Source organism: Mastacembelus armatus, chromosome 19 (genome assembly GCF_900324485.2).
Source record: "Mastacembelus armatus chromosome 19, fMasArm1.2, whole genome shotgun sequence".
NCBI classification, from domain to species: domain Eukaryota; kingdom Metazoa; phylum Chordata; class Actinopteri; order Synbranchiformes; family Mastacembelidae; genus Mastacembelus; species Mastacembelus armatus.
Window position 1 is genome coordinate 10,059,638 of NC_046651.1, and position 119,211 is coordinate 10,178,848.

The following is a 119,211-nucleotide window of genomic DNA, read 5'->3' on the forward strand; positions in this document are numbered from 1 at the left end:
GTGAGCCTGTGGTGGAGATGAAAGCATGCCTTCCCAGTGTGGCCCCAGTTTCTATAGCTATGGACACAGACTCACACTGGTTGGAGACAATAGAGGGGCCCTGCCACTCGCCCCTGCCAGAGCCCTCTTCTCTCCCCACCCCATCCGTCACTGCAATCATATTTTCAAAACAATAACACAGCCGGGGGGGTGTGCATGATTGAAGTGTGAGCGTGTTTGATCTGTTGGTATGTGAAAGCGTGTATGTCGATGGTGTGTGTGTACGGATGGGTGTTGTTATTTTTAGGCACACTTTTGTTTCGACTGAGTGTGAACATGCTCATTTGACTTGTGTCAGAGTGAGTGTCTGTGGGCCCGTAAATGCAATCGCGAAGCAACCGTGTGTATGCATACTTTTGAGTGTGCAGATGCAAGTGTGTGTGTGTGTGTGTGTGTGTGTGTGTGTGTGTGTTGTGAGTCAGGCCTTTGATGGCGTGGCCGGAGCGTGCCTAATGTGACTGCTTGCTGTGGTGGGGTGGGGCGGGGGGGGGGGTGGGGTGGCAGCGTTGAGCCTCCTGCCCTCGTACTGCCTTCCCTGCCGTGGCCCAAGGCTCCCCCTGCAAACTTGAAAGGACCAAAAGAATCCCCCCTTAAACCCCCCGACGCCGCCCCCTACATGTTTTCAGAAGGCATGACATCATCCTTTGCACAAAGAGGGCTGGAGCTGGGGTTAATGTGGATGTATGTGAATGCATGAGTGTGTGTGTGTGTGTGTGTGTGTGTGTGTGTGTGCAAGCCCATCAGTCACAGCACTCGACTGAAATGCAAGAATTGTTCTTTCTCTGATCTCATGTTTTTCTGGATCCTCCATCTGACTCCAACCTGCAGTCTGACTCCTTTTTGCATTTCCAAACTTCTTCTGTGGTATCTGAATCCTCCAAGACACACACACATACACACACACACACACACACACACACACACACACACACACACACACACACACACACACACACATCAAGTCCAGCTGGTGCATTTCTCATCTTTCTTTCCTTTCTTTTTTAGACCCTTTTATGTCAGTGACTAACATGGATTTGATCCTGAATGTCTGGGGAAAGAAAATAAATTACTTTCAGGTTGTTTGCCAGGCTCTGAACACAGAACACCTTTGACTGGTCCATTACTGCCCCTTCTTTCTCTCATCTTTGTCAGTTTCTGCAAGGTTTTTATCATCAGTGTTGGCGCTCTTTGGATCCGCCCTCTGGCACTCCTGCATGAAGCCAGCTTTGACTGCACACCCAAACAGTTGTTTTCCACCAACATTCAAACAAAGGGTGTGTGAGGGAAGTTTGGAGCATTTTCAGACAAATCTGTGTGGTTCATAACTGTGCAAATGATGACAAATAGCTGACATGGGATGCTTTGGGGGCTGCAGTTAGACCCCACAGGAATGCAGGATGATTTGTTTTTTTTCCTCCAGCCTCCAGTTTATCTTCAGATCTGAACCTTTTTGAAAACGTTGTTGGATGGAGATCAGTTACCTCCTTGGTTTTCAGGAGTTATTTGGGCAAGATGGAATTAAAATACATTTAATGACAAAAACAGCAGGAAAAAACAAGAGAATAAACAAGTTAATCACATCCCATTAAGGATCTTCCACTCAAGCAAATAATCAAATTGGGTTACCAACTGAGGGGCAGATGACTGAGGTTGTTTAAGATATTTTCCTGCTTTGATTTGAGGCGAGTACACACACCTTTTTGACAGTGATGGGTGTGGAGGGCAAAGACACAATCACAGCACCAGCATGGCTAATGTCATGGCCACTGAGTTGTGACTGCCACTCCCAACACACACACACGCACACACAGAGAAATCTGCACTCACACACACCCACACGTTTGCAATCCAGAGACAAATTCATACTTATGAGTTCACAATGCTGAAATACTTTTATCTCCATTCTCAATCTCTCTGCCTGTGTCACACACTCTTTCTCTGCTCCAACAAGTGTTGCTCAGAGGTGAGGGCCCGTCGCCCTCGCCTGTTTAATGGGCCGTCCGTTTGCCAACTGTTCCTTTGAGGGGGCCGGTACGTCGGGCGTCGGATTTGGGAGGGAGGGTCGGTGCCGCTGGATCAGACAGATGGAGGGGGGTCCGGCTCCATTCATTTAGCTCTATGAGAACAACAGAGCCCCACTTCAAACAACAAGGACGCAACCTGCTGGCCCCCATCGTCTGCGAACACAGACACACATACATGCTGCAACACATGCGCGCTCGGGGTTCAAACACACATGCTTTTATTTCTCTCCTTAACATGTATTTGATCTGATGCGTCTTAAATCTACAATCTTCCTGAATAGTGTAAACCCAACATCAAAGACAAACTTGTCTCACTTGCTGTTCACATTGCATCTGCGACTCATCTGACACCCCAACACACATACATATGTGTACACACACATATGCACCCCACACTATTCACATATGCACATTGGAATGGGGGGGGGGGGCATAAAAACACAGGTTCCACATTGCCCACCCCAGTTCCCAGACCCTCTTTCTCTGGGACTCTCTCCTCTGCTACCACCCAGCCTCCCCTCTGAATTTCACTGGCACCTCCAGAAAGCTCCAAGGCGCCAGTGGAGTGGGGCTCATCTCTTGGGAACAATAAAGCCAGATCTTCATAAAAACTTCAAAAAGGCCTCACCAAGTGTTTTATAGGTGCTTTAAAGGTTTATGGGCCCTGGGGAGGGAGGGAGAAAGCGAGAGAGAGAGAGAGTGAGAGAGAATGAGAATTGAGTGACGCGGTAGTGGCAAGCCTCACTTTTCCCACCCACTGCACACAAACACACACAGCAAGCAAACACATACATATACGCCGCTGCTAATCCACCACTAAGTGCCAGGCTGAAATCGGCTGGTGGCGGGCAGGGCGGGGCAGAGGGTGGTGGTGGAGGGAGGAAAACAGGTGATCGGTCGGTGTCAAAATGGTAGAGAAGAACTGTCAACTGTGGCATCAGTAGAAAGCTCTCAAAGCAGCTGCAGCATAGTGTTAACTTCTGTTTAATTTGACGCGTATGAGAGGAGTTTTTCATGTGTTGACCCCTTTTATGTTCTGGAAATTCATGTCTGCACCCACAGTCACGAATTCAGATGTCAATGCAGAAAGTTTTACACACCCGAGGGTCACTGTCTGATTCGAGTCAAGTGTGTGTCCGGTCAAGGTGTGGACCACCCCCATTGGCCCCTAATCCTCAGTTACCTGAGGAAGGGTCAAGTAGAAGAGCTCTGAGCTGGGGAAGTCTGAGACGAGGCAGATTAGGACCCGAAGCCAAGATGCACTGGTTGAGCAGTCAGATCGGTTTACTGTAACTGTACACAAATTGGAGCATGGACCTGTAAGCAGTTAATGTGAACGCTCCCAGTTCTAGAGCAGAAGCTTGACAGGCTGTGAATCCTACTTCTTCTCTGCTGGCAAAATCACCTATCATATGATTCTCCAAGCTTCATTTTGTCAGTGCTCAGCTGCAGATATTTTGATGAGTCACGAGTTGCAGCACTGGAGCTGAGCACACTCCACTTTGAATGTCTTTTATGAGCATGAATAGCCACTATTCAGAGGGTTTTTGGAATGTTTTCTTTATAGGTATTCAAAAATATGCCAGGGGATATATTTAGCTCAGGTCCTCCTGGAGTCAGAAGGTTTAAAATTAGGAGGTGTCAGAATTCAGTACAATTCTTAAGTTACTGTCAATAAACGGTAAAGGGCTGTTCTTAAAGGCGTAGTGCGTCGGCAGGGATGCGCTGCGGCATGATGTGTGTGAGAAGCAGCTTGGGAAAGTTTGTCTCGCTATGGCACAAAAGTGTAAATCTACATGGAAACGTGTGCATTTACACATCTATATATCAAGATTCCTGAGTGCATCCCATTTGTGTGCAGCAGGGTGTTGTTTGTGTGTCTATCTGCACATTAGTGTTCGCAGGATCTGTTGACAGGGAAGCATGCAGCATTTTATTTGCCCAGGGGCTGAAAAAACACATGGTGCTAGCAAGGGATTGCTGTGATGTGAGCCTGCTGAAAGCAACCTGGCCGGCCAAATCACAACCATGGGATCGGGATTCAAATAAACATTTTACCACACTGTACAATAACAGACCTGTGCAACCTAAATCTTTGTTTGTGCTTATGACGTTATATGTTCTGATGTGCTTTTTTTTTCAGATATAAACTTAAATCATAAAAATAAAAATATTCTTGATAAATGCTTAGACGTATTTAAATCAACACATGGCTGATTGATTGTTTTAGCACAGAGGACTTGAGCAAAAATGCAAGTTTGTATTTTGCATCAGTGATTTTATAGTGTTTATAGTCAATTTTACAAGCTCCATGTGCAGTAAAACTGTTTCTGGTTTTCTGTGTTCCTGGTTGTGTTATGAGAAAATCCAGGCCAACCAAAAACTATGGTCAGGTGCATGTGGCCATAAACAAAACAACTAGAAAAACAGGCCCCACAACAGACAAATAAAAAAAAAAAAAGGCTCTTAAGAGCTGACACAGGAGGAATAAAAGTGAAAGGTTTAGTCAACAGACTATTGTCAGTTCAACTTACAGACCTGCTGCTGCTACAGACATAAATAGGCTATCAGTAACCCAGGATCACAAGGTGTTCTGCATGAGCTCATTTGAGCTCATTAACCACCTGGGTCTGATCACATGCAGCAAGCTCTCTTGTGTACCTGAACACACATACAAATACACAGACATACATTTATTCACTTTTTTACACATGGAGCAATTGTGTTTTTTAAATCTTAGGAGCCTCTTTTTTATTTTATTCTAAGAGAAATCAAATATTTGTCCTTATCCCAGAAAATACTCAATTTGACAGTAGTTGATTGTTGACTCAACCCCCTGAATATACACCTACAAAATGCAGTACATTTATGAGATGGAGTTTATAACTGCATTTTAGGATTTTGTAAAAAAAAAAAAGAGAGACATCCATTTTTTTTTTTTTTTTTTAAACAATTTTACAGCCCTGCTTTAATCCCACAAACACACATATCTCATCATCACAGTGGGGCATTCAGTGCAAAGCTGACGTAACGCACATCACCCTGAAAATGGTGGCGCGGATGTCATAATGTCAAGCATTTTCCTAATGCTAAACCTAAACTTCATTCAAACCTGTTACAAAAACCGAGGGTAAAAACACGCCCCCGACATAGGCAATAGTAGCATCATTGTTCATCTCTGGCGAGGGCGCGCTGCAGGCTTCATGCAGCCATGCCCACCACTTATACTGTGAGATTCTGTCTGCAGCTGCCCACCATTCAGTTTTCATCAACTGGGTGGCAAACACTGATGAGGTCATTGCAATATAGCATCTGTAGGAACAAGTACCCCTCTATTTGTCATTTACTCTCATTCATATCGGATGATTGAATGGCCTTTGGGATACATGAGCATCAGACTCCAAACTAAAAGAATAAGCCTCCAAAGAAAATCTGATCTACACACAGCGGAAATATGAGCTTGTTATGTTCCCTATGGTCGATGAGGTATGCCAAACTATATCATGGCTCCTAGTGTAATGTCCAATTGTTGAATTGAGACAATGCAGTGCCGTTAATGCAGGGCTACAAGGAAACATGAAGGTCAAATCAAATAAAAGACGTTATTGCTCAGTGGGATACACATGAATGCTAGACACTTCCTACACTTGTGTATAGTGATCTGTTAAAGAGAAAAAAAAAACACATAAACAAGCAAGGCTTTTATTTTGTAATATTCATTTATTGTTCAATAAAAATAGATTTTAAAAAAGTGACGTGATGTCTCCTTCATGACTCTGCCTGATGGATCTGCCAACAGCTCCTTGTAAACATGGGGCTTTATTTTATTTAGTTATTTTTTTTTTTTGACTGGAAAGTCAAGAATGTAAACCCCTTCTTCCCCTTCAGCACGGTCTAGAGAAAGACACCTGCCTGTAACGTCACTGACTTTTGACCTCCATAGCGACAACAGCCCCACATTTACTAGCGTTCACATTGAGGGCAGATACAGTACATTCATTCCCTGGTCTTGTTTGTCTATGTACAGGGTTCAGTTTCTGGTTTTGGGATTTGTTTTTGCAGTTGGCTCTCGTAAAAACTGCTTTTAACAAGGTGAATAAAGAAGACATCCAAGCGCTAACACAAGTTCAAGCCATCAGTAAAACCAATTACAACTTATTATAACCTCAGTTTGTCTTAAGACATGTCTTTATACAGTAGTTACACATAAACACATGTTTGAAAGTGTAAGGGAACTAGACTTTGTAAACGCTTTTGAGAGACACCACTGTAAACTCTTCCTGTGGAAGGATCGACTCCGTCCTGTGGACCTGGAAATGCTACAGTAACTGAGGCCAGGTCAACTGACTTCACTCGACCTCTCCTCTTGTGGAGCTTTTTGGTGCTACATTTGGAAATGCTGCAGGTTATTACAGTGGTTATTATAGCAGGAAAAATCAGATGTAGTAGAAGCGCTGACAGTAAAAAAAAAAAACAAAACAAAAACCTCAAGTTGGAGTCTCAACATGAGATGTGGAGTTCATCATCACCAATGCACAGACTGTTGTGTTTCGACTGTAATGTGGTGACCGTTTACAGCAGTGGGGTGAGAGGGCAAAACTTATTACATAGTGTTAACAATGAGCTAAAAAGGATGGTGCAGACTGTTAAGAGGCTCAGTTTATTGTGTAGTGTTGTGGTAAGTGAGGTGAGGCTCGATCTGTGTGATCGGGAACTCTATAAACTGCTACAACTTTCAGGAGGCTACAAAATTGACTGGTGTCACCAATTTAGCCTAATCTTCCTAGCACATTTTATGCCAACTGGCTGATATGTGACAGGTCACCACTTTGGGGTAACCACACCATTTATTGCCATTGTTTCAGAGTGACATGTGGGTCATAGTGATTTGTGGAGGGGCTAAAATTGTTTTGATGGTTAAGTCCTGTCATATACAACTTATTTCAAAGCTGCTTTGGGGACAGACTGGACTATCTCGTTTGTGGCTTTGCCTACAAATCCTGGGCCTCGTAACAACTTCAGTCATCCCTTTCACACTAGCATGCCCTGGGGAGACCGTGTTATAGACTGATGGGCACCATTTCCTGATGCACCTGGGAATACCACTGAACCAAACACAACAACACTGAACTTTTAGCACAGCAGATGTACTCAGCACAGGTTTACATGCTTTTATCCATCAATTAGAAAAACAAAAAGACTCAAGTATTGCTTGTTTTTTTTTTCTTCACTGTTGTAAAAATCCAAATTAGCTGGTTTTTATTTTGCGCTCACAAGATGAAATGATCATATTAGTAGCTACACTATGACTGAGTCTTCTATACAGAGGGCAAAAAGCAGAAAAAGAGCACCAGTCAGTGCCAGGTTCCTACAAGATGCAGCCTCCACCCTCCTCCTTACTTTGCTCCTCTCTCGCTCTCTGTCAAGCTCTCTCTCTCTCTTGCTTGGCTACTTCACTAGCAGACAGTACAGTGGCCAAAACTATTTGAGTGACAGGCTGACAGGCCAAATCTCCGGGCCGATTGCGTCCCCAAGCGGAGACGCCAGCCCCCCTCTGTACTTCTCCCTTCCTTCCTGGCCTCTGGGCTGGGTCCAGAGCCCACATCCTGGGAACATGGGGCCGGGCGGCTGCAGCCGACAGATCTTTGGGACCGACACAATGAGAGAGTTCATAGGAAAAGCCGTGCCCGCGTGTGGCTGGGGAGGTGATGATGCTGCCCATCTTGTTTTGGCAGTGTGCACAGGCCAATGTCCTGGCATCAATTATGCCAGAAGTCAAAGCGACGCTCCATTAATCTCAGCATCACAACCTTTTTCAAAATGATTTGTGACAGCGCAAAAAATGTTTTCTCTTTGTTCCATTTTACTGTTGTTCATTTGGTGGCCATATGAGGGTCTCTGATATTAATAAAAAAAGGTCTGTGCAGGAGAACGCATTTCATGGAAACAGATTCTCAGAGTAGCATTTCAGATGAGAAGAACACAGCAGAATATACAATAAGATGGTATAGCTGCAGCTGTGGATGTAAGACCACAGTGAGAGAGAAAGTAGTGCAGGAGTCAGAAGCAAATGGACAGTTTGTACGAATGTAACAAATGTTTGTTATTTCAATAGATGTTTATCAAAACAGAATCTGCACGACATGAACTCAAACTGTTTTTTTGTGTCTTTCTCTCTCCTGGAAATATCACACTGTGGTGGCTCGGCTGTGTTTGAGAGCTAGCGGTGAATACTCCTTTATGCGCACACACAGTTTACCCCTCAGCCAGGGATTTTGAAGCTCTAGGGGACAGAAGTCGTCCTGAAGCCACTTTTCTTTATTGTCCACAACCAGCACAAGGCCAAAGTGCTTCAACTGTTCAGGGCTGTAATACACGCACTGCTCCCGTTCACCGCTGCTGCCGAGCATTCGCCGAGACACAGTGTTCATCTCCTGCACCACCAGTTGGACCATTTCTCGTGCTGACGTGCCTGGAGTTACACAAAGCTGCAACACACGGGGAGAAAAAATGATTTTGGTTCTGAGCATGTCACAACAAAACAACGCAAGTTTATTAAAGAATTACTTCATCGCATGTAAACACATTAATACCTTAACACTGGTCTCCTTCGGCAGGCCTGTGCGATACTGTGGGTACACTCTGAGTGTGGCATGACAGCCTTTCCTGAGGGCAGAGGGCGATGGTGAGGAGAGTCTCTGGGTACCACTGTCCTCCGATAACGTGCGCGCTGGTGGAAGATGTGATAGGCAGCGCTCAGCAGAACAACAGCGGTCCACTGACGAGGGCCTGTTCCACCTATGCTGTGGTGAGGTGGAGGGTGAGGGACATGTGGTGTGGTAGGGGTAAAGATGGTGGTGGGCTGAGGCGGTGGAAGGGAACTCCAGGCTGCTGGTTCTCACACAGAAAGCCTGTCTCTTCTCTGTGATGTGCAACAGCTCGATCTGTCTGCTGGGGAGGATGAAGTCACTGTCAAACAGCTCTGGAGCCCCTCTCCGCCTTTCTCCTCCACACCGACCTCCTCCTCCTACTCCGCACCTCTCGCTTTCCCTTCCGTGCTGTGGATCTGAGGCTTGGAGAACGTCTGGAGTGGAGTCCCTTAGCGCCCCCCCTCCGCGTCCACCCCCACCCAGACACATCCCTCCACCTGAGCCGCTTCCGTCACTACGCAGGAAACCACGAGGCTCTAGGGGTGCAGACGAGGAGAGGGGTGAGGGGGGCAGCAGGTCCAGCTCACGGGGACTCTGGGCTCGACTGGAGTCATAGTCACTGTCTGTGGTGAGGAAGACCTCAGAAGAGCCCTCTTCATCTGATAGTCCAGCAAAATCTGCAGGATGTGAGAAAAAAACTTGGTGATAAATTTACAATTTGAGCAAAACCATATCAGAATCCAGTGTGCAATCCTACAGTTATAACAGTATCGTTTAACCACAGAATCTGACCAGAGTGCTTGCGGCAGGGTTCGGGTGAAGGCATGGGGGAGGGCATGAAGTCTGGCTGAGAGGAGGTGGAGGGAGGCTTGTCGGGCATCACTTCCGTGGAGAAGTCAATTATCCAACTTATGGAGATGCCTCCCGTTGGTTGCTTGTAGCGGGCGTACTGCAAGGCGTCCATAATCCACCTCACATCTCGCCACACCTCCTCCATTTGCTGTTGTACAGTGAACAGGATCATAACAGTTGATTCTCAATAGACCATGACAGCAAACCACAGACAAATCAGGTGACTTTGACTTTAGCTCCCCACAAGCAGCTGATGACTGTAGATATTTTAAACCCAGGACACAAAAACTCGTCCTACAGCAAACAATGCCCACGCACACACTACTTAAACTTCAGAGAAGTGTTGTTTTGTCCTTCACTTGTCCTTTCAGCCTGACTGGTCCTACCTGTATGTGTTCTTGGACCTGCTGGTGTTTCTTTTTAGCAGCAAGGAGCTCGCCCTCGGAAAAGGCCTCTCTTAGTGCCTGCTGGGACATGAGGGACTCCAGCTCCAGCAAAGCTGACACCCTGCAGTACTGGCTGATGAAACTGGGGCAGTATGCGTTAAAGTGGACTGTGGGATAAAGGACATCCAGTAAGAAAAAAAAAACGTATCTATTTAGATTCAGAAAAAGCAGCTGCTGTCAAATATTTGTTTAATGTGATGCAGATTCTGTGTGATTATGAGCCAGTTTCTGTCTGTGATTTGATGTACGGACCCAGTTCAAAGATCTGAAGGGGCAGGGTGAGGAAACCAGAGCGGGGTGAGTAAGGATTATTTTGACCAGGGGCTGTGCACACTTCATCTGAAGGTGGCAGAAGGAGCAGGAAGGACACTTTTTCCCCAAATTCCAACACTTCCTGGCTGTAGATACGGAAATCCTGTGCCTGTACACAGAGACAGGAGATCTCAGTGGGTTTTTGGAACCTAATGAGCCCAGGTTAGTCTGACAAACAGGCAAAATACTGACATAATGTTGCTTAAATCTTTAGCTTCATAGCTGCGTTTTATTTTAAGATTAATTTGATAATATATCAACTTTCATGTGATAGTAGTAAATGCTGCACTCAAACCGCAGATGTCACAGTAACAGGGAATGGCTCATAGACTGCTAGGCCACCATGAAGTCAGATTTCACTCATTTAAGTCTTTTGAAAGTAAAACCAGACGTCCAATCGTCAATAGTAGAATGAGAAGTAAGAAAATATGGCAGTTGCATGGTTTGCTATAATTAGGGGTTATTGCATATCACTAATACACTGTTGGGCTCTGTTTTGGAACAGGTCAAGGGTAGAAACATCTGCTTAGTTTTAAAAATCCATCCCATCTGGAAGCAACATATTTAATATTTCAGTTTCACATTCTGACGATAGACTTATCTAATGACACATAGAATATATTGATATATGCTGTATATTCATCGTCATACTCATGTAACTTTCCATAGTACATAGTAACAGTGTCCTATGGATGGAACAGTAAAAGGTTAAAGCCAAAAACACAATGATTGCCACTGTGCTGGAATTCAAACCATTTTCTTTATAAATATCATGTAGAATTAGTGGTCTAACCAACTGGCTGACTATTCACTGGAATCATTTTCATTGCTTTGAGCAGTTGCTACTGCTGGCCTCTGGAAATTGGCTGGTTTCCACTAGTTCCATGGCATCAGTCACAACTGTTCTACACAAAATCCGAAGATTTGCATTCAAACGATTAAACCGGATTACGTTTATTCATGAATTCACACAGCTTTACTTGTTATGAGTCTGACTAACTCTAACCTGATTGCCAGGGATATTGATGTGAGCCATCAGCTCCTTGATGGCGCTACGCAGATCCTGTAGGAGGCGATGAGGAGCACTCTGCACATCATGGTCCATTTCCAATGACTCCTCCAGAGAGCTGAGGGCCTGCAGCCACTGCCACTCCTCTCTAAAAGCAGCACACGCATAAAACACACACTCACAGGAATGCACCAAATATGACTTTTTTCATTGTTTTGCCAGTATACGTCTCAGCTAAAAGTGTTTAACTTCTCTGTATGCAAGCAGGCGCATGCAATTTCACAAAAACGTATTTACCTGGACACGTTGCTGTTGTCACGGATCTTGGTGTGGCAGAGGACGTTGGGGAGTTTCTGGGGCACCAGTGCTCTAATCTGCTCCACCGATGTACACAGCTTCAGGTAGCCCAGGTATAAGCCTGGAGACAACACCTTCCTGCTCCGTCTGTGATAGGCCAGCTTCTCCTACAAACAGCAGGTGCACAGATAAGACAGATGAGACCAGATGAGACCAGTGTCTGGAAGTGCTTACTGATAGTTTGGCGATGCCGATTCTAATTTTATCCCTATGAGCATCCTTACTTTCATTTACATTATGTTTCGCTGTTGTTACTTCTTGAGAGGCTTTAGTGTAAAGTTGTTCCAACATGGGTGAAGTGGAAGTCAGCATTATACAATAGCCCATCAGCACATTTTTATGTATTTCATCATGTAATTTGTTCATAACTGGCCACAAAACAAATACTTCAGTGAGTGTGGTTTTGCCAAAGGGAGTCTCCACCATTGTTTTGTTACCACAAGGACAAACCAACTTACACTGGAGACAAAACAGCATTGCAGCAGTGGTATCAGGTTTACCGGGCTATATAGACAAAATCAACTTGTGGCTTGGTTCCAGATTGTGGTTGTCAAAACAGCCACATGGAGTTACAAAATACAAAACAACAACAATTTTCCCGATTACCATCATCACATCCATCACGGTGAAATTCAAATGCCACTGCCTTGACGAGCAGCTAAAAGTGAGATGACTTGAGATTCACGTTAGGCTGGTGGGAATCCTAGTTTTGACCTGGCTATTAATTTGATAGCAAGTCAGTTCAGTATTTGTTCTTGCTGAAAAAGGCAACAAGTAGAAGAGGAGAGTCATGATGATTAGGATTTATCTAAATGAAGAGTGTCTGCACAAGAAGCATTCATAATTGGAAGCACATTTCAATTTACTGTCCTATTGTTTCAGCCGTGGAGCCTCATGTTTACTGTTTTTCTGTGAATGAGTTTAAACCCATGGCAGTGATTTCAGTAAATAAATGTTTTCCAGAGCTTTTGGGGGCAGTTTGTTGTTGACAAAGCGCTTTACACTACTCATTTTTTAATCTTGCTAAATCTCCGGGTAACAAAAATGTAAAAAATGAGCCTGACAAAAACCACAACCGCTGCTGACAAACCCTCCTGCAATTCCTACAGCAAACTGCTGTGGAAGCAGCCTGTCTCCAAAACAAAAGTACAAAAATAACCAATTTTCCAAAACTGAGCTTATTTCTAATTGTGTTCTGTCTGTTCCTGCAGGACTCACATGGAGTGTGATAAGGAGCATGTCCAGGGCGGTGGGCTCTTCGGGGGATGAGATAGATTTGCGCTGAAGCTGGAGTTTGCAAAGCTGCGTCCAGCGCACCCCATCTAGGGTGGGACAGGCGTTCATATCCTTTAGGAGCACCAGCAGGGCGTTACCATGCTTGTCTTTGATCGGTTCAAAATACACCTGACCAAGGTCTTGGGTTCCCAGCATTCCCTGAGAAAAGATCAAATAATAATCATAATGTGCTCTTTGTCCATGTATAGCAGAAGGATGACAGCATGCAGTAGAACGAGGGTATATGGCATATTCACAACATGCATTCAGCAGCTCATGAATTCATAGTTACCACAACTGGGGCAATTTCCCAGTTTCCATTAGAAATCAGTAGTTCTAATAGTTTGTGATATTTAGATTTTCATTTTACTGAGCATCATAATACCTGTAGATGAGAGACAGCCTGCAGCATCTTGAGGCGAGTCTGCAGAGTGCAGGAACAGGATGACTGGGACGGACTGAGACACTGCTGCAGCCAGGGAATCTCGTCCCATAGATAGGACACCTGGCGAAGGGACAACAAAATGACAAAATTATTACACATTAATTAACATAATCTTATTGAGCAAAACAAGTCATATACATTTCTTCATTCATCTGGAACTGATTTTCAAAGTATATGAACCAGCATTAACAGACTGTGGGATATCAACCATCTGAGAAATCAAGCATATTTTGTTGTTTCTATATAGCTCTATATTTTCTCTCTCTCATCCTCTGAGTCTATCTGATCACCTTGGTAAACCAGAGGAAGTCCTGCATGAGGGAACTGGAGTAGGAATCTTCAACCTCAACAATAGGAATCTGGTCCTCTGGAGTCACTAACACATTGTCATCTCTGTAGAATATGGATGTCAGATACAGACCTCTGGAAAGTAACACAGAAAAAACACACATTACTGTACAACACTAAAGATTCACTCATTATAGCAGTAAATGAGGTAAGTACAACAAATGGATATCATTAAGATTGTGACACACTCATGACACAAAGTCAGTTGTATCTTTTGTCATTCACAAGTATTTACATTTGTACTAAGGTCTTAAACCTCCTGTCACACAACAATTCATGGATCAATGTTACACAGAAAGATCAAGTACCTTTTCAAGCTTTTGACAAATTTGCTGGTGGGTTGGAAGAGGTGGCGCAAGCTTTTGGACACAGAGTGCTTTCTGCCTTGAGGTGGAGCTTTGCACTGTTCTGTGTGGACAACACAGACAAAACACAACTTAATCTGATGACTTTTTCTGAACAAGTATGTTGATGATCTTTGTGCCTAAAATAGGGCAATTAGGACAATTTCAACTTTCTTGCTAACATGAATGAACACTTTTGTCTTGAAGTATCTCTCCCAGAGACAGTTACAACAGACTATGGGCCTTAAGGGAAACACTAGTTCTCTAAATGTTTGTGTGTTTATGTGTTTAACTGCACATGTTATAGCTGCCGGAGCATGGCATGTCTTGAGCTACAGTCACATGAGTAGAGCCAAGGAGCTGCAGTAATTTTTGTGTGTGTCTGTATGTTTCTTAACCCTTTGCCACTCACTGACAGGGAGGTAAGTTAAGTCTGTGGGGACATGTTTATTTTTAGTGGGCCCAGAGGGAGTTGGTGGTGAGGGAGTGCGGTGTGCGTATGTAGGTATGTGTGTGTTTGTGTGGGTGCCTGTTGGTGAGATAACGCACCTCCTGACTCATTAGAAACCCTGAGTCTCAAACCCTTCACAGAAACCCTCCCCTCCCAGGTGATCTAACTCCAGCCCCAGGCCACTTAAAGTCAATAAATCCCTGCATTCAGGACCCAAAAAGAACAAATTTTCTCTTCAGGTGGAAGAGTCGAGGTGTAGTAACAAGAAAAAACAGCACCCCTCGACCCCTCTCACCTCCCCAAATTTCTCTCCACTTGCGAGTCTGTTCAGCTCCAGTTCTCCTGGCCTCGGTCCTTGCTTGACACTGAGTAAGACAGACAAGTAGGGCCAACTGCTGGGGTGCCTGTGTTAGTCAAGGCCTCTTTCACAGTTTAATTAATAGTGTTTGGACAAGAGGGAGAAAGTGGCTTGGGCTATAAGCTTGGCAGCAAAGTGGGTCTGTATACGGACATGTGGGAGAGAGTCAGGGTTGAAAAAGAGAGCATGTACTTGAATATTTGCGTCTGTTCATATATACATGTGTATCTATGTCTGTGCCTGTCTATCTTTCTGTGTGTATATGTATGGACAGTAGACGGGATGACTGGCGGGCTGTGGGGTATGGAGAGGGGAGGCAGCAGTAGTCAGTGTTAATTTATGCCTTCTCCCGACTCCAGCCCAGGACTCGTCTCTTACAGGAATAACAAACATGACCCCGGGACACGCCACCTTGGCTACCGTGCCTGAACTCTCAAGCTGAAGTCTGAAGAACCAAGAGCCACTCAATACTGACTATTATATTGCGTCTCGACCTATTGCAAATATGGTCTTGCCACAGTGGACAATAGTAAGTGGGCGAGTGTTTTTAGGCGTGTGGGTGTGAGAGAAAATGACAGAAAACTTGCTTAATGCTAAATGCAGTTTGTCGTCATGTAAAAGAAGCAGTGTGGACAGGTTTTGACACTTATGGGACCAGCTTACAGCCAGCAGTGTTTGGGGATATAAACAGCCTGAGTGTGAGAGAAGCTGATCTGCATTTTGTCACAGAGAGAGAGGGAGGTATTCAGCAGATGAAAGGCTGAGTCATGGAAAGAAGCATAGGCGCATGGGGGTTGTTGAAACAGGGAGGGAGGGTATTATTTTTGAGGTGGCATGCTGTCTTAGGGTGTATGGCCCCCAAAGTACTTGTCGTGCCTGAGATTGTAAAGTGTCTGTCAAGGTGAGATGAAACACAGCAATTGGTGAGCTGTGTTACACCTGCATATAAATGAGCATTGCTCATGTTCATGTTTGTTTGTGCAAGAATATTTCCGAAACATGAACTACACAGTGGCTAAAAATCGAGATGTGTTGGTTTAAACGTGACAAGCGAAGTAAAAACTGACAGAAGCTCAGGTTAAATTCAGAAGCTCATACCACAGCTCTGGCTACATTTCACTTCAGCTTCTGTGCTTCAGCTGACACTGGTACTAAAACCTGAACTGATCTTAAGGTTAGGGTCAGGTGTATTTGTTGTCACCTATTTTCAAGTTGTTATTCTACCTGAGAATTGCTGCATATAATTCCATAGTCAAAACAATAGGATAGTGAACATAATATCATAGTACATCATGTCACGGTCCTAGCCATAGTTAAGAGTGTGGATTTCAACCATGCAAACTGTTAGATCTCTCATATATTAACATGCCCATCAAATTGAACAAAATGTTGTTGATACCGTGGCAGACACAGTGGCGGTGAGCTTCCTTTATCTGCCCAAGTAGCTGGTCTAGTGCCTCCTTCTGGCCACTCTGACGAGGAGCGCGGGCATCTATATCCCTCCAACCTGGAGATTTACAGGAGAAAATATAAACTATAAAGTTACCATGCAATGTTCTGTATTCATCAGGATTCACAGCACTAATATAAGCTCTCTAGGCATGTCTCCTAAGCATTGGTCTGCACTAATGATGGAGAATTGAAGCCTGAAATGAAGGTTCTCCAAATTTAAAAAGCCTATTAAATAGTTTCACACAGTGTTGATGTTCTCCTCACGATGTCTTATAATACATACACTAATATGCTGTAATAAATATTGCTTAATTTTCATGAAGCACCATCAAGTTCAAATTTCAAACTGTCACATACGTTGGTTTCATTAAATACTTGCAAGACTAATGACCTTCCCAATCGCTATAAAACACATATATTTTCTTTTGCCCAGCTAAGTTTTCAGACTAACTCATTGTTTGATTTCAGAGTAGATCAGAAGTGTATTCTCATTCATTGCTAAAAGGAACAAAATCAATCTTTTCTATTGTCAAATGTTTCCATATTTTGTGGCATGTAAGAGTTTTATTATAGCCCAGCTGATACTGGTTAATCATGTTGTTTTTTTAGCAGGACGGTGCTCAAGGTGGAATGTTTGAAAACATCAACATGTTGTGGTTTGTTTGAAATTGGTGAACCTGGATCTGAAACGAAATCTGGTTAGATGAAAATAAACATGACTTGGAAATCTGGCATGCATCAGAATTGCACTACTCAGCAGTAAGCTTTCAGACAATATTTTTCAAAATGTGCATTATTTTATGTACTTTTTAAAAATGCTTGACATTGTAGGAAAAATAACAGTCATCTAGATTATGCTTGATTGATTTGACACATCCACTATTATATAACTACATAGTGCTGAACATTAGTAGGACTGGGACTGGGTAAATCAAATTTAGATTGACACCCCAAAAATGCTTGTGCTGGCCTTGTTCCTGAGGCTTCCAATAGTACGAGTGTTTTGTAAGTGAGAGTTTTTGAAACAGGTTTTAGTGTGTGTACTATAGTAAACAGCACCCACCCCAGTGTGAGAAAGCGGTGGTTGGCTGACAGGCAGACCCACTGAGAACCACTAGACCTGGCTGCCCTGTACATATTTGGGCTGAGATGTCAGTATGTACACACACACACACACACACACACACACACACACACACACCCTCACACACCTGACACACAAATACAGTGTGGCTAGCCCAATGATAGTAAGTAAGGAAAGTAACACACAGCACATCGCCCAGTGCCGCCAAAAGCAAAAGACTGAATACAGTAAAATTCAATTACTGTAATAAACCTCTATGCCTGACCCCTTCTTGTCTCTCCCAGTCACATACTGTAGACACATTTACAAACACTCCAGCATGAAAACACACACACTTTTTCTGCCCTTCTCACAGAAGCAGAAACAGCTCTGCAGAAAATGGTCCTTCAGCATTTTATGCCTTGTTTGTTAGCAAGCCAGTATCCTCACTTGCTCACTGGAGGATGTGTCAGTGATAACCCACCCCCTACCACCATTGCCCACTACCTAGTCCCTCTCCTGGAGCCCCTCGGAGGGCGCGTGGGTCTAAAACACGGTGAGCTCTATTCCCGGAAAGGTGCCTGTCCAGAAAGGACAAGCGGGCCCTTTAATGGGCGTCCACGGCCCGGTATAAGGCCCCCACTGTTGGGGCTGTGCCGCACGCTACAGCACAGACATGCAAATATTTCCAGTGGTAGGCCCAAATGGAAAACACAAACACGCAACATCGAAATTAGCTCTGAGAGAGTGAAGGAGGTGGAGGGGAGAGAGGTGGATAGCAGAAAAAAGCGAGGGAAAGCCCAGTTTCTTAAAATGAAGACACACACACGCTCACACACACGCACACACACACACACTGAAAAACATGGTGTGCTGATGAGAACAAACATGTCCATGTGTTCCCCAGATGTGCCAAGTGTGTGCCAACACAGCCACAGTCACAGTACCTATGCTTACTCTCTTACAGTTGGTGTGTACAGACGTACATGCCACGCAAAAACCATGAAAATAATCTCATAAATCATAAACACACTATCTAATCATGTATTTTAATACTAGTACTCCTTTATATTTATCTTTTAGTCGTTTTTATTCTAAGGGGTGACACTTAATTTCATTGTGCCCTGTGCAATGACAATGGCAATGAATTAATGTTCTTACAAACCAACAAACGTACATGAAAGCTACAGATATAAAAAAAGAAAACAGTTCTTAGTTTGTTATCTAGCTAGATATCTAGATAGACAGATAGATAGATAAAGTGGGAAGAGAGAAAAAGCTGCTATAGTGAGTCAACTCAGCTGTTGTTGCACATGACTTCACGGTTAACTTCTTGGCTGAACCCAGGCAGCTTCTTCTGCCAGCCAGCCCCAAACGCCATCCTGAGGCTATGGTTACACTGACTGACGTCTGCAGTGGGGGTCCCAAAACCCACCCAGCCTGCTGGCTGAGGAGGGTCCAGCTGTCACCCCCTAATGTCAGGGTAATGTTGGAATGATGCTGGAATAACCAAATCAATTGAGCGGATGTGAGATGATTCAGTGCGGATGTGAATTGAGTCAATGTCCTCTTTCTGTGCGGGAAATCCTTCAGACATTGTATCATTCTTGCAGGACTTACACACAAACACACACATTTTGCGGCTGAGTCCTATTTTGTACTGGTGTTAATTTAGTAAGGCCAGTTTAGGGGGGTTTCAGTATTAGTTTTTGCTCTATGCTATAACTAAGCACACACATGAACCTATAGATATGCATAGACTTACTGGAAGGTGCAGCACAGGCAGGGGTAGAAACCAGTGGAGGCCCCCAGCCCTTCATGTTGTAGGCTGACACCTGGACATAGTAATAGGTCCCCTGAAAAGACACCACACATCACAGTTACAACAGACCTACCTGTGGTACCTCTGGCTACACACACAGGTAGATCAAAAGGAAACAATATATGATTGTGGGTGCATCTGACTGTCTCTTGCAACAGTAGGTCCCTGTCTGTCTTCATATTAATGTGTGTCTATGTGAAGGATCTGTCTAAGAGCTCTGTCTGTCTTTGTGCCCAGTGTGCAGACAGCACTCCTCTGCAGCGCCTTTCTCAGCCAGATCAATCAAACCAGCCACTGACACTTCCTGACCTCGCCTTGACCCGGGTCATGTGACAGGACTGAGCTTCGGCTGGCAGCAGGGGTCTTAAAGGGGGGAGGGGATGTCTCTTACACCATAACAAACAACCAGTGGAGTATCCATTTGTCTACATGTCCACTTAAAAATGCCAAACATAAATCAGGTGGCAGGCAACCAAGCTGCTTTTTTTTTGTCATTTTGGAGGCTGTTTTGCAACTGTTGCTTATGAATGGTCAGGAGTCTCAACTTTCAAAAAAAAACAAACTGTTGTCCAATTGTGATTTTAGCAGGGATATGATTCATCTGTGGAGTTTGATGTATTTGATGTAACAAAGAAGAGTCACTTGGGAAATGCCTTAAAATGCTGCCAAAGCCAACATCTCAAGCTTGCATGTAAATAATATCAAGGGAGAGAACAGCTTCTAAATTTTTATTTTGTCAGCACCAACAGTTGGAGAAGCTAGAGCGTAGTGATTCTTTGTGTTGTTTTGTCACCCATAAACTACCACACAAAAGCAGGATTGTATCCCTTTAACCTGGTAGTTCTTAGAGACCAATTTGGGAACAGAGAAAATAAGACAACTCATATCAAATAGTTTGATGTCCAGTGATGCAGGGGAGGATAAATACACATGGATACATGTTCTATCACCTTCAATATAAGTCAGATTTATTGCTTCTGGTGTTACGTCTTGACTGCATCACATACATTAGATTTATATGTGAAACAAAAATCCATAATGTGAAATTCTTCCTGATTCTTACTGACTGACTGATTAAACTGAAACTGAAATTCTGGCGTAACTTACAGAAGTAAGTCCATTGATGTTGCACTGTAGCAGAGTGGCGTCCTCCACTATCATCTCACCCAGCAAAGGGCTGAAAGATGGAGCATTGCTCCAACTCACTGCAGATCCACACAAACACAGATACAATCACATTTTTAAACTTGACTTCAGTCTGCAACTTAAGGAAAAGGAACAATTTATACACGGAAAACACTGTTTCAAAAATTGTTTCAAATCTTTCAGAGCTTTCCGTATTGTAATACTGAGTGGTTGGTTCTAAATGAAGCAGGTGCGATGGCTGACCTTTGTACTTGGTAACCACAGCTGAGTTGACACATGCAGGTTCCTGGAAGTCCACCCTTAGACTGGTGCTGCTGCTGACAGACAGGCGAACTACACTGGGAGCGTCTGGAGGGTCTGGGTAAGCAGACAGAAAGACGCCCAAGTAAATAAGTAAAGAGACATGCTGGTAAACACAAGCAGACTAAGAGTCCACACAGCATATTCAAACAATTACAATGAAGCAGTTTCACCTTAGGAACTGTAGAAAAACAAGCAGTGGATAGGTGTTAGACTGAATCAATTTACAGTCAGTAATGGATGGAAATGACAGTAATGGCACATTTGTAACCTACCATCTTCACAAATTAAGATCAACTCAGTCAACCCTATGAAGAAATGACCATGTTATTGACTGTGACTGTGAAAATGATGTCATTTTAATATACATTGTAAATTCCACCCGTGCCATGTCACAACTAATCCATCCAATTAAGATGACTGTGGAATTATAAAGTAGGGAAAGATCTTTTTTGCATCAAAGTGCAGATTGGTCTGGATGGAAGGGAGGAGTGTGTGCGTGTATGTTTTCAGAGGGTGGCTTTTTACCCCACCACAAAGTGTGTCCTGAATTGCCTATAAAAAATTTAAGCTGAAATACAGGCGTTATTTTTGCACACACAAAGTCACACGTACACATAGGTCGTGTGCCAGGCTTCTCAGTGTACATGCCACTAACTCAGCCCAGACAGATTACCAGCAGAGAAAAAAAGGGTGCAAACATTAAAGCCAAAGGCAACTGTAGGAGTGTTGCAGTGATCTGAGCGGGAAACGTCTCTAGACTGTTCAGCATGGGGAGCTGAAAATCCCAATAACAATCATCAAAGTCATTCTGAAGTCTTACTGGCATGCTCAAAGCCCGTCTGCATGCGCCGAAAGAGCCGGAGCCTCCACTCCCAGGCTTTTAACTGCCGCTCTCGGTCTGATCCTTCCCGCTCGCCGGGACCTTCACTCCGCACCTGGGCCTGAAGCTCCGACACCCTCTGTTCAGCCTCCTGCACCAAGGTGGCCAAATGCACCGCTCGGCCCTCCAGGCTCACAACTAAGCAACACATAGGAGAGACAGAGAGAGAAAGCAAAGTCAGTGCATGTATAATGTATCAAAAGGAGAGTTTTATTACCCTTAGGCACATGTTAAAGTGAATCTGTTATTTTGACATCCAAAACATATTTTGACATTAAAATAAGCTATTGTTAAATATGAACAAACAGGAAATACAATATTGTGAGCCAAAAATTCAAAAATTCTCAGTTGTTAAAAGAAAATTCTCCTGTACCAGCACTACTTTTTCATTAGGACTATTATTAAATCTAGTAAAACTATACCATTGTTGATACTTCAGGAACAAAACACGTCTTCCTCACAAAATTATTTACCGGCACAATTAGATTAGTCACTATTTTGTTGGTTGCTTCAGCAAGTGACTTCTCACTGCCTTAGGTTTCACAAATTGCTTATGCAGGCCTCTTCTTTTTAATGTGTTTGCCAAAATGCTGTGGCAGATACCTCAATAAACTTCATTTAATGTAACTAAACAGTCCCTCTTTAAAGATGACATCACCTAGACAATGACCCAGAAAATAAGGCAATGAAAATAAGCTGGGTGAGACAGAGAGGAGAATTCTTCCTATGCAGATCCCAAGACGGTGGGAACGTGCTTAGGCATTATTTTAAAGTGCCACTGTAAAAGTATTTTTCTGCACAACTTGTGGAAAAGTTGTGTATAACTGATCTATTTATATCATATACCACAGCCTCCATCAGAGGAATGTTTTGCTCAATGGGAGAAGGGTGTTAGTAAAACAATGGGAACAATGATGTTTACTCAAACAAAAGCACACTACAACAGCAGACAAAATGTGACACCAAAGGGGGAAAAAAAAAATCTAGTGATGGCTGGGTAGTTAGTGATAGAGGCTGGTGGTGGTATAATGCAAAGATTAAAAGGGTTGCACTGATGCATGTGTAACTGCACACGGATTGCTCAGTAGCAGAGTATAGAGCAGGTAATGTAAAGCTTTTGAGGTCAGAAAGGACAGTAGTGTACTGTACTTCTTTGGTGGCTGGTCATTCTTGGAGTGTTTGGGACTGGTTTGTGTCTGTGTTTAGTCTGTGTGGTCTGTGTTTGTTCATTGTAGATTCCACTGTTGAGCGTTAGATTCCACTGTTGACAGTAAGTTTAAAGCTCCGTGTCAAAATGTCCATCTGGGTGTTTAATTCTGCGGTTTTCTTGGTGTCTCCTCAGTGGCTGTGAGCTGCTCTTTGAAACTGAGTGTCTCTTCTGGGTGTCAGTTTTGTTGTTCTTCTCAGCCACTTGTGTAAAGACTTAAAGGTAATACCGGGGTTGGGTTTGAGCTTAAAGGTTAGGGGGTAAGTTCAGATCATTAATGAGAATCTTTGGATTTGGACTCTTGGACGGATGAAAATAACTGATGAAGGTCCTTTTTGATTTATAGTCCAGCCTTTCCAAGCCTAGAAACAGGTCCAGATGCTGTCACCAGCGTGTATGTGTGTCTTGATTTGTCCTTATTTCACATCAAGGCTGGGATCCTCTACAGCACATTAAAGTGGCTTTGTCCTGTTGAGACCCACTGAGGGATTTATAATATGAATATGAAGTTGCTTTATAGAATTTGTTTGATTGTCTTTGCCTGACCTTTTTTCTGGTAACCACACACTGTGAAGTCAAGCATGGCAATATCAATAAGCACAATTCCTTTCAAAGCTCAAGGAAAAGTCTGCAGTGTCTTTGATGTCAATTCCCCTCAGATGGAGTTTGATTAATACATGCTTATAAAAATAGAGGGTGAGCCTTTACTTTCCTTATGTGCTGTTGTTCTCCCCCTTCAGTCTTTTGTACACACACTTACAGACTACTCACGCTCTCATGAGTTATTTGGGTTGTGGAGAGAGAGTACAATCAAAGAGCAAACTTCAGTAAACAGCACTTTCAATTCAAGTGTTTTCAATTTAATGATACCTTTATAAGACGTCTGGCTCAGTTCTGGAGAAGTGTGTGTGTGTGTGTGTGTGTGTGTGTGTGTGTGTGTGTGTGTGTGTGTGTGCGTGTGCTTGCACAAGTACAAACAAAAACAGCCTAGGAGCCTCACTGGCGAGTTCTAATCATTAACAGAAGAAGGCGGCTGAGGCCTAGCAGATCACAGATAGTGAAAAGTGCTTAAGAACATGACTAATACTGAATCATGATTACCACCCTGTCATCTCCCGAAATATGTTTTCACTGCCAGCAGAAAACAGAAAGAGATGTGTGTGTTTGTTAATAGTATGCGGAGGAATGCATTACTATTGCGCCTGATAGAAAGGTTGTGTTATGAGTTATGTGTGTGTCATTGCTTTGGGCAACACCTGCGGTTTCTCTGGTGGCAGCTGATGCTGTTGTGACAGCAGTTTTGGCTTCCACAATGACAGTTGTAGGTTCCCACAGAGCAGCTGTTCAAACCCAAAACAAACCTTTTTTTGGTATCAGTTCTGAGCTACGTGAAAGACTAAAAAACTACAAAGGAAAAAAAAAAAGATTAGTTCTCTGTCAGTACGTAACAGATGTAGTTTTGGGCCTTACTCGCATCATTAGTTGTGATGGGCAGAAGAAAACTAACTGGCTTATTTAACTGTTTTAATCGAAAAAATCTTTGTGCAATGCAGTAACCTAATCCTGATTGTATTGCAGGTGTAATTAATATAACATTCTTCATGTAGAAACTGTAGTTTTGATTTTCTCTATTAACATATTATCATTGTTGTCCTCAATATTGTTGAGACTGAGTAAGTACTAACAGGTACACTTCCATCTACTCACAGTGGGGACTCTCCTTGGCACCGGCTCGCAGTAGCAGCTTGGCCATGGGCACGTTGTTAGTCATTATAGCGATATCGAGGGGCAGGAGACCCTCACTATTTGGGGTGTTGAGGTCCAGCTCCTCCAGACTGTACTGGGACAGAAGCAGCTGTACTAAGTCCAGTTCCTGATGCTCCACTGCCTCAAACAAAGCTTCATTACTCTGGAACTGTTACACAAAGAGAGTTCACACAGAGTTACAACAGAAACAACTGATTGGAAAAGCCCATGTTGTTTCATCTTTTATCAGAAATCATGCAATTGGTCCTCATACATATACCCACAATGCTCTGTCTATAGTAGTTAGATGGGATGAGGTGTGATTTTGTTACTACTTGATGTTTTCTTACTATCCTGTCCAAGGCGATATGTTTTCACAACCTATTTTTAGCTTACAGTGTTCCTCAGCTTATTATTTTTTCCTTTTCCCTCTCTCTGACTTACAATGGTGGTTTTGCGCAGCCTCTCTTTGTCTCCTCCCCGTCCTGACACCATACTGTCCTCCAGGGCAGGGGGGTTGGTGCCCACACGGAACTTTCCAGACAAGTTGCGGTAAAGGCGACGAGCTGCGCTTGGCGAGGACAGGCTGGCGGACTTACGGGCCGGGGCCGGCTGGTGGGCCTGGTCCCCCCTCATAGGCTGCGTCATCTTGGCAGAGTCAGCCCTGGAGGAGAGATGAGTGGATAAGAAACAGGAGGGATAGGTGAGAGAAAGGAGTAGATTAATACAGGATGACATGATTGACAAAGTGTTCTGTTATCAACTCTGCATCTCGTATTGTAAATGAAGAATGGTGACGAGCTAATCTAAGGTTTATTTTTTCTTTCTAGTGTCATAAAATGATCCAATAAAGAAATAACACAATACAAAACATAACAATCAAAGTCATAATCATAATAAACTGTTATATGGTTCACATTTTTAAAAATCCCATTAAAACCATCACCCCAAAAAATGATCTGACTCCTGGCTGAGAACCACTCATCTATGGCATGGTGATAAATTACACTGATCTGCCAGATTGGCACCATGTCAGCATTATCTGTTCTCAGTCATTGGTGCCATATGAGTCATTGTGCATTGGTAATGTCAGCCTGGTAGCTGGTTTGCCAGTGCTGCTATATATTACCATCTCACTCTGATGAGTTTCAAAAGATCTGCATCTCTTGCCACTGGTGTCTTGGCATCACTGGTATGACTACTATGCTGTCCCTCTTCATTCTGCCATGGGAACTATGTAGATGATGGTGTATTTCTAGGCTGCGTCTGGTACCTGGTCTTCACAAACACTCAACTGCTGAAGGAAATGTCATCAAGACTCTACAGGCGATGGTGATAAACTCTGTGAAGGGTCTCACCAAACACAGGCAAAAAGATAAATGAATTCTTCAAGGGCGCTCTTTCAACAGCTTTCTCTCCTTTTGTATCCACCCCTTCTCTCCGAAGATCCTATGAACTTGTTTCCCGTTTTCTCATCCCCACATCTGTTTTTCTGCTCCTCTCCTTTCTCTTGGTCGTGGCCTTTCGCTCATTCCCTTTATCTCCTTATTGCCTCTCATTCCTCTCCCATGTTCTCCTCTTCCCCTTGTCTCCCTTCCTCATGCCTCTTTTCCTGTCTTAAGTCAACCCCTCATTTTATAATTAGTGATAGACCTTTATGTTCCATTTTAATGAGGTGAAGATGATTAACATACCAGTATCTGATTTGAACAGGGGCAATTGCAGCGTTTGTCATTTGGCAACCTCATTTTTAAAATATCTAGTAACCAAACGTTATCAAAGTAACCAAAAGGTCAAAATTTGAGCAACGTGTTTGTTTTGAGCCATGTGTCCTGTTTGAGTACTTGAGAAAAGCTGGGATATTATCAGTCACTCTGGAAAACATCATCAGTTAAAAACCGCAAATGTAAATGTTGTTCTTAAAAAGCAACGGTTTGAACAGGAGCAGGCAGAGGTTGAGGAAAGCAAATAAAGGTTGAGTTAGTTTGAGCCATAATGCCATATGCTATGAAGTATCACACAGGCCAAGAACAGATTTGTCAAGGTGAGAACATCTGTAGGAAAAATGTTATTTATACTCCTGCTCCGCTCTGGACGTGTGAGCCCACATGCGCGCGCGCGCGCACACACACACACACACACACACACACACACACACACACACACACACACACACACACACACACACACACAAACCCTCCCCCAACATATGCAGTTTGTGCAACAGCTGACAGCGGCCTACATTGTAGACTTTAAAGCAGCTCCAAGCCCCCGCAACAAGCCCTTTTTCACAGGGCCAACACACCTAAAATACCCCCGATCCCCATCCCTTCCCGCTTCGTCCCATCCATCTCCACTCCATCCCGTAATAGAGGCTTTATTTTAGACATCCTCGTGTTCCCGGCTGAGCCTAACCTATTCCAGGGTTCCAGATAAAGCGCGGCAGGTATTTGGAATAATTTTTCCATGGGCTTGGCCCGGAAGATAAAACAAGAGATACATTCATAATGCGTGTGCCGGTATCCCATTTCAAAGAGAAAGCCCATTGGAATCCAGCCCCAGGCTTATTGTTATTTGCCTGAGATGGAACAGACGACTTTTTTCTGTCGGCAGGACGGTGCCCCATCACTCTCTGACGACATTAGGGAGTGTGTAACATGGTGTTGTGTGTGTGTGTGTGTGTGCGCTGTCAAAGAAATGCTGCATCCTACACGTGAGATTGGGATGCCATTCCCTATTAACATGACCTCTACTCTAAAAACTGATTAAAAAAACAAATGGAGACATTTAAAAGAAGCCATACAAAATCCTCTACTAATAAATTCAGTACGTCAGACAGAGAATTTATGATGATAATGAAGGAATGAACACATGGATTTCAACAAAGCTTTTCATCAACCACTTTATTCATACCGTTAACTGATGAATATTGTGATGACTTTATGCTTTTGTTACCTCATCCAGTCAATGGCCTCAGTGGTGATTGAACAGGAACATGTGCTGGCTGCGTGAAAGAGCTTGCCAGAACTTTTGAGAAGGTATATTAAAACACTGTCTTTCACTAAACCAATCAATCAAATCTTGGAATAAAATCTGACAGCTCATGATCCGTATTTACATCTTATCTTATCAAAACACACACTAACCTGCTTCAAGACCGAGAATGCCACTGTTCCAATAATGCAAATAACCACAGACGCAAAACTTGAGCTTGCTTGACACAAGCACAGAGTCAATGTCACACAATTCCCTACACTTTTAGCAGTTTTGGGAAGTAGAAAGAAGCTGTTCTGGGAAAACAAAGTCTTTACCGAAGGTCGGGTGCCATATTTGGCCACCAATCAATCCCACATCAAATACACCAAGCCTGCTACAGTGAGTGCAACAGCATCTGCCTCTCAAGCAATCAGCACGCCCAGCTTCCACACATACGCACAGCATCCGTCTTATTAGTTATATCAGCATGTTTACACAACCAGTTTGGTCCTCCAGACAGTTAGTCACACATGAACAAAGACTACATATAAAATATGCAGACTTGGTAAAGACATTAACTTTCTATTTGACTAAAAATCAAGATGGGAAAGTCATGGGGTTTAAGCAAATGCTAAATAATTCTTAGTTCCAGTATTGCAGGAATTACTGGGTTTCTGAAGGGGGCACAACTCGCACAGCTCATAACAGAGATGAAGCATCTCTGAGATGTGGTGCAAAAGCAAATCTGCAAATTTAGAGCACAGTGGAACATGGTCTGTCAAATGCCAGCTTATGTTGCAACATATACAGTAAATGCCAAAATCCTGTGAAACAAAAAAATGCAAGAGGAACCCCACATGCACACAATTTACACTGCATACACCCATGACAGGACTCAAATGTTGGTAATTAGTTTTCAAAAATTCAAACTTAAGCTTCTTGGTGAGCTAACAATAAAATCATCTGAGAATTGCTAGTAGATATATACAAGGTTTCTCCGGCTCTGACTCATTTTTCTCTTTCAAACACAGCATGGTTGTGTTTTTACCCCCCTGTGCCTGTCATGTGTTGTCACACATAATTAATATTGTTGATGCAACAGTGAAAAATAATGGAGCAATGATTCTCCCTGATAATGGAAATACAGCAGAGCTGATGTCAGGCAAGAATGAGCTTACATAGTTGATCTCTCTATTTTAATACACTTACTTGTTCATCCCCACTGGGTGATGTAGGAATGATTAAGACAAATGGGAACTTGAACACAAGCAGAAAAAAAAAAAATGTTCTTGGCCAGTGCCTTCTGCTTCTATAAATATAGATAACACTAATCTAAACTATAAACAATGGAAAATTTCTTTAATAGTACACACAGGCGCAGCATTGGTGTGCATATGTGCGTGAACATGTAGACGCCAGAAAAGGACATTACTGGGCATGCTGCCCAAATTAGCTACAGCAGCACAAGGGAAGATATTTTGATAGTAAGGAACAAACAGTACAAATTTATATGGAGAACTATAAAGTCATATCTTTAAAGTACGAAGCGATGTAAAAAATATTACCTCCAAATATAACAATGGTCTTGAGGCCAAAATCGTCGTTTCTTTTTTTTCTTAACACCCTCTTAACGTCTGTATTTCTCTCTCAGCACCACATTCTCCTTTTTCCCTCACCTCTACTGTACCTCACCATCCAACTCCATCCTATGCCATCTCATCCCAGTGTGTTACCAGGTCAGCTGTGTGATGACAAGACCCCCCCCCTTCGATTTCCAAACTCCTCACCAGAACTAGTCTACTGCCACGAGAACACATAAATCTCTGCTGTGTGTTAGTGTGTGTCTAATCGTGTTTATTACACACAGGCACAAATGACCATTCATATTAGTTGACATGTATTTCAGTGGCTGTCTACATAGGTCAAGTCCCACAAAACTAAACAAAGACCTGGAAGAAGGTAGATGGATAGAGAGAGACCCAGAAAAGGCAAAGAGCGGCACCAGAAGTATAGTGCTCACTGAAAACAGGGTGGTGGGGGTCAGAGAAGCAGACAGTGAGAGGAGAAAGTTGCATAAACTCACTAACACACACACACAAACACACATACACACACAGCGCTGGCTGCTCTAAATGTGGCTTGTAGAAGGAAATTCTGAAATCTGAGTCTTGGCACCAGACAGGCTGGAAGCAGGCAGGCTGCTGGACGCACAGAGGGAGAAAGGGAGAGAGAGGATGGAGGGACTGGGAGGGGGAGGCTGTACTACTAGAATTCATATAGCTGTCCCCTCCGTTTGGCTCTTATCAGCTTATAGGCAACACTAACGCTAAGTTAGCATGGCAACACAACAAACGCAGAGATACACCTTCATGCTCACATATTAAAATACAGCCTGTGCAGAGATTTCACATGGTTTTTAGATTTTATTAAGGCTCATTATGGATGTATTCTGATTTGGATGAGACTTTGCTGATTGTTATATTATGTATATAGATGAGTGTGTTAATATTTCAGTTGTATACATTTGCTAAAAACATTCCCACTATATACCCAAGATGTCCATAGAGTTGGATGTGGATGGATTATCTTACCAGATGTGCATTTTAAAACTAGTGGGTTGGTCTAGAAACATGATCAGTATGATTATTAACATGGACCGTGGTACTCAAATGATGTTATTTAGATAACAAGCAGCCTCATGAGTGCTGAGAAAACATTACCCAACATGTTGCTCCACAGGCAGCACTAGAACTGATAGCAGACAGGATAAAGCCATGGATTCTGTTGTTTACACCAGATTTACATCATCTAGACAATATTTTTTCCACTGTTGTCATCCAACTTTGATAATCAACTCTCCATTGAGGCCTCAACTTCCTCTTTTTGATAAGCAGTGTGTGCTGAGGTGGTGTTGTGCATATCACCGTTGTTCCGAGGTGACACAACAGTGATATGATTGTCTTGTGACCTCTCTCATCAGTGTGACGCAAGCAGCAAAATCCCAGAAACTTGGTTGACTGTCTTAGTCAGTGCCCATTTACTTGTGTTTTTAACTCATATGTGACTCACTTTAAACTGTGAGCTGTGTATGTAACTGTGATACACCAGGTATATACTATACGATGCTACATGCTCCCACATGAAGACTTTCACACTGGCGTCTCTTGTTTACAGTCTTTTTCTGTCTCTCCTTTTATCTTGTCCTCTTCTTCTCACTTTCTCTCTCTCCCTTGGGAGAACGGCAAAGTATTTCTGTATGTTTAACCTTTGAAGTGGGCCTGCTGTGCCGAGCAGGGCCTGCCACCTGTTGGCCCTGTGTGTGTGTGCATGTGTTATGTGTGCACGCAGAGGTAAATCTCTCTAATTTTGATGAGCAGAGACAACAGCGGAGTCACCATGGGGATGTGGTGGCGGGCAGCGTCCGATGTTCTCAGGAGGGGGGGGGGGGGGGTGCTTCCAAGATGGGATCACACGCACAAACATACACACAACCCCTCCTCTGTCAGAGGCTTGGTGACACCATGTCTCCCATGGCGATCTTGGGCCCAGCCTGGGTGGCTCCAGGCCTTGCCTCTCAGTATCTATGTGTGTATGTGTGTGTGTGTGTGTGGGTGTGTGTGTACGTGTCACACCAAAGGGGTCCCTGCCTGGGCCGCCATATGCCACCCACCCAGCCAGGGAGAGACAAAGGGCGGGGGCAACCCCTGGCCACTGAATCCTCCAGTTGGCTCATTCTCTCAGTCACACGCCGACTGGGCGCCATGTTTAAAGTCTCACGGCTGTTTATCTGGTATAAGGATGGAGGAAGATTGTAGGGTGGGTGTGGGGTGGGGTATTCTCTCCTGACAGTAATAGATCCTTTTTAAAAATGATAACATGCGTGCTCACACACCCATGCACTGACTGATGTACAGAGGGATGACAGGGAAAGTGGAAAGTTTGATGGCGTATTATAGCAAGGCAATGCAAACTCATCTGACATCCGTGTGAGTGTGTGTCTGCACACTTTAAAGAATGGAAAAGATGGGACTCACCTTCTTGTTTATGGAATCTCACATTCATGCACACAAACACTATGAACGCGTAGGCAGACGTAGGAGCTGAAATTCATCTATGGTCCACTGAGCACTCAGTCAGGAGTGTCTACATGTAAAATGCCAAATAGGAGAGTCAAAATTACTGTGAAATCACTCTTCCTTATGAATGAAGTCATGCTTTGAGTCATATCCACAGACATTTGTAACAGTGAACATCCAAAGAACATCCAACCCTTGGATGGAAATCTGGATAAAAATCTAATGTGAGGTTCTTAATGAGCTACCCTAATGGATCCCAAGCTGGACACACTGATGGTCCAACTCTGGAGCTGGACAGTTGAGGCGGACAGCGCTTAGATTTGCCAACAGAAGCAAAAATCCAACTGGGTGAGGTAAATGGGCCAATGGATGTCAGTTGACAAACTGAATTAAGACGAGAGCAAAAGAAAGCATTAAAAAGTGAAAAGTATAAAAACATACAGTGAAACTCTTTACTGGCTGTCATGGTGCCTCTGTTCCATTACGCTGTACATTGATGTGGGTGTGGATGTCGGTACTACCTGGGCTTCCTATCTCAATCTGTAAACCATTTTCCCAGACTAGTTTCAGACCACAAGCCTCGTGGGTCCTGGGCTGATTTTCTTTCTGCTTCTGACCCTGAATACAACCCTCAAACACACACACTCACAGAAAGCAGTCAGACAGCTGTAGGTCCCCCAGCCTTGGTTGCTTTTTATCAGCATAAAAGCAACACATGGAGCCGTGCTAACCCTCTGACCTACTGGGTGTCTGTCTCTACACACATGCACAAAAACAGAAACAAATACACACAGACCACATTAACTGCGTAGCTCTTTTCCACCCAGACTCTTTATTTTGTAAATTCTCTCTCCTCCCTCTTTCCAAAATTGGATTTTAGTTTTTGGAGCACTTCATCATTTGTTCTTGCTGTATCTCTCCATCATCTTTAACATCTTTCTTTTCATCTGCTTCACTTTCAGTCATTCCCACTTTCTTATCAGCCATGTTCCTCTCCTCTTCCTCCTCTTCTTTTTACCTATTTCAGTCTTTCTCTGATATCCCTCTCTACCTCCAACTCCCAACTCCTCTCTCTTAGTCTACATCCCTCCTTCTTGCTGCCCTTCACCCCACCCCCTGTCTCTCGGTGTCTGTGTGCTGTGAGTTGAGGTTTGGAGTGGAAACTAGAGTATCAAGTCGGAGACACACAAGACAAGAGGGAGCCAGCCTCATAAATCTCCCTTAGAGCAGCCCACAGCATCCAGAGTCAAGAACGCAGTGTTTGTGTGGACATACTTGAGTGCATGTATTTGTGAGAGTGCGTGTGTGCTTGAGGCTGTGCATTTTCATTTCTGCAACTGCAAATATTGATATGTAGGTATGGCTAGTGCATTAATATATGCGAGCGCTTGTATTTGTGAATGGGCATGCATGTGTGGGTCAATGTGAGTCTGTGTGTTCGTGTGGAAGTGCGTGTGGGTGAGTGAGTGTGAGAAAGAATAGCCCAGGGCCTATCCAAAAGCAGGGAGGTAAGCAGAAATTTTGCTCCCTCATGTGGACTGGAATCTTTAGTCTCTCATCTTGCCAACAACTGAGCCTCAACAGATTAACATCGCAGGCCAAGAAGCAATTGAAGTACAAACTTAACAGAACCCCTGAAACAGTGTTAAGGAACAGTTTTGTACTGAGGAAAATATTTCCCATATCCCAAAGGGAAATAAAAACGACTACATCTCCTACAACTAAAAACTCTGCTTGTAGGTTGTTTTGCTGAAGGCAGTAACATTTGTGAAAACAGTCTTGTCACAAGGTGCATTTAGCCAAAATGTTAAATCATATTGCGCAAACTCTATCAGCAGATGGAATATGCTCAATTTGCTAAATTTACTAAATGTATAGATAGCAATATGCAATCAAAAACAATAAGTTGCAATACATTATTATCTTATCTTGAACTAAAACCTATTAGTATACTGTCTTATATAGTATACTGCCTCATACTAAACTTTAGTGTTTTATAAGACAAGGTAAGCTTTATTAATCCATGAGGGTAAATTCAGGATGTTTTAAGAATAATTCCTATTTTAATTCAACCATAAATATATAAAGTACATACATAAAATGTCAGACTTCCCAGCATCTTATACTGAACTCCAATATTATGTTCTGATCAGAATTTCTAAAGAGGAAAAAAAAAAAGAAAAAAAAAAAAAAGAAAACTAAAACGTCCTTTACTCCTCATTTGTTCCTTTCATCTGAACTGAACTGACAATGAAAAGTGAAAAATAGAGAATATTAAACAAAATTAGAACCAAATGAGGCAAGTAGTACACTGTCCAAAACCACTTTACACCAAGGTTGTCATTTTTCTGTGTTCTTTTTTATTTCCTTTGAGCACAATTCATAAGGATTAGCACTCGGTAACCCCCATTCGCCTTTACACACCTATATCAACACAGTGCTAACTACTGCAATGTGTGTTTGCTCATGTATGTGTGTGAGCATGAATATTAAGGAGAAACATCAGACATGCAGACATGACGTTTTGCCTGTATGTATTTATGTGTGTATTTTGATGTGTGTTAAACTGACTGTGGTAAGGAGAGGCTTGTTTCTCTCTTGACACTGAAGTTAAGACATCATCCTGAGATCGCTGTCAGCTCCAAATTATCCCTGAAGACAGGGTGACACCAGACAGCACCGAGAGGCCCTCAGGGAAAGGGGAGGATTGAAACCCTCCAGTGCATTCAGCATATCCACACGTCACAATCACACACTTACTGGTGTCGTACCAACTGCAGTCTTTCAAATTTCGGGTTTTATTCATGAAGTGGATATGCTATGATTGCTGGATAATATGTTATATGCTGATGTTTAAGTAATTATGTATAGAGTTTCCTCTACAGGCATACTGCAGGGGGACTGAAATGGGAAATAAAAACTGCTTGGTCGACATGTTTGGATGCCTTGGTGTGTATTCTCCTGATGCTAAGAATTCTTAGTAATATACAGTATCAGCAGGGGTAAATGAGCTCAGGTAAATGAGTTCACAAGTGGCTTCAGGGAAGCAGAAGTAATTTTTTTTTTTAGAATATTCTTAACAGAAATCTTGGACCGTGGCTTTTGCTCAACTATGTCACCGAGGTACTTCAATACTGATGTTTCCTAAAATCAACAAAAAAAAAAAAGAACTGTCAATACTTTGTCAGCAAACCTAATGGGCAGCAAATACTGTCTTATTTTCCCTTTAACACTCCCTTAATCCCTCTCTCCCCCTCCTTCTACTCTTTTCTCCACCTATATCCCTAGAGCCCATTTACTATGATTACCAATAACAATAACACTGCCATTATCTTTTATTATCGCATTTTCCCAAGGCCCTGCCAGCTCTCACAGACTTTGATAATGCTACAAAACGGCTCCTGTTTCAAGCTTGTATATGGGCCTGCCTTGGCTCAGAATTCCCTTACTAGTCACAGTTTGTTTGGGTATCTGACTTGAATCGACATAAATGGCAGTGGTCCACTAAATAGAGAGTAAAGTTTTAAGCCTGAGACTGCTTTACTGCAGAAGGCTGCTGGTAGGTTTCCAACTTGGTATTTTACATAATCTTTATTTTATTTTACTATTAAAAGTTTTAATTGAAAGGGTGTAAGGAGGAGGGGAATGCAGAAGTAAACATAATAAAATCATAATTTAAAAGCATATATCCATGGACAACACTACATTTCCATATTTCACTTTCATTACAGGCAAACATAATCCAAAATGTTTAACTGCTTTACAATCTCAAGACAAAACACAAGATTCATTAAGTTTTTAGACAACAGTACAGCTCCACAGTGCTTCACAGTCAAACTGGCTATCAACCAGGCGTAATCAGCAACTTGTTTAATGTAAAATGGAATATTAAGCTTGACCTTGAGCCACTTTAAAATTACATTCCAGCACCATGTATCAACAAGTACACTACAATTACCTCTACTCAAAACAATTTATTCTGATATATCCTTGGAAGTAGTGAGTAAAAGAAAAATTCAGATGAGTTAGTCAGACTATGGTAAGTGCTAAAAAATGTTGAACAATTCCATAAATGCGACAGACTCTTGGATGGTTTCAATAGATGCTGCTAGGACACGTGTTTTCCTCTTGACTGTGTTGATGACTGTGCATACTAGAGGAGCTTTGCCGGTCTTGTCAGAAGCTGGACCGACCCCGTTTCACCTCCCAGTAACATGACTCAGCCATCAACCTTGAAGCTCTCCTCCTGGGGTCCCTTGTTTATTATGTCACAAAAAGCCAGTCACACTCCTGTAACGGTGGCTCACCCCAGAGAAAGTCAGAATCCAGCTGTAGACGAGCCTCCCCCCTCATCCCTCTTGTAAATGAGCATGTCCAATCTACCCACTGTGTTTCATTAAAACCAGACCACATCAATCAGGTCCTGAACTTTAAAGGCCAGGTCCCTTCTCCAGCAACATGAGAAAAAAACATGGAGCTGTTAAAGGAAAGACCTCACACTGCACATACACTCCAATGCTTATACACTTAGCACCACTTCTGCCGGTGGACCACACATCACAATGTCAGTGCAAGACCACACAGTATGTCTCATAAGGCTGACAAAAGACCTCATAAGACCTCACACTGGGCCCTAACATGATTTGATAGGACCTCAAAGATCCCACACCTGTAACTCCACAAACCACAAAGTAACTCAAAAGAATATCTACGATAGTCCCTGCACAACAATTAGAAACCTGGAAACTGTTTAGATCCATGACTGTTTGGCCATTTTTTACTTGACAAAATTAAGTGCAAAGGAAGTGTAAGATCCGCTTTAACCTGGGGCTATTTTTCCAATAGTGAGAGAATTATAAAGGAAGAGCCAAGAATACATAGCAGGAAGCTCAGGGGGGATGCCAGATGGACGGACAGTAGGATGGATGGGTAGATAAATGAATGGAGGCCAGGCAACAAGAGGGGAGACTGGGAAGGATTCCCATGGGTGGGGACGGGAAGGCAGCCTCATGATGGAAAGCTTTCAAACTGCTTTCATCGGCTGCCTGAGGACTGGAGCTTTACAAGAGCAAGATGAGCCGGCGCCACTGGAGCTGCTTGGCACACTTCAACAAAACCCAGACGCAGAGACAGAGCAGGACCCTATCGCCACTCAACCCTCTCCCTGCCCCCATCCCAAACACCAGCCCCCAAATCTTCATCAACTTTGGTCTCGATGTTGAACATATCATAGCAAGGCTCAGTAGCAGTTGTCTCAATCTTTTTAGGTGTTACTTCTGGGCTTTCAATTGTTATAAGTGAAAATTTCGAGTATTCAAAATTCTGCTTCAGATACCAGTTTATGAAGTTTTATTTCACCTCATAATCTTCACAGTCTGAGAACCCAGAAGCCATGTAGATGGATCTCTGTTCTTAGTATGGCAACTGCTTCTTGAAAATTTTTTCACAAATACAAAGTTCTTGTAGTTGTACAAGAACAACTACACATTATCCCAACTTTAGATAAAAGAATGTGACTGAGCAGATCAAAAGATGGTCTTGGTTCTTACCAGTCCACACTAAGAGATCGTCTCCTGTAGGTTGGAGGTCTGCCTGAGGAAGTTTTGTCCGCTTTAGCTGGGCGTTCTTTGAGGGACAGACGATGGGTAAATTTGGATATTCCTGATTCTGACCTGGGGGACAAAACAAGAAGAAATGGATCAGAATAATAATCTATTGATCGCTGTACATTTGGAGTTTGGCCCATTGACTGGGTGATCTTCAGAAACCTGCTGCCATGCATCACATTGCCTTAGATAAATACAGTATATATTTATCTATGGAAGTAAATATCGTTGCAAAACACAAAATTACAACTAAACTCATTTTTGCAGAAATGAAAATACTTCATGGAAATGTAGACTATGTATTTGATAAACAATGTAACAATGCTACAGTTCCCAAAGGAGACATTAGGTTTCAGGGAAAGCCACAGACTTCTGCTAATTTTCTCTAAATCTATTTCATACACATACACAGCAACACACACACACACACACACACACACAAAAGGTGAAGTCACACATTTTAATCTTCTCTACTGGGCTGCCAATGTCCCAGTTCAACTTTTCGCTCAAAATTAAAAACAGGAAATGTAATATTTCTTCTATTCCAGCCTGGGACACATTTAATGAGATGCGGCATTGCTATATCGCCTTTATATCAGTGGGGACTAATCAAAATGTAATAATATTCTCTATCAAAGAGCCAAGCTCACAAAAGAACATTACCAAAGTACAAAAGAGTATGTAATGTGAAAAAGGCTTATTCAGCAATGTTTTTTTTAATTATTTAAAATTAATAAGAAATCTATGGATAACTTAAACGTCTAAGCACTGTACAAAAATCTAAAAAGTTACAATGTGTAACTGATGGACATAAAATGATGCCCAAGCCATGTATGGCATTCTATACTCACCTAATCTCACACATATGCTGTTTCACACATCCCTAATAATGACTCATACATACTCGTACACATACATAGATCTTCTCTCAACCTCAGCCAAAAAGTGTTTTAGTCTCCATGGTGAGCTCTGCTGGACACACACTGCATGAGGATAGTGCAGATTAGCGGGGTGCACCCTGCCACTCAAACACAAACCTTGCATCTGCCATCACTGTTACTTGATGTGAGATGCTGTAGGAATAATGGTTCACATAAGGCTTTGATAAAATAGGCCTAATGAAATTGTACACAATAGTTCATGTCGTTACTTTGATTACTGAACAGTGATATAGATGAATGACAGTGTGGTGATGTGGCCAGTTGCACCTAATTCAATTGCCAAATTGGCATAATGTCACATGCTCACTTTTTGGCATCCTGATGCAAAGGTCTGACAGGACCCTGAGTGAGTCTGCTTTAGAACAGAAGGTCTGAGAGTGTCCTGTCAAGTCTAATATTTCTATGAGAGACAGATCAGATCTGAAAGAATGATTACTCAAAAGATGAAACTGCATCAAGGCCTTGATTGAGTTATGGACTTGTAAACATTCCCTTTGGGATGAAAAAAAAAGACCGCTCTGACCGTGGAAATTAAAGTGAAACCTTTTTAAATTTACAAATCCATGCCAACTGGGCATCCTTCTACCTTGTTTAGAACATCTTCTACTCATTTTAAAACAGATATATAAACAATGTCTCATAATGACATTGATTCATGGCCAGAATTTCATTTCATTCCTCTCTAACCCTAACCCTCACACTCACCCTATCCCTAGCCCACACAAGGAAGATCTAATGCCGATCCCTAACCCCAACCACCACACCAAATCCAACTGTCTCTATGATCCTAATGAGACATAAATGTTATTCAACCCCAAACCATTCCAATACCCTAATCTCAACCATCCAGTCACCTAATTTTTACATACCAGTGGTACAACATATTAGGCAGCCTGAATGACACATGCCAGCCCAGGCATTGCCTTTGCCCCTCCATCCCAAACTTCATATCATACAGAGCAGGGAGACTCATCAAAATAGAATTACTTGCCCTAACCCTAATTCCAGCTCTGACCCTAACTCTAACCCACATGTGCTTGTTTGTGCATTGTCTTTGCCTCTCCATCCCAAACTGCTTTGTATCATACAGCATGGGGATAGTCATTAAGAGAGAAGTATTTCACCTAATCCTAACCCTTTAACTCTATTCCATAATCCCCTAACCCTATTGGTCAGAATCCAAATCCTTGGCAGCCATCATAAATCAACACTGTCTCGATGTCAATTTAAAAAAACAGTCAAAAAGTGATAAATAAAGAAGACATCTTGAAATATTAAACAGCTTTAACAGTGAACATACAACTACATCATGGGCTGCGAATAATCCGACAATCAGTGATCATATTTAACAACAAATATTTCTGAGAAAGGCTTTTCTATCTAGGTAAATTTGGGAAACATTTTCTTCTGACTCAAATGAACCCCTGAACATATTTGCTCATGCTCAACAACAGAGTCCTCTTAACACCAGCTGTTTCTTTATAAAGACGATGCCATAAGCGGAGATGAAAATACAAGTTCTCATTCAAAATGACCTCATGCTATGGCTTATCAAGTAGAACAACCCCCAGCCCTAATTCCTTCGTTCCCACTCCTACACCCTCAACTACTGTTTCCTGACCCTCCGCCAGCCTCTCCAAAGAGTTGGTTGACCTCGAAGACAAAGAGGCATATTTTCCTGTATGAATCACAGTAATGGGGTGTGGGATTTTAGTCAGATGGCAGAGCAGCCCCTAATTGATGGTATTAAGCTAGACTGGGCTTTTTCTCCTTCAAGGGCTTTTAATTAAATTAGTACCACCATCCTGTCCACATCAGCTACTGCCAGTTATTGTTACTGATGTGCCTTTACACAATCTGTAGTCTTCATTGATCTAAGAAATTGATGGAAGAAGAAATTATGAGCAACCATCACTGGTTCCTAGTAATTGACTTGGTCTATACAGATCTAAAATTTTTGGCCCGCGAACAATACTTTCATTAAGAGTTTCCCTGTAAAACATCAAACAAATGCTTGGATCAAACACATGACACAACGTTAACATGGGATAATGATTGCAATGCAATAAAAACACATAGGATCATGACTTCAAAGACAAAGGGGCCAGTAGTCATAGAAGAGGACTCAGGGAATCCCTTTGAGGGGTTTAGAGGAAAACTGGACATGTGAAGCAGGTGGCTCTCTGTGGAGGGGATCTGCTGGCAACTGGCTACTTCTTGGCTCAACCTTGGCTCTACCCCATGCAGCTGTCCCTGATAACATCATCACAGCAGGCACACTGTGATGACGTAATTCCCTCGGAGGCTCACTCAGGATATCCTGGTCGATTATACTCTCATCTGATTGATTACTTCTCTTTAGAGTTGAAGTTGAAGTCATGTGGTCCATTAACACAAACGATGAAGATTTTAACCTACACCGTCAACAGGCAAGTGGGCATGTTAGCATGTTGACATTAGTTCATCTCCTAGCAGTGCTATGCCTAAGTACAGCCAAGAGATTGGCTAGTGTTAAAGAAGCAAAGTCAAGATTTTGATTTTTAATATGAAATAAACCTCTTTAAATGAACAAAAAAGGTATATTTTTACGAAGTAGACATAACAGTCCAATGTCAACCTTTTTTTGTTTTTGTTTTTTTTTCATAAAATCCCTTTCCTTGCCTTTTATAGTACCAGTGACTACAAGATTCGATAAATGTTCATAATATATCCCTTCTATGTGAAAGACTACCATCGCCCCACTGCAATGTGACTTAGATTATGATCTTGCCAGCATTAGTAACTTTCCCCAATCCTGCAGCACAAGAGTGCTTTTGTCAGCACTGAATGGCTTGTGTGGTGATACAGAAAAAATGTTGACCTACGCTTACACACACGGGGTACACACACACGATACACACACACATACACACACACACACACACACACTGTCACTTTGCAAAGGATCGGTTTCTTGCAAATTCACTCACCTAATGTCACTTTCTCTCTCTGTTCTGTTGCCATGGTAGCAATTAACTGTTCAGAGGTATCTGTGTGCAGAAGCTCTGCTAAAGGACTGATTGTTCCCACACGTAGTACATGAAGCTATCAAGTGTGCACTTTGACCCCTGCTCACAGCCTCAGCAGCCCACTGCTGTTTGAGAGCAGAGTTAAGACTGCACAGAACCCTGCAAAAAACCACCGCTGCAAGCTTCAGGGAGAAGCTTATTTACACTGCAGCCAATATTGATCTAGTTTATTGCTTTCACTGCTAACTTGTAAATATTTCAAAATGATAAATAAATATAACAAGCTCCATCTCCCAGCTGTTAATGATTGGTTTTACTGTTGTGGGTAAACACTTCTAAAGTTGTTAAAGTAACTTCTTTGTAAGTTAGCCTGGGCAATGCATTTTAATACCAAATGATTAAAAACCTTTCTATTTGGAGCAATACATTTTCTTGCCACAAATTCACAACTGTATTGATTTAATAATATGTTTTGCATTCCTCCCCTCCTGGATGATGCCATACATGCACTGCATAACTTCTCCGATCATACAGAAGGATTTGTGTGAGACATGTGAGACAAGGGATCCCACTGAAACCAGCAGAACGCTATGCATTACACAATCTATGTGGCCTGTCTGAGGTTGGTCTGCGCTTAACCACAGATCTTATTTCAGATTACTAAGGCACAGACACTGTAGTAAATCATAAGCAGGTCAGACAAATACCTGACCCTGTTTCTGCAATTATGGGCAATGGCTGTCTACCTAACACAACTATTTTGGAAGGGACGGAAAACAAAGCGCTAAGATTTCTTTCATCTCAGTCTCTTGCTATGGCTTCTTATCCCTGCCAATGAAACTCTAATACACCAAAAAGAATGTGAACACCCACCCATATAACAGATACATGAAATGGATGCAAGCAGACATGTTCACAAGCTTGTGCACATACACACGTACATAAATACAGTTAAAATTCAGGAGCATAACCCTCAATGTATTTCATTAGGCAAACAAAAAGACTTTCAGTGGGCCAATCATAAAATAATACAGCCAAGCTATGAACATTTCTAATTAAAATCCGCTCAAAGAAAACCTTGTTTTCCACTCATCATCTCTGTCCAAACCCATGTCTGTGTGTACGTCTCTCTATGTGGTGGAGGCTGCTTTTATTTCACTTGGACTGGGGTCTCACCAATAAAAACTGATATTTCTTCTAGCTAACAAGTTTTTCTTCAGTTGTGATTACTCAAAGTGTAATGTTTAATCATAGCAGTGACAGAGCGATGTCATAGCTGCCTGTTGCACAATACCTGATGTACTCTGGAATTTAATAAGCTTGCTTCACAGCGCTATCAAAATTAGAGATAGCGCCTCAAAACTACGCTGCCTGACTAAAAACAAGCCAACACAGAGCATGTTCATGTGCATGAAATGAATAATTCTTGCACCCACATGAGGATGCATTTAACAGTCTGCTCTTTCTGCTCTTCACAATAACTGCCTCAACTTAAAGAGTTAATGATCTAATCGTAACGCTGTGTGCCAAAGGAAGGGACTCTGTTATCACCCTACATGCTTTCTCTCATATGCTGCCCATCCACCCACTATGGTAAACAGAGATACAGTATTTCTATCTCTGCTCCTTTCCCTCTGAGTCACATTCGTTGTTTCATCTTCTTTTTTGTCAAATGTCTCCATTTTATTGCTTTCTTCTCTCTCTCATTCTTGTTTTCCACAAAGTCGGCATATGCAGAATTTGTCAGTGAGACAAATATGAGGAAGTAATTCAATTCCTTTTTTTTTTTTTTTTACTTTGGTCAGCTTGTGTGTGTGTGTGTGTGTGTTGGGTCTGATACCATTCCCTCCATGTCCCCCTCAGTGTTTGATGTGTGGCATAAGGCTGACTCAACAGAGTGAGAGTCACCAGTGATGAATCTGCAGTCAAATTAATCTTGAATGGAGCTGACAAGTGCACTGAAGCCAGCAAACTATTAGAATTTGTAGCTGAGTACCATACCACTAAAACAGGAGGGGCAAAGCAAGCGGTACCACAGAGATTTTTCTTTTTCCACTCGTTTCTGGTTAGGTGGGATGAGATAATAATGTGAATGTGATTTGGAGGAAAGTGATCTGGTGTGTATTTAATAGCTATCACATTGGGGAGATGTACTAACACTCGACTAAATATACAGAGGTGTGAGGAATATATTACATACTCATGTATAAGTCATGTATAAGTAAACCTATAAGTCTCCTCATTGCTGTCAGAAATCCACAATAAGCTGACAATCAGTCGCCATGCTACATCCCATCATACAGAACCTTGTGGATTTTGGCTTTTTACCCTCTGTGTTGGTAGAAGCAATATTGTAGCATTGAGCTGGCCTGTAAGCATTCGTGCCTGACTGTTTGGTTTGCTAAAAGTTGGATGAAAGTGGGTAAATATAACAGCACGCATGTATTACAGTCTGAGTGCATGCTTTGGCAATTAGCATAAAAATGCTATCATTTACGTGAATGAGCCTGAAAAACTTGCGTGAGTCCATGTTTGTGGGCCTGAGTGCCAGCCTTAGTTCTAAACTGAGGTTTTTAGAGGCCTGGCCTGATGGAGGTGGACACCCCTCTGGTATTATGTTTATGGCCTTGAAAGTAGCTTTAAACATAGACACACACACGCAGGGCACCCCACTTTCCCCCATCAACCCACAATTGAGCATGGCGTCGAGATTCCAATCAGGGTCGAGCCAGCAGACTGAGGGGATTATTTATGCTGGAAAGGAAAAGGGAACCTCAATGAGGGAGAGATGTGTGCATGTTACTTGCATTTCTATACTTATGAGAACCAAAGGATAGAAAGTTGAGGAAATTCCTCCATAGTGAAACTTTTTCCAGTCACCATTTAAAAAGCTAATTTATAGTTAAAGCATGGGTTTATGGTTTAAGTTACTAGGATTAGGTTTAGGTCTGGGAAAGAGTTAAGATAGGTTAAGAGTCAAGAGTTAAGTAAATAGTGATGGCCATCAACTTAAATGTGTCAACATTCATTATCCGACAAGTGCTGGATAATAATAACAAGCTGATTTGAAAACAAATTCTATCAGTGTCCCAACTCACAGATGGTTGTCACTCACAACGTGTCCTGCATGCTAATGCATGTGTTGCAAGTGTGGCATTTTGTTGATTAGTTAAATTAGATAAAATGAATGCCAGCCAAAAATGATCTCATGCTGTAACAAACCGGGTTAAGTGCAGGTTGCTTACTTTGGTGGACGGGCATTTACATTACAAATGGAAATCCAATTTAATATTACTTAGGAGGTTTTAATGTCATTTATAGGACTATATTACTTGTCTGACATAAATGTTTCTTTTTGTATCAGTGTAGGCCTGTTGTCCAAGGCTTTACTGTAAACATGGATATTTCTGAATTTAAGGGTTATGAGGAATTCCTGAACATGGTATTTGTTACGGTCCTTCTGAGGCTGAGGGCAGGAAGTAATGTTGATGCTACGCTGAATTCTCTGCAGACTGTCTCATTTGGGGGAGAGGTAGAGTTTTATCATACATGCCTCCAGTCTTACAACTTTATAGACCATGTCCTACATAGGTGGGGGTGCCTGTAATTGGATTTAGAATTACAGGAAATGCAGCATCTTAAGCTGACCACCACCATAGATCCTGCCGAACAGTACCAATAACGTTAGGTTAAGTGAAGGACAATCTTTTGATAAGGAAAAACAGCAAACCCAAATTTAAAGTGTCCATGAGTGGTTTTAGTATGCTGACTGCAGCTGAAATGCCAAGATGACTAGCTTGTACCAAGAGGACCATAATCCCACAATCTTATTTGCACGATTTGTAAGCTAGCAAACTATGAACATCCAAAGTGTTAAAATGTTTATGGGAAAGCTGATCAAATTTTGATCTGTGGTTTCATACTTGAGGGAAAGGTTTGGTAAAGGATTTAAACTGTTGTGCAACAAAACAGAAACATTTTTCCCCAAGAACTCCCTCAGCTAATGTGGTTGTGAGGATGGAGTGTTAGTATGTTATGTTACATGTGTGAGTGAGTGTGTGCATGTTTTTGCATTGTAGGCCAAAATGGAAAAAGAAGAGAAGCACTGTTATTCAAAATTAAGCTCCGTCTCCCTTTGCAACTCTCTCACTCACACACACACACATACACACACACACACACACACACACACACTTATGGCCAGGATGCCTTACCAAAACAATGGCTGTCTCTGCCTGCTCAGTTCTTTGGCCTGGCAGCCTGCTCTTGGGAAGTTCTCAAACAACCCAACATCACTGCAGCCAAGCCACATGAAATGAGCACATAGACACACACACACACACGCACACAGATAGAGCAATAAATGCTCAAGCGTACACTCTTCGTGTTGTGAAACACACTGGATCAACAGTACGGGTACAAACACACACTTCGCTGCTGAGAACATCTGTGCACACATACAGTACACACTAGATCAACTGTACAAATAGTCACACATTCAGATAGCGAGCCAGCAGTAGTCTCCTCCGGCCCGCTGAGTTAGCTCCCTCTCCTACCACCATTACCACTATTGTAAATACTCCTCAATATGTATTTACACTGGGATTTCAGAACCCTGGAAAAAAAAAATTAGGTGAAAAGAAAAAAGTCTGGAAAAATGAGAGAATGTATCTCATGTTGGTCAGGCAGCGGGAAGCCTCAGTCCTTATTATCTTTCGGCTAGAATTTGCCTTGGATTATACCTCTGGGGTGAGATAGAGACATATAGTGGGTCTTTTTCTTTGTATCTATGCACTGTTTTCTCTCTGTCACTTTAGTTTTTCTTATGTCAAATTGATGCAAAAACAGTCATGGGAAGTGACAAAGGCAAGAAAAACTACTAAAATAAGAGACAAAACAAATGAATTAAATTACAGTTTCCTTACTAAATAGTATATCCCTCATTATGGAAAATACTTTTGATGACATTACGCCTGCAAAGAGTTAGTTTGCAGAGAAAATATTCTTGTTAATCTTCAACACGTGTCTCTCATTTTAAGACAGTTGACTATAGTCATATTGCAGTTGACTGAATCCCTGTTTTTTTTCTTTCTAATCTCAAAATGCTATTTACCATACACTGCATGAAATTCAAAAAACATTGGGCCACAAGTTAGGTTTTGCGTCCGGTGTCACCTGTAACCACAGCAACAAGCAGCCAGTGCTGGGAGGAAAAGTCCTTTGACTGTGGGGGGTGTGGCAGCGAAACAACATCAGGCTCTGAGGCACCGTGTCTTTCAGAGAGATACGAACTGAGAAAACATAGGTGAGTGTCCAACAGTTTTCCCAACAATCCAGAGACAGGAATGTCCTAAAGCTTAAAACAACATTTCAGAAGGGCTAAAAATACTGTAGATTTGGCAGATAAAATGATACTGCACCTCTTTGCAAAGATTTTTCTTGAATAAATCTCATTCCTAGTATTTGGAGCATGTGATTGATTGATTAAATTTATTGACTGATATTACTGACTGGTGTGGATATTTTTCCATTTAAATACTAAGAAGGTTATTTTTCATCTATTTGTATTTGACACAGATTCACTTCAGGGAAAAAAAACTTTCCTGCGTACACTACACTATAGATAATAATATATATACAACAATTACACTGAACTAGAATGTGGCTTTATTATCTAAACAAAACTTTAAGTCAGCCACACAGCCCATGATATCAAACTCACCTTACTTCATCTTACATACACATACCTACGTCACCCCCATATGCAAACAATTACACGGCCCGCTCCCATGAATAAATGATTCTAATCAAGTTCTCTCTTCCTTGACATCCGTACCTAAATCCCTTGCTCCATGAAAAAGCAAAGCATTCCCCCAACCTGCATGGCTCCTCCAGCCACCTATCCTTCCATTATTCCTTCCTTCCTGTCTGCACCCAGTATACATAGGAAAGACCAGGCCAGAGAAATGAGTGAAAGTTAAGAATGAAACTGCTTAATAATCATTAGATGTAAAAGACTACAGACTCACAATGTAACTATAAAGTTGTCCAGAAAGATCCTAACTGCAAAGAGGCAGAGAGTCTAGGAGCCATCATTAAAAAAAAAAAGCACTAAAAAGGAAATTAAAAAATAATTAAATAATAAATAATTAATTAAAAAAAAAAAGCTGCAGTGGCCCAGCTGGGACAAAAACAATAAGCCAGAGTTCAGTAATATTCCTTAACTGATAAGGCTAATGATAATTTTGAGATGAACAACATATATGTGCAGTATGTGCCTCCTTTTTTCTGTTTACCATTCTGTATATACATATTTCCACGTCAATAACCCAATGAGGTACAGTAATGATCATTTTTCCTAATTCTAGTGTCATTCTCACACTCTCCACATTACATCCAATGTCTCTATCAGTTCTTTTATACTTGTCTCCTGGGAACATATGTCACTAAAGACAATGACCAACTCGTGAGACCTTGAAATCTCTCTTCTGATGATATTTTCAGTTTGTGTTTGTTATAGATTCACGTAAAATGCAGCTCATACAAGCCTCCATGTTTCACTGAGAAAGGGCTGTTGCTATGAAACCATGAGAGTGCAGACAGTTCAAATGTGCAGCTGAAAACTGCATTTTAGCGAAGAAAACACAAGCACACACCTGAGACTGTCTATGCAAAGATTAAAAAAAAAAAGAGCACCATGCTGTTTAAATGCCCTTGAAGAAAAAACAAATAAAGGTTATATTCACTGAAGATTCAACTCAAATGAAATGTGACTTACAAAACAAGCCATGGAGCAGGAAATCTTCAGATTAGTTAATTGGTTAATTGTTGTGAGGTATCCTAAAACATCTTAGAGTGCGATACAGTAAAAAGATCGGACCTTATTAGTCAATTCAAGTAACCAGTGCCGAGATCAGAGCACTGCAGAGAGGAAGAAACAGACAACAGATAGATATGTTGTCAAGATAAGTTTGGGTGTCTATTGGTTTGGTTGCTGGGCAACTAAAACGCACAGCTAATTTTGTCTGATTTATGCTCCCGCCCTGCTTGTCTGTCTCGTGTCCATTGCGGCTTCACAGTAATATGCAGCTCCCTTAAAATTTTGCGTTAGTTTCTATTTTTCACATGGAAAGAATTTCTTTTTCTTTAAAATATATGTGCATAGTACAACAGGAAATATTAGTGACAAGCAGAAATGGTGTAATTACCAATAGTTACTGAGTGACCAAACCATAGCAGTGGTAGCATATCAGATAGCAAAGAGGCTTGTCACTACACTATAATAAAATATGAAAAAGACCTGATTCTATTATGTTGGCTCGGAAAATCTTCATCTGGCAGTTTATTTTCTTAATACATTTTCAGATACAGACTCAGGAATAACAGTGTTGTCTCCCAACAAGAAGGTCTGAGGTGTGAAACACAAACCTACAGAAGGCAGCATGGTCAAGATATCACTTGGCAGAGACGCTCTGTTGTAAAAAACACACAGACTCTTCTCATTTTCCTTTCACAGAGAAAGTAAGTTTGTCTCATGATTTCACAGAATGGGTTTTCACTAGACCAAATCCTGTGAGGGCTTTCATCCCATGTGGCAACTGAAAGCAGATTCTGATCAATCCAAACAACTGCAAGACTGAAGAACTACTGTTACTGAGTGGATTATGGGTCAGGCTTAACTTTTCACACACACAAACACGCACACACGCACACGCACTCACACACAAGAAAAACTTGTTACAATTAAGTTACTTGATGTTTTTCTTTTACCACAGTGATACATGAAGAAAAATCTGAAATGTTAATGAGCAATTTTGCATGCTATGGCAATAAACTCTTATATTACTGAAGATTAGAATTAGGAAACCGCTAATATTCTTTTTTAGTTGTTGCCACCATGTCAAAAGCCAGTGGTTGGGATTTCCATCACTAAGAGCCATTAAGTTTTAAAAAACACACTAATCTTTGATCTGTTTTCCTAAAGAAAATAATCAGCGTGACATTGACAAAACCACTGACAAAACTGAGAAATACAAATGTGGGTGGAAGAATGTACAGGTAAATGAAAAGATAGGACTTACTTCTTACTCTGATTCTCCTTTCGGTCAGCAGAGCCCAGACTCTGTAAATAAGAGACAAACTGACATTATAGTCACCACCTAAACAGTCAATTCATGGTTTTCCTTCCCACTCATTGATAAGTATCCACCTATAGAGAACACTAAAACCAAAGTGTGGGTCAAATACAGTGCAGCATACTGTACACATTCATATATAATACAATTCCCATGTACTGAGTTTATAGTCATTTTTTAATGACTATATGTTATTCATATTACAGTGTTGTATTTTTTTGCATATACTCATTTTATGTTTTTTTATATATTTGTTTTTTGTTGATGCTGTTTTTAAAGTGCTATATAAATAAATTTGATTTGATTTAATTTATCCAGCTACCCAAAATGTCATTGTCAACTGAGATTTGAATTAAGATGCAAACATACAGCAATTAGCATATTATTTGTACATTGTACATGCAGAAAATGATTTGTTCATGGTTATTTAAGGGTCTGCACAAATGTAATGCCCTCAATCAACACATCAGCCAATTAAATAACCAGAAAAATGAACCAGCTACACAAACACAACCTGCTTCCTCCCTTTTATTTGGTATGTTATAGTCAAGGTGACCCACCATTAATGTATGTATGTCTTAATCATCCCACTAATCTTGACATTTACCTTCAAGACAGCACCAATCCAAAGATCAGTGTCACCCTGTAAGAGCCAATTACATGGGTAACAACCTTGTCTTCAGGGGAAAATAATTAGGCCCCTGGGTACAATTACAAACAATTATCTAGGAGCTGTGCATGTACTGTGTGTTAAGGAAGGAAAGAGTGAGTGTGAGAGACAAGTTTAAAAAGCATTTCCCTGTTGATGACGTCAACTGAGTTCAGAAATCAAGTACAAAAATAATACTTCCTGCCAGCTCTGCTCAGCGGGGGACGTTTGAGTGCATCCCTTTGGTACCGGCACACATGCACAATAAACACACTGACTGATTCACACAGGTGCATACACACCTGCTGTCTACGTCTTCTGGGGGTCTGTAGTTCTCAGAGATGGGACAGACAGAAGTGCACCCAAAAAAAAAAAAACACTCGACACATACAAACACATAACTGGCCTTAGACACCTTAGACAAACACCTCTTGGGTCTAGTGAGGGTTTTGAGGCTGCATCAATAAGAATACAGGAGCTATGGATGGACATCCTCTGATTTTCACTGACTGGTTTTAGCTCATTTTCTGAGAGTCTGTCAAACGAATCTTAAATCACAAACATCAGACACTGCACTGACATTTTGACCAGCGAATGATTCCTCTACTGTGGTGTTTTGAGAGTGCGTATGTATGTGTGTGTGCTTTTATATCCGCAGCGCATTGACATTTTGACCGAGTGACTTCTCTGTGAACGTTTACATACAAGTTTCATCCCCCTGGTGAGGACAGGATATGCCACACAGCGCGACTGACCTTTCACCTCGCAGCTCACACCCCACAGCACCCTCAGGTAGTGCCAAGAGGGATGAGGGCAGAGTTTCTTTCATTTGTGAGATAGGTTTGTGTGTGTGCAAACATTATTCACGACAGACTTGGTGACACAACTTGTCGCATAACTTTGATTTGAAAAATTTGTCAACAGTTAATTAATAAAATAATATCGAGGTATTTTTCAGGTGATCGGTTAAATGCCTGCATATGATTCTTAAGTCAACTTTGGGTTCTCCCCCTCTACTTGAATATAATGAAGTAATCTTTAAGAAAATGTATATTTCTAGTTCATGAATTATCACTTTGCATGGAATTAACCAGTGTTATTCAGTACTATCAGAGCTGATTCATCAGTAGTTGCAGCCTCTGCCCTGATTGATATTTAAACTGTGTAACTTTACAATTTTCAACTTATGACTAATGACTCTCACTGCTGCTCATACAAAACCTTTCCATCTTCACACACCTTGCACCGTTTTTGAGGCACAATTAAAGAAACATGTTTCAAGAGATAATCATAGCAGGAGACATCATACCTGACAGCTATTACGAGCTATTGTTAACACCTTAGTCAATTATCTTAATGCTCAAATAGTGGGGAACATAGGGCATATTTCTGTCAGCTGTACAGTTTAATATGGTGTTATAAGGATTCTTAAATGTGTTGCGAATGATGCAGAAACAAATCATTCAAAAGGTGATCAATTAAAAGGGAGTATATGCTCTGGTACGAATAAATACAGCCATTTGTTTTACTCACATGCTTAGTTTTGCACCATTCTTGGTGTGTGAGCATAGAAGCAGGTATATGAACGCATGCCTTTAAGAAAAAAAAAAAGAATTGGCAGTCCCTGTCAGCTGTGAAATTACAGTGACAATATATGCTGTATTCTCTCCAAGTACCTCAAAACCATAATCCGCTCAACAAGTGCTGCCTCACAAGCAAACAAAGATACATGAGCAGTAATACATACAAAAAAACATTGTGTCATCATAGTTGCAAAATACCTTCAATTTGCTGCACCTGTGGAGTACAACCTAGTAAACCCAGCTGGAGAACGCTGCTCCACTCACCCTGACTTCTTTTTCTCTCGTTTCCAAAACCCAAAGTCTTCACTGTGGTGTTTCAGTGGTGACTCTAATTGCAATTCACCTGCCCAACTTCAACTCTTCAGCTCCGTTTCCCTCCTTTCCTGTCTAACACACTCCTTTTTCCTCTGTTTGTGTCTAAAGCCGTTGGTCACACGAAGGTTTGCGAAGCTTGCTCCAATGGTGGCTGCTGCCGCCACTGACTTGTTGTACTTTAATTGCGGTTGCTAGGCGATAAGCTTCTCCAATTCTTCACATAGTGAGAAGGGGAGGACACGAGAGGAGGGGGAGAGTTAGAGAATGCGGGAGGTAGGAGGAAATGCTCGTTACAGACACAGTAGCCTGAAGACAATCATCAGCAGGGAAGCTTTACAGGAGAGCAAGAAGAACTTGCAGAGATGAGCGACATGGACGGGTGAAGGACAGGGGACCCTAAATACAGCAGGACGCTTAAGCTGGAGCAACAACACACTAGAGAGATTTGCCATGAAAACAAGCACTCAGAGACTTCCTGTGCACATATTTCCTTAAAGGTGCATTTGTGCCTTTTGCATCACATAAGTCTTTTTTGAAGATCTTTCGTTTGGTGTTTCACTCATTACAACTTCAAAATAAATGAAGCTGCAGTATTGTTTTCCAGCTATATTTGGATGGACAACTCAGATTTTGAGTCAGCAGATAACAATTGGCTAAATAACTATTTGAGTTTGAGTTTGCCACAGTTCCCAGGTGCTAATTATCATCTTTCATCCATAGGGTTAAATGGAGGCAGATGATTCGCTGTGGCAACCCCTGAAGGGAGCAGCCAAAAGGAAAAGAAGAATTATCAGCTTTCATCCACACACCTTTTCTGTGTCTATTATAATGTATATTATCTGAGATTTACTGTTATCATTAAAATCCAGTTATCAGAATAGCTTTAAATGGCATTTATATAAAATACGGAAGAATAAAATATGTTCTTGTGATTTCTCTGAATACAGCTAATGATCAACATACAGTGGTTGTGAATAAAAAACTCACATGCAGACAGCACACGTGTAGACCACTGCTTACGCAAACCAGACTTCCTCCTACTGTAAGTCTTTTCAATGTCAATATAAATCAATTCAGAAATAAAATCGACATTAGCCGCAGTAGCTGGTGACATTTATTATGACTGTGGGTGAGTTTGACCGTATTTATGTGTATGTATAATATATATGATAGACAGTATGTGTACGCACAGTATGGTGTAGGCAGGGTGTATTATGACTCACAGTGTGGTTTCAGAGTCTGGCTGTGGGCACACACAAATCTATGTCGCCTCATTGTCCACTGACTGAGTGCTATGTAGTTTGAGCAGAGTGGTATAGGGAACATTACTCATAACTGGTGGAAATGTCAAACACGCTGGCAATATTCAGAAATGATTCACAGGAAATACTGTCATACTTTCTTTTTTTATCCTCCCGTTCCTACTTATGTCCATCCATTCTTCCAGTCACCTTTGCTTTCCACAACAATAAAATCCACCTGCCAATTTCTGGGGCTGAGACCAGAGGAGCTGCAAACACCCAGCATGCACCACTGAGGGACCGCAGCACGCTGTCCCAACACCTGTCAGTCAGGAGAAGCTTTTCTAATTATATCTCATGCACAACCCAATACCAGTAAATGCACACACACACACACACACACACACACACACACACCCTCACACACACACACACACACACACACACACACACACACACACACACACACACACCTCCACACACAAACTTAACAGCTTCCTTGAAGGGCTCTAACCTTTCAGTGGATCCTTCCTAAACAGGCTCCTGTGAGAACAGTGTGACAGCTTGCCTCATGATACACACTATGCACCACCAAAACTTCCAAAATCAATGCAATAAAACTATTTATATTAAGTAGTCAAAATATTTAGGTGATGTTACATAGTAACTAAAAACCTGTTATACCTAAGCAGAGCAATAAAACATTTAAATCTCCAAATATAAGTAAAAGGATATTAATTTATACTGTCTATAACAGCTCTTCAACCATTTCACACCACTAGGTACAGTAAACAAACAAGTGAAAGGTTTAATGATAAAAATCCAGAGCTATCTGCTGTCTTTTATGCTTGTTATGACATCACTGGGATCAGTGCATTTTACTGCGTAACCGATTGCCGGATCTGTTTGGGCTGAGGGCAATATTCTGCATGCTCTAGTAACAAAGCTCAACCCAATTACTGACAACAGCTCATAGCAGTAAACTTGGGGCCTCCTACGCATCTGAGGGTTGGCAGAGAGAAGAAGAGCGAGAAGCTGAAAAACAGTGTGAGAAAAAAACAAAAAGAAAAGGAAACAATTTAAATAGAAATAAACTGATTCAAATGTGAGAAAAAAAGGGAAAGACGGGCTAAAATTACCCCAAAAGCTTGAAATTTTGTATGCATATACTGCAGAGTAATGCTTTGTGTAATTATATCCAGATAGAAATGTTAAAAAAAAAAAAAAGTCACTTTTGAGCTGTTGAAAAACCCCATAAGTTTAGTTTATGGGATTATACATAAGCCAGAGAGTTCAAATAATTTACTGTACAATAGTTTAACAGAACCAAACAGTAAAATGCTCTGAATAATACCAAATGCAAGGATGATGTGGAGCCAAGAAACTCAGACAGAAGACAGATGACAAGGGACAAGAGGGAACTGACACAGATCCTTTAAGTCAATAATGGGATAAATGGGCCGAAACGCGAACTAATAGAAAGATATACACAAAGGGAGACCGCTAACTACACCGGTATCAATGTGCAGGTGGGCAAGTCAGAGAGAAGACTAGACAACTGACAGGGTTTCAGTTGGCTTCCTGACCAATCAAAACATGTCAACAGCACTGGCTGATGAGAGTATTGACAGGGCACGTCCTCTCACCCTCTGTCTCAATGTCTCCAATTTTACAATGTCATTATTTGGACAGGATTCTCCCTCCCAACTCTTGTGGTCTGGGGACTAAAGGAACCAAAACATGGCTCATAAATCAACACAGCAGAAAGAGACGTACCCAGAGAGATATTTACCCATAAATCACTGCGGCGGAGCCACCTACAATCAGACTAATCGGGCTGGAAGACGTGCTGTCATCCAAGCCATGATGTCACCGAGCCTGAGCCTGTGGGTGTTGATGTTGGTGGTGGGTCTTTGGTTCTGTGTGTGTGTGTGTGTGTGTGTGTGTGTGTGTAGGGGGGGTGGCGGTGGGGGGTGTCTGAGTATGTGGTGGTAGGTCTACGGCTGTGCTTGTGTAAGTGTCTGTGGTGAGTGTGTGTGTGTGTGTGTGGTGTATGTGGGAGGCGGGACGTCTGTTTATATGGGTTTGCATGTACTGGGGTGGCCAACGTGTGTGTGTGTATGTATTTGTCAGTATGTACTTGTCTCTGTACTTATGTACATTGGTCTATACACAAACTGGTATTGTACATCTTAGACCGGCCTGAACGGAGGCGAGCACACACACTCTGACATACAGATGTACGCACACACATATTGGTCTTGTGGTTAATGCTGGCTTACAATGGGTGTGGGATTCCATAGAGAAAATCTAAACAAGTCGAGCGGTTAGCACGGGTCTGCCACGTTTCCACACAATGGTGCTCATTGACATAAATAACTGGGGACTTTGTGAAATGGGACACCCATTAACTTCTCCTCCACAGATAATTGCCCATTAGATCTTGGAAGAGCACTGGATTGAGAAATAACTCAACTCTGATGCTAAATGCAACTTGTAATAATAAAAAAGTCACATTGAGAAAGGGGCCTGGAATCCGTTAAGATGGATTGGCTTTTCTTAGTATCATCCAGCCAAGCACTTGGATAATCAACAAAGAAAACTATGGCTTGTTGTAGGAGCTTTGCAGTCTGTGCCTTTGCTTAAGCTGTGCTTTGAACATGGAAAAGATGATGACAACGAGGGACAAAGAAAACAAAGAAGACCCAAATTGCAAATTAGAAAATAAGATCAAAAACAAGAATAAATTATTGTGCAAGAAACTTAAAAATCTGATACTGAAAGAAACAGAAGCAGAACAGTAAAAAAAATAATGGTAGAATTGTAAAGAAAACAGAAAAAAAATAAAAGTAGCACTTTTCTGTTTCATAGGTTTCAGCTACTTTCCTGTAAAGGTAGGCAATTATGACTAATAAATGCCTGCAATACATCCGGTACTAAGGCCACTTATGACGTGCACAATTTGCTTACAGACACCAGAAACAGCAATCTTCATCTTTGATGAATCAGAACACATGGCTTTGTTGTCCGCCCCACAGATTCTCTGTCACTGGATGTTCTTGTTTCAGCACATCCACTTACCGTCATCCACCTCACCGTGCGCATTTTCCTGTTTGCATGAGGAGAGGGTAAATGATCCAGAATTACATGACTCATTCATAAAAAACAAGCACCTCCTGCCTACCTCCCACAGAGTGGACAATACACAATACTGTAAACCATCACTTGCAAATATACAGGGTGAGTCAATTTTGATGTAGGATATGACGATCGGAGTTACTGGCAGAACAGTTCTGGGGTTAAGAATAGACACTACAGGTACTGACACATCAGCGGAGGATGCTGACCGTGCCTTTGTTAAATTCAGGTTTATCCTAGTGAAAACTCAACTGCACTGTATATTGTTTAGGCAGTGTATATGTAATATTACCTGCATCTGACATGCAAACACACATAAATATGTGAGCACACACACACCGATGCCAGTGGCCATGGCTCTATTTATTTTCCTTCATTAGTCTTAAATGGCCCGTCCAGATATTAGTGTGGCCCCTACTTTTAATCATTTCATTGAGCCCAGCTCAAAGCAGCCATCGTCCTCTTTGATGTTCTAAGTCAGTCTGCTGGCCAAGCAGCAAACCGATGTCTCGCCCTCCTTTCCCTTTCTGTTACTGCAAACAGCAGCTCACTCTGCCACACTTTGCGAAGCTCAGTGCATCTATAAAAACACTATAATCCTACAGATCTTTTTTGGTTACTGGGAGAGAAGTGTATTGATGAAAGAGACAGCAATATTCATATAAAACACCAGAAACAAGAGTGTAGAAGTGTGTGTGACCAAAATCAAATTAAATGCTTCACTGATGTGCAACTTTAATAGAAAATTTGTAAGAGTTTAGCCTAATTTAATGTGGCAAAAGTAGGAATTGGCACAGTGTTAGTCAAGCTAATGTGTGTTATTTCTATACTGTCTAATGTTTTAAGTGTTTGAAAGACAGCCAAATAGCAAGGATCTACTGCATGAGCTAGAGACCAATTAGAGAAGGCTCCCATCAGCTTCTCATTTACCAACATAGGCCTCTCTTTTTAGACAGCTGGTCTGCCTATTACTAGATTGGCTACCTCTTAGCAGTCTTATTTTTAGCACTTCTGCTATGCAATAATATTATTAAACTATAGGCACTGATGCTAAGATTTAGTGTCAGTATCATCTAACTGCAGAAGTCACTTTAGAAAGGTGATAAGATTTGGAATTAGAATCAGGCAATTACAGGAATACATGAATTTGAAAAAGAGCTCTGTTTTGAATATTTTTTAAAATTATGATCTTTCTTTCCATTGCTGCCAGATCAATGTTGTTGCATGACGTCAATGAAGTCATGGTCATGGCTATGGACCTGCAGACTCTTACCAATTCCAATGAGACAATGAAAGTTTCCCAACTTCTTTTGTTTTCCTATCCAGATATCGACCATATAAGGCACTGGTGAGCTCTGAGGTAACCACCTGACTATGCAGAGAGTGATTCAAGATTTAATCTGCTCTAGATTCTGAGAGCATTGCATCAAAAAGACTCACAGGATTTGATTTCACAGATATGATATATGATCCATAATCTATGGATTGCATACTAGCAAACTGTAGAGAGAGCAGCATTGGATAATGTAGGGGAATATATGTTTCATGTTTAAAGTGAAGGGAAACATTTACTGATGCTTGATGATGACAACTACTACTGTCTAAATAAGGATTTGACATATTTGGATGGATCCCAGAATCTTCGTCTGCTCAATATCAAACTACAGAGGTACCTAGCGTGGCAGCTATGGCATGCAAAAATGTGTTGCCACTCTTGTATATGTGTCGCACATTTGAGGTTCACCACAACTGCAAACATTTTTTCTACTTGTCTAGATATGGCTGGACAACAAACACAAGCGTTAGATTTATATAGCAAGGAAAAAAAATGTAAGCGCATACACATACAAACAACACACACGATCGCATATTTGCAATAATAGTGTATGTACTTATGTAGGCTTCCACCAAATGAATGTGTGTCTATGTAATGTCCTCATGAGCACAGCAGAAACACCATATGAGCATGTGCATGATTGCAGGGGGCTGGGCCACAGACAGTGATCGAGCAACTAATAAGAAATGCTAAGAAGAAAAATAAGTCTTTCATATGAATGACATCATCACAGCCTGACCTGTTTTAAATTTCTAACTAAACCTAAAACACACACTGTAAGCAAGGATAGCACTTCATTGTGGTGGCTAGCTGGACTTCTGCCTCCATTCATTACAAGCAAAATGGTGTAGTAAAGCAAAACAACTGGTGACTAATGGGTAATTACAGTCAAAATGGTCTGAAAATAAGTAACAATTCATTTCAATTTAGCTTTATGTCAACACCTCATTTACTTCATTTTTCAAACTCACAAAGGGAAAGAAAATATTATTTACCTTAATCAGGTGTTCACAAAGACATAGTAGGGTAAGGAGGTAGGGTTAAAACAGCAGGTATACTGGTATTTTAGTTGTAATACTACCGGGTGGTACAGTGTTGTACCAGAGTGTGTGTTCTCCCGCAATCCCAAAGTGATTTATTCCATTTTAATACAGCATGTTTGCTTTGGAGTATGATATGTATTTGGTCATGAGACATTAATAGAGTAGAAAACATGTTGAAAAATGAGCTCACTGACGTGTGTTTGAGTACTGTATGTGCTTGAGTGTGTGTGTCTGTATGTGCGCACTGCAAGAGGCCCATGCTGTCACTCAGCCCAACTCACAGGGTGGTCCAAACACTGAGCCCTCTTTACTCAGTCACTCACTCGCACACACACGTACGCACGCACACACACACACACAACACACACACACACACACACACACACACCCTCACACACACACACACAAACACGCACACAAACAAACAAACACTCACTGGTGTACATGTAATAACATACATAACAAAGTGTACATAAATATATGGCCATATATATGACCATAATGAAGTAATCAAATAACCTCAGCGCTTCCCCTCTTCCTGTCCCAAACCGTACACCTAAATATACTGCTGCAGACTGCTACATCACACAACAGCAGAAACGGGGAGTCCAGAGGAAAGGAACACTGCTACACAGCGACCCTTTCATGCTTCATATTCTGTGTGGCAAAAGGTTTCACTGGCAGGATGCTGAGTTTGACAGCCATTATTAGCCAGTAAGTGTCGTTTGGCAGCTTTTTGGTAAGTCGGTCAGGCAAATTAGAAGCACTGACGTAGACTGAAAAGGGGAAGTCTACTGGCTCATCCAATTTCACTATGTTGATATAGAATTTGTGCCAAAACTGCTCCAAACCTTTTACATGGCCTCTTGCTTCCTGATAAAACCTATTAATATATTTTTAAAAAAATGCAAATTGTCACAGTTTTCTTGTGTAAATAGCACACAGATGTGGCATTTTATGAAATCCAACTTTTGATCTCCTTTAGCCCTACCAGTACAAAGACACACGGCACTATTAGTACTTATATATATTTATATGTCGCAGCACCAACACAAAAAGAATCAAAGAAACAAAGGGCTGAAAGAAAACATCTAATTGATCATGTGTGTACAAATGTGCCAAAAAGGAATGTGTTGTTAAACCCGTCTATAAGCCATCACATAATGTTACAGCTTAGATCTTAGACATGTAATCAGAATATATATTTTGTAAAAAAGTCAAGTAAAGAAGAAGCATGCACATAAAAAGATGATGTTCCTTTCATGGGTACAAAATCATGGGTTGATTTTTCTGTGCCTCCAAAAGACAACAAGCCACAAAGTGAGCTCACAAGTGATTTATTTTAGCTATTAGCACTGATGTATCTGGATTAGCTCCACTTGCGTCTTCCAGGTGAGGGGGAAATGAGTCGTTAATATTTGCGCTATGCTACAGTTCTCATGCAGCATCACAGCTCACACAGCAGGAAGCACAGGGCTCCCTCCCCTTCACGCTATTAGACATTCACTGAACAAATACTGCAAATGAGACCTGCTTCCCCTACAAAATGGTAATAAGCCGTAATTGCCTGTAATCTGAATACATTAGTCCTGAGAGCATCCTGCTGCTTTTGTGTGCAATCATGGCAGATCTTAAGAACTAGCATAGAATTGTAAGCGAGGTGTACGAATCTCTGCTAGCCACCAAAGGTGTGATTTTTGGTTTGGCTCGGGAATCATATGTTACATGTTGCAATACACAGTTTATATTTATGTTGCTTAATTAGATTCCCAATGAAAAGTCTCAAGATACATGCATATCATCACTAAAAAACAGCCTGCAAATAAAAACACTGGCAGATGGAAATATGATCTTATGGAAATAATAAATGGAAACCACTAAATAGAATCTGAGATTGAAGGTGAATGGTGGTAAGGAGTACAGTCAGCAGCACAAATGTGATATCCACAAGCACAACTGACAGCTTCCTTAATTAACTGCTGTATGTTGAGTATGGTACCCTCACCAGAATGTCAATCTGGTGCCTGGCATGTTTTCTTTGTGTCTTTCTGTTCTTCTCTTTTATTATTGCATCTATTTCTCTCTCTGGCTTACTAGAGTTGGAGGCGCCATTGTGTGCTTGTGGCTTGTTTACGAGGAACACTGATTCCCCCAGTGGGGTTTGGCTTGCTCGTACGGAGAAGGGGAGAAATATGAATGAATTTACAACACCCCAGCCCTCCACTTCTACCCTCTATTTCTAAATTCTCCCATCATCTTTCCTCCTCGCTACATGCTCCTCAGCCACCTCCAATCACACTTTTCCACTGGTGTGTGCATGTGTCAGTGAGAGTGTATTTGTGTAAAGCCAAAGGGGCAGTCAACCCTGGCCAGGGGCTCATTTTTGTGGCTGGGCCAGTGTGTATCCCGACGGCTTGCAGGCGTCTCAGGGGCCAGCTCCTCCTTTCAGCTCCATTCCCTCACCCTAAAGCGTCTCCAGCCATTCCTTAGTCATTTCTAGATCCTCCAGGACAAAAACCAGTGCTTAGTTTCAAGCATTTATAAAAAATGACAGGCTGTGTTTGCGAAACCTGTCGGGGAGAGGAGAATGAGGAGGAGGGGGAAAAAAGACATGTATCCAAAACTGGAAAGAACACTGAGAGTGGATTGCAGGGCTGGACTGGTGATTGGAAGCCTTGGACTAACTTGTCATGGTATTGCTCCATTCGCTCCAACGTCAAGGTTAAAAATGTTTGCCTGCTTGCCTTCTTCCCTGATTCCTGATGGCCATGTTCTCTCTCGTGCAAACCCAGTGGTTTCCATGGTGACCTGCAATATTGTCTATTCTGGTACACTGGCTTATTATTAAAAGAGTAAACTAGCTGGAACTCTCTAACTCAAATATGCTGAACCAAGAACAGAAATCTATATTTATCCTTACTAGGAAGAAAATGTTAAAACTGTGGAGAATGTGGTAAAATGTTGAAACAAGTTACGAATACACCAAACATGTATCATTAAGAGTGGCAACCAAAAAACTAAACCTTCCTGTATAGTTGCTGACTGTTGAGAACTTCTTTCAGACATGAAGAGGTGACCCCAGCTTTTGGCTCACCTCATTAGTTCACGTGGCAGACAAATAAAACGGAAAGTTCACGAGTTCAGGGCATCAGCCATGGAAGGGGGTGGTATTTGATTGCTTGCTGACACAAGAGGAAAAAGTTGGGGGTTGATGAGTGAGAGCAAGAGGGAGAGAAACAGGACATGGAGACAGCAGCATCCTCTGCTTCACACCTCGTCTTTCCCACGGTATTTGGTTTGTTTACAAGAACGAGTCAGTGACAGGTTCATTCCATGAATTCTGCCTCAAACCAACAGCAGGTAGGAGACAGCCAGGCTCTATTCTGATGCCTTCCTGTTGCCTAAAGCCCCACACAGGCCAGTATGACCAACAGGCTGGGAGTTCCATATCATAACACACTCCCAAACCCCTGACTGACGCCAAGCCTTTCTCCTTACTCTTTGCTGTCTCGTTCTCCAGCCTCGCTTCCTTACCCTTTTTACTGTCTTCATCTTTCCAACGGGCTACAGTAGCAATGAAACAGTGTGACCCCACACTGGAGGTCAGTCCATCTGTCCCCGTCTCCCTTTCCTCTAATCGTTTCTCCAGTTTGTGCTGTTTTGGCATCAGTGCCCGGATGCTGATACCCAAGACAGCTAACCTGAGCCCTGCTGACTCTACAATGCCTCACACTGCCCAGAAACAACCCCCAGTAACATAGTTTGCTCAAATCCTAACAACCCTTTACCCCACCCAACCTGGATTTCCCCCCTACCCTATTCCCATCAGGACCCTTTTTGCCACCTGCAGGCCTCTAATTTACAGTGTTTGTGTGTACAGAGATATCCATGAACGGCTAACTATTCTGGGCATGTGGAACAAGGAATCATTACCGGATCACATCCAGGCGATTTCCCCTATCTGCCCCCTTGTACCATACCACCCTGGCCATTCTCTGCAGAAGCAGAGCTTAGATGTCTTGCCCAAGAGCCGTCACTTTTCGCTCTGTCACAAGTGGCTAGAGAAGTGACACCAGGAGCTTTGGAAGCTCTGGCACCGGGCCTTCAAGGGATGGGTGACCAAGTGTTAGCAATGAATGACAGTACAAACAAAAAAGAATGCATCTTATTTCTCTTAGTGCTCATGCTCCCTCCTCAGTTCGAAAACAAAAACTGTTTAGTTGTTGATGTGTGTTTAAATGAAAAGCATATGAGCTTGTGTCAGTATGACGAGTCTTCATACTTTGCAAAACAACAAGGGAGACAGCAATAAGAATCAATAAGAGTCAGACTAACAGGCCTACAAGATTCTGTGTTCCGCATAACATGCCTTTCCGTCCCAGGCATTTGAAAGAAAAAATACCACAGTCTCTGCAGCACTAGAGCTCTTGTAAATAATCCGAGTCTGGGCGCCACCTCAGAATCCCGAGCCTGGTCCCTGGCCTGGTGGGTGCCATGTCACTTCAGGAGGAGGGGTTTTCAAGGGGAGGGTTTGTTAAGAGAGGAAAGAGTGAGGCGAGAAAAGGGAAGGGAGAAGAGGAGAGCAGGGAAACAGGCATCCAAGCTTGCTCTTGCATCATCACTAGAATACTACTTACTGCATACTGCCTGGGTGACTGAGTGGGTGCATGTGTAAAGGTCGAGGTAAACAGGAATAAGGACTTCTCTCTCTCTTTTTGTAACTCTCTCGCCAGCCTCACTACACCTACTTACCTACCACCATAAACAACAACTTGCAGAGTGAATTAGTGAATTAGATCATTCAATATACAAACCAACAACTTCTTGAATTTCTTGATCTTGATCATTTTTCACCAAATTGGTGTTTTATTTTTTATCTTTTATGGTAGTGCATTGATGTTTTTGAATGATACAGAAAAAACAATTTACTGCAAATAACTGAATTTACACTGTTTACAAGTTTTGGAGCAAATTAAAGAACTGCAAGAGAATGACTATAGTAACCAGGGGTTGTTCCCAAGCACTTTTGTTAATTCATGTCTGGTCCATGACCTGCGAAACAAGGAATGTTTATGGGCTAGACAAGGGTCTAGCCGGCTGTGACTATGGAAAACAGGTCCTGGTTTAAACAGGCATGGCACAATGGAAAGAGAGAAAACGAGTAAGGGAGACGTGAGAAAAAGGAAGAAAAAGCTTTAAGGATGACAGAGGGGGAAGACAGGGAAAAGCAAATCAAGATGCAAATTAATGCATGTTTCTACATTTGCTTTTAGGACCATTGCAGTGTCCTTAGAGCTCCAGACACATGTTTTTTGCCTGTTGCTATTTTCAATCTCTTCAGCTTGTCACAAATTGCGGGTGGTGGTGTGAAGGAGGAGAGGTGAGGACCCAGGTGCAGGACAACAAGCTTTTATTTTCCCCCGGGGACTCCAGGGCAGAGAACAGACGAAAATACACAGTTCAACAAACCGGATGAAACGGTAACTAAAGACCGGGTGAAACGGTCACTACGAAAACACACTTACTACAAGTAACTCACTCAGTTCAGAGCATTCAGTGCAATGCACGCAATGATCCAGCGAGGAACACAGGAACAAGGGAGGTATAAATAGGGGAACACAAAAGGTAATCGAAACACAGGTGAACATAACGGGGACAGGTGAAACTCATGAACATAATTACACAAAGCTGCCAGAGACCCGAACGGGGGGGGGGGCAGGAAGTCATTACAAAACAAGAGTCCTCTGGCAGGAAGTCCCAAAGGGGAATCATGACACAGCTGAACATGTTTCAGTGAAAATTTACTATATGGTCACATACAATTACATGATTGATGTACAGTACATCATCATTTACTGAGGCAGTCTTTCCTGCACTTGGTCACATTGTACCTTTATAAATACAGCAACTTTTTCACCTCAGCCAAATTGTTCTGCATTATTTTAAGATTTTTTTTTTCGCTTAGGTAATATTTTATACATAAGCTGATAATGTGCATACTATACTATACTATATGCTATAAAAACAAACTAATTACAAGTGTACAGAACACTTGAACTTGGTGACACATGGTCTTGTCACAGTGGATGTGACACATAAACACACATACAAAAACCACATGTACCCATCGAATGAGACCGCAATGACAACTGTGCATAAGTGCTCTACGTTCCACAGGATCAGAAAGGCCCGACAAATACAGTTCATAGTACATGGTGGCTAAATGAGCTCTAGGTTGCAAAGGCCAGGGAAGCTAAACTTGACCTGTCCCTTGGCCCCAGCGTGAACACAGCTGCCATGCATCCCCATTTCCACCACGTGGGCAGGGGCACAATCTCTCTTTTACTGTACTTTACCCAAATGAAACATTGTGCAGTACATAACAAGTACAGACTCAGCTTTAGCTTTCTGGCAAAGATGTCAAATCTTAACAGCTTTATAAGATGTTGACAGTAATGATGGCTAAATATTTGCATTTCAACATGAATACATAAATCAGACATGGAAAAAGCCTGGTCCCTGGCCTCACCTGTCTACTTCTATCTTCAAAATGAAGGTGAAAAACATGACTTGGAATCAAAATATCAGAATATATGGCTAAACTACCATTTTTAGTAGGCTGTCCAAATACATAATGAAAAAAGAAATGGGGCAGGCTAATGAAGGATTTTTTAAGAAAGCTGGTAGTCCATCACCTCTTTGGTATATTGCTCATATCTCTAATAGCTAAAATCAAAGTTCATTATCAAAGAAGCAACACTGGTAGAGACTGGAACTAGGGGGTTTCTTCTTTCTGGTGTGTGTTGGAAAACAGCACACCATATCTACACGACAAATACAATGGATGCTGAGATAGATGTAGCATTTGAATCTTAATTATGCATCTGTGCAAAAACCATCTTGGGTACACAAGCACTAAAAAACAATAATTCACATATCAATATGGATATATTATGAGTTTATCTCCGGTTGTTTTCTTGTAAACATGATACCTAAGCCACAGTGTTTCCTTTGCCTAGGTAGCTGGTGTGTTCCAGGCAGCTGGCTCTAGTAGCTCAGGCCTCTAACATCCAGGTCTCCTGCTTGGCTCATTCACAGGATGGCAGGTGAAAGCCCCAGATGGTTGGCACTGCCACTGTCCCCTGCACTGTATCCAGCTTCTCAAATTCCATATTGGGCATGAGGTAGACACAACAACAATTAGCCATTCATACTGGCATGATGCTGGCACTTCTTTGGCAGCAAGATACATGAATGGAAGGTGAAAACTGAACAGAGTTCAGTTCTGTCTTCTGGCAGCCACTGAGGATAAGCAGGTTGATTTGATGAATGCAATCACTTTACATCATCCTTTTGTATGTATGCAGGAAATCCTGTTAATTGCTAAGTACTAAACGAATTGCAACTACTAAAACCCTCCTTGTAAAGCTTTACAGGCACACATACACACACACATAAAAAAAAAAAAAACATCAGCTAGATGGTCAGAGTAGATTCAAAATATTAATGTGTGTGTGTTATTTCACTGTTTGCTTCTAATTTGTGTGCCGTCCCAGGATACAGTAGTAAGTAGCTGTGGTTGGTCACAGCAGTTTGTCAGCCTCTAGTGGTTACCTATAGAACTAGCAACTTTCTACAACAGTAACAACTGTATCAGCATACATCAACTACCTTTTCGACTAATGAAGATACATTACTATTTATATAATTTCTAACATTTCTTAACTAAACACATATAGGAGCTGGTGAGACCTGTGATTCTTCATGTATATCATTTAGCTAAAGTTTTGCAGCCCTGATGGCCATATAGTCATTATTTGCCTCAGTATTTTAACTAATTTAATTTTTAAGTAATAATTAAGTAATAATTATCATGAGAGGGCCAGAAGACTGTGATACCTGATGAACAGGGCAGGGAACTTCTGATTTCAGTGACATTCTTTCTTGGCGTCTATTTCTATATGTGAAAATGTGTTATCGATTAACACAATGCTCAGTTACATGAAATATGAGTCATGCATTATGCATGATGAAAGGCTGAACTGGTGAGATTCTATTGCCTTTCACATTGTTTCATACATCAGCTTCCATTCATCAGGCCATTTATCTTTCACACTCATCCCTCCTTCTGTTTCATACTTCTGTGTCCCTGTCCCCAGTGGGTTAGTGTCTCGAAGTTCCATCTGTCAGCACCATCCAGGGGGGTGACAGAGCGGATGAGGCCCAAGGGAGAGACATCAAACGTGGGATGCTGGCCTTGGTGTGCCCCCCCCCCCACATCTCATCTCTATTTGAGTTGCTGGCCCTTCTGTCTGCGCATGATTTGGAGTTGGCTGTCACAGGAGAGGAAGAAAGGCCCTCTACCAATGACAAATGACAATCTCAGAATAAACATACAAGTGAGGTAGGGCAGGAGAAAAAAGCTGAATCACTCTTTCATCATCCATCAGCCTCTGTTGGTCTTCTCATTAACCTCTGGTCTCTGGCCCTCACTCTCTTCTGTTGCCTGTCACTCATTCTTTCTTTTGACTGATAAAGGTATAAAGCAAATTATTCTTCCATAACATGTTGTGTAAATGTTTCATATTTTATGGAATTATATTTTTACTGCATGGTGTGACTGAAGTGTTAGTTCATATTTTACTTTAATTGAATAATGTCACTCAATACTTGTTCAAGCATTTGACAGGCCAGGGTAAAAATATGGCTCCTTGGCGCTCCTGAGTTGCAAGTTAAATGACCACCACTACAACATGCATGCATGTTAATGCTCGGATACCACCAACAGTGCAAATTGTGTGTGCATACCAAAAGTATGCCGACTCACTCTATACTCTAGCTCTCAGCACCAGCTAAAATCTGCAGCCAACATGCCGAGCGCCCCTGATCTCTGTGCCGGCTCAACCAAACACACACATGACAGATGCCTCCTCTGCTGCAGTGCAGGCATTCAGAGCATCTCCTCCGCCACCAAAGGCATATGCCTTTTATAACCAACAGGGATTATAGCCCATTGGAGGAAGCTAGCATGTGCGCTGGCCTTAGGTGGCTTGCAGATAAAAAAGCATCTCAAATTGAATCAATAACCACCAGCTGCCAACTAATCCTGGCTAGCCCCCATAAACACCACTACAGCAGTCTCCCACAAACCTCTGCCAATGACCTAGTCTAGCCCCACCCCATCCAAACTCCAGACCCCTTTATCTTTTTATAACTGCACCCCAGAGCCATACAGAGATGCTCAGGTGAGAGCTTTTAGGCAGGGTAGGCTGAGCTGTATAGTCAATGCTAAAGGGATGAAGTGGTACGCTTGTTCGCCCAGGTAATCCATCAGCAGACAGGCCAGCTTTGGACAGCACAGCAACTGGCAGCCAGAGAAAAATGAACAGCTGATGTGGGCCGAGCATATTCGCAGTACGCCAGACAGGATAAAGAGATATAAGCCTCCACTCCCCCACCTGCCCCCCCATCCCACCGCATGCTCAGTTCTCCCCCTTGACGCCCAACCATAGACCCATGTTATCCCAAAGCTCTTTCATCTGCTAACCCAGCGGGTGCTAAAGCAAACTTTCCACTTTGGCTCTCTAGGGGATGGGCATTGTGGTATTCCAGGGAGACCTGCTCTCTTTGCCCAGTGTCTCAAAGAAGATCAGCTTAGCAGCATCAACGGGAGGCTGCAGGATCCATCCTATATGATGACTGTATACAGCTCCCCAGGATAAAAGACCCAACCAATTCACCATTGTGTCATGGTAGGGTTTGGATTTTGCTATTAATAAGGTTGATGGTGACTAAACTCTAGTGGTTTTTGAACTACTAACCATCAGTCCCTCATATGATTCCATGTTAAATAAAGATTTTGTATCAAAGTATCACAATTATTAATGTGTTTTTACAGCACTAGTTGTCATTTAGTCTCACAACCTCCAAGTCCTCAGCGTCGTCACAGTCCGCACCAATTCCTCACAGGCCTCTTCTCTACATCATTATTTTCTCTCTTGAAATTTTGGGTTTGGACATAAGATGCAAGCGGAGATGAGGATCAAGCCATGGAGTGGTGGGATTTCGAAGCTGTTAGGAAAACTGAGTAAATCCTATCCCCAGGCCACTGGCTCCACACAGGAATGTGGGGCGTCCACTTTAATTGTGATTTTCTCCCATTCCCCATCTCACAAAATCAAATTTCCCTTTTCCCAATTGTAGATACCCTGAAGAGCTTGGTATACCATCTTAAATACAACTCAACTCATAGAAAAGTCACAGCGAACTTAAAAGAGGAGGCTTCAATGGTTAGATAACTGAAAGCTTCAAAGTCAAAAGAACTGTAAGAGACAGCCGGACAGTAAATCAGGGAGACACTTCAAAGCAAGTAATGGAGACAGCCGTGCAGATAGACAAAGAGAGACAGACATTCAAACTTAAAGGGAAGGATCATAGAGCAATTCAAGACAGCAGACAGAACAAACAAGGATTGCCATGCAAGGACAAAACAGATTAACAATGGGCTGCATAAACAAACTACCAAATCTGACCAATGGTCACATACAGCTGTTGTTAGCAGCCAGCCAGGCAGGCTAACAGAAGGGCAGACAGACAAATAGAGTGAGAGATGTCTGTATGAAAGACAAAGGCCGGTACAGTAGTGGGTAGCAGGAGTCAAGGGAGACTTCATTAGTGAGGTCAGTGCCCCAGGGTACTTAGTGTAACACTGGAGGCCTATACAGCCACTCGCCCCCTCCCGGCCCTATACTGAGGTGGATATTGCATCTTTGCGATAACATCTCCCTACATAGGAGGGGGCCCCAGCATCACAGCATAAAGACCCCTGTTTTCGGCAAGTTTGAAATAAGGCTTTGTTCCCCAAGGCCTCGGTCCCCTCTCCACCACCACCTCCTCCTCCTACTCTTTCCTCTTGGGTGGGCCAGAGACTTTCCAAAAAACTGAGCAACTTGTGTCTGGGGATAGACCCCCCTTCTACGCATACACACACACATGCAAAAACACACTCACACATGCACATAAACAGGCACGTGCACACTTACTCACACACACATACACACACATATCTTCTACCACACTCAACCCCTCATCCCAACAGTGGCGTCCCTTGGCTTTTGGCCACATCTGTGTGGAGCAGTTGGTAAGAAGGGTAGAGATCCATGGCTGCTAGGGAAACAGCTCCAGGAGGGGCCTTGGTGGGCTCATCTCACCCCAGAGTGGGGTATGGGGGGGGGGGCACAGAGAGGTGTGTTTGTGTTTGTGTGCCTGTGTATGCAAAGGCCTGAGGGGGCCTAGTTCTGGTCAAAGGTGCTTGGCTGCCTGGGTACTCCAGGGAGCTCCACAGACAGGTAAACTTTACATAGAGCCTCCCTTGGTACAGATGCTCGGTAAGTTACATACAGTTTACTGTAAAGGCCCTTACCACTCATCAATAGCCATACTTACATGGACAGACAACCAACATTCATAAATCAACACATTAGTTTACCAACATGCATTTTTCACATGAACTACCAAAGCACCAAGAACTAGGAAACCACTGTCACTATGGAAGTCAGACAAAAGACTTTTATGCTAATTTTCTTGTCTATTCCTGACATGTGAGGGTTTGTCAAGGTCTTACAGTACGGCTGACAGTATAAATATCCCTGTTGCAATGTGGAGATGGGTTGCCAAGTAGGAAAGACAGCAATGCACCCATTTATACCCACATCAGCTGATGGATTTATAGGACCCTTAAAACGGATCAATCATTTTCCACTCTCAGGTCTCCACACCTCTCATCCCCTCTCTCCACACTTTCCTTTTTGATTCTGCAGACAAGGCTGTATGTGCAGAATCAAGGGTGAGGTTATGTATGCACATCATGTGCACGTTGCCTATGTGTATAAGTACATCTGTGTGTATACATTTAATGTATCATTGTGTGTGCACATACATGTAACACTGTGAATGCATGTATGCAAACGACTGTATGTTCTTAGTGGCTCAGTCAACTACCCACACTGGGTGCTTTTCATGTTCATTATCACTTGTTTTATAGTGGAATATTTAAGTCAGGGGGCCTTGGCACGACTGCAGCTATAGTTAGAGAACAAAGGAAAGCACTGGGGGTGTCAGGAGGGTGTGGCATGACGGAGTGCAGCGCAGAGCTTTCAGTAAGTGTTGCACCCCACACTTCATGGAAAACCGGGGGGGCTGGCGAGGCCAGCCGTGCAGGCAGACGGAGCTAAATTCAACTCATTCCTGTATTAATGGGAGCTTATGTGCCATTCCACCTCACTGAAGAGGGCATTAGCCAGAGCCAGTCAGAATACACCTCAAAATATCTCCTCTGGCCTTCTCTGTCTCTCTTGCATTCTGTTTTCTTACACGTGGGTTTAGCTATACAGGCTAAGTCTGTGTCTGTGCATCAAGGCTCTTAATAGGTTGCTTTTTCTAAAATTCATTGATTTCAGTGTATGGATACAGCATAAAGCCCTAAGGAAACCAAACAAGTCAGATACTTGCTACTAAGCCATTATATTATGATTGAACTTGAGGGGCAGTTTTGGTTCTCAAACTGAGTGGATCTGTAAGGATAGAAAGTTTTTTCACCTGCTGAACAATTCCGTAACAGCAACATATCTATCAGGTAGTTGTCTTTTCTTTTTCTTCTTTCTTCTTTTGACAACATGATATCTCACTAGCAAAGGCTGAGCTGAGCCTGCAGGGTTTCTTTTAGTGGAGGAAGAAACTCACTCTGACATTTTGCTAGTAAGGGTCATATATCAGTAAATGTGTCAGACTTTTTGAGGCTACTCGAAAAGGGAAAAGCACAAGTGAGTACATCAGAGTGGTCACATTTATAACAACTAAAACTGAAGTAATGGGAGCAAGGGAACAATATTTTTCCTTCAACCACAATTTATAGTATAACAACAGTATAACAGCATATATGAAATTTAACAGTATAACTGGCTTTACTTTCTTTTACTCTGTACCACTTTGTGAGGTGAACTGTTCTGATGTGAATGTGTTTGTTTATGTTGCTGTTTTTTCACTTAGGATTTCTGTGTGTCTTGAAGACTTGGCACAGGTTGGTGCGTCTGCAAGTGCGCCCCTGCGTGAAAAGAGACATAAGTGTGTTCTTGGAAAGACATTCATTGTATAACAGGGGATATTGTGTGCATGTGTGCAATGGAACGAGGTTGAGCAGTTATTAGCTGGCAGGGATAATTGGACTCTATGTAGGTGGCATGACCCAGCTGTCCGCAGCAGGAAGGCCCAGAGCTGAGTGTGACCTCAACCGCTGACCTTACAAATGCAATACAGTGACCTCTGACCTGGCCCACATTAAAGAGACAGTGTTGTCTTTCTGCAGTCAGCCAGTAAATTAGAGCACGGCAGGCAAAAGAATCTTCTCCTATTCTGTTTGCTCAGATTGCTGTTGCATCCTGTTGTATTGTCATTACATTTCTACTGCAAATATCACTGGGGTGCTTTTGACTTCTGGCAGAAAACCGTGAGGTAATTTTAAAATCACCTCCCTCACTGTCTTTCTCCTCCCTTCCCGCTGTCACATAGACAGGGCGACTTTTCGTACACATTTTGTCTTCAAAACTCAATATAAAGCATCAAAAGTGCATCATGGATAGAAAATTAGTGAGTTTTAGACTTTCACACTAAGGAAAAAGATGTACTTACACTGGCACACATGACACACAAATTCGACTTTAATTGCCTGACTGTTCAGAAAGTGACAATAAATGAGAATTGGACTGGAAGAAGGAAATAAATCAAAAGTACTGGGGTTTAAATTAATACATTTTATGTTTGAGTTGCTCTTAGGTTTGCTGCCACAGCCTTGACTTGTAATTCTTTTGATGTGTAGAGAGGAAGTGATACTTTTCTGACAATGATCTACTTATCTATCGATCGATCGATCTATCTATCTATCTATCTATCTATCTATCTATCTATCTATCTATCTATCTGTCTGTCTGTCTGTCTGTCTGTCTGTCTGTCTGTCTGTCTGTCTGTCTGTCTGTCTGTCTGTCTGTCTGTCTATTTGCTGGATTGTGTGGCTGCATAGTGTGGCTGCTATATTGACATTTCAGCTGCTTAATCATTACAACCAAGGTATTTAGTACTGTAGTCTGGTGCGATGGAACAGTAAACTAATCCATAATGTTTCTCAGGATCCAAAGTGTAATAAACAACAAACCTGATTCCAATTCAAATCACGGACACACACAGTGGCCACACATAAGAACACACATACACACAATGTGTGGTGAACTAACGTTGTTTTATGTCATCTCTCTCTCTGTCCTTATATCCTGTCTTTAAATTGTGAACTATCAGAAAGAACAAAGAGACAGAGGGATACTCACAAAGTATACAAGTATTTTCAACTTGTGGTACAAGCTTTCAGGAGCTCACCACATGCCCTTCTTGCCTCTCTCTGTGCATCAGTCGCCAAGGGGCAGGTAGGCCTCTCTTGGGGGACATTAGAGGAGAGATATCTGTCAAGATGGAAGCAGTGCCCCCTTAGGCTGCCACTGAGCGACAAGCATGTCCCCTTGCCTGCTCTCCTGTATCACAATACCATTGCTGAGTGACTGGAAAGCCCTAATGGATTCAGGTATCTGCTGTTTGCCTAATCTTCTATAAAAGCCCTTCTCAAAAAAGAGATAAAGAGAAAACCATAACAGGGGAAAGAGTGAGGGGTATTTAATGTGTTTATATGAAGAAAGTGTGTCTGATTTGGTAGCTTGTGCATTGATGTAAACTACAGTGAGAACATGTGTGAATGTGTGTTTATAGAAAAGAAAAAGTGTGCACACACACAAGTAAATACAGGTGTGTGTGTGTGTGTCTGTGTATGCTTGTGTTAAGCAAGTGTCCAGCATACACGCATATGTGTGTGTTAGGTCATTAGTGCAGCTTTAAAGGCTTGGAATCCCTGCTGAAATCTGCAATAAACCAGAAGAATTCAACAACTCACAAAGTCATCAGGGGGAAAAGGGTTTACCAGCCAATCCATCATCCACACGAGTGTTTCTCAACCTTTTCAGCACGCAAAAAAACACCTCTTGTTTCATGCAATAACACACTGAGTGGTGAACTTTAACACCAAAGGATGGATTATTTCCTTATTCCAGGATATTTTACTGGATTATTTATTGGAAAATGCTGTGGCGAAAAGAACAGTCTCTTTAAGTAGCACATGTTCGATATTACTTCTTTCCCTTGAGGCACAATTTGCCATCACTGTCGTGTCATTGTCATACATGGCTTCTATATGTCCATCATTATATTATCATTATGCAACCAAAGAGATCATTCTTTGAAGTAAAATAAGCCGTTTTTGAAGATGTGAAATAAAAATATTCCTATTTATTTTGTCCAAAGCTCAAAGGTTTCATCTGTTGCCAAATGTTTCCATTGTGTAGTGAATTTGGGAGTAATTTGTTTCTTATACTGTAGCACCAAAACAACAACAACAGAGATCTAAACAACACCTCAAAATTGTTTTATAGCGCCTTATTGTCTGGCTCTTACATGCTCACTCACATGGACCACCCTGATTTATCCCACCCCATCTTTCATTTTACAATCCAAATCCCCTCTTTCCTCCTCACTCCATCCTCCACTCCCTCTCCTCCTCCATCCCCCCTTCTCTGTCTTGCCTGGCATTTTCTCCTTGCTCTCTTTCACTCACCTCCTCCTCTCCCTGTTGTCTTTTTTCTTGTTTACTCCCCTCATCAATCTGGCCTCTTGACCTGCATGTTGTCTGCAGACTAAATGAGCTTTTGCCTAGCAACCCTAGAGAGTATTTTCTGTAAAATGAAAAAAAGAAAGCAAGAAAATTCGGGTGAAGGTGAATGTTTATTATACAAAAACATATTACTCGCACATAAATATGAATTAAAAGGGAAACTAGATGTGGGTTCGTACTGTAACTATTGCTATTGCTTAGCGTGTCGTCTTGTGCCTCTTGCACCATCTTGAGCATAATCCATAATAATCTCTAAGTGTCTCTTATCACTGTTATCTAAGGACATATCTCACTGTGCTTATCTTTTTTGTTTTATATGCATGCTTTGACCCAATGACCCTTGATAAAAATAGCTGACCAAGAAGATTGCGAGTGCATGAGTCTGGAGGGGGCGAGAGAGTGCAATGAGGAGAACACAGGGGAGATGAGATAAGGACAGTATGAATAGAAAATGGGAAAAGACAGAAATGTGGCTGAGAAGTGAAAAGGGTGCAAGTGAAGCTGAAGAGAAAAAGTAGAGAGAGAACAAGAAAACGCATACAAAAACATATTGAGGGACACAGAGAGGTGACAGATTGCAGATGGAGGCAGATTGGATGGCTTGGCCCTATTGTTTCAGGCTAATTTCATGGGATCAAACCAAAGCACAGCTCCAGACATAGACGGAGCTACAGCAATCTTTTGGGAAATCTCCCCTCTAATTGGGCCCATGGAAAAGGCCACCGCCAGCGCACTTCAACTTGTTCTTGATTGTGTTACCTTCCCACACACACAGCTGTACAAGCAGCTAGGCCTGCCACTCAGTCACTACAATGACAGCACACAAAAAGGCACACTGGGTTAACAGTTAGTGATTGTTTTATGATGCTGAAACAATATGTGTCAGTTTTAAATAAAAAGCAATAACCAGGGCTTTCACTGTCAATCAGTCAGACAGTCAGTCAGACTGAAGGATGAAAACACAACTGAACTGGGGGAAAGGAAATGAAACGTGTGTGTGTGTGTGTGTGTGTGTGTGTGTGTGCACATTGTGTGTGTGCATGTGTGTGTGAGTGTGTGTGTGTGTGTGAGCACAACAATAGTGGAAAGTGAGAGGCTTTGTTTAGAAATGCTTTATACTGACAGAGTGCAGCAGCTGAAGGAGGAGACAACAGACAACTCCATACTTCCTTCTTTGTCCAACTCCCACCTGCCCATCTATACATCAGTGACTGTCAGTGCAGGGCACTCCACCTTATTTCACCTACAGCTAGAGTACAACGCAGAGCAGGCAGAGCGGCTTAACCAAGGGATGAACATGCTTTGTGTACCCGTATCTGGGCATGCAGTTTTTTTGTGTGTGTGTAAGTAAATACACTTTCACACACACACAGTTTATATTGAATTACACCCCCAAACATCAGTCAATTGATCACTCCACCAGAGCCATGTTATCAAAATGATAGCAGAGTGTGGGAAAACACTGAAATTCACCTCTATCGCAGGGAAGAAGTCTGTGGCTGAAAGGTAAACACCGTCATCTTGGGCCCGATAGTGGCGACAGTCCCATTCCGGCATGACTCATTGTTTCCAAGGCCTCTCATATGTGTCGCATTAGGAGGACAAGACAGACAAAACATAGTTCTCCCCTTCCCTCCTTCATCTCTTCTTTTTCCCATTCTCCTCATCTTCCTCATCCCCTGTTCCTGCTTGGTATTTTCCTGCCTGTGTTTATTGTCACTGCTATCATCGTCCCCACCCCACTCACACTGATGTTTCCCACTTACTTACTTCATTCTGTTCTTTATATGTCAAACTCTTTTCTCTTCCCCTAACTGGCCAAATGAGCAGTTAACGTGATGACATTTTTAATCTCAGCCAACTCCGATGCATCTATCACAGTGCTGCACTTTCACGTCTACTATTCCACATTTTTCTCTGCATCATTCACTCAGGGGTTTGTTACTATTTTGGAAACAAACAGGCTTGTATTTGGTATCTGCTTACTCTTTCTTGTTAATCATATGGCTCAGGGTATCAATTGTTATCAAACTTTCCCAGTCTCTAGCATACAAATTGCATGGTCAACCCTGTGTGAGACAAAGTGTTACGTCTCTTTGTCTATGCCAAGAGATGCTCTTAGAAGACGTTCATTGAAACCACAGGTACCCTTGCTGGCACGTGATCGTTCCCCTGTCCTCTTAACACAAATACTAGTTAAATATAGGTAAAAATGCACAAGAGGTATAATGGCTGCGAGATGGGGAAAAGTGCTGCCTGAGCTGGGACAGCCAGTAACATGGAGCTTTCTAACAAGTCTGCCTCAGTGTGTACATGTGTGTAATGATGCGTGTGTCCCTGATGACAGGCACTTTTAGTGACTTACAGTATGTGTATGAGTGTGTTATGTGAGTGTATGGGAGATGGGAGAAGAAGGAGGGGTAAGCCCTTCTAAATATGCATCTTAATGGCTGCTCTGTTCCCACCATTCACACCGAGTGATGGAGAGAGCCAGGGTGAGGGAGGCATGGGCAAGGACAAGTGGTGCTGCGTGTTTTCAAGTGGCCAGCCAAGACAGGGACGCAGACAGAGAGACAGCGAGTTGAAAGGACAGAATGGCACAAGCAAACGTCAACAAGAGACAAGCTATGTGAGGAGCCCCCATACCTGACTCCTTCAACCATGGCCTCATTCCACAGTGACACACACATACAGGTCTCAGCAGCAGTGGTATTGAGGAGCAGAGTGGAGAACTAGCCTCCTTAGGCAGTAGCTGTTTGTCGCTAAATGAAGGCCGGCATTCTTTGGTTTCCCAGGGAGCTGGGTGCCTGCCAGTCCCCCGGCCACTGAGTGCCATTTTATTAAGAACAAAATGGAGCCCCTATGAAAGGAGCCCAGCACTGAGCCTGCACAGGTCTCACTGAGCTGAGCCTCGGCATAAACAAACACCACCTTAAAGAGACAGGCTTGCAGAAAATGAGCGACAGTAAGGCCCCTCAAGAGCCCTTTAAGAGATACTACTCTACTCTGAGATTGGCAGTGGTAGTTAAATAAGAATCAGCTTACAGAGATAAGGTGAAGCGTGAACTGAAGAATGCCACAATAAACTAAGAAGCAAAGCAGCATTGTGCTTCACAACCAGTAGACCACTAGGTGCTGGAAATGGTGGGATTAGAGCTGTCACCCAGAATAAAGACAAATGGTAGTAAATTATATAAGTACACCTTTAACAGGCCAGATCTGCTAAAACTAAGTCACCTTACAAAGTGACTGCACACAATTTTTCAGTATCTGCAGTATATAATCAACATGTCATTAAAGCACACTGAAAGGAGAGATAGTGGAGTTTGTATATGAAAGCCCGAACAATAACACACAGTCAGACAGAGCTACTAAGTGAATGTAAAGCTCAATATTTCAAGGTGGTGCAATAGATGCAGCAGTTAGTCTAGTAATTGATGATTAGATGGTTAACAAGGAATACAGGCCGACACACTGTACTGTTTGTTTGTATGAAGGCCTGTCAAATCCAATAAGCGTAGTGTTTTCATACCGTACCTCATACCGCTCTCTCCTCCTATCCTGTCCCATTTCATAAAACACACCATATTTCACTGGTAGTAGATTTGGACTCATTAGAGGAGATATTTATTACAGATTAGTGTAAATATACATGTCTCTTGTCAGATGTCTAGTGCATAGTGTAACTAGGAGGGGTCAGTACTGCAGAGTATCTGCTGAGACTCATTCTCACTGCCTGTGTGTGTGTGTATAAAGGAAGATGGGAGTGTGTCTGAGTGAGCGAGAGAATGAGTAAAAAAGAGAACCTCTCGTTTGTGTATACAGACAGTGGTTTTTCTACAGTACAGTATATGTCCATGGCTATATATGCCTGTGTTAGTGTCTCAATGTGTATCGTAACAAAAGCAATGGTTCTATCAGGAACGGTACTGATCAATATGGGTGCGCACAGGCCAGAGACATCTATAAAATCTAAATAAATCTCATATCTAAAATATCAGAAACAAAATGCCCTATTTTCATGTCTTATTAGATTAGTATTAATTTAAACTAGTATAAACAAATAAAAATTCTTTGCCACAGTGACGCAGTCTATGTGTATTTTTAATATACTTTTATTCTAACAATTCTACATTTTTACAAACTTACATGAGTTTGTTTTTACTTGATTTATGGGACGTGGTTCCTACAATGCCACAACTCTGAGCATGCCACAACCTCTGTGTCAACAGAGGTCCATAATAATCTAGAATAACATTTTAGAAATCAACTATTAGGGTGCATAGTGCATCATTTTAATATACTTAATGTCCATGAAATCTTGGTTTCCTGGTATAGCATGGATGACAAATTTGTCTCATTTTTTCACTGCATGACAAATTTGTGGGTTGAAATTCAGTAATGTACTGAGACAAAATTCAAGGCAGTTACTGAATGAACTGAGTCTTTATTTACTGTATATCATCATTTTTGCACATATAACTATTACAATTTTTAAACAAGACTACAGCTCTAATAAATTTTGAATCTTCGTTATCAATTCTTATCTTCTGTAACTTTTAGTAATTCAAGTTTTTTCCGACCAATCTAAATCAAGTTCAAAGATCCTGTTTAAAAAAAATACAGTGATAATAAAGTTCCATTAAAAAACAAAGATTTTAGAATGAACACAGGGCATTCTCACGAGATTACTGCTAAAAGAAACACAAATTTTCAATTAATGTTTGCTTTAGTGTAGCTTAATGCTAAAACACTTGAGCTATCAATGTGTTTGATACATTTTTAGTGATACAAATTCATGACAATTATCTACACATATGTAATAATGCCCATGGAAACAAGGGATCTGCCTGTCACTACGCGTAATCACACACACACACACCAAAAACATACACACAAAGTACTATGGGACAAGAGCCAACATCTGTCTTTGATATTATTTAACTAACCGCTTATTGTGGGAGCCCACCAGCATCATGGATGGCGTCTAGCGCTGTGTGTGTGTTAGTCTATGAGTGCATTTCAGCGTCCATTCAGACACTTTGGCAAGCTGCTGTTGTGTTGTTACATCCTTCAGGAGTTGAGCTGTGTATGTGTGTGTGTGTGTGTGTGTGCGTGTGTGCGCCTTTGTTCAGTATGTGCCCCTGCATTTCTGAGAATGTCAGTGCATACCAGTGTGCAATGTGTGTTTCCACAGACATGTGAGAACAGTGTGAGTGTGTGTGGTGGCTATCCCCCTCCATAGTGAAAGCCACAGCCTCAAACCACATCAGAGAGTGTGTGGGAGAGACAAAATGACAAGGCCAGGAACCAGCGTCTGCTTGCAGCCACACACAGACACACGCTCACACACTGACACACACATTTATACTTAAATACGCATTTATCACACTTTCCCATCGAGTTATTGACACACGCTGTCTCTTATACTCTCTCTCTGTCCTCTCTCTCTCCCTAACACACACATACACGTTTAACGCCAACCATCATTACACCACAAGTCCTATTCAGTGGTGAGTGTTTGGGCCACAGATGCAGTCAGCAGCAGAGGAAGATGTTTGTGTTTGCATACTTTCTCACAGGCAGACATTGACTGAGCAGAGGGAAAATAGGCTTTCTACTGTAGATTTGTGTTGCTGTTTTGACGTGGTACAACTGTCACTCATTGGTGTGTGGAATAAATTCAAATGAAAATATTTGAATTATTTATTTATATCTGCCAAATAGTGTGCAGAAATAAAGTGCATACAGCATTAAACAGACTAACAAAAGCTCTGAAAACAACTTCATTTCAAACAGGTACATGCAAATGCATATAATCCTGCTTGAATGTATCCATTGATACACACCCCACTGTGCACCAATCATGTTAATGAATACACTAAGAAAAATTACACAAACTAATACACATACATGCAGAGTGACGACGTATGACTATAATGCGTGCCTTTCTACACACACACACTGCCCATGCAAGACCATTCAGGCAATTTCTCACGCACGTCGACACAGACAAAGACACAGTGCAAGTGTAGGTCATCCATGGGTGAGTGAAAGCTAGAAGCAGTGTTTTTCCTTGCGGTGGACACACATCAATTTAAAGGAAATTGCTCGCCCCATTATTGGAAAGTGTTACCGGAATGTCAATTAAGGGGGAAGTTTTTAACCTCGCACCACACAAATAAACAGTGCACCCCACTCCCCCTTATTAAAGGCAGTGTCAGTGCAGACAGAGAGTCTGGAGGGGGTAGAAGGAAGCGAAGGAGAGACAGAGGGAGAAAGGGAGACAGCAATGGAGGGAGAGAGGCCCAGGGAAAGGGAGAAGAGGAGACAGGAGATTTGGTGCTCTCAAAGAAATGCTTTTGGCCCTCCTTTTGTGCCCGAGGGCCCTAGACCCTGAGAACTACTCAAAACCTGGGCTCTGGCCCCGGCTCAGGCCCACTTAAGGTTAACCTCAACAGGCAGGGATCCGTTTGACAGCTGGCTGAATCCTGTAGGTGCAAATGCAACTCACTGATTAAGGACAGGTCAGCGGAGGTGAGGAAAGAGGGAAAAAGGAAGCTACGGAGAGAGCGATGGGAGACCAAAGAGTGAGAGGGGAGGGAGGATGGAAGGGACAGATGGCAAAGACAAGTGCTTTAAGCAGTGGCATGAAGGAGCATGGAAAAAATTAGGAAAGAGGAAAAACATAAGGAAATATAACAAAAAACTTGTCATTGAGTAAAGAGGGAATATGCCAAAAAAAAAAAAAAAATCAGCAATCAGTTTTGTTTATTTTGTGCTGGCTTACTTCAAAAACACAGAGAGTACTAAAGCAAATAAACCTGCACGGAAAGGAGGAAGGGAGACTAAGAAATGAGTAGTGATGACAAAGTGCGAGTGACCATATAAAAATACAGCTTCCAAAAAGCAACAAACAGGAGAGAAAAGCAGCTAATAGAATATAACTGACTAATAATATAATGATACCAAAACAGCCAGGTAGTATGAGATAGACAGACAAATATAAACGACAGGACTATTATAGTATAAAGGTTACATATTGTTATATATTTGTGAAAACAGACAATGGGAGCAAATTACTTTTTATGCCTGACAATGTTCTATTTTCCTGGACCATTATAATGCGATGACAGACAAGGTAGATCACCTCTGTATTAGGGTGTCAGCAACATATAGCTTATACACCCTGGACCTGCAGTGGTCTTACGTCCATTCCGGGTTATGTAGTTGTGTATCCTAGGGTCCTATATCCTGATCTTTAACTAGGCCAGAAAAAATTATCCTAAAAGAGCCACAAGTGAGAATCACATTGATTTAGGAATATTTAAAGAGTAGTACTGTAAACAGCCCAAAGGGTGAAAGAGAAAGACCCATACAAATTTTAACTGGTGTCTTTTACTGATGCATTACTGAACACAGCCTCCAAAGCTGGGTGGAGTGTGCTTAAATGGTTCCAGGGGGGCCTAAATCTGCAAGCTCATAGGCATGTGAATGCCTTCATATAGCCAGTGTGTGAGCCTCTGTTTGGAAAAGGGCTTTCCAAGAGTCCCATCACCATAACAAACGAACGGCTGCTGAGAGACACGATGAGATTTTTTTCTCTCTTATTCTGGATGGAAAAGGTACTGAGAAAAAGGCCTGCATGTAGCACTACTCCTGTTAGGAACTTTTAATACTTAGTGTCAGCATTTGACAGCTGGACAAAACCTACTTAATATAAATATAATAAAATGCAGGACAATTTCTATAAGGTATGTGGTTCTATAAAAGAGTGAGAAAAACATTTCTCAAAATCTTAAGACAGCTAATGGGAATTTTAAGGGATTGAACATCATCAGGTTTGTTCACTGGATGTCAGGGGTCACACTACTCCAAGTATTGTCATAGCACTGCTGCTCTCTTGAAAAACTGAGTGCTATCGGAGGATGACGATCAAGAAAACACTAGACGCGCAATGCACAGCATGGACGGTGAAATAGGTAAGTGTTAAGACAGCTACGTACAGCAAATAATTCCACTGCCCCAAAAACATCCTGTACTTATGAACTCCAATTTCTTACTTAAAGTGGTTCAATGGGAGAAAGGAGGTAAAAAAAAAACAACACAAATACCAGAAGAAAGAAGGGGGTTGGGGTATTATACATCATCATTACTGAAGTACAGACTCCACAGTAATCCTCTGCAAGAGCTCCCATGTCGGTAAAAACCAATGCTAGTCCCAAATGCAGGGAGAAAAGACATTATGAGTGGAGAAAGCCAGGAATGGGAGGGGGAAGAGTGGAAATGAATGGTATTTTTCTCACTGTTTTTACATATAACAACAGTGTAGCTCTCCTCTTTGGCCAAACTCACAACTATTAAACACGTTTTGTGGCATTCTGAAACACAGTTAGAGGAAATTATGGAAGAAAACCTACTGCTAAAAGGCAGAGGATGACTAAAAATGGTGATGATTTATGTGCGCATGGGTATTTGACAAACTATGAGTATGTGTATAACAGCCAACTGTAACCAACATATAAATGTGCCTTTCCAGGTTAGAACATTAAAACTGGGCACTGTTCTGAACCTAACTGTAATTCTGAACTAGAACTAAGTGTCACCACTTCCTTTGGTGACCTTCAGTATTTCAGCCACTAGTGCAGGTAATGAAAAATGATCAAGATTCTGCACAAAATCCCATTTTAATGTGGTTCTCTGTTTTTTCACATTCATTATCTTACAGAAGGATTTATCCATCTTACAACTGCATCACAGGTGCTTATCAAACTACAGACTCCTCAGACTAAAGACTCAAAGCTGTGATTTCAGTTCTATATGCATCTTAGACTGCTGAGCCACTAGTTCATAGGCCTGATTGTGAAACCAGTGTTCAGCATAGGAATGCTGAACAAACAAAAAACACCACTTTTATTTTCACAAAGTAGCCAAGGGTCTGGCTGCTCACTCCTGTTTTTTTGCCTGCTGCTGTGCATCCCAATAAAAGTCTCCATAGATAATGAATATTAGTGGGCGGCCCACAGCCAAACCTTGGCAGTTATGACTGTCCGCTGCGGTGTCTGTGTTAGTCATCTCAGGATGAATGAGTCACCGGAAAGAAACCTCAAGCACCACCCAGGTAACAGTTCAGCCACGCACACTCACACACACACACACACACACACACACACACACACACACACACACACACACACACACACACACACACAAAACACAGCACTGAGATGAGCAAGATGAGGATTCATGAGGCAGTAGGTTTATTATATGGAATTATACTGCCACCATGTGGCCAGTTTAAGAATTAATGAACCTGGTAGACGCAGGCAGCTGCAAAGAATAAAGCATCCAGTATAGAACATTATCTAGGAGTTTGGAATTAACTGTCACATCTGTAATGCAGCACATAATTTATAATCAAGACCCAGATGACAGATTGCAAGCTGTACTGCCACTGGTAGGTGAGTTGCTATTGACTCTGTTATCCTAATAACTGTAACTATAACCTTGACATACACAGCTAGATGATACTAACCCACAATATGCTATGTAATATAAACTGGGGAATAGTGTATCTAAAGTACACTGAAACACAAAATAACTCCTGGAATTTACTAAACATGACAAATACATACTACCAGCACAGGTGGCCTGTGTACAGATACAAAACTGCCAAATTGCCAGAGTCCTGATACAAGCTCAGATGTGTTGGAAGAAAATTTGTTGAGTTCAGCTCTTAATTTTTCACCAGGCTCTTTGCTATCAGTAATGACAGAGCACATTGTTTTCAATCTTCCTTGCAAACCTTACAGCTGGTTAATTTTTCAAATTGGCAATTTGGGATTTTAGTTAAGCTTATTTGTGTGTTGCATAAACTCTTGGTTGTAGTGGATAAGCATAAAAGTAAATGTAAATGAGAAAATCCACAATAAAGCAGAGCTCATCTGTTGTTCTGGCACAGCTGAGCCAAGATTTGAGAACTAAATCAGCCTTACTACTAGAAGTGAAGATACAGACACTGCTACATGCTATATGAGCAAAAGTTCTGTTTTTTTTTAGTGTGTGTGAAGCCAATTTGGTTGCACTGTAAAAAAAAAAATCAGTGGTTGGACAGAAGTCTTTTGGAGAGTCTGATGAGTTCATCGAGCTAATTTGTAGTGATTAGCCAAGTGACCACAGGACAATTCAATGCTGTTCTACATTTTGTTATTGATAAGGAGAATGACACTGTAATGACACATAAACAGATGGTGAATAGGGCAGACAAAAAAAACTGGAAGCAAAAAAGATGGAAAGGCAAATAAAGACAGTAAGGATGATATCACAGGAAGGACGACAGCTTGTATGAGTTCTCGTCACCAGGCCTTCCCCCAATTCCACCTTGACAACATCATCAATCTAATTACTCCAGTAATTACCTCGCTAATGCTGCAAAGGCCTTGAGCCTGCACTTTTACATCCTGTTTTGACTGAGGCCACTGGAAGATGGGCAGCTAAAGGGAAAAGCAGAATTCTCAAACAGCTGGCAGATAATAGATCTGCCACTGCAGATCAGCACCTGTCAACCCTGGCCTTTCAGTGGATGCCTCAGTTGTAGTGTGTGCTTTATTGGTGTCTGAGAAGTGTATAATGTCAAAAAAATCTATGACATTTTCATAATAATGCTCAACAGGACTCTCACACACCCGGACCCTTAGCTGGTATATCGGTGTGTCACTACCAATGACCACTTCACCTTTTAATAACTGTAATCAGAGAATTAAGTGGCTGTGCACACCGAGGCCCTCCACTACACCACCCTGCTTTTATCCAACAACATCACATACTGTACCAACAGCAGTATACACTACACTACATGAGAAAATTAACATAGCTGAAGAAGAATTATCAATTTACGACAGAAAAAAGACAATTCATTTTATTTTAATTTTCAGTACATTCTCTCATTCAGATTAGGTTATTCACGTTTTCTTCAAGTACAAGTATATCAAGTTTAAAATTTCATGTTAATATTAAATCAAGTGACTCCCTATAATGTGTCATACAATAGTTGTTAGTACAGCCAATTCAAATGAAGAATAAACACTTCTGAAAATGTATCCAGGTCTAAATCACTAAATCAGATGGTGACTGAATCAATGACAACAAATCAAAAGCCACATGATTTATTGCAAGTACAACATAGTGCATCCAAAAGATTTAGTCTGTAGCACAAAACTTCTACAAACAGATGGGAAATAACTGTTGTAAAGCACAGAACTCATTTCAGGCTGTAACAGGTTTCTCTTTTCCTCTGTAATTCCAAAGACAACAGTGAACTATCTCCCTTGACAAAGACACAACAGCTTCTGTATTCTGTATCTTTCAGGTCTTTTATGTGCAGATGATCAGGCAGAGTATCTACTACTAAAAAACTAAAGCAATTAGAAAATGCACAAGCCTATGTGCTTTTGTTAGAGAGGCAAGTGTGCTGATTTTCATACAGATCAGACAGAGAGACCCCAGAACAGGCAGCACGATTTCACTCCTCTAGTAAAACTTCGCCAATGCCATTTCAATATATGACATCTGTATTTACACAAGATGGCTGTCTGGCTGCCTTTCATGTGTGTAATGTGGGTGTTTATGAATGATTATGTGTGAGCACACTGTGCCTGTTTCCTGACACCATTTATGATTCCAGACAGACACGGAGTTTAACCACAGGGAATGGTGACTTAGCTCTTAAACCAATCCAGACAACCCTGAGCTTTTTGACCGAAGTAACGTGCTGAATATCATTCATCTCATTGGCCAAACTGGGTACCACAGAGTGTCCTGCCAGCACAGCATAAAGAGGTCAGCATGTGTGTGAGTATGTATCTACGTACATGATGAATGAAATTTGTCTTGTGGTGTTTCCTGTGGGCTTCCAGAGAATCAGGAAATTGTCACATAGATCTATTTGTCCTCTTTTGTTTATGAATAAATTGAAGGAATATTGACTCCCCCATGTTTCATTTAATACCAAAACGTTGTGAGTCATCTTGTAAACAGATGTGTCAGGATGAAGTGCTGCAAATAAGCATCATGGTGGTTACAGCCACTCAATCAACAGAAATGATACGGGTTGTACTTTGGTGATGTGGTCACTCAGCCCCTTAGCTTGCTGTGGTTATGCATTTAGCTACTAAAACATAAACACGCATGTTTATATTTACAGAGGTAATGTAATTTTCATTTAGTTTTCCATACTTGGAAACATAAAATAAATCCAATGCAATTAAAATGCAACATGATCAAATAATTAATATGATTAAATAATAATTGATGGAAAAAAATGAACTTCACGTGGATTTTTCACATTAATATCTTTCCTCAGTAAATCCCTCCTGAGAGTTGTAGGTGACACACTATGTCCTTGGCTTAGGTCGAACCTGTTTATAATAAAAAATAAACAAAGAAAAACCTCTTCGGTCATAATGTGACATCATCTCTAGATGCTTCCAGGGGCATTAAGGTGAATTTAGAGCCATGTATTCAGACGATGGAGGCAAGACTTGATTTGAAGTGAGTGACATTATCAGGCGACAGATTCAGGCTGTTCTGCAGGCACCATTGTTTTCAGGTGTCAGAACAGGAAACAGCACTGGCTGGATACTCCTGGTACCAAACTCATATACATCCATACACATACAATACATAAATACACACATAAATACACACAAACATTTACAAAAAAAACTGCATCCAATCCTTTAGATAGTCTTGTCTAGGCAGATACATCTGCGTCAGCATTAACTACAAATGCTATTAACAAATTATAGCAGGATTATTTATGGTCTGTCATTAGAAAATTCAAGTATGGACAAATGCAGTTAGATCCGGTGCAGATGTGCCACCAGGTAACATGCTTTAGCCCATATTTTTTCTGGTCGAGCACTGGCAAGCTGAAAAGTAAGTAAGTATACTGTACGGTCTGTGTCAGCTGAGGTAAGATGGAGGAAAAATTGCTGGGCACCAGACAATAGTGTTACTGTAGATAATTGCCTTTAACAGTAATGCACGGTCTGGCAGCCTTACAAACACTGGACTGCATTCAACCCCTTTATCCATTTACTTTACTGCACACAAGATCACCTACACACTGCCTCGCTGTCTGCCCTTTCTCTACCAAGATTATAGTCTGTCACTCATAAATGTTAATAAACCATACTCATCCACACACAATGTAGACTCACAATCATCATTACCTGTCCCCTGTCATTAGAACTTGGAACGAAATGGTTATTGTAACTGACCAGATTTGTAATATACAGTAGATGGGGATTTAACACACACCAGTTCTTCAGTACAACTCCCTGGTGTTGCTTTGCTGTGCCACTATCGCTAAAACGCCTCGACGCCTTAACGTTGCAGCACTACTGCTGCTTTGTGAGCCATCAGGCTAAGCTGCAGTTGTTTTGTCACTCTAATTTTCACAAAGCGAGTGGTGCTCCAAAAAGCGTGTAAATGATGAGCAACAATGAGTCACTCTAAATTTATTCTCCTTGCATCCAACATGCCAGGACTGCTTCTTGGCTTTTTGTTCAGACAAAAGAAAAAGGAAAGAGACTGATTGAGACAGAAAGAGACAGAAAGAAGAAGAAGACAGGCAGTATAAATGAATTATATGGAAGACATAAAAAAACACATGCAGGTGGAGAGCACTCCTTGTGGAGCTGCATAAAATGACAGATTGAAAAGAAGCATCCACCAAACGCACAATGTTGTTTAAGAGTGTAAATGCTGCATGCTGCATTGACACAGCATTGATAAGACATTTCTAAGATGGCCTCTTTTGCTGTATGTGCTTTTGCGAGACAAGACTGTGTGAAATCTCACCCCAAAACAAAGGCGGAAGGTCATCAGATCCGATGGTGTCCCCATTTCAAGTTCAGAAGCCAAAACCGTGCAATAAAAGTTTGTACAACACCTTCTTCACAGGTCAGTGATGGATCTGCGGGTCTGTGATCGTAGCCACAAATTTCTCCAACTCCAGCGAGTAAGGTCTACTTCATGGGCCCACAAGGCATATCACAGACAACAGATAGAAGATAACCTTGTCCAACTCTCACATGTGAATTCCATTTGAAGACCAGACCAGATCAGTTCTCTAAGCTATCTGTGTGTGAAGATTTGGTCTTAAAAATTATCAAATAAAAGTAACTGCTTTATTCCTTTAAGTAATCCTAGTAATATCTTTAAAAAGACATCTATATCCAGCAGTGAACTACAGAAAAAAAATTGTGACTGTTCCTTCCCACAGCACTGCTGGTGTCCTGTTGCACCTGTGATACTGGAGAATCAATTACAAGGTTCAGGCTGGTAATGAGGTCTCCAGTTACCTGATCCAGTGACCAAGGGACAATATACAGGTCTTCAATTTTTAATGCATATTCACCAAGCCCGCTGCACATTTGGCATCGTTGCCCCCAAAAGAGCCAATGAAATATGCACTGAGCCTATTTCAATAAAAAAATATATCTAGATAAATTAAAAGATTTTCTATCAAAATGAACAGTTACAGGTAAGACAGTTATCCTTGGTAATAAGAGAAAATATGGAGTAAGAAAAAATGTGGAGAACAAAGTCAGGGCCCGACAGTTTTGGAAACCAGAAACTAGGCAGTAGCTTTCAGCTCCCAGGATGACAGCTCAACTGACAGTATTTAAATTTGTAATCTTTATAACTGAAGTGATAATAATCTTTTGTAATTATATCCTTTATACCACTGATGTTAATGATATTAATTTTACTCTAGCACAATTCTTTGTTGCTTTCTCTTTGTCCTTCCTCTCGTTCACCATGACATAACAGGTACTCTCTCTCTCACACACACTCATGCTTGCATGCATGCACACACACACATTACACATTAAATGGATCCTACATATTAAGCCTTTTACCTATATTTCACTTTTAGCTTTAGCTCCCATAGAACCTCAGCTGCAAGTGGGACAGATAAAGGTCAATCCATGTTGTTCATTACCCCAACAATCCAACCAAGGGTGACATTGCACCATTGTGTGGTAATGCGTTTTTGCAGATGTGAACGTGTGTCTCATTGACTATGTGAGACAAAAGAGATAATAAGCTTGAACCAAATGAATGAACTATGTAATAATTAAAAATTTATCCACACATATAGATAAGTAGAACCAAAGAGAACTACTGCTTCTGGCTTCATCATAGTGGGAAAAAAGGCAAATGAGATCTCAGACTTACAAACTTCCTTTTCAGCTTGCCCTTGCTGCCACGAGTTGGCTTGCCCTCGACAGCAGTACCATAGTCTGAACCCATATCCAGGTGGTCATCCGCTGACACGCTCTTGCGGAGGTAGGCAGCTCGCGCCCGGAAGTGGGAAAAGGGTGACTGGGAGCGAGGGCGGGCCTCGGTGCACCCACCAGGCTCAGGCTCATCTTCACCCTCCATGTCATCTTCTAATCGCCACAGCTCGCCTGGAAGATTAGAGTAAAAAGAAACACAAAGAACGGTATTGAGGTGCAATCACAAAGAGGGTCAAACATTGGAGGCCGAAGGACACTGTATATATGAGCATAAGACAGATTCTATAGATGAGTATTTGTTTCCACAAAGTAATTATTACAAACTCAAACTGTTGACTATCATCTGCTAATTACTATTATAATGTACAATTTTGCTTTCTTTTAAAATATTTTACACCCAAACATCAGCCTGCCTCCTAATCAACTTGATTACAATTCCATACACTGGGTAGAAATAATGGCTCTTGTAAAATCAAGAGGAAGAACTAATTTGCTGTGACAGTGGCATTTTTTTCTTCAGTTTTCACAGTCACACAACAGAAATGGATGTGCGCTGTCACAGCAAAGCTTAGCCGCACTAATCACAGCCAACTTCCATCACTCTGTATTTGTCAGACGTCCTGTCCAACGTCCAACGTCTGACTAACAGCGCTCACGAAACACTCACTTACAGAACCTGGTGCATGCTACCACAGTCCTGTCCATCAAGGCAGGGCACAGTGTCAAGTCATTTACAGTAAAAGTTGTCACTAATATGGGATGTTGTTTAAATCTGTGAATGAAGTGTAGCTAGGTTATTAAACTACTTGAATAAAATAAAAAAAAAAAAAAACAGTTGTCTCAGCACCACTGGGGAGATAAAAAGGGAGAGAGGATAGAGAGAGGCAGCATTGTGGTCAATGACAGAGGTTGCCAGGCAACAAGGGGCCACGTGACACTGAAGCCTCTCTCAATTTGACAGTTTCAACAGAGCAGCAGCAGGGCAGAGGAAGAGACAGACAATCGGACTCAGATGGGTAAATTAAAGGACATAAAATGGAAGCACTTGAGCTAAATAAACCAATCACTGAAAATGCTGTTAGGTCCAGGATCATTAGTAGTAACAGCACAGATTTACTGGATTAGAGCAGAGTACTGGACTCAATACCCTTCTACCAAAATGGGTTTGTTTAGGACATAACGTTCCCATAATTCAAAGAAAAGACAACCTGGGGTAATCAGAGGCAAAGAGAGCCAACAGAAGGGAGAGACAGACAAAAACGCCTCAGTTTGATTACTTATAATCTTTAACTTCTACGTGGTCACATGGCTGTCTGTAATCTGCACTTGGGTTGTACTTGGTAATGTGTGTTGGGTCGCTTCATCTGATACGTTATAGTTAAGAAATTAAATGTAGGGTTGCACTGTGGCTCAGTGGTTAGGCTCTGCATCTGTGGCTCTGGTCTTGGTGCTGATCAAGGGTCTTACTATAGATTATTGAACGAGGACACATCCAGCTTTGGCAAAGATTTGGACTGGAACTGACAGCAAACAAGGAGTCAGCAAAAAAAGAGAGGACTCTGAAAAAGAAGACTGCTGCTATGTCAGCTTCTTACTTCTTAGCCATACCCAACCACCAACTCTGGATAAATGTGCTGCAGCTCCAGAATTATAGAACCTGAAACCCAAATACCAATCTGAGACGTTTTCTAAACATTCTTCTGTGGTGCTTTAATGTGGATTGACCGACTGTGGTGTTTTATTATAGTGAAAATGTTGTGCTTGTTTGAGTTTATTTTAATGTTGGTACAGTAATTCCGGTATTGCTGATCTCTGTGCATCCACTGGGACTTGTGTTTGCTTCGAGAAGAAGCCTTATTTTAATAAGCTCCTTTTCTCTGATGTCTGCTCTTCCCTTTCTCTCTTTGTCGAGTTCCACGTCTTTTCTCTCACAAGCTGCACATAGGACAGAGAGTGGTTTCAGGAAGCAGGGAGTCGACGATGTGTATGCCTCCTGTTCAAGCTGCACACATCACAAATAAGGATGATAACACAACATTTTCCCTTATGCTAACACTTGAAATGTGCCAATTCTCATCTATCTGGTTTCATTCTAGAGCAGTTGACGGTGTGTGTCTGTCAGGGCATGTGAATGAGGGGACAGGCGACAAGGGGCTGTGTAACCTGAGGCATGTCCTGCTCTGACTGCACAGCTGTCAACTCTTATGTGGTAGCTGTTGGCGCGCTGACACCTGAGGAGTTTGTGCATATTTTGGATGCTGCGTTGAGGGTTTGGGAAAGACTTTATGAATGACCCACTTTGCAAAAGTGTGAAAGCTGCTAGAAGCAGAATCGACTGATGTTTAATTATCCGCTGAGAAATTCTGAATGTATTAAAACATACTGCATGTAGGTCACTTTTGAATTAACAAACTCTAGCATAGGTTTCACGTCGTTAAAAATATTGAGTATTTTAAATATTAAATATTGAATATTTTACATGCTCTTGGTTCAGATTTTTAAAGTAGTAACCTCACCTGTGTATTTGATTCATTAATATTGACCTCTCTTTTAATACTTTGTCTTTTAGGAAGCCTGGGAATCAAACATTTCTATAGAAAATCTTCTTTTATTCCATATAAGTCAAATTTTATACCAAAGCCTAGGGTTTCCTTTCATGTAGAATCTTCACCACCTATAAATGTTTTCACCCTTAAAAATACCTTTCATCTGTCCTTAAGATGAAAGCTATCTCTGTCAGCAGCTTCGCAGCTTCAGGATTCTCCATGACAATTTTTCCTCTCAGGTGAAGGAATAGTGTTTGATTTATAGGAGAGAGAGAGAGAGAGAGAGAGAGAGAGATACAGTACTGTATCTTTCTTGCTCCTGATGAGACGGCTAGCTGCCGTGTGCATTTCATCAGGTGAAGCAAATATCAAAAAGCATTTGCAGAAGGTTGAAAGGAATAGGAAATGGGACATGTTTGACACACCTAAGAAGACTTTAGTTTAAGCTCTGTTGGCTTTAAACTCTTGTATCACCAACACAAAGCTGATAGCAAATCATCTGGCTCAATAATAGAGTTTAAAAAGTAATACACTCTGTAAAGGTAAAGGGTCCATCCTTATCCACAGCATAGGTCAGACAGAGACAACTATTTCATGTTTTGAGCTGCAATACTATAATTGTATGCTGGAGTGTGTTGGAGAGAATTTACTCAGGGTTTGTAAAAATTAGATTAGTGATTTGCCTGTGTTGTCATGTAAACAAATCTATAAATAAAGAAAGAAACAAACAAAAAAGATGCCTGGTGCTGTTTTGCTAAAAGCACATTGCCAAAGTACTGACAACTGTAATTATACTGTAGCTGTTTAGTTGTCAGCTTTACCTGCAGGCGGCAGAGTGCAGGAGTTCGGGTGGCTGGTTTGAGTATCTGAGGTCTTCCTGCAAGGTGGACTCCCACCAATGAGGTCAGAGTGATGGACCCTTGACACGGTCGGTGACTGGGGGATGCTGGGTAGGGTGCGGGACTTAGCCAGTAGTGGTCTCTGCAGCTTCCTTTCCAGTGACCTGGTTTGGACAACAGAAATGGTCAATTACATCCATCAGATTAAACTCGTCAATTTGCCCAAAAAACACTTTAAAAACGGACAGATGTTGATGTGCAGTTTGTTTGTTTATGAAATATCTAAATGGTTTACATCAAATTATGCAGTTTCTGGTGATTTTGCTGTGAATGGATTCTTTTTCTATTGCACCTAACAAAAAGACTGGTTGCATAATGGCCAATGTTGGACACAGTATTTTTGTAGCTTGAATATCTCTTATCTGAAGCTTTGATTCATATTTTAATCTGTCACCCGTAAGTCCCCAAACCTTATGAAGCTGCAATGTTAAATCACTCAAATATCCTTTACATGGCAATTCTGTTATGAACAAAAATTTCCATACATGTCAGGAGCCTTTTTTTTTATTACATTTATTTAATCTTTAAAGTATTTAAAGAGAAGACTTTTTTTTTTCCTCATTTAAAAAACTTACACAGAAATCTCAAGTGGACTAATTTTAATGAGACCAGAATTTCAGTTTATAAAACCAAACCCAGTGTTGATGACACTAGTGGCTGATTGATAAAACAATACATAGCTATTAGAGCGCAATTCAATACCAGCACATGTACGCAAACACCCACCCATTCACACACTCTAGTATAAACGTGAAGCTTACTGTTAATGAGTAACAAGAGAGCAGCTGTACTGATCAATAATGAAATTACTCTCCCCTCACCCTTACCAAGCTGAAGTCCATCTGAAACACAACCAATACAAATTGCTTTCTTTTATAACAGTTGATACCACACACTCTCCACTGGGAGACCAATCGATAGCTGCAATCACAAAAATCGGCTGAACAGCCTCAACAGTCAAATAGTCTGTGAATATTAATGATGGCACGTGATGTTCATGCTAAACGGCCGTTTTTCATTTCCACTCTTTATCTGGTTTGTGGTGAATAATGTATGTCAGTGTTTTCAAAGGCTAAAATTGCTGTTTTTTGTTTTTTTTTTTTTTTTCATTCCTACCTTAAGTGCAAACAAAACACACCATTTGTTTTACTGCAGTGTCTGGTCACACAAAGCCTGTTGTTTTCTTTAAACATGACAATTGAAGTGAAAGATTATTTCAATTCCTAGAATGCTGATTTCTTTATTATACATTATATTACAGCAGATGTTATTAATATTACATAAAAATCATGTCTCACGTATAATAAAAGAGAGAAAAGACATGAAAACTCAACAATACTGAGCTACTGCAGCGAATCACCCTCCAGTGCCAGCTCTGATCAGCTTGATGTGCTCAAATTGTCTGAAACGTGGCCTGTATTTCAGATGTCAGAGTCAGGCTGGCAGAATTGGAAGATGTCTGACCTCCAGACTTTTGCGTGACAAGTTTGGGTACAGAACACATGATCCCCAGCTGAAAATCAGTCAAGGACATGCAGGCTGAATTCCCTGAGGCTAATGTGTCCTGACATTTTCGGTGAGATGCACTTTAACATCAGATTTATGATGAGATATTTTTGAGCAAATAAATATAATGGACTGATTTGGAGATATGAGATTTATCTGACATCAATGACATCAATGGCATATTAGGACACTATGTTCAAACAAACTCTGTATGCTGATTTTCTAGTTTCTAGTTCTCTGTCTTAAAGGGCAATCAATTTTGTTTCGTCACACACCACATTCCTGTTTGCTTTATTGTCCAAAAGTTGAATATTTTCTGGAAATACACACAGGTTGTAAAGCACATTTGTACTTTGTGAAATTGGGCTTTAAAAAATAAAAACTTCACTTTACTAAGCAAGAAAGCAAGAAAGCTTATTTCCCAAATGTTCATCTAAAACCATTACTGCATAAACAGCCATAATAATGGTAGCTATGTCAATTCAAATTCACATATCACCCAACAAGCATATTGCATCAAACATTATCGATATTAGCTGATATAAGCCAGCCAATTATACAGCCTTTAAACTAATTGTGGCATCATATCTAATTCATTCATCTTATTAAATCCTTTTAAATCACAAATTAGGTCATTAATATTAATTCATTCATAAGAATTAGTTACTGCATTCTCATTTAAATGCGTAATCATTATGTACAGAATAGATTCTTTTGAGTAGCTTACATCAGTTTTTGCAAGCTACTTTTTAATATTTCATTATACAGACAAGTGCTCTTCAGTAAAACAGTGCTGTGCCAGTGGATGAGTGAAATACTTTGATTCCCTTTTAACTCTCCTGGATGTCTGGCTCAGGATGCATTTGCAGGCTTGGGGCTATTTATCACTAGGGACCTATCAGGTAAACCAACAGCAGGTTTTAAGTCAGCACATCCACAGACTTGAGAGCTGAAGTACTACTGACATCTGCCTGCTCCCTGTTGGTAAACTACTCCCTCCTGACAGAGGAGGAGGGTGTTGGAATCGTGAATACTTGACCTGGGATCCAAGAAGCCCTGGATGTAATGCAAAGCAGAGACATGAAAGAAACAGGATGGTTTGATGATGAATAATGCTTTAGTGCTGGTAAATATTCGAGGATAGGGGTTTCAGCTGATAGTGACTATATACTGTACATGTACTTACACATACATATCCTTGATGGTAATACAAACAGGCAGTTCTCTCACTCCACAGCAATCCATACAGACTTGAAAAACCATTTGCCTGAAGCACACACACACTCCTCACAGTTGGCATGAGATGAAATAACTCAGGGTCCATTGGTAAACACAAGAACACAAATACAAACACACGCAGACACACATGGGCGAACACAGTTGCTGGCCTCCCACCGACACATCATGATGATAACACGCTGAGCTGAACAGCCGGCCCAGGCCACTCTGACAATGTGGGCCTCACTCATCCTACAAAACCTGTTGCTAAGCGACTCTGTCTACAAAAACAGGGGGAGAAGAAGAGGAGAGGAGAGAAAGAAGGGGGAAGGAGAAAAAGAAAGGAGACAGGAGATACTTGTGATTGCTTCCCAATAGAAATCTACATTTTCATAAAAACAATAACTTGCCCTGAGCTATAAGCATCAAGTCTAGCACACGTTTCCTGCTGCCAAAAATATTATCTCTGGTGCTGCAGTCAATGAAAACAATTTGCTTTTTTTGTAAGGGTTGCACTGTTAAAAGTCTGAAAATAAAATATGACAGTAAAATTAGAATGATGGCTGGATGATGGTGTAATGGTGATGTTACGTGAAACTACACAAAATAACATGGCAGTGTTTGAGGTATTTTGGGAATTTTTTGTTTTTTTCCTCATCTCTTTCCCTATTTGAATGGCAATAATGAGAGCTCACACTTTGTGAAAACTTCTGTTCTCTTTCCTGTTGCAGGCTGAAATAAACTCTGCCGCTTCTACAATAAGTTTTAATGCAACACATGTACAGCAATTTGTATTAGTGACCTATTTTATTGCTAAAAGTAGCACATGCAACGGCTTGACTCTCCTCAGCTGTGGAGTTCAATGTGAAACCGCAACTGCTGATATATTTTCCCAACCTTGACAGGAAAACCTTCTGAACAGTTGAGCAGAGTCATGCATCATGCATTTCTAAAATTAACCTTGACTCCAGCTGCTGTATAAATTCACTACATCTCAGTTAAATGTGAATCTCTTTCCAGTAGCTCCATGAATGCTGTGTGATGGTGAATAGAGCTGTCAGTGAATGCAACTAGAGATGAGAACTATCCATGGTGCTAACACACACACACACACACACACACACTGTATAGTGTTATCACACTCCTTTTTACACACATAGATGAAGCTATCTTTGGTACAAGAGGCAGAAGATGTCATGTCTATGATTAAACCATCTTAAGGTTTAACAGACTAACAATTCAGAGTTTGAAATGAGTTTTTCTTTTAAATCTTTTCTAAATCCAACCTTAAACCTTTTCCTTACCGGTATATCATCACTAATGATTGATTAATGTTCTTACCAACTAATGAATTCTGTTCTTCCAGAATGAACTAAATAGCTCACGGTTACTCATTCATAAGCCAAACTTGATGCTTGGTGCTGAGCCATTCATTAAAAGTCTTATTCAGTATTCATGTGCTCTCACTGTGTTTAAATGTGGATGTGTGTTTTGGGGGTGAGGTGTTGTATCATCATGCTCCTATTCTTCTTTTCACTTCTGTTAATATCTCTCCCTTTACACTTCTTTTTGTCTTTCCTCCAAATAAATTCTTGCCCTTCATTTTTCCCTTCATTTTACTCCTGGTCTTGCATTATATTGTCCCTCTGTGCTACCCCTTTTTTGCACCTTCTTCACTAAGGGACTCCTGGACGTGCAAAAATATGTCTCCTCCATCTTAGTGCTGAGTGAAAAAGACTTGTCAGTAAGGTTGAGAGATGCAGAACTGACTGTATGGGACAAAAAGATATGGACGGACTAATCTCTGTCTGTCTTTGGTTTAGGAGTCACTGGACTGAACAGATTAAATCAAACTACTTTGAGCAGTTAAGTGGCAAGCAGGAGCCAAGGCCATCCATTGGAGACTTGCAGATGTATCCCTCCACATTACAGCGTGATGGACATTAACTTGTCCATTACAGACTGATTCGTCATCACTCATCATTTATTATAGACTGACTGATTTGTCAACATTGATAATGGCTGTCTCCCAGGAAAGGGAGCAGTTAACGCCTACCCTCTGCAAAAAAAAAAAAAAAAAAAAAAAAAAAGAACTGCTGACATGCTCTCTGGTGCTTCTCTTTTGGGAGGAAATTTGCATGTAATTTGTGTAAGCCATAAATTCGAATGTGCAATTAGGGGAAATTAAAGGAGATATTCCACATTAGAATCGTGTTGACAACAAAATGGAAAGCCCTGAAAGGACAGGAATGATGTTAGGGCAAAAAGTAAAGAAATTAAATATTTCTCAAGCCAACTTGTCAAATTATGAAAAAATTATTAGCAGTTCTATATTTATTGTCTAATTGTGTGGTTTCATTGTAAACTGTGACAACAGTGAAAGTTCAAATTGTAATTCAAATATTACAAATACATAGGTGCACACTTGCAAATGTACTTGCATGTATTTTTTGTACACATGCAGAAGTAGTTTGTTGCATGGCAGAGAGTATAATGTACAGTATATTTTGTGCTGTATATAAAAACTATTACTTCCCATGCTTTTCCTAACTCATTCCTCTTTAGGGCCGGACATGCTGTGTCGTGTGTGGTGTTTCGTTTATTATGTGTGGATTATGTCTTTGACTGCCCGCTGGCTGGCTTTGCCTTTTTTAATGTTCTTTTATTCTTTACTGTTCTTCTATTGTGGATTTCCCTATTCTGCTAATAATGTCTCTCTAGGATATCAAGGTTAATCAAGACCGAGATAGTGTGAGCTCTTGGCAAATCTAAATTTAGAGGCAAGGTCATAAATTTGTTGCAGCAGAAGGTGGCAACTGATGTTAATAAACACTTGACAATAGTGGAATGTTGCAGAGATGTGATTACTAAGGCTAATAATCTGGTTTCCATTCATTCTCTATGACTGGGGTGCAGTCAAGAGCAATCCAGTCACTGTCTTTCTCTGCACTTCACACATAAAAGTATTTTTGTACCTTGATAAACCTTTTTTTGCACATCTGATCCTGCTCCTATTCAATCAATCAGAAACAAAGAAAACAGAGCCCAGCTGTGCTGGTCCAACATCTCCAAATAGACTTATCACAACTCTGATACCCCCAGGACCCCTCTGCTTCCTCCTTGGTGAATGACAGAGCACAAAGGGAGCATGCATGAGAGAAAGATGGGCGATACAAAGAGAAAGAATAATGATAAAAGAGACCAAGCAAGAAAAACTGAAAGTCAGAGAGGACGGGAAGAGATGAAGGGGTGTAGGACGGAGGTGACTTGTACGAGACAGTGAGTGGGAGAAACAGAGACAAAGAGACTGTGGAGATGATAGGGATGCTGTATTTGTAAAGGCAGAGCATTTTGTGAGAGCACTTTTTTTAGCAGATGTCCACCCACGTTAACACATCTGCTGTGAGTGAATGACATAAGATTTGATGGAGCTTATTTCATTACTTCTAGAGTAGTGCTAGTGGTGAGAGGGTTTTTTTCATTAGCACTCTGAGTTTTACTTTCATCCTGGTGTTTAAATCTACATTGGTTCACAAGCATTTTAAACAGTTTTGGGATTCTCATTAAGCTCAGGAGTTTTGCAGCACACAGTAATTCTATCTGTATATTAGAGATGGTTAGCAAAATGAGAAAAACATGACTAAATTTTGCTCCAAACTTTGTTGTTTCCCAAAGTTCCCTAGTACAACAGAAACAGCAGTGATGTGATACAAAACAAGAGGTTGTTAGAACTTCACAAAGCCACACAAAATAAGTTTGCACATTGTGTGCAGCGTTTGTGCAACACAAAATTAACTGGGTTTTAACAGGTACATTTTGCTCAATGTAGAACCACAGTGATAACCTCCCCTCTCTTCACCTATCATCACTTTGTCCTTTAGCACGCATTTAAGGAAGCACGGCAGACAGTTGTGGCTGTGACAGCTCCCAGTATGTTTAAGTGTGTAAGTGTGAGACAGTATGAAGAATCCATAGAAGCAGCACCATGCCTCACAGCACACGTCCACTGCACCTCCACACTTATGTAATGCAAATTCTTACTCACACGTGTTCTTATATGTGCTTATATGCAAACACATATACAAACACCTGTACCCTTTGCAGACACACGAATACACGAGCAAAGTTACTTTTTTAAACAGCATCAACTTATTGATTTCAAATTCAGATTACCATATTGTGGTGTTGAGTGAAGGGATCAATCCTGTTTTTTTTTCTTAAATATATACCACATGTTCCATTCACAGCAAATATATTGAACGAGTAAAAATGATCACATTATGCAGGTGTAATAAACAAGAATGACACCATAGTTTTCTTGAGACACAGCGTGTAAACATGTTCATTTCGTGAAACACACAGGGACATGACGTGTGTTTACAGCCACAGAGACAAATGCATAGCGTGTCATGTACCTATACAGTCTGGCATACCTATGCACAGACACAGACACACACACACACACACACAAAGACATTCACTCAGGTTACCTGGCCTCTGCCACAGTGCAGCAATAACTGCCACTGCGCCGAGAGCTCCTGCCCACCCGCAGCTCCTCTCGAGACTTACGCCGATTAAAGTAGTCTGTGAGTTTCCCAAAACTCGCCATCTTTCCTTTCCTCTGTTCACCTTGACCTGCCTCTTTCCTTTTGCTTTTCTTCTCTCTTTGGTTTGTAAAAAAGATAGTTCTGTCTCTGTCCTGAAAAGCTCCTTGGCACACGACCTCCTGCCTTGATGTCTGCTGTCCTCTGCTTCTACCTGGATTCAGTACCACAGCTCAGCATCAGCCGCAGGTCCGAGTCTCCCTGTGCTCCCTCATCCTCTTTAATGTGCAGAAGAAACGAGCCAAACCCCGTTCTGCTTTTCTCTGCCTCCCCCCACCCCTAAATCGTCCGCTATAATGCGCAGAGCGCATACGCTGACTCTCTCAAAATAGTAACATTTGTAACTGCCTACCAATCGACACAGCAGGAGCAGTGCCCCCCCACTGGAGAGCAAACAAGAAGAGGGAGAGAGAAAATAAGACAGAGGGAGGTGGTGTTAGCTCAGCGTCTGTCTTCTTGTGTGCTAGTGTGGGAGTATATGAGCTTCTATGATGCTTGTACCTAAGCCCACCCCCCTCTTCTCCCGCTGTCTCTATTTTTTTAGTGCATATTGTCCGTGTTGCTCTCTCTCTCTCTGTCTGTCTCTGCATGAATTCTTTCACAAGACCATTCGACTCTGGGTGACCACACACGCAATTTCCGATCAGGGCTGGACAGCAGGTGCCAGTGTGTGTGTGTGTGTGTGTGTGTGTGTATGTGTTATGCTTCCCACCTCTCTCTCCCTGTCACACACACAGACAGATTCAATCTGAAGTGCACCTGCTCCATGGCCATAATTTACCACTTTGTTTGTTTATACGTGTATGTGCGTGTTTGTGTGCAAGGATAGCTCTCTCTTTAACTGTTTGAATTCATTAATAATGAAAAACAAGCAGAGAGGTTGAGCAGAACTACTGGACGGTGGCCACTCAAAATAAAAAGGATGATGGGGGCATGGAAGGAGAAAGGGCAGCAGGGAAGTATAGAAGGAAAGAGGAAAAAGATATAAAGGGAAGTCTCCACCAAACATGCAGGCATTCCTCTGTCTGGTCGCTGTCTCATTCTTACTCTGTGTGTGTGTCTTTAATCCATTTCAAAATATGACCGTGTTCTCTACTTCTCTCGCTTTCTGCTTTCACTGTCAGAATCTTTTAGTTGTATCCTCCTCCATCCCCTCAAGCTGTCTGCTCCTCATTCCTTTTATCCATCTCCCTTCACTATCCTCCCATTCCTATATTTCCCATCCTATTTTCCTCTTTCCTACCTTTCTTTCTTTTTTTAAATGCCATAGGCAAACTTTTATGTTATTTGATAAGCACATTATACTGATTTGGGAAAAAAAATATTTGCATAAAATGTAAATATAGTACACAATGTAAATGCCCTCACTGTTGCAGCAGGCTTTCTGTTAGCGATCAGTGCAATGATAAGTAGAGCCAGGTCAGATCAGCAACCATTGTAGGGTCAATCACTCTGAATATGTAAAATGAGCGAGTCATTGATCATATAGGATTCAGAGCTTCCTGCTGAAACTGTACTATTTATGATATTTTTATTATCAATGAATCTGCTGATTATATTATTTGTAAATTGTTTGGTATATAAAACATCAGAAAAGAGTGAAAATGTGTATTTTCTTCAAATGTCTTGCCTTATGGGACCAACTGTCCAAAACCCAAAGATATTCAATTTACTATAAGGTAAAACAAGTAAATATTTCCCATCTGAGAAGATGAACCATTAAATCTTCAGTGTTAGGGCTTTCAAAAAGATTTAAACAACCAATTATCAACTTACTAATTGTTTCTCGTGATTTGAATAGTCAACTAACTGCAATAACTGAGAACAGTTGTGATAAGATTGCAAAGGCAAGACAGAAAGATGCATGGAAAGCACAAATGTAAAGATTGCTTGGAGTGCAAAAAAATGGGTATAAAGAGCGAAAATGAAAGTAAAACAAGTCAGACATAGCTCCTGCTGCACTTTCAGAAGCAGATGGGAGGTTAATGTTACCCTTTGGAAAAATATATCCCTCCAGACAGACAAAATTTGGACAATGTACGAGGCAGATAAAGAGCAGACGGTTTTAAAAGAAAGTGCCTAAAAAAGCACTTCATTCAAGAAATAAAGGAAAGCATCTGGAGAAGACACACATGAACCAAGCACTGATGAGAATTGATAAATAGCACAGTGATCCCATTGTTAGTAGCTGTTGAGCTATGATGCAGCCCACTCCAATAATGTCGCTACTATTGATCAAGACATACAGCAACTACACTGCCAACACAAAGCATATTCTAGTTTGAAGCAATGCGTGTAAAGGATAAATTGAGATTTTGACAATTTATAGACACAGTCCACGTGCCAGTGTGTGTTTCTGTATGTGTCTGTCTGTGTGCGTGTTCTACTTCTGTTTTCCATGTGTGCTGTGATCCCACACTGCGGCTAATGTTGTGTGTGGGCTGTATGAGCTTTGCAGGTTCCTGTGCTAAAGACTTCAGCTTATTGATCTACCTCTCTCATTTCTCTTGTTCTCGATCAAAATTCTCTTCATTCTCTCCCTCTCTATCATGACTTGTCCTACCCCTCCCCCAGTGTCCCACTGATCTATGAAGCAGAACGATATGATTATATTGCAAAGACATTGTAGTACTTTGAGTCTAAGTCCCTTAGTGAGCACAGGGGGAGAGAGAATGTAGAAAAACCAGAAACAGACAAATGAAATGAAACATTGGGTGTAATGTTAATAATTCTTAAAGTCTGCATTCCTCACCCATGCTGACACTAGATTACTCATCTCTACTAGATTACTAGATTACTTTTCAGTAACTCTGCAGTGTTACAGTAGTAGGTGCATACACATTTGTAATCATGTCTCGTGCTGCTATGCTTCTATGTTACCATAACAAATTCATGCTGATTTATCATGGATGAAGATGAATTAGAAAATAATTATGAAACTATCTACAGAAGAGCACCCTATTTTTCATGCCTTTAAAATCACATCTGTTTTGTCTCATTTATAAGATAACTCGATATTCATGTTTTGATTATAGGATAAGGACTTCTTTTTTGTTTTGTTTGTAACTCTGTTTTTATCAATAACTACAATAAGGGTAGTGATCCTTTCTACAGCACTGATAAGAAGACATATACATACCACTAGATTTTTAGCTAACATGTCAAAAATATTTAGTAGGTAAAAATATTCATGCTGCATGTTGTTGTGTAAAAACTATTACAAACCATTTCTGGAAAATACTAATACTTTGGCTGAAAAATGAGGTTGTCTGAGAAAGAGAGAAAACGTTAGACTCATGGAGACAAAGAGAGGACGTTCAGAGGACTGAGGGAGACAGTGATGGAGGGAATCTTCACAATAAAAGAAAAACTGATATGGCAGCAATGCAAGCAATGCAGCAACCACTAAGCCTCAGAGGGAAATTACCACCACACTAAGGAAGAGCCAAGCTCAAAGTATTGACAGCATGAGCTTCCTCTTGCTTTTACCCTGCATTTGGCTCTGAAGTGGTTTTGGCTAATGAATAAATCATATATCACTGGGCTGTTTTTACTCAAACACCAAAACAACTTCACTTTAGCGACATCCATTTGGAAACACAATGCTTGGCCTGAGAAAGCTGCTTCCATTGAATTAAAAACAGATGAGCAATGACTGTGGCCACTGGACAGTCATTGTAACTGCTAAATAATAACAATCAGTTTTGAGTTAAAGGCTGACTTATACATGGATGTCAAAACACACAGCTCCTTTTATTTAGGTTTATTTTCTGCAGGTCACCTGGTAAACTAATGCACATTTAATTTTTTACACATTCACAAACAAGAGCAGCTGGTGCAGTCACCAGAATATGATGCATTTACTAGCATTAGCACAAATGTCAAGAACTGAACTTATTATTTTTAGACAACCCAAACATTATCTGAAACATGCTCTAAGTGTGTTTTAAATTAATTAACATATTTCTTATGAACACAAAAGAGAGCATCACCATCTGTGTCATTCAGGTTTTGTGGGTATATATGTTTATGATATTAGACAAGAAGAAGACGACAATAGACAGAGTCCAGAAACAGAAAAAGTCCAAACATAAGAAAACATGAAACTTATTAAGAACACATGGAGCACTGACAAACTGACTTAGAAACAACAAAGACAGTCAGGAATGGATAATAAGGGAATGTGAGGCAGGTGTGCAGGGCGGAATGAGAAGGAACATCAGGAGACACCTGGAGATACGATGGGGAAATGACAATTTCTAAAAAAAGAAACAACACAAACCAAATTATTTATATATTTTATCAAATCCGTATGCCTTTTAAGTACTGATATTAGTATCATAATCAACCCTGTATCCATCAAGCTTTCATGTGCCTATGGGGCATCCAAACAAATACTGACTTATGACACACTGGTAAAGGGACAATAAATATTCACCAGACATCTTGGTACATCTTTCCTTTTTACAGCTGATTTGATGTGAGAGAGCCAGCCAGCCAAGGAGGAAGTGAGAGACAGTTTAAGAAAGCTTCTTCCCCTAATTACTGCGGCAGTGCTCAGCAGCCTTCCCTACTGGGATTAGTCAGACGGGACAATTTACAAGACAAGACACACATTGAAAGTTATTCACAGGAAAATGAACGCCATTATTTTGAAACATATCGGAAAAAAGCTCTGATATCCTGGTGGAATGATAAGCGCCTCTGTAGAAACACGCACACACACACACACACACACACACACACACACACACACACACACACACACACACACACGCACACACACACCACATGCTGAGGATGAACACTCACAGTCTTTATGAGTAATCAGTAAAGGGCCTGGCAAAGCAGCCCCAGGATAATCTCCCTCTCACTCCGTCTGCATGCGGATGTGTGAGTGTGTTCTGGCTGTGACGTTCCTGTCTCTGCTTCCGCCTGTAACTAAGTCATCACCACTTTTAACTTTCCTTTTTCGTTCATTCTTATCCAAAATCATTTCTTCCTTTTTCTCTCAGTTTCGTTTAGTCTGCTGTTTATCTCTCTAACATTGTCTTTGCCATGCCTTTTTGACTAATTCTTGCATTACTGCTAATGTTTGAGTGGCAGGTATTAGATGCCGTGTATCTGCTCTGTCAGTAAAATCGCCTGTTACACACCTTAAAAGGTTCCCAAACATTTTTTTTTGTATTGCCCCCTTTTAGATGAAATTGGATTAACCTGTTACAAGAGTTGGGTTTTGTTACTGAAAATGATCATCTAGACACTGTACGGTGGTGAATTTCTCTATTATAACCAAGCACTATAAATGGCCTGTACAAGACCTCTAGCAGGAGGTGAACTCTTCTATACTGAATTATATATGGGATATTAGCATAGTATCCTTCTATGATTTAGTGGTGCATAGTCAAAAACATATCCCACATTTTTGGCAATACGTTGTCCATCCTACGCACATGCAATAGCTTTTTATAGCAGCATCATTCAATTCAAATTTACAAGGAATTTTTAATAATTCTAGGCATGTATCTATGCATGTTTGTGTGCCTGTCTGGGACATTCGGAATCCAGCTCAAGGGGTGAACAGAGAGGAACAAACAACAGCTGGGTACCGCATGATTCATATCCCCTACTGACATATTTGCAAAGGGGAAATTTCAGGGATACAAAATCTGTCAGTGTATGTTTGCATACATTCATATACAGGGTGAATCACCCTTTAAGACAGCTAATGCGGCATTATTGTGACAATAACTTTATTATACATAGACCATGTTAAGAATCGTGTTTGCCTTTAAGCCAACACAGTCAGAATGCTTCTGTTGAGTCTAATTCAAAAGTTTAAATGGTAAAAGTAATTTGGTTAGACTTGCACACAAATTGCAAGAATTGCAACAGCTCAGAATGATAAAAAGTTAAATTCAGTATAATCTTAAATTATTGGCATCACCCTCCTCTTTCTTCAGTTTGTAAGTATGAGCTTCGCCATAATGTTTTGAATATTGTTACAGATGATTCTCAGCTAGCATCCCCCAGCTTTGAGGAAATGCCCTCAGGGAGGAGGTGGAGACGGTGGTGAGTGTTCAGAAGAAGTACATTCCCTAAGGCTATTCGAATCCTGTGCAGCAAACCTTGGGAATTTTAAACTATATATGTTTTCAGCTTGTCTTCTCTAGATTTATGTGTGGTATTTTGTGTATTTTCAATAGTCTTGTTTTTTTGTGGTTTTATTAGTATGCTATGCTGCATTTTGTCCTGACCCTTCTTTTGAGCTCCACAAAGCAGGTTTCTGAATGGTTTTGCTGTAATGACAACAAAGTCAAGCTCAATATTGGCTTAAAAACTGTATTTCAAACAGAGCATCTCAATTTCTAAACTACTAAATGAGCACTGTTCTAACCCACAGACACACAGATAAGCAGGTACACATACTATGTACATACACCACTGTGTCAAATCCCTTTAAATGAGTTACCTTCCAAGAGAAAATTATAAACGTCTTGGAAGCAAGTGCCTCTTTCTGTCTCTTCCTCCATAATTTTCTCTCCTTTTCCAACCAGTCCATCCAACTCTTCCTCCCTTGCTCGATAAAATCGCCTACACTCCCCGTGTGCATAATGCCAGTCAGATATATCTCAACTTACAGAGCTTCTTGAACAGAGGACTTGTCTTAATAAAAGACAAGGCAATGTAAGTATTGGCTGCTGACTTTGAGCTTCTCTTTAACACCCTTTACCTCCCAAAGCCCTTGACCCCTAAAACTCCAGGATGAGAGTTTTCATTTTCTTGATGTTAAAACAATATTCATCCCAAATAAAAACCTGGTCAAAGTAATGAAAAGGTAAGGGGGACTGTGATGTTGGAACTCAGCTGCGGAAGACTGGCCTATTAGCCCTACAATTAAAAATTAAGTTCTCAGTTCTTGGTCCTCAGGTTTTCCAGCTACAACCCCAAGCAGTCCTAGCTACCACATTATTTATAACTGTCTATAACAAACAATCCAAATCAATATTGTAATTTATCCTGATATATGATTTTTATAAAAGTTGTTATGGACACTTCTGAGACTGAAACAGTATCACTAGAGGGCAACTTACTTGCCTCTTTTTGTCTCTCTTTCTTTCACAGTGGCTGACACACACAGTCACTAATATGTTCACTGCTGTCTCCTCTAACACAAACAACACTTCAGCAGATAATTTTACGTCCATCTTGTGATTTTCTCATACACACGCATCTTGTTTTGATGGAAGCCAACCACTGCTTCTGTTTTTGCTTGTGTCTGATGTCCAGCTGACCGCTCTCCATGATTCATTATGGTTCACTCAGATTTAAACTGTGCTGTGTCATTCCTCATTTTCATCCTTGTTTGGAGCGTGAGTAAGCTGCAGCTGCTCGATGCGTTTGTGTGTGCAAATATATGTGGAGGTGGCATGGTTGACGTCAGATGAGTGCTCCTTCTGTGGCGGCCGTGTCAGCACAACACAATCAGAACCTATTTTAAATGAGGCATGTTTTGCTGCCTACAACAAAATACATAATAGGAAAAAAGAGATAACAGAAAAACATAATAACAAAAGGATAACAGATTTGTGAGTCTGCCAGTGTGCACACATGAGTATTTGGCGAAGGGTTTAACAGTCTATCTGCAGACACAGACATGACACCTTCCAGCTACGCTGTTCGCAGAGCCTCGGAGAATCAGACGCTGTCATTCAAACAGCCACACGCGTGCTGGCGCGAGCACACAAACACAAGGCCGCTTCCTGTGAGGCAGCGCTAATCTGTCTTCTCAACCCAGATGCATGCAGCAAACTTCCACTCAGCCTGAACGCCTAGTGATGAGCGCAACACAAACAAGCAACTCAATGATTCAGTTGTAGCATAGAGCAAACAAATAAACAGTTTTTGCCAGCTAGAGCAAAACCAAACCAGCTGGCCTGACGTCACTCCCATTAGACCAAACAAATCCTGAACCTGTAGCCTAACAGGAAACCATCAAGTGTTCCCTCTGACAGCATCTACTTTGTCAATGACAAAGCATGTCTGCACATGTCTATTTTGCAGGACCAGAGGAGAGGTGTGTAGTGCTGTGAACGTCTATGTTTACATTATGTTATTAAGTTGCAGACTGTAATTTACAAAGGAAGCATCGAGTGCCTGAGCATCTACGAATCATCAGCGTTAGGGCTCATAGTAATGCCATCAATTTACGTATGCACTCCTGCATTTTCCAGTCTGGCAGCTCAGCCACAACTGACCTTAGGACTCTTCTAGTTACCTACTCATTGCTACAGCCTAGTGTTTACTCAGCTCATCAGAGTGAAAATTAAGACATAAACATCTTTACACAACCCTTTAAATTGTACATATACACTAGTGTTTTTTTTTTGTTTTTTTTTTTTTGCACTACATGAGTCAAAGCCACGCAAAAACACAAAGCATATATGAGCCCGCATGATATTTGGGACTAGCTTTATGGGACATCTATTCTAATACACAACCACTACAACCCAGCAGCCTAATGTACAATCCTTTCCTCTACCTACCTTTAGGTAATCTTCATCAAAACATTAAATGACCCCTCGTGCTGTAAATAAAAGTATTTGGATTCGTCTTAGGTTTTCATTTGCCATGTTTGTCAAAGTCAGATTTCAGGTGACGGCTTTCTAACTACAGCTCTGCCTTTGGTTTCCTTCAAATGCTGTCTCCTTACTGTGTTGATTTTCCTTTTAAATGGCATAGACCTCAATTTCCCTTTATAGACTTTGTGAACAAATCTAACATCACAACCCCAGATCAGATTGCAGCAAGCTTAACCTTATCGCAAGTAACTCCATCCCTACAAAAGGAAGTAGTAAATTTGCTCTGACCAGTTGTTCCCAATGAGGCAAACAGGGAAATCAATGAGCTATTAAAAGAGCCAAAGCCCTCTCCTCTATGACCATTTCCTTTTCCTTGCAGCCCAAGCAGAACACATCAGAAGCTTGGGTTAAATTGTCAAAATGTGCTCAAAGTTGGTTTCTAGACAGTAAATAATTTCCACTGTGCCTGACTGCCACTTTAGAAGAGTGACCTCAGCCATGCTCAAACAACAGCTGCATGTGTCATGGGAAATCCAGCACTGCTTAGGTTCCTGACAACATTTAATGACATTTTTATTGTCCCCAAAGGAATCTAATTCATCTACTACAGGCTATTGGTTTACATACATTACAGTCTAATGACAAAACACGACACCACAATGCTGCTTACTGTAACATGCATTAAAACTGGAAGGTCGACCCCACATACAGTATGTCTGAAAGCAAATCATTGCACATCTGAAACAATAGAAAGCTAAAAATGACTTTATGGGAATCATGTTTTGGAAATGTGATCACACAACACGTTTATTTTGTCATATCTGACATAACACTGGGCTGGCATGTTTTTTTTTTTACTTTTGACATTTTGTAGACTGAACAATTAATCAATTCTTTAAAAAAAACTCTAGATTTCTGGTTGTAAATGTCATCTAATGTTGTCGTTGATTTGTACAAACATTTCCAGCAGTAGTCAGTGTGAATAATGAGAGTGATTAAAATATCCTGTCATGCTCATATGTCATTCGGTATCTCAGTGACAGGGACCTTTGCATGCTAATGATGTTTTTGTTGTGGTTTTAATCTCAAATGCAGATGCCTTGGAAGGATACAAGGAAGGGAGAATCCCAATAGGAATGCACCATATTTAAGTGGGATTTAATGTCTATTGCTAATGATGGCATCTTGTATGTAAGCAGCTATAAAATATTTGTACATGTGAAACAGACGTAGGGGTAAGAGGACTGTGGGTTTCTACAGTCCCACTGCTACAAAGTTGTCACAACACCTGGGTTTGACTGTCAATCCATGACGGGTTGTGTCATGGGATTTTAGTACAATCGCCACAACAGCCACACTTCCTTCAGAAACATCTGCCTGATTTCATGCATGCAAGTCCCAGTTTTTTTCTTGTGTTTGTTAGAACTACTATGGAACAAATATCCACATTAGCAAACATGCCTCTGAGGAGCACACATCTATCAGAGGAAATGTTAATGTGGAATGATGTTATGAGGCATTAAAATGAAACTGTTTTTACCGCCCCCGCTCTCAAATGTTTCAACTATGGAATATTGTTGAAGTCAATTTATTGCTACAACCGCATGAACTAGCAACATCAATCAATCCATCCTTGAAAATATCAGTTTGCAGTATCAAAATATGATTCCTAATATTATTCAGTCTGTGAACACAGCTCTTGAGGTTAGAAATTAATGGTTATGTCGCCCTCTACTGGCTCAATATCCACCACTGAATCCAAATTACCACAAATATCAGAACTGCCCTTCTTCATTACATTTTGCCTTATCTTATCAAGGCAGAGTCAACAGAGCAGTAATTGGAATGCACCAAGTGTCAAACAATTACTGGTTCCGCTTTTTGGTCTTTATCTGAAAAGACAAACGCTATTACAATTGTGTTGATTATTATAAACAGCAGTGTGTGTGTGTGTGTTTGTGTGTGTGTGTGTGTGTGTGTGTGTGTGTGTGTGTGTGTGCGTGCGTGTGTGTGTGTGTGTGCATATGGGAATGCATGCACTTTGCACTACTCACACTGGTTTTTGTCTTTGTGTGTATTTGTAATCAGTCATAAAGAAAGAGAGAAAGGACAAAAGTGATATCTCAAGGTGTGCACTGGCAAACACACACACACACACACACATCACTGCATTAACTTCACGCACCCGTAAGCACACACACTCACACACGCAATGAACATCATGGCAAAACATGCAACATGTGTGTAAGTACACCAGTGTATGTATATACGCACTGGCATGGGGGGGGATTATAGCCCCTTTCTCTGTTGCAATGACTCACCACTGAGTCACTGGCCTGAAAAGAGAGCAGAGTTGCGCAAGTCAGGAACCCCACTGACACTCCACTGTCTGCCACGGTGCAGCAGCAGGTCGGTGGCATAACCTCATCATTACGTCAAACCTAGTCAAGTGTGCACAAGAGCCAGGGGTGTCAGATAATGTGGAGCGTGATTTAACAATCACTGCTATCTCAGTGTGAGGCACGATATACTGTAAATGAATGGGTTCACCTAACAGGTTGGGCTGTAGCGAGTAGGAGGGAAAGCATGTAGGTACGCATCCCCTCCTGGGCACAGTCACAGGCTTGAATTATACATGCTGCATCTACTTGTGCCGGTGCGAGGTTGATAGAATGAAATGACAAGTGGTGTGTGATTCACACATGCATACCTGAACACACAGTCACACACACATAGGCACACAGAGAAACCCATGCACACACCCAGAAACACAATGCCAATTCAATTTGTCCCGTGCACAGAATGTGTTGAGAAGATGGGCAGAGCAGATGCAATAGAGCCAAGAAGATCCAACACCCATGGCCCTTATCACACTCTGTCCAGCCACAGCAGCACTGACACAAAGGGAGAGAGATATATTTGCAAAGAAAGCCACTATGTGATGAATGAAGCGATGCAGGTTTTGAGGACAATAACGACACATAACAAAAGCTGAGACAAATACATGAATAGATAGACAAATAACAGGTCAGAATGAGGTCAGAATGTATCTATGCAGTGTAGCAGTGTTTAGCGGAAAACTTCATTCACACAGGAGGTCTGGAGGTATGTAGGGGTAGATAAAACAGCTCCCCATCCCCAAACAGCATGAGGTTGCCTTCATACAGACAGCATGGAGGAATATACTGGGTATGTATATATAATGGGTGTCATTCCTCTGTGGCATCATTACCTTTTCTCAGACGTGTTGCTTAAACACAGGGGTTATTTGTGTGCTACAGAGTTCAGGCAATTGCTACCAAAATGTATTCAAGATTATATGTGGCTTTCATTATATTCCCTGCCCTCCCTTCTTCACTGTGCCTGTAAGACTGTGTATCTAATCCTGATTTCCCAGAAACTCCATTCATCAAATCAAACTGCAACCTTTTGCAAACTGGATGATGATAAATCTTGATTTGCTAAAAATAGAAAATAACAGGCTTTCAGAATGCCCAGACATGTTGGGCTATAAACCTTCAAGCACCTCATCAACCTGTCCAACTAAAAAACAGTGAGAGACAAGGAGGAGAAACACAGGGCATATGTTTTGATGTTCAGGAGCTGCCAAAAGAGTTGTCCATAAAGAGCAGTGAGACTAGGCTTGTTTTGAATATCTGTCAGGATAATGTATTTCAAACAGACAAACACTCACTAGGATCTTCTTTTAAATACGCTCACCTCAGCTTATGAAAACACTTCATTCCAAACCTTGAAGCCACTAATGTTAAATCAAAGTGTTTTAAAGGTTCTGCCTTCACAATGGCTTTTCAAAGACGAATAGCTTTGGATCAAGATATATACAGTATGGGAGAGGTACCAACAGTTTTTCTACAAGTCATATATTATAATAACCAAGAGACTCACTGAGCTGAAATAATATGCAATCTGCTAGTATATCTTAATAAAGGGCCTCTCTAGTCCCAGTGCCATGCACACTGCTGAATTGTGGGCAACAGCAGCACCAGGAAGTCCCAAAATAGAGACAGGAAGTTCATTTAATAAACACAATAAAAGATGTTAACATACTGTGTACAAAAAACTACCAAATATAACAAATAAATCTTACTCTAAGAGTTGCTCCATTCCATGGGTTGGTATTCCTCCTTTTACAGCGTGACTCCTGGGAAACATACACACATATTAGCTTGGCAGTGGTTAGTGTACACCTAAAACTAGAGACAGAAATTAAATGAATAATCACTGTTACTGTGTCTGTCACTCCTCTTTCATCTCTCTTTCAAACGAGAGGTTTCATTAATGGTTCTGCCAACATACAGGTCATACAATCACTCGAATAATGCAGTGTAAGTCTTGTCTTTTTTTCTGTTCTCTATGTCTCTCACCCTCTCTCTGTCTCTTTAAATGCCTTTATTGGCCTCTCACATCTTTAGGTGTTGAGTTTCAAAGTTGTCTTCGTAGTGTGTGATTTATGGTGGATACAGAACTAGCCTCCGTCTACTCTCCTGTCTCAGACTCAGACTTTCCAGTATGTATTCACTGCTACCATCCAGTATCCCATTCCTCTGGTAAATAAACATACAGATATCGATAATCAAGATCTCTCCATCTTTAAAAAACAATCCTGATGAAAGAGATCTATTCAGGAATTATTGCTTTATGCCTGACTTTTATATTCAGTACACACTTGAACAGCTGTTGCATAGCACAGTATAAATGTATTTTATCTGCTTTACACACACACTAAACACATACGCTAAATTTAATTGATACAATTTGCATGAAAGATGCCTTCCATTCACGAACACATTCAACAGATTAGAAAGATTTTCTTAATCATCACCCACATGGTTTCTGTACACCAATAACGTTGACCTATTTCCCACTCTAGGAAACACACCATGAATCTAATTAATATTATTCATGTTAATGTGTCGTAATTATGCAGAACTGCGGCACCTGGATAAACCGCGTATGGGCGGTGACACCTCTCTCGCCCCAAGCCTGCATGTTAATTAAGCAGAACATCTGGCGAGCAGGTAAACACACTGTTGAGTCTAACTGACAGTACACTCCCTTGGTCCAAAGTTTCTGAACGCTTTGGAAGGTGAATTCCAGATAAATTTAGGATGTGCATATTTCCTGTGCCAAGCTCTGCTCCAGAGACAGTTGATAAGCAGCCAATCCCAGCGCTCACTGATTTGATAGAAAAATCCTGGCAACGCAAAGACAGCGGATGTTGACAGTGAACGCTGTAAGATCAACAAATGCAAACTAACTTACTTTACCTTTTACCATGCTCCTGCATACCCTGACGTGTTCTGTGCTGTACAAGAACACATTGATTTTACAGACAAGAGTACTTTGTTATCATCAGAATCAGAACATGACTTCTTCTGACCTACTAATCAATCACATGAAAATGAGTCTGATATCTTTTTTTCTGATATTTTTACTTTTCTACTTAAACCTTCCAAAATGTGATGACTGTTTACCTTTCCCCATTTTATATCATGGATTAAAAATATTTAAACACATTAAATATGAAATATTTTATTAATTTGTTGTATAAGTCATCAATAGAGCAATCATTTTGGCTAAATTGACTTGGAATTTGAAGATAGGGAGTTTAGTGTTGAAAACATGTCATTTAGTAACTAGCCAAACACAGAATGGAAAGGACTTTTAACCCACCAAAATATAGACAAGAATAAGCAGAGAGATCCACTGAACAATTTGCTGAATGCCCTTGGACTAGGCTTAATCCTTGTCTAGGAAACCAGCTGATCCCGTTTTTGTAACTATGTACTAGAACGGAAAAGTTTGGGCAACAGACTGACAATGAGACAAAGGGACTTATACGAGCTGCTCACAGCTAAAAAGGCCAACAATGCATCAAACAACAGGGACAAAAGATAAACACACAACAGAGGAAAGAGTTGTTAACTCACTAGTGTCTCAGCTTTATGATATGCTACAGTTCTGTCCACATCTCCCTTCACTTAGAAATATGAAAAGCAGACAGTCTGTACCCACCTTCTTTCCCTCACCAGAATCATCCACATTCACGTCTTTGCTTCCACCTAGTCATGCATACTAATCTGTGAAGTAACTTGGAGCAGTGGCCAGCCGCTGCCTGCCTGCCCCATCAAACATGCATAAGAAACAGATGTATCTTTGATGTAGGCTTGTTCATGTTGCCCCATGTGCATGAGTGTTTGAATGACTCTGTGTGTGTATGTTTGTATGTCTTTGTCAGTGTGTTCCCAGGCCCTGTGGGTGCAAGTCAGACTGGGTAGATGCAGCTGCATGTCCCAACACACAGGGAGAGAGGGAGGGTCTGGACCTGCCGGAACAAATAATCAATGCAGCAATATGTTTCCATACATTATCTTCTAATGCATAATTCATTAGAGTGGAAGAAATTATAATAATAAACATTCAATGCGTGTATTGTGGATTTCATTTAGATATTTTAAATCTTTGAAACAGACAGTGCACATTATTATTCAAATGACTGGTATACAGTATTACACACCATTTAATTTTCTATAATATCAGACCATTGCTATTATGGACAACACATGGTGATAATATTAAATGTGTTACCCTCTGACTTTGAAAAGAACCACAGTTACACAAAAAGCCTTCAAAGTAGAGCTAAAATGATTAGATGGCTAATTGAATTTAAAAATGGCATAGTCCCTCATTACAGCTTTAAAATTGTGAGGAGTTGCTGCTTTTCTTTTCAGTTTGATGATAGTAAATTATAGTAGTAAAGTATATTGGATAAACTGATAGCTCATTAAAACAAGCATTTGTCACTGGAATTCTTCACTGTTTTTTATAGACCAAACAATTCATATAACTCAAGTCCTGTTTAAAAGTATAAATGTATTTCCTGTTTACCTAACAGCAACAGTCAAATTGAATATCCTTTAAGGTTTTTTCGGAAATTTGAGAAATGTTAATATAACATTAACCCATTTTGAGATAGTCCAAGTAACAATAGAGATTATAATAGTTAAATAGGAAGCTTCCAGATTTCATTGTAGTTTAGTGTTTTGACGACCCACCAACAGAGGATGCTGATGCTGATTTGGATATTTTGGCACTGGTCCATCAGACTGTCATCATTTAGCACCTGGAGTTATGGAAACTTCCCTTGCACTAGGCTGCAAACGGGTACAATCATGAGTCATCAGAGAGGAGAGCGTATCCTGCTTGTCAAAATCCACACTCATGACAGTAGCTGACTGATTTGCTCTATCTAGGTGTGTGTGCTGCATGTGTGATAACATCTGTAGCAGTGACATAAACAAGCACCCTCTGTGTCCCCTCCTGTGCGCACATGAGTCTGTGACCATGTGAAGCGACCCTGACCCCAACTTCCTACCATCTACACACACATGGACACACAAAGTACTATGATCCATACAATGACACTTTTTTTTTTTTTTTTTTTTTTTTTTTGGGTTCCTCTGTGTAGCCATTGCCCGGCACTCGCCCCCACACACATCTTTTTCCTTTTCCCCTAAGACAATTGTGTGGCTCATTCTCTATTGTGGAAACCATCACTTCCATGTGTGGTGGCCATAAAGCAGCAAAGAGCCGACTAAAAGCATCCTTTTCCTGGCTAACAGGGTCACAAGTTGTCTCATATATAAACACAGGACACACTTTAGCCCAACAGTCACACATCCGACCCCCTTACCTCCCAAAGTAGACTCTTCTTTCCACTGTCACGGGATACCAGTGACTAAATGCTTAAACTAATGACAGTTTCTCTTTGGTATTTTTATGCTGAATGGTACAAATAATAAGATAGCAGTCCTCGTTTTGCTGTTTGAAACTTTCTGTGGAGTTTTTGAAGCAGTTTGAAGCAGAGAGACAAAGTGTTTAGGCCAAGCTGGACGCCGCTGGTGTCTTTTGTGTCTCCCAACGTGCCTCGCGCTGGGTTTCCCTAGCATTGTCATGACAACAGTGTGTACGCACCGACAGTGGCCTTTGAAAACAATGCGCCCACCAAAGTTGGCTCAAGTGGGATAGCTAGCGCCTTTCCGTCGCTGTTGATAAACTACTCCCCGAAAACAAAATAAAGAAAAGTCGCAACTAAACGGAGCCTCTTTCGCTTCAGCAAGATACAAGTGGACAAGTGTCTAATTGAGACAAAAGGGGGAAAAAAGCAAACAATGAGGGGCTCATGCTCATACCTTCGTAACGAAGAAATCTGCGTTTCCTTTACAGGTATTCCCAGGCTGTGTCCGTTTAGCTACCGCTGGGTACGTTTGTTCAAAACATTAAATCTGTTACGAACATTTTCTAAGCATGTTTTTCTAGACGCTCCGAGCCCCAGTCCCACAAAACAAGTGAGAAACAACTTCCAGCGGTAACTTTCTCCGCCCAGACTCATTCTCAACTCTCCTGCCGCTTTTATCAAAGGATGCTTCGCTCCGCCTCACTCAAGCCTGGAGATAAATCACTGTAATCCAAGAGATTTATAGGTTGTGTGCCTGATGGTAGCCTGTCTTTTTTTTTTTTTTGTCTTTCTCAAAGTTGTTAAATGATATCAAGTGTGAATCCACTTAATAGTTAATCTTAATAGTATTATTCTTATGGAATGAATGACAAACACACCGGTAACAGAAAGTAAATCCATCTATTCTTCACTTTCCTACTGTGGTATAAATACAGTCAGATTCAGTTCTGGTGCTTGACTGCACACTGGACATTTACCTTAATAAGACATTAATAGGTTTTTAGGCTTTCCTGGCTATTGGCTTCAGTATAACAACCTCACCTAATCCTCTAACTTCCCTGGTTCAAACAACCCGGGTGACACCAGCATTAACAGAGATAATCCAGACTTGCTGAAAGTTCACATGCTACTCTTGATCCTAATAAAATGTATTGTTTTTCTAAGGGAAGGCAGATAAATTAGTGAACAAAGGCTGAAATTACATTCTCAATACATTATAGTCTACTTTGTGAACAAATTATAATTATACAAAAAGTAGCTCTAATGTTGCAGCTAATGTGTTAGTAAGAACAATATGTCAAGTTTACTTTAAAAACACAAGTCTCTTGAATGTAAGATGTATATTTTAACTTTTGATTCCCATTATCATATTGTCAGGAAATAACCATTCATTAAAGACACATGTGGTATGACTTACAGCCGTACATAGTGATGTGAAAGGTATCGTATGGCCTACAGCTGTTGTGCTAGCAGTAACAGAGCCCAATTCTTCACTGATGTCGTCTTCCAAGAGCTGCAGAGCAGACAAACAGATGATGGTTAAATCACCAGAGGCCTGTAGTGCAGAGCAGCACTGTGGTGGTAAAGCTGTAGGCCAGCAAAAGTAAATAGCAGCACCAGTAGTGGCAGTAATAGCCCATTAGTGGCTGTAATATACTACAGTATGTCATACTTAATTTTGCCTTAGGGCCAGTAAATTTTGACTATACTTTTTCTAACCCTGCACTCAGGCTAATGGACAAACCCAACCATAGGTTATTTTACTCATAGGTTGGGTTATAAACCCAATCCACCTAAATAGGTTACATTTTCCATGCGACTGTGGGTAATAGTATTTTTCTGCATTGAACTAACCAAATTAATAGCTGTGTTTTCAGACTGTATGGAAGGTATTTCTGGATGTTTTTGGCAAATGCATTAATTTACACCATGTATAACATTACTAGAAATGGTCATCAAAGCTCACTCAATTTAAGAAATGTTCGAAGTCTGGAAAAATGGAAACTTTATACAGAGATTTCTGTATAATGTTGTACCATTCAAAAGCAGCTTCCAAACTGATCATACAGTTGGATCAACACCTCTAAAAGAATGATCACCCCTCCCCATGGAGAGACGATTTACTGCAGAACTGTTAGACTACATTAATTTGTGTTAATTCAGTATAATTACAATACGCATAACCACCAGTAACAATATTATAATATCAGCAGTGGTCGTTTTGAAATTACATGCATTTATAGACCCTGTATTTTGTCTTGCATATGCTCACTGTGACCAAAGAGATAAGTCAGGTGCTTCCTAAAGCAAACTAAAGAGCAGTCTGTTTCCATGATCCTTTAAAACCAGTGTAGCTGAGACAAAGAGTCTGATGGAGAACATACCCTGGTATCAACACTTTTCGGATCCTTCAGACATGGAACCATCATTACTTAATGGAGCTTATGGGA

General features: G+C 41.2%; 1 protein-coding gene across 1 annotated transcript; it reads right to left on the reverse strand.

Moving 5' to 3' along the window:
* Positions 1-6,661: 6,661 nt before the first annotated feature.
* On the reverse strand, positions 6,662-113,198 carry ankfn1b (ankyrin repeat and fibronectin type III domain containing 1b). The gene is made up of 23 exons (XM_026316293.1): positions 113,111-113,198; positions 93,015-93,196; positions 89,586-89,818; positions 49,218-49,258; positions 37,131-37,253; positions 24,974-25,193; positions 24,491-24,698; positions 21,517-21,714; positions 20,637-20,750; positions 20,355-20,452; positions 19,191-19,281; positions 16,310-16,417; positions 14,066-14,165; positions 13,700-13,832; positions 13,350-13,469; positions 12,908-13,123; positions 11,630-11,796; positions 11,330-11,480; positions 10,264-10,432; positions 9,952-10,118; positions 9,506-9,713; positions 8,657-9,390; positions 6,662-8,551 (listed from the first exon to the last, which is right to left on the reverse strand). Exons 1-23 carry the CDS (start codon positions 113,173-113,175, stop codon positions 8,252-8,254), a joined length of 4,146 nt encoding a protein of 1,381 aa, XP_026172078.1. The 5' UTR covers positions 113,176-113,198; the 3' UTR covers positions 6,662-8,251.
* Between the last annotated feature and the right edge of the window lie 6,013 nt (positions 113,199-119,211).

Bases quoted from the DNA above. Each gene is read 5' to 3' on its own strand.
- ankfn1b (XM_026316293.1), bottom strand. From the start codon at position 113,175: ATGTTTCCCAGGAGTCACGCTGTAAAAGGAGGAATACCAACCCATGGA. The intron at 13,124-13,349 runs GTATTATGATGC...ATCTTTTCTCAG, and splicing joins AGGCTGTCTCTCATCTACAG to GGAATGCTGGGAACCCAAGA. The intron at 10,119-10,263 runs GTCCGTACATCA...TTTATCCCACAG, and splicing joins CCTTCAGATCTTTGAACTGG to TCCACTTTAACGCATACTGC.